The sequence below is a fragment of the Equus przewalskii genome, chromosome 5 (assembly GCF_037783145.1).
Source record: "Equus przewalskii isolate Varuska chromosome 5, EquPr2, whole genome shotgun sequence".
NCBI lineage: Eukaryota > Metazoa > Chordata > Mammalia > Perissodactyla > Equidae > Equus > Equus przewalskii.
The window spans coordinates 66949546-67093724 of record NC_091835.1 but is presented as its reverse complement, the minus strand read 5'-3'; the positions used below and the strand labels follow the sequence as shown (position 1 = coordinate 67093724).

General features: G+C 39.2%; 6 protein-coding genes, 1 long non-coding RNA gene and 1 pseudogene across 8 annotated transcripts; 6 read left to right on the top strand and 2 right to left on the bottom strand.

The window, feature by feature from the left end:
- Positions 1-7094: 7094 nt before the first annotated feature.
- LOC103546818 (olfactory receptor 8S1-like) lies at positions 7095-8024 on the top strand. Its single transcript, XM_008513653.2, has one exon. It carries the CDS (start codon positions 7095-7097, stop codon positions 8022-8024), a length of 930 nt encoding a protein of 309 aa, XP_008511875.2.
- Positions 8025-29537: 21513 nt separating this feature from the next.
- LOC103546819 (olfactory receptor 8S1-like) lies at positions 29538-30277 on the top strand (annotated as a pseudogene).
- An 18138-nt stretch (positions 30278-48415) lies between these two features.
- On the top strand, positions 48416-49309 carry LOC103546820 (olfactory receptor 8S1-like). The gene has a single exon (XM_008513655.1). It carries the CDS (start codon positions 48416-48418, stop codon positions 49307-49309), a length of 894 nt encoding a protein of 297 aa, XP_008511877.1.
- A 14702-nt stretch (positions 49310-64011) lies between these two features.
- Positions 64012-106813, bottom strand: LOC139083569 (uncharacterized). Its single transcript, XR_011540402.1, has 3 exons — positions 106533-106813; positions 90751-90885; positions 64012-64676 (listed from the first exon to the last, which is right to left on the bottom strand). It is a non-coding gene; the product is annotated as an uncharacterized lncRNA (long non-coding RNA).
- Positions 65293-66252, top strand: LOC103546821 (olfactory receptor 8S1-like). Its single transcript, XM_008513656.1, has one exon. The coding sequence runs from the start codon at positions 65293-65295 to the stop codon at positions 66250-66252; it is 960 nt and encodes a 319-aa protein (XP_008511878.1).
- On the top strand, positions 90898-91827 carry LOC103546822 (olfactory receptor 8S1-like). The gene has a single exon (XM_008513658.1). The coding sequence runs from the start codon at positions 90898-90900 to the stop codon at positions 91825-91827; it is 930 nt and encodes a 309-aa protein (XP_008511880.1).
- Positions 106814-114067: 7254 nt separating the features above from the next.
- Positions 114068-127458, top strand: ZNF641 (zinc finger protein 641). Of its 2 annotated transcripts, none has more exons than XM_070621152.1 (6): positions 114068-114227; positions 116956-117164; positions 117765-117856; positions 119290-119419; positions 120059-120172; positions 121038-127458. In XM_070621152.1, exons 2-6 carry the CDS (start codon positions 116981-116983, stop codon positions 121790-121792), a joined length of 1275 nt encoding a protein of 424 aa, XP_070477253.1. In that variant the 5' UTR covers positions 114068-114227; positions 116956-116980; the 3' UTR covers positions 121793-127458. The 2 variants fall into 2 exon arrangements, with proteins under 2 accessions (XP_070477253.1, XP_070477254.1); XM_070621153.1 differs by having other exon boundaries at positions 114221-114887.
- Positions 127459-132411: 4953 nt separating this feature from the next.
- H1-7 (H1.7 linker histone) lies at positions 132412-134543 on the bottom strand. The gene has a single exon (XM_070621154.1). It carries the CDS (start codon positions 133317-133319, stop codon positions 132531-132533), a length of 789 nt encoding a protein of 262 aa, XP_070477255.1. The 5' UTR covers positions 133320-134543; the 3' UTR covers positions 132412-132530.
- Positions 134544-144179: the final 9636 nt, after the last annotated feature.

The following is a 144179-nucleotide window of genomic DNA, read 5'->3' as shown; positions in this document are numbered from 1 at the left end:
GAGGAGAGCCAGGGCTGTAATGTATGCTACAACAAGCCTACTCCACTGACAAGGCAGGAGTCTTCACTGTTTTCCAGCAGATTTGGAAATTGCCACTGATTTGTTGAAGAAATCAACACAGTTTTCTTGTGGAATATCTACATTCTGGATTTAGCCAATTTGCTTCCTTGTTGTGTTATTTACCTTGTCCTTCTGCCCCATATTTTATCTTAAGAAAAGACTTGAGTCCTTTCTTAAAATCTTCATAAGTGGAGTTCTGTCCTTTGTGTTGCATTACATCAAGAGAAATATGATGTCTGGTTCTCCTACGTTTTTTGACAAGACTGATCAGTGGGTTCAGGTGATGACAATCATCTCTCTTTTTTATAAAGCTCTCCAACCTTCTTTTACTTAAAGATGTTTACAAACCACTGATGACCATTCCCTGAAGCAGTTATTTCATTAGAAGTTTCAAGATGGTAATTTTCTACTTTTGTTATTACTTCTACATTTATTAGCTGGAATTCATCTGAATAAAAGTCAGTTCTTGTATCCATCAGGGGTTCTTTGATTACTCTGAAATATAATTCATACTAGAAGCTTTGACAACTACTTGATTTACATTCTTTTAATTGTGAATATTCAGTGCAACCTCCATTGATGTCCAATGAGTTTTTTCTTTCTGTCCTTTTATCAATTGATTGATTGAATGATTGGTTGTGCATAGTCATTAAATCATATCTTTTTATATATCCAATGTGTTTTATTCAATTTGTCATTATTTTTCATTAAAATATTCTATTTTTGCCCTGTGGGCTGGTTGCTGTGCCCTTCTAATGAGCATAATAGACTTTGATGCCTTCCTTACTTTCTGACACAAAAAAGCCCTACATTTATTATGTGCGCTTTATGACCTAAACCTGTAGTCAGCCATTTTTCTAAGGTATCTGAGTTCCTTTAATGGCTTTTAGAAATCAAACTCAGAGTATCATAGGTGACCATTACAACTTTATCATTAATTCTAGGCATTTTCAATGGACAGAGCCTTTTAAAGCTGGCAAAAAAGTAACAAGTTCATAAATATTTCAAATTCAAATTTAAGATTGCAAAATTCTTACTTTTCTGATTTTATATTGTCTCACTTTGCTCTTGTGCTGAAATATATATTCCTAACAATGTTAGCATAGTATTTGTTTTCTCCTTCAAATATACAATAATAGTTTCATAAAACAATACCAATATTATTACTAACAATAAGACTACTGAATGAAGTATCGCTCACTGAAGCAACCCAGTCAAAACCCCACAAAATAAGGTCAGTTGAAATAATCCTTTTCTGTGGTAGTTATATCACTACTTTGATATACAGCTAGACTCATTTGTTTTAGTTTTGTTTTTAATTTTAAGATTTTTTATTTAATCTTTAGCTTTTTTCTTATTTAATTTTCTTATTTTTATTTTGTAAAACAGTTTATTCATAAGTCAATACTATATAACAAAGTACATTCAAAACAGTATCACTTTCATCTCCGTTTTCCCCACCCTTTTTGCTTTCTCCATCCTCCTATATGCAGTCATTTTTATTAGGTTTTGCTTCACACTTCCAATGTTCCTTTTTAAAAAACTAAACAAATTATATGTGGGTGTGTGTGCATGGGTGTGTACTTGCTACTCAAAAGCCAAAATACTATTTAGACCACCCTGCATTTTGCTTTCTTTACTTGACACTATATCCTGGATATCACTCCATAGCGATACATAGATCATGTTCTTGAATCTTCCTCATTCCTTTCTGCAGTTTTAAAGTACTCCATTGTGTAAATGTCCAGTAATATATTCAACCAGTCATCTACTGATGGATATTTGGGTTGTTTTCAATTTTTTGCTGCTATAAATGAAGCCACAATTAATAATATTTCACAGATATACACATGTAAATATCTTGAACCTTTATTTAAGCCTTACTAAAGTGACATGTGGCCAATTATCCAGGTAACTACATAGGAAATGTGAATTATGAAAACCTTTTGAAAATTACTTGATACTGGCCCTTGAGATAACAGTAACTGCTTGGCAACCAAAAATGTCATTGCTGTTCCTGTATGTTATACAGCCAGCACCATATTGATCCCCAGTTACTGGATATAGTTAGACCAGGTATCTTTAACAACTGGAAACTTCTCCCCCACTGGTTTCTTGATCTGTGAAGATAAGAATAGGAGAGATCACAGGAAAACGATTGAAGCATATATTCTGCTTGTATACTTTACCATGACCATCTATTTCTTGTATAATAAAATACTAATTTAAAAAAATTTGCCTTACTTGATTAATATTAATATTGACTAATGTTAAATCCAGTTGAATAAATAAACTCATCTCATATGCATATAAGAAGATAATCTGGAGGTTAGCTGTGAGTCTCTTTCCAGATTCCAAGTGAATTCTCTGAGGGTCCATATGGCCTATATGTTCCTAAGGGAAAATTCTGATTTTTTTCACAGGTTCCAAATTCCCTTCTCCTACTCTGCCTCTGTTGAGTTCCCAGCAGACTAGCAGGAAACCTCATCTAGGAGTTCAAGTTTATCGTTTCCATTCACAAGTTGCAACGGTCACACATGAGAAAATCCCCTATGTCTTTTTAAAAGTTCAAACTCCTTAGCAAATGAGTCTAGACTTTAGCTTCAAGCTGTAACTCTCAGGAATATAGATTACTGAGCCAGTCCCCTGGTTCCTTAGTTCAGCCTAAAGCAACTGCTCTTTTGATTGGCTGGACGTCAGGGTCCTTCATTCAGATAATGCTATCAGCAAGTTGTTTAAAGTCATAGAGGAAAATGTGTGAACTAATGATTGTGTACTCACTTACTGACTCAGATCAAACTTGAGACAACATAAGAGAAATCAACAACCTGTCAAGAACTTGAAATTTTCAAGATATTTCTCATGTCTTTTCTTCAAAGCCACGAAGGGGTAAGAGTACAAATAAGATTCGGAATACTTTCTCTGCAAATGGCATGTTTTTTGGAGCCTGAGCTAATGTATTTATTTTTTTCTCCTTCTTGCTCAGCCTCCTAAAGAGAAAACTAGGTCTATTCCCAGAGTTTGGAAGTTGTGGTACATCTTCTTTTAATGAATATTACCTGATCACTTCACCTATCGACTCAAAGCTCCAGGACACTGTTCCACCAGGAGAAGCCAAGAGCATGAAAATGTTCTACTGAATCCTATGATGATTTTGTCTCCTAACCTACTCCTTAAGGTGCCTCTTTCTTCCCTTCACTCCCTTCCTCTCTTCTTGCTTTTTAAGAGGCTTAACTTCCCTTTGAAGCCTCTCATCTCTTCACTGTTCTCCAGTCTAGACACTGTCTCCAGGTCTAGAGACAGCTCTTCTGCAACACAGCCTCACAGTATCTCTTCCCTAACATGCTCTGGTCTGCTCCTCTAAAATACCCTTCTTCCTCTTCCTCTTTCTTGGGGTGCGTTAGCAATTACAATAGATCAGAAATCATGTCTCCAGCTCTTTATGTATAAGCTAATTAAATCCTTCCAAGTGTAAGATATATATTATCTTACAAGTTTACTCAATTTTTAGGTGGAGAAATTATAATTTTAAAAGGTCAAACAACATTACAAAAGTTAAACAGCTAGTAAGTGACACAATTGGGTTTTCTACACATCTATCTGTCTCTAAATTACAGGATGTTGGCAACATTCTGCTGCACTTACTAAACCTCAGGCATAAAGCCTGCATTTTATCTTGGAGAAGCTGTGTCCACCATCTGAGAGCAGCCCAGAGAGGGATAGGGTAAAAGTTCAAGCTCTTTAGGAAATGAGTCTAGACTTTAGCTTCAAGCTATAACTCCCAGGAATATAGATTATTGAGCCAGTCCCCTGGGTTCCTTAGTTCAGCCTAAAGCAACACCTCTTTTGATTGGCTGGATATCAGGGTCCTTTGTTCAGATAACGCTATCAGCAAAATGTTTAAAGTCATGGAGGAAAATGTGTGACTCTTCCTCCTAATGGAACATATTTAGGAGCATATTTAGGATTAGGAACATATTTGCCACTCTTCATGCCTTAAACTTTCTCCACATCAACCACAGATGGTGCTTCACCTGCAATTAAAATAATCTTCAGATGATCTATCCTGAGACATGTGGGGTAGGATGAAGGCACAAACTGGGAAAAAACTGTAAAATAGATGATGCTCATCTCCAACACCCTCTTAGCTCTGGTTTTAATATTTTTGTCCTTCACACCAGGTGCCTCTTCCTAAACCCAGGGCTTGAAGCTCCTTTGTGACCAGGCTTGCCTTCCAAAATCAATAAAACACCAGGCTACTTTCTCCTCCTGCTTCCTACTCATTCATACATTTATACACGCACTCTGCTGATACTTTCTGATCAACATTATGAGATAAAAGTCATATTTCATTCTACAATGACTGGTCCTTAGCTGTGTGTCCTTTGGATAGGAGCCAATTAATTCTCTCCATCTAGTGATGTTAATCTCTGGCAACAAAACTACTAGGCAGTGCTCCCCAAAGTTGTTGACATTTTATTTTTAGAAACAGCAGAAGAAAGAAATCACTAATGGTGACATTTTAGGCATAAGCTGCAGTAAAAATGTTTGCTTTTATTATTTTGCTTATTTATTTATTTTGAGAGAATCCCTCTGACAATTTACAAATACCTTAAAAAGACACCTGATGCTCCACTTGTGCGGAAGGCAAGCCCCTGAACAGCAACTCTTCTTCCTGTCTGTATTTTATGCGAGCAAATACAAATCTTTCTCTTTGTTGCAAGGATATAATTCTTCCCATAACTCATAGAGCCTTTTGGAGTTAATAAGTAGTGATATATTTGGAGGTGGGAGACAGGAAAGGGGTTTTTCTTTGTATTGCCCTGAAATCATGTCACAGAGGTGTGGCAGCCCCTTTCCTTCCACACCCTGGGTAAAAAATGGACCTTTTGCCCGACATAAAGGATTTCCTGATTCAATTCTCTATCAGCTACTTTGCCAATATACTCTGGAGAGAATGTGATGATATGAGCACCAGAGGCCCAAGTGGACACTGTGATCAGATGTAAATTAATGAGTGAAATATGAAAACTTTAGCCATTATTTTCATAATCCATTCCTCAAATAACTGTAAATATGCATGTATTAGAAAAACTAATATGCATAATTCATCATTTCTTATTGCTGGTGTATATTTCACTACAAATATTAATTTTCAATAGAATTCTTCCCAATTCTACCCTAATACAGGATTCTCAACACTAACTGCACAAGCGGAATAATTTTCCCTGGGTATGAATAATTTGTCACTGGATCTTAAAGTATTGTTGCCACCACCTGCTGCTACTGGTTATTCACACAGGTAATTAACCTTAGTCATTCAGTGCTTGGTTAATAGCTAAGGGAGGAGGAACCCTAATTCCCTTTGATCAACTGAACATAGTTGTCTTGAGTCAGAATGACAGGCCAGGGTGTACCAGACTTGGACGAGATTACAGAATAGTTATCCTGAATCTGAGGTTACAAGTCATGGGTGTCAGAACAAAGCAGGAGAACATGGGCAAGTTCTGGAGTGTGAAAATGTGGGTTGGGTTGGCATGTGGACTTCCAAAGCTGTCTGAGACATTGACAGGAGCAGAGTCTGGTTATATAGCTATTAAGAATTTAATCTGAGCATAGAATATGTGACCGGATATTATCCTGTTTCAGGGGAACAGCTTCTCTAACCAAATGCAAATAAGTGTTTCTTACAACAGCACACTAGGTTTATAACTCGACTTATTATCTTGGACTGAAATAAATTTTTATTAAATTTTATTTAAATTTTAAAACTAATTTACATTAAAGTAAATGGAGTAAAATTTAATAAAACAAACAAAAACAGAGTCTGACTCTTCCCCCTCATCTTAGCCACCTACTCCCACAATAACGTCCATCATTTCATCATCATCAATACTTATAACATGCCTACAAAATCTGAATTTCAAGCATTCCTCTATCTAACCACTTACAACTTGCTTACCCTAATGTTTGCACAGAAACAATTCTTCAAATTCAGACCAATGACTTTACCACTTTTTCCCTAACCATAATCCTCTGCATGCCCGCATTTAATTCCTTGCACAGACTTGTTTCTGTGATTCATTCACTTTGCCAGCATGCTTTCTTACCTCATTTTTTCTGTCTCTGAATATGCCCAGAAAAAACCAAACCCCACTGAAAACCAAATATCTATCAGCTCCATACATGTGCTTAAGCAGCTAAATATTACTGGAGACAATTGCATACTTGTTCAAATTATTCCCAACCTAAATGGGCACACATATCACCAGTTAATCCTACTGCATTTTCTTAGTAAATTAGTCTTCCACTTGATGTACCTGAGTTTTGTGTTCTTGGGTCGTCAAAATCCCTGACCACCACCTGACTGAAAACACACACCATATACACACAGGTAGATAAACAGAAGATAGATAGATAGGTAGATAGACAGATAGATAGAGACTCTGTTCATGATCTCAACTCACACTTCATCAAAAAACTTTGTAACAATCAGTTAGAAAGTCTGTCATATTCCAGCATAAATCTACCAAGCTAGCTGCCTCAGTCCCCATTCTCTCTACCTTCTCTCCTATTTACAATAGATAAAGGGCCCTTTCTCCTATCTATGGACAAAACTCCAGTTGTGCTCTGGATCATTCATTTTCCCTTTCTCAAGGACTTACTTCTGCTATTAACTTCTTACTCTGCTGCATCAACAAATTCTTTCTCTATTCCCACTGAGTATGCAAAATGTTCTTTTATTAATACCCATCTTAAAAATAAAAGAGAGAAATCTTTTGAGGCATAAGAAAATGGTCCACAAAATTACATGGGGAGTTGATAGAGGGGTGGTAGCTGTCATCCAAGAATATCAAAGTTATCATCAGGATGATTAGGAAGTTAGCTTAGAAATATCTGAAGATGGTTTCCAAGTACAGTCATGAAATGATGTACATGAGCAACAGGGCTAAGGCACTGGGGTAACTGGGAAGCACAAAAGGAGTTTTGATGTTTCTCTTTCTTGAATTCCCAAGGTAAATCTTTTTATCACTATGGGAAACCACAGCATGTTCAGTGACTTCATCCTTCTTGGGCTGTCTGCTGACCCTCAGACCCAAATTCTGCTCTTCGTCTTGTTTCTGATGATTTACCTCCTGACCCTGATGGGGAACATGGTGATGTTGCTGGTCATCAGGTCTGATTCCCACCTCTACATACCCATGTACTTCTTTTTGGGACAACTGTCCTTCCTAGACCTCTGCCACTCATCTGTCACAGTCCCTAAGGTGCTGGAGAATCTACTTTCTGAAAGTAAAACCATCTTTGTAGAGAGCTGCCTGGCTCAGGCCTTCTTTGTGTTTGCCACTGGGGGCACCGAGGCATGTCTGCTGGCTGTGATGGCCTATGACCGCTATGTTGCTATCAGCTCCCCTCTGCTCTATGGCCAGGTAATGAGCAACCAGCTCTGCATTGGGCTGGTGTGGGGCTCCTGGGGCCTGGCCTTTGTTGATGCTCTCATCAATATCCTCTTGACTGTAAATTTAGACTATTGTGAGCACCAAAGCATTCCCCACTTCAGCTGTGAGCTGTCTTCTCTCTTCCCTCTGTCATGCTCTGATACCTCCACCAACTTTACAGTCCTGCTGTGCTCCTCTGTCTTGCATTTCTTTGGAACTTTCATCTTGATCTTCTTCTCTTATACTCGCATTGTCTCCACCATCCTGAGCATCAGCTCCACCTCAGGCAGAAGCAAAGCTTTCTCTACCTGCACTTCCCATCTCACTACTGTGATCTTGTTCTATGGCTCTGGTTTTCTCAGCTATCTCTTGCCAACCTCAGGTTCCGTTGTGGAGATGATCTTCCCTTTACAGTACAGTGTGGTCACTCCCATGTTAAATCCCCTCATCTACAGCCTGCAGAACGAGGAGGTGAAGGCAGCTATGAGAAGAATGTTTAGAAGATATGTTAACTCTTTCACATAGTGGACCAGAGAAACAGGACCATGGAGAATAGTCCTAAACAATTCTTCAACAAGATATCTGGTAACTTGAAATTAAGGATTATTTCTTGATTGCCCATCATGCCAGCTGTTGAAAAATATCTGTGTGTATGCATCTTAATACATGCTTAAGAAGAAGGCAGCAAGCTCTATTCTTAGGAAGATTAATGGTCAGCCTTATTCAGAGGAAGAGAAATAGGTCATATAATTTTTTCCAAGGTGTATTACTATATATATGTTTTACTATATATATATGAGTGTGTGTGTGTATATATATGTGTGTGTGTGTATATATATATATATATATGGCACATCTGTATATGCTGTAGAGAACATCTGTTATTTTCGCCTGCCCAGTATGCTTTCACCCTTCCTCCAGTAACTGCGCACCACTCTTGCTTAGGGAAATTGACCCTTCTCCATTTTATCTAGCCTGGTGGGACTCTCCGTGGTGTCTCCAGTCTCCTCTCACCACAAGGAGATCATGTGACCCACAAAAGGCTGGGTATTCTACCACAGCCTCCTAACAAGAGACTGCTCAGGCCTCTCTGCCACTGAGAACCCCAATGAAATCCTGTCCACTGTGCTTCCTCACAGGAGGTTTTCCAACAAGCAAAGTAGCAATAGCAAACTTTTTCTGTGTATGTGATGAAGATTGGCCCTGAACTAACATCCATTGCCAATCTACCTCTTTTTGCTTGAAGAAGTTTGTTGCTGAGCTAACAGCTGTGCCAGCCTTCCTCTATTTTATGTGGGGTGCCACCACAGCATGGCTTGACAAGCAGTGCTATGTCTATGCCTGGGATCTGAACCTGTGAACCCTGAGATACTAATGCAGAGTGAGTGAACTTAACCACTCTGCCACCGGGCCAGACCCAATAGCAAACTTTTAGTAGAGATGCTTACTTTAAGTGTTTTACACATATAATCCTCTTTAATCATCTCAACAACTTTGTGTGAGCTAAGTACTATTACTCTTGTTTTATAAATGAATGACTGAGAACCAGAAATGTTTCCTAAAGGCAAGGGGAGCTTGAATTTCAAACTAGTCAGTCTGGATCCAGAGTCCATTTTCACAAACCCTTTCTTGAGTCTGGTGTCCTTTGCAAGACATCCTTTTCTTTACCAATGTGAACCAAATTCAAATTATGTTGGTTGAAACTAAAGAATCCAAACTGATACTCAAACTGACACTAAAAAGTGAATTATGTCCTCCACTTGACCTCCAGTGAAATGTGTGGAATTTTTAAATTAATATACTAGAAGGTGCAAAAGACAGCAAATCTTCTATTTGTATTCTCCAATGGGAATGTACATACCAAAATATTCAATGGCAAACATATAATTACCCCCGTGATCACTAAAATCATGCAACCACTGAGAATAAAGCTCCAGTGACTAAGAAGCTACTGCTGTCATCTGGTATGGTGGGAATAAAAATATTAAGACTCAAGGATAGTTTCAAGCAAGACAAATTCAAATCTGGAAATTCTGACCTTACTGCTTATGGCTCAAAGATGACCTAAAGCCAAACTCAGAGGTTGAGTCTCTGGCTTGCTGAATTACAGCCCTATTAGAGTTAATCATCATATTGGATTGCACATGTAAAATTAGGCAACTGACCAAGAGTTGAACAGTGATACCTGGGAGGATTTGAGGACTCAGGGTACCAAACCTCCAAACCACTCAAAACCACCCCCACTGAACTTTCCTCACCCAAGCTCTTCCTCCCTTGGTGGAAAAATCACATGATTCTTCTCATGCCCATCCCTTCTTTTCACTCTGCTAGTTTCCAGGGTTCAAAATTAACATGCTTTGGGGTGAAGTGAAAACTCAGAAAAGATAATAGAAGAGTTGCATGTAAAATTACAGTAGTCCATTAATTTCTATTTTAAAAATATGGAGATAAATTTGTGGAAAATGATTTTAAGTATGTTCAACCAAGGAGCATGAATTTGACATTTTAAAATTAATTTTTAAATACTTATACACATAACGACACATATATAATTTTTACTTACCTCTGCTTTCCCCAATTTCTATTCTTCCTCCGACCACATCACCTCCCTCTCCAGGAATCCTTGTTAACTGAATAGATTTTCTTTCATAACTTTCTCCATGCTCAAATAATCACTTATAAGTGCTCATATATATGTATAGAGATATATATATTCATTTTTATATGTCCATGGCTGTTCTGTCTTTTAAAAACTCCCTTTAAATATGCAGTTTTATCTTTTTTCTCTCACTCAGCAATACCCTGGACATATTAGTCTAGGTCAAATGGGTTAGTTCTAATTTATTCTTTTGAATTGTATTCCAATGTTCCATGGTAAGGATGTGCCATAATCTGTACAACTGTCTTTTATATGGGCAATACCTTTACTTCCAGATGTTTGACATGATGAACAATGTTTTATTAAACACACTTGTATATAAATCCTCAAGTTTTGATGCTTTTATTTATATGGGGGTGATTCTTAGGAACAGGATTCTAAAATCAAAGTGGTTATGCATTTTAATTTGATTATATATTGCTAGATTGCTTTCTGGAAAGTTCACATATCCTAAGTAATCAACAAGCGTAGTTTTCCCCTATATACTCTCCAGATAGATCATTTAAAACTTTTTGCGTCTCATGGGTACAAAATGGTATCTCCATTTAGCTTATTCTGCATTTTCCTTACTACCAGTGAATGTTACTATCTTTTCATGTGTTTGTTAATTATTTGGATTTGCTCTCCTTTAGGCTGCTCTTTCATATCTTTTGCCTATTTCTCTTTTGTGTTTGTCTTTTTCTTGTCTATTGGCAACATCTTGTACATTAGCAATATTAACAGTAGTTTGTAATCTATGTTGCAAATATTGAGTAAGATCTATTACTAGTCTATTTATTTTGTTTTTATTTTGTCATATAAAAGTTTAAATATTTACATAGTCAAACATGTCTATCTTTTCCCCAATAGCATGTAGATGCCCTGGTTTGATTAAGAAATTCTCTAACTACTCAATTGTACATATTATCTCTTAATTTTCCTTATTTGTATTATTGTGTATTTAATTAATCATTTGGAATTTACTTATATTTTGGTGTAATAGGGATGTCTAAATGTATTATTTTATGGATTTAAAGTCACTTAGACAACAATATTTATTAAATATTACATATATTCTTTCCCATTGAATAGAAATAATATTCGTCATACATTAAATTCTACGGTCTATATCTGAGGTTTCTTTTCTGATTCAATTATCTATTTGTCTTTTTCTATTATACTTTTACATTGATTATTCTGAAATATAATAAGGCAAGTCTCTTCTATACATCTCCTATTTATATTTTATTAACAGCTTTGTTGAAGTGTAATTCACATGCCATGAAGTTTAGTCATTTTAAGTGTGAAGTCCATGATTTTTAGTGCATTTACAGAGTTGTGCAACCATCACCACAATCCAATTTTAGAACATTTCTATACCCCTAAAAGATCCCTGGTACTCATTTGCTGTCACTCCTTCTTCCCATCTTCAGACCCAGGCACCCCCAGACCTAGATTTGCCCTTTCTAGACATTTTATTTAAATGGAACTATACAATATGTGGTCTTTAGTGTCTGGCTTCTTTCACTTAGCATATGTTTTTGAGGTTCATCCATGTGGTAGCATGCACTTCCTTCCAGTCCTCATATGGTTACTGTTTGCATGGTGTATCTTTTGCCATCTTTTAACTTTCAAGCTATTTGTGTCTTTTAATCTAAAGTGTTTCCCTTGTAGACAGCATGTAGCTACGCTTCACTTTTCTTAATCCAGTCTGGCTGTATCTGACTTTTGATTGCACTTTTTGATCAATATACATTTAAAATAATTATCGACATGGTTAGACTTAAGTCTAACATAACCTGTTAGACATAATTTGTTTTCTATATCTCATGTCTTTTTTGTTCCTCTGTTCCTTCTTTATCACCTTCTTTTGCATTAGGTAGATATTTTCTAGTGTTTCACCTTATTTCTTTTGTTGATTTTTCTAACTTATTTTTTGGGTTATTTTCTTAGTTATTGCTCCAGGGTAATGCTTCTCTCTAGAGGATAATTCTCTATCTATAGAGATAATTTCTAAAGATATCTCTATCTCATAGAGATGACCTATAAAGATATCTCTATCTCTAGGGGATAATTCTTCCCCTAAGGGGACATTTGCCAACGTCTGGAGACATTTTTGTTTGTTACAATTAAAAGAGTGTTACCGGTACCTCTTGGGTAAAGATGAGGGATGTTGCTAAACATCCTACAATGCGCAGCAGGACAGCTGTCCACAATAAAGGAATTATCCAGCCAAAAATGTCAATAGTATGGAGGTTGAGAAACCCTGCTCCAGGGATTATAAAATTCTTCTTAATTTATAACTATCTACTTCAGAATAATACTAAATTCTCATAAAATATAGAAGCTTTGTTCCAGTATAGCTCAATTCTCTCCCTCTATTTTGTGTTGTTATTATCACACAATGTCTACATTTGTATGAATCCAAAAATTCACTATTACAGTTACTGCTTTACCAAATCTTATGTTTTTTAAAGCAGTTAAGAAAAGAAAGGAGAAATTATAATTTTAGAGTCTTTTATATTAACCAACATATTTACCATTTTGATACTCCTCATTTTATCCTGTGGATTTGAGTTAGCATCTGGTGCCATTTCCTTGCTCATTATATGTTCCATTCCCTCATGTTCTCTTTGTACCATTATTGTCATAATTATTTCATCTTTATATGTGACAATATCAACAATACAACTTTATAATTATCTTATGCAATTGCCTTTTAAATTAGTTTTAAAACCAAAAGGGAGATATATTTTATATTGTCTTTTGTAATTATCTACGTAATTACCTTTACTAGTGTCCTTTATTTCTTTATGTGGATTTGAGTTACCATATTCTGTGACTTCCTTCTGGCCCAAAGAACTTCCTTTAGTATTTCTTCTAAGGCAGGTCTGATAGCAATGAATCTCTTAGCCTTTGTTAATCTGGGTGTGTCTTTATTTTACCTGTATTTTTTTCCAATTTTTTAAATTGTGGTAAAATACATACAACATAAAATTTACCATCTCAACTCTTTCTAAGAATACCCTTCAGAGGTATTAAACACATTTATAATGTTGTGCAACCATGACCACCATCCGTCTCCAGAACTCTTTTAATCTTTAAAACTGAAACTCTATACCTATTAAACAATAACTCCCCATTCCTCCCTCCCCCCCAGCCCCTAGCAACCACCAGTCTAGTTTTTGTCTCTATAGTTTGACTACTCTATGTTCCTTATATAAGTGGAATCATATGGTATTTGTCTTTTTGTGACTGGCTTATTTCATTTAGCATAATGTCGTCAAGGTTCATATATGTTGTATCATATTGCAGAATTTCCTTCCTTTTTAAGGCTAAATAATATTCCATTGTATGTATATATCACATTTTGCTCATCCATTCATCTGTGGATGGACACTTGTGTTGCTTCCACATTTTAGCTATTATGAATAATGCTGCTATGAATGTGGGTGTACAAATATCTCTTGGAGACCTGCTTTCAATTCTTTTGGCTCTATACCCAGAAGTGAAACTGTTGGATCATATGATAATTCTATTTTTAATATTTTGAGAAACTGCCATATTGTTTTCCACAGTGACTGCATCATTTTAAATTTCCACCAACAGTTCACAAGTGTTCCAATTACTCCATATTCTTGCAAATACTTGTTGTATTCTGGGTTTTTGTTAGTAGCCATCCTAATGGGTTTAAGCTGGTATAGCATTGTAGTTTGATTTGCGTTTCCCTAATTATTAGTGATGTTGAGCATCTTTTCATGTGCTTATTGGCCATTTGTATATCTTATTTGGAGAAATATCTATTCAAGTCCTTTGCCCATTTTTTAGTTGGGTTGTTTGCTTTATTGTTGAGTTTTAGGAGTTCCATACATTCTGAATATTAATGCCTTATCACATATATGATTTGCAAATATTTTCTCCCATTCTTTGGGTTTTTACTCCATCAATAGTGTCTATTGATGAACAAATTTTTTTAATTTTCATTAAGTCAAATTTGTCTTTTTTATTTTGCTAACTGTATCTTTAGGGTCATATTCAATAAACCTTTGCCAAAGCCAATGTTGTGAAGTTTTGCTCTATGTTTTCTTCTAAGAGTTTTATAGTTTTAATTTTTACACTTATGTGTTTGATCCATTTTGAGTTAATTTTTATATACGGCATTAGGTAAGGATCCAGCTTCATTGTTTTGGATATCATGGGGATATCCAGTTTTCTCAGCACCATTTGTTGAAAAGATTGTCCTTTCTCCATTGAATGGTCTTGGCATCCTTGTCAAAAGTCATTTGACCATATATGTGAGGGTTTATTTCTGAGCTCTCTATTCTGTTCCATTAATCCATATGTCTGTCTTTACGCCAGTACCACAGTGTTTTGATTACTGTAGCTTTATAGTAAGCTTTGAAATCAGAAAGTGTGGGTTCTCCAGATTTTTTCTTTTTCAAGAATGTTTTGGGTATTTTGGGTTCCTCGAGATTCTATTTTAATTTTAGGATGGATTTTTCTACTTCTTCAGAAAACATAATTAGAATTCTGATAGAGACTGTATTGAATCTATAGGTCACTTTGGGTGGTATTGACATCTTAATAATATCAAGTCTTCCAATGCAAGAACATGAGATATGTTTCTCTTTGTTTATGTCATCTTTAATATCTTTCAGCAATACTTTGTAGTTTTCATTGTACAAATCTTTCACTTCCTTAGTTAATTCCTAAGTAGTTTATTCTTTTTGATGCTATTGTAAATGGAATTGTTTTCTTAATTTCCTTTTTCAGATTGTTCATTGTTAGTGTACAGAAACACAACTGATTTTTGTGTGTTGACTTGGTATCCTGCCACTTTTCTGAATTATTTACTAGTTCTAACAGTATTTTTGTGTGGAATCTTTAGAGTTTCTACATATAAGATGATATCATCCACCAACAGAATTAATTTTACTTCTTCCTCTCCAATTTGGATGTCTTTTATTTCTTTTTCTTACTTAATTGCTCTGGCTAGAACCTCCAGTACTGTTCCAGTATGTTGAATAGAAGTGGGAAAAGTGGGCATCCTTCTTGATCTTAGAGGAAAAGTTTTTAGTCTTTCACCACTGAATATGATGTTTGCTATGGGTTTTTCACATATGATTTTTATTATGTTGAGGTAGTTTCCACCTATTCCTAGTTTATTAAGTGTTTTTATCATGAAAGGGTGTTGAATTTTGTCAAATGCCTTTTCTGCATCAATTGAAATGATCATGTGTTTTTTTCCTTCATTCTGTTAATGTGGTGTATTCCATCAATTGATTTTTGTATGATGAACCATCTTTGCATTCTAAGAATGAATATCACTTGGTCATGGTATATAATCTTTTAAACATGTTACTGAATTCCATTTGGTTTACTTTCATTTTTGAAGAATAGTTTTTCTAGATGTAGAATTCTTGGTTGAAAAAACTTTGTCTTTCAGTACTTTTGATATTTCATCCCACTGCCTTCTGTCCATTGTTTTTGTTGCAAAATTCAGCTGTTGATATTATTGTGGTTCTTTCGTATATGGTAAATCATTTTGCTTGCTTTTTAAAAAGATTTATCTTTGCCTTTGGCTTTCAACAGTTTGCCAATGATGTTTCTAGGTGTGGATCTGTAAGTTTTTATCCTAGCTGAAGTTTCTTGAGGTTCCTGATTGTGTAGATTATCATCAAATTTAGGATGTTTGTGGCCATTATTTTATCAAATATTATTTCTTCCCCCTACCCCCGTCCCTCTTCATGGGACTACCATTATATGTGTGTTGGAACACTTGATAGTGACCCACAGGTCTCTGAAGCTCTGTTCTTTTTTCTTTATCTTTTTTTCTTCCTGCTCTTTAGTTTGCATCATCTCTATTGATCTTTCTTAAGGTTATCTGATTCTTACTTCTGCCAACTCAAATCTGATATTGAGTCTTCTAGTGAATGTTTCATTCCAGCTATTATCTTCTCCAACCCCAGAATGATCATTTAGTTCTTTCTCATCATTTCTCTCTAAATTGCTATTCTCTGTTTGATGAGTCATTTTTGTCATACCTTCCTTTAATTCTTTATTCATAGTTTTCTTTAGTTCTTTGACCATTTATAATAGCTCCTTTGAGTTCTTTGCCTGCTAAATTTAACATCTGGACCCACTCAGAGTCAGTGTCTATCAACTATTATTCCTGTATGTGGGCCACACTTTTCTGTTTCTTTGCATGTCTTTTAAATTTTTTGTTGAAAATTGGACTTTTTAGATAAAATAATGTAACTTCAACTGAAAGCAGAGGACTATATTTGGAGCAGAATGTGGAAAATTCCATCTCCACAGGCATTATCAAAAGCAGTAATGATATCAGTAACAAACAATGTAGCAACTAGTTTTAGTCTTAATACTGGTTTGGGAAGGCAATACGTTCTGGATTCTGACTAATTTTCTGTTCTGTATTTAAGTACCTTGCATTGATTTAATCTACAGAATCTGTCTCCCCCGTGGTGTGTGGCTGCTGATGTCTCTCTTCACTTGTTTTGTTCTTAATTTTACATTTTTGCCTATCTTCCTAAGGATTGTTCCAGTATCTATAATTTAGTGATTAACCAACAACTTGGGCAGAGGTTGTGATCAAATACTTCACACCCATAAGCCTTCCACTCTCTGCCAGTGGATGGATCTGTGTGTGCTTTGGGGAGTGCATCCAAAATTCAACCAATTCTCAAATAACCCCTGGTCTTAATGAGCCATCAATCTTTATCATGTCTCAGGTGAACAAGAGGTAGTCCATCCTTATTATGATTGCAACCCAGCCTCAAATGAGAGCAGAGTAGGATGACTTTATTTGAAGTAGAGCATTTAAAATTTCATGCCTAGAGGAACTGTCAAAAACAATAATGATATCCATATCAAATAATCATAGAATGTCAACATTGCATCTATCCTGATGCATTGATACTGGTTGGGGCAAGCAATAAACTGTAGATTATATAGAAATTTAATAGGGAGATGGGGAAGGAGATAGCCAAAGAGGGCCTTGGTAACCTTCCATACACCCTTGGTAATATGGCTCCAACATGATATTATTTGTAGGTAGACTCTGATAAGTTAAAGATACAGCTAGACCATAATGCTGACAAATTCAAAGTTTTCCCGCTAAGATCAGGTACAAGGCCAGGATGCTCTCTCTCAGCACTCCTTTTCAACATCATACTGGAAGTTCTAGTTAATGCAAATAGACAAGAAAAAGAAATTAAAAATATACAGATTGGGAAGGAAGAAATAAAACAGTCTTTGTTCACAGATGACATAATCATCTATGTGGAAAATCCAAAAGACTTGAGCAAAAAAACTCTTGGAACTAGTAGGCATTTATAGCAAAGTTGCAAGACAAAATTTAATATACAAAAGTCAAGTGCTTTCCTATATAGCAGCAATGAACAACTGGAGTTTCAAGTTAAAAGCATAATACCATTTACATTAGCACCAAGAAAATGAGATACTTGGGTATAAATCTAACAAAAAACGTACAAGACCTATACAAGGAAAATTACAAAACTCTAATGGACAAAATCAAAGAAGAACTAAGTAAATAGATATTTCATGTTCATGGATAGGAAGACTCAATATTGTCAAGATGTCAGTTCTTCCCAACTTCATCGGTAGATTCAATGCAATCCCAATCAAAATCCTACCAAGTTATTTTGTAGATATCACCAAATTGGTTCTAAAGTTGACCTGGAAAGGCAAAAGACCCAGAATAACCAACACAATACTGAAGGAGAAGAACAAAGTTGGAGAACTGACATTACCTGACTTTAAGACTTATAAAGCTACAGTAATCAAGACAGTGTGGTATCGGTGAAAGAACAGACAAATAGATCAGTGGAATGGAATATAGAGCCCATAAATATACCCACGTAAATATAGTAACTGATCTTTGACAAAGGAGCAAGGCAATAGAATGGAGCAAAGATTGTCTTTTCAACAAATGATGCTGGGACAACTGGACATCCACACACACAAAAATGAATCTAGATACAGACCTTAGACCCTTCACAAAAGTTAACTCAAAATAGATCACAGACCTAAATGTAAAATGCAAACTTTAAAAGTCCTGGACATTAACATAGGAGAAAATCTAGATGACCTTGGGTATGGCAATGGCTTTTTAGATACAAGACCAAAGACAGGATTCATGAAAGAAATAATTGATAAGTCAGACTTCATTGAAAATAAAAACTTCTTCTCTCTGAACGATGTCAAGAGAATAAGAAGACAAGTCACAGATTGGGAGAAAATATTTGCAAAAGGCACATCAGATAAAGGACTGTTATCAAACATATACAAAGAACTCTTATAACTCAAAAATAATAAAACAATCTGGTTAGAAAATGGGCCAAATACTTTCACAGACACCTTATCAAAGAAGATACACAGATGGCAAATAAGCATATTAAAGGGTTCTCTGCATCATATGTCATCATGGAAATGCAAATTAAAACAATGAGATACCACTGCACACCCTTTAGAGTGGCAAAAATCCAGAACACTGACAACACCAAATGCTGGTAAAGAAGTAGAGCAACAGAAACTCTCATTCATTGCTGGTGGGAATGCAAAATGGTATAGCCACTTTAGAAGACAGTTTAATGTTTCTTACAAAACTAAAAATACTCTTACCATACAATCTAGCAATCACGTTCTTTGGTATTTACCCAAAGGAGTTAAAAACTGATGTCCAAACAAAAACCTGCACATGGATGTTATAACAGCTTATTAATAATTCCTCAAACTCAGAAGTAACCAAGAAGTTCTTTAGTAGAGAAATAAATAAATAAACTATAGTACATGCAAACAATGGAATATTATCCAGTGCTTAAAAGAAATAAGCTATCGGGTCATAAAAAGACATGAAGGAAACTTAAATGCATATTACTAAGTGAATGAAGCCAATCTGAAAAGGCTACATACTTTAATTCCAACTACATGACGTTCTGGAAAAGGCAAAACTGTGGAGACATTATGAAGATCAGTGATTGCCAGGGGTTGGGGTAGGGGAGGAATGACTAGGTGGAGTACAGAGGATTTTTAGGGCAGTGAAACTAGTCTGTGTGATACTATAGTGACAGATACATGTCATTATGTATCCACATGTATCCATCATTATACATTTATCCAAATTCATAGAATGTACAATGCCAAGAGTAAACACTAAGGTAAACTGTGGACTTTGGTTGATTATGATGTGTCAATGTAGGTTCATCAATTGTAACAAATGTATGACTGTGGTGGGGGAGGTTGAAAACGAGGGAGGCTATGCATGTGTCGGGATTGGGGTACATGGGAAATCTCTATACTTTCCTCTCAATTTTGCTCTGAACCCAAAACTACTCTAAAAAAATAAGATCACAAAAAATATTGAAATAACTGAAAGAAAATCTTAATAGATCAAAGAATAGTCCATGTTCAAGCATTGGAAGTCTCAATATTGTGAAGATATCAATAGTCCCCAAATTAATCCATTGAATCTTCACCCAGTGAACGTTTTATTATTAAAGAAAAGAAGAAGTCTGGACACTTTACTATAAAATAATTATGCCATCTTCTCAATTTTAGTATGAAATAATTAAAACTTTAAGGTAATTAAAACACAAAAGCAACAAACTTTGCTTAGGACACTATGTCTTTTGAAATATTTTCTGCTAAAATCAAAAGGAAAAACTGAATTGGTTTTTAAAAATTTGCTCATTTCTTATTATCAAAACAAGAGAGAAATGTTATTTTATTTTTATTTATTTATTTATTTTGAGGAAGATTAGCCCTGAGGTAACTACTGCCAATCCTCCTCTTTTTTTCTGAGGAAGCCTGGCCCTGAGCTCACATCCGTGCCCATCTTCCCCTACTTTATATGTGGGACGCCTACCACAGCATGGTGCCATGTCCGCACCCGGGATCCAAACCAGCAAACACCGGGCCGCTGTGCCCATCTTCCCCTACTTTATATGTGGGCCGCCTACCACAGCGTGGCGCCATGTCTGCACCCGGGATCCAAACCAGCGAACCCCGGGCCGCTGAAGCAGAACGTGCAAACTTAACTGCTGCACCACCGGGCCGGCCCCGAGAAAGGTAATTTTAAAAACAAGGAAGATGAGATAATTAATCAGGAGTAAGAGAGATAAAGCAGATGTTGTCAGTGCCCCACTCATAACCCCTCAGGTTGACCTTACCATTGAGCTGCAGCCTGTCCTGACACAGCCTACATTTGGACTAACATGTGGTGTCAAAAACAAAAGCTGGAACCAAAATGGAAACTAAAATACTTGGAATATGCTGAAAGGGAAAGAAAGTACCTTACCTCAATAACCATCCCAGGGATTGCGGCTACCTCTCTTACAAATGTTTATGCTTTTGAAGACAGCAGTATCTTAAATACCACTTTCTGAGAGATAGATCCACATGCATATAGGGCTTTGCCCCAACAAATGTGACAAAACATCAGGCCAAACGACTTCTTGATAGATTATTTCTCCCATTTATGTTTCAGTTAAGTTATGTCCTTCAAGCAAATTAAAAAAAAATAAATATATGCATAAACTATGACCTAGTGTTCTGTCTTTCTGTCTCTCTTCTCCTCTCTCCGTCTATGTATATATTCAATTTGACCACTGTCAATTTGCTTTATTCAATGACTGTAACTGTCCGCTCTTTCACTATTAAGAATTTCTTGTGTATCTATCCAAAGATATGCTGAGAATTTAGAAACACTTATAGCACTTATGTATATTCATATTTATGCACCTATTCTAATTTCACTAATACACACACACTTCTCTACCCTGTGTCTCACTCTGTCTCTCCTTCCTCCTCTCCCTCTCCCTGTTTCTCACCTTTTCCCCTCTCTCATTCTCTCTCTCTCTCTCCACACACATGCTCACAGATTTACACACAGTTTGTAAAGGAGTACATATAAGAATTTCCTTTTGGCATTGCTTGTGGAGAAATGGAGTTGGAAACTTGGAATCGTATCACTGGTGTCAATCAAAGAAACAGAAAGGTAACAAACATTAGTGAATTCACGCTATGGGGCATTGTGCAGTGGTTAGAAACAATAGACTAGATGCATCATTACTATTAAAGCCACAGTGCTGAGTCGAAAATGCACAAAATAGAGTAATCCATTTACATAATACCGTTTGCATAAATTATACAAACCAACAATACAAAAGGACACAGTCAAATGAAAGGAGATGAGCCTGTGCAATGAGCATAAAAGTGAATAAAGAGTACATTGCAAAGACCAATAATGAAAGAATGTCATGAATTGAAGACTTATGATTATACAAAGTTTCAACCAAAAGAAAAACAACAGCAACAAAAATCTGAGTTGAAAGCTTGGCCTCAGGCTGTGCCTCCAAGGAATACAAGACACCATCCCAGCTGTCTCCTGAATCCAACTGAGCTGCCCACCCATTGGCTACTTAAACCTAGTCGCCGCTCTGGTCAACCAAGCCTGAGAACCCTTTGCTTTCATAACACTCTCAGGTACTTAGAATAGTTTGGAAGCTATATGGGAAAAAAGTGAATGTGTGATTGGGAATGAGACAATATGAGATTAGGTATTCAAATAATTACCTGGTAAGAATTGTAACTTCTCGATTTATATTGGCTCTCTTCAGACGGCATGAGTAAGGCCAAGTTCAGAAATGCTTCTGAATATTTTCACTGAGGGGATTCCTTGAACCTCAATTAATATGGTTCTCTTCTTTCACAAATATTCCCATAAAGAAAAAGCTCTGTCTGTCCCCAGATTTGGATAGCTGTGTAAAAGTTTCCTGAGGTCAGACCTGTTTGCCCATAAAAGCAGAAAAGCTGGGCACTCTCCATCTGCAGGAGACAGAAGCAAGGTACCATCCTGAATCTTCCTGGCTGTCTACCAGAGTTACTAACTTTCCTTAATTCCCTCCCTCTCTGCATGTTTCACTTGCTAGATAGGGCACTTTCTTTCCCTTTGAGTCCTCTAATCATATAACTTGCAGTGACACTTGGCCGACAGAGCAGATTGTTATCCCTACACTTGGTCCTTACCTGCTTCTTATGTCTCCATTCTCTTATTTCTCTTTATCTTTGTAGAGATACGGAGCAATTAAATTTCAAGTGGTGAACAAGTTAGAAATATAAGACTGAAGGTTTGTTTAATTAGTGCTGAGCATTATTCATAAGTTATCTAATTAAATCCTCAGAATTTTTCAAAGAATATTATCCCCATTGTAAATTTGGGGAAATAAAAAGAGTGACTAAGGGCCAGCCTGGTGGCACAGCAGTTAAGTTTGCATGTTCCACTTCAATGGCTGGCGGTTCACCAATTTGGATCCCGGGTGCAGACCTATGCACCACTTATCAAGCCATGCTGTGGCAGGCATCCCACATATAAATTAGATGAAGATGGGTATGGATGTTAGCTCAGGGCCAATCTTCCTCAACAAAAAGGGGAGGATTGTCAGTGGATATTAGCTCAGGGCTAATCTTCCTCAAAAAGAAAAAAAATGATTAAAACCTTTCCAGAATTCACACATTGATGCATAGTAGAAATAGGATTTTCGTGTCTTTTCCCAAGCCCATTTTCATTCCCTATGACTTGATCCTCTTGTCTCATCCCTGGAATAGAACACAGGCATTTCCTGAGAAACTGAGGGAAGTCAGAAAATTACACCTGGGAGCTACACAGGCTGTGCTGAGACAAAGTGATGATATGCAGAACAAATTTTAACCACCTTGTGGCTCTAGATCTCCTGACGCAACACCCCATTCCTATGGGCTCTAGAGAATTATTTCTTCTGCCATTATAACTACTCCCCACCTCTGCCCACTAGTGAAGCATGTGGTATACAGAACAGGGTCAGGGATAAGAGACAGGCATTTTCAGGGCAAAGTTTAGACATCTGTCTAGAACACCCTTTTACCTCTAGCTTCCTTATGCTTATGTCTTTTTTTTTTTTATTGAGTTAATGATAGGTTACAATCTTGTGAAATTTCAGTTGTACATTAATGTTTGTCATTTGTGTTGTAGGTACACCACTTCACCCTTTGTGCCCACCCCCCACCCCACCTTTCCCCTGGTATCCACTAAACTGTTCTTAGTCCACATTTTTAAATTCCTCATATGAGTGGAGTCATACACAGATTATCCTTCTCTAGCTGGCTTATTTCACTTAACATAATTCCCTCAAGGTCCATCCATGTTATTGCAAATGGAATGATTTTGTTCTGTTTTTCCTTATGCTTATTTCTAATGCAGGTGACTTGCCATGATTCCAGGGATATCATACAAGAAGGCTCATTAGTTGTTCAGGAGTATGTTGTTTAATCTCCACATACTTATGAATTTTCCATTTTTCCTCCATTTATTGACTTCCGTTTCATTCCTTGTGGTCAGAAAAGATATTTGATATGATTTCAATCATCTCCTTCAATATTTGCATTTCAAAGAGATAGTCCTCAGGTTCTTGAGAAGGACAAGAAAGAGGCTGGGAGAAGATTTATATCCATTTTAAAGAAGCAGAGAAAGAATTTACAATTTCAAGTTTTCTAAAGTAAATGCTCTAAAAAAAGAGAGATCAGAGACCCATACTCAGGAAGAAACCTGTCTAATGTTTAGTCAAGCTGAGAGGAATGTTAAGACTATCTTGGTCAATAGACACATACATATGTACAAGGAAATTTCTAAGATAATGGGGTCAAAAATTTGCTTCTGGCTGAACTCCAAGGAATTCAAGGCATCAACTCAGCTGTCTCCTGGGATTGCAGGCTCAGCTGCTTACCCATTGGCTATTTAAATCTAGGTGCTCTTCTGAATGGTTAGATCTGAGAATTTGCATAATACTCTGCTGAAAATATTTAGAGCAATAAGAGAAAATAGCAAAAAGCAACTGTGTAATTGGGTTTGAAATGGTCTGAGTAATTGCTTAAATATTTATATGTTGAGAATCAGAACTTTTCAAAATTATATTTCTCTTTACTTTTCTTTGGATTCAGAGCAGCTCAGGTTTATGAGAATCTGGAAAAGAGTTTTGAAATTTTAGCCTGCAAGGCTCCTGGCACTGAACTAATATATTTCTTTTTTCTAATACTGGCACATAGATAAACAAAAGCTTCTTCTCAAAGAAAAACTGTTGTTCTTTTCTTCCTGCATGAAAGTTTATCGAGACATCCCATTAACAGGTGAGGGCACCTAGAGGATCTCTCCATCAGGGAAGAGGAGAGCTAAGTCTGCTTGATATCTCCTGAGTCATTTATCATTACTCTTCTTTTCCTCTTTGTGCCTCCCTTGCTCTGTACTTTGTCTTTGAGCTCTCTTGCAACTCTGGTCTCACAGTGAGATCATCCTCCCCCGACCCATCTCCATCTCTCTCCCTGATCTGGGGTTTATTTCTTTATTTACCAGCATATTCTAATCTGCCCTCAGCATTGACTCTTCTCCTCTTCCTTGGAAACATTGAGGGATTAAAAGTAATGCAATGAATAACATAGAAGTTTAATCCTATCCAACATATGCTGAGCACTGTACATAAGTTTTATAAGTAACTTCTTAAAACCATGCAAGAGAGGTATTGTTATAAGCCATTTTATGAATCAGAAAATTGAGATAAGGAAGGCTTAAAAACTTTCCAAAGATCATACAGCTAGTAAGAAACAGAAGTAGAATTTGAGGACTTGACTCCAGGTGTGCCTCTGAGACTGTCTTTTTTTTTTTTTTTTTTAAGGATTGGCACCTGGGCTAACCACTGTTGCCAATCTCTTTTTTGTTTTTTTCTGCTTTATATCCCCAAATCCCCCCTGCACACAGTTGTATGTCTTAGTTGCAGGTTCTTCTAGTTGTGGGATGTGGGACGCCACCTCAACATGGCCTGATGAGCGGTGGCATGTCCGCGCCCAGGATCCGAACCCTGGACTGCCGCAGCGGAGTGCATGAACCTAACCACTCAGCCACGGAGCCGGCCCTGAGATTGTCTTAATCTTCATGTCTCCTGCTACCTTCTCTTGGCTCTGAAGCAAACAGTCTGCATTTCTTTACAGACAGGAAGCTGATATTAGCATTGTGGCACTACCCAGTCTGTAAAGGATAAAAAAGAAGACATCAAGAAGATATTTTAGGTTCCCTGTGGCTTAATAGATCATCTCAACCAACATCCCATTCCTGTGGACTCCAGAGGATAATTTTTCTGCTCTTATAATAATCTCCCAATTCTGTCCACCTATCAGGACTATGGGTTACAGAAAATGGAAAACACGCAAGATTCAGGCATTTTCTGGGAAAAATTCTACACTAGTTAAACTTTGTCTCTAATACCTTCGTACATTTGCCTTTGGTTCTCTTCTTCCAAGAGCAGTACATTACCATAAACTGAGGGATTTCATGCTACTATATAGAGCCCCGAGTTTCTTATTCCAAGCAACCTATCTTTATGTATCTTCCAAGAACAGTGACATTCTGTTCTTTTCTAGTTTATCCAGCTTCTTCAAGTCTCTTTGCTAAGTACTTCTTGTATGTCACATTTTGCAAGGAACTGTTTTAAAGTAGCACTTCTTTTCACAGATTCCAATAAACCCAGTCTATGGCCTGTTGATAATGAACCGACAGTTATTATATTCCTTGCTTCCTAGAGCTCCTTGCATTTTAGCTTCGCATGCACAGTCTGAAGAAATAAATCCTGAATGAAGAAGTTTTAGGCAGGAAAAATAAATCAGCTACAGGGAAAAGGAAGTAAATATTTTGCTTTAGGGAGATCATTCATTATCCTTTTAATAGCCCTTACACAAAAACCTGTTCTTCTTTTTATAGATGTCAAGCTTCTGACTGCTGACATTAACACTTAGCACAGCCTGTGAGAAAATAATTTAGCAACATATATATATTTTGAATTTGGAGCTTCAGTTCCAAAGTTGGAAATCTTTTCACAGTTCCAAGAATCTCTACACCCAATGGTGTAAGTGAGGCCATGTTTGAACATTGGGAGGAGGGAGAAGGTCTTATTTGTGCTGTCCCTAAAATCACCTAGGCGGCCTGTCTCTCTACTTACTGCCAGGATGAAGGATTTCTTGATTTGATTCTCTCTGCCACTACTTTTTTTTTTTTTTTTGAGGAAGATTAGCCCTGAGCTAACTGCTTCCAGCCCTCCTCTTTTTGCTGAGGAAAACTGGCCCTGAGCTAACATCCGTGCCCATCTTCCTCTACTTTATATATGGGACACCTACCACAACATGGCATGCCAAGTGGTGCCATGTCTGCACCAGGGATCCGAACTGGCAAACCCTGGACCACCGAGAAGTGGAACGTGCGAACTTACCCACTGTGCCACCGGGCCGGCCCCCAACCGCCACTACTTTTTTAGGGGTTATCTCAGATGGGAGATTGGAAACTTATGGAAATGCTTGCTAGTACCCAGATTTTTAAAAAATAACAACACAATTCATCCTCTCTTTAATAGTGTAGAGTCGAGGGAAAATTTTACCTTCCCCAGGACTTACTGACTCTCTCCTGAAAACTATGTGTTCTATATTCCTTTATGTGATGGTCACTCAGGTGCAGCCATAAGAAGAGACACAGGAGAGGCTCAGGAAAACAAAACATATTGTACTCACAGGTCCTAGAAAAACTAGGCATGGCACACTATACAGTATCACATGGGGAAGCACCAGCTATGGTCAAGAGGCAGAAGGGGAGAGAGAGAGAGCATGGCCCAGAGCCTTTACTGGGATTTTCCCTGGAAAGGCAAGGCAGGGCAAGGTAAACAGTTTGGAACTGACTTGAACAATTTCAGCAGGCTCTAAGCTATAGAAATGATCCTTGGTTGCCTGATCCCTGGCTCTGGGATGATTAAGGCAGAGGAATATTGCCTCCTGGAGTATACAGGCCAGGTAGAGGAGGCATGGCTCTGGATTGGTTAGTTTGCTTATCAAAGGCATGCTCCCTGCTGAGCCCTATGCTATCTTTAAGAATTAGTCCAGGTGAGGGTAGTCTCTTCCCAGCCAGAAAGATTTTTAAGATGTCAAAATATCACATTATACAGAAAATAAAAATAGGAATTATACACTGAAGCAACTCCTCCCTAGCAGTTCTCAATGCAGATTTCACAAGCTGATTAAACATCTTTGTCACTGGATCTGAATGAATTCTGCCGCCTTGTCTACTGATTGGTTCATTGGATTATGTTCACAGTAATTTGGACCTGGTATCTAACCAGAGTTTGATTGCTGGGTGAAGAAACAATGGGAAAAAGTCTCAGTTTCTTTTAAGTAATTCATCATGTCAGCCTAGAGTCATAGACTCAAGAGCCAGGGAAGACCAGGATGAACCAGCTGATTGAGCCAACAACTTTGAACAATGACCTTGAGTCTGAGTTTATGTCTCAATGTGAAGTCACGGCAAGCGAACTTGAGCAAGTTCTAGCATGGGAACCAGTATTCTAGGTTAGCAAAAGTTAGCTAAATCTGGTCTGAGGACACAGAAAGTAGCAAAGTCAGAATATAACACTATTGAATAAAACTTAATTATGGATCTAGAGAGGAAAGATGTAATCATGACCCACTGAGGACACATGCCTTCCCACAGCAGAACATCTAGGATATCTCTGGGTTAACTTCCTTGTGCTCTGCTCTTTAAATTGTAAAACTTTAATGTATTTTTAAAATTTTAACATCATGTGACTTCTTTTCTAAGAGAAGAGAAAAAATTAACAATAGAAAAAATCTTCATCATCTTAATTAAAATAATACCTAGGGGCCTGCCCAGTGGTGTAGCAGTGAAGTTCTTGTGCTCTGCTCCAACGGCCCAGGATTCTCCATTTTGGATGCCAGGTGTGGACCTACGCACTGCTTATCAAACCATGCTGTGGCAGGCGTCCTACATATAAAGTAGAGGAAGATGGGCATGGATGTTAGCTCAGGGCCAGTCTTCCTCAGCAAAAAAGAGGAGGATTGGCAGTGAATGTTAGGTCAGGGCTAATCTTCCTCAGGGGAAAAAATAAAATAAAATAAAATGATACCAAGTCTCCAGTTTCCTTGTGTCCCTCCCTCTAAGGATATTTTCTCTCACACACTCAGTAACCACCTTCAATTTTGGACACTTTTCTCCTGCAAAAGTCACTTCTCGTTCTGATTCATTTAAGCTAGTGTCTTGAACCAACGATTCTTCACATTCGTTGAGAACGCTGACCATTTGTGTCTATCCTGTTTTCATTCTCATGCCACTCATATCCTTACTTCTCTTCTGATACAGACAAGTTTCACTCATTTAATCACCTGGGAAATTTCTTACCTCCATAAGCCATCTCGTCTATTACTTCACAGGTCTGACATAAATGCAACTACTTACTTACTCTCCACATATACCAAACAGGAGGAAAAAATCACACAACAATGATCGTTGGAGTCAAATTTATAACCAAAAATCTTGACTAGACTTTGCCACTGCAACTAATCCAATGTGGTTATTTCTAACACCAGTCTCCTCACTGTGTACCCTCTCTATTAACTTTACCTTGCACTTTATTTTCAACACAGAGGCAATAAGTAGGGAACTCCCTTTCCTTCCAGACATTAAAACTCCCACCTTCCCTGCATCTCTCCCCACATTCTTTGCTTTCCTCTCTCTTACAATGGATAAATAATTCTTATTCGCAAGGTAAACTCCTCCGTTCATACTCTGGATGCCATTCCTTTGTAGTAAATTTAGCCCTTCAACTATCTCCTTAACTCCTACATTAGCAATTTCTGCCTGCATCAGCAAATGCTGTGATCGATTTTCCGTCTAAATATTTTATTAAATACCTAAAGGCATCAAATTGATCTATGGTTGAGGGTGTAGAATATAAGAAAATCAAAGATGTTGTTGAGGGGCCGGCCCAGTGGCGCAGCGCTTAAGTGCACACGTTCTGCTTCGGCGGCCCAGGGTTCGCCAGTTTGGATCCTGGGTGCAGACATGGCCCGCTTTGCATGCCATGCAGTGGTAGGGTTCCCACATATAAAGTAGAGGAAGATGGGCATGGATGTTAGCTCAGGGCCAGTCCTCCTCAGCAAAAAGAGGAGGATTGGCAGCAGTTAGCCCAGGACTAATCTTCCTCAAAAACAAAAAAAAGATGCTATTGAATCTAGAGAGTTAGCAAAGGTGGTTTAGAACTTGAATCTAGACTCCAGAGTCAAGAAATAATGTGTACAGAGAAAGGATTTGAGGTCCAGAGGAAACAGAGAGGCATAAAACAAGCTTTAAAAACACTTGTTTTATTCCAAGGGAAAGTTTTTTCTGTTTGACTGTGAGAAACCACAGCACCATCACCGAGTTCATCCTCCTTCGGCTCTCTGCTGACCCCCATATCCAGGCTCTGCTCATTGTGCTGTTCCTCAGGGTTTGCTTCCTGACCCTGATGGGGCATCTGGTGAGGCCGCTGATGATCAGTGCTGATTCGCACCTCCACACACCTATGTACTTCTTCCTGAGACAACTCTCATTTCTGGGTATCTGCCACTCCTTGGGCTCACTGCCCAAGTTGCTGGAAGACCTCTTATTTGAGAAGAAAATGATCTCAATAACAGGTTGCGTAACCCCGGTCTTCTTTGTGTTTGCCACTGGGGGCATTGAATCCTTCCTAGCAATGGCCTATGACTGCTATGTTACCATCTGCCGTTCTCTGCTGTACAGCCAGGTGATGAGCAACCAACTGTGTGTGAGACTGCTGTTGGCCTCAGGGAGCCTGGGCTTTCTGGATGCTCTCATCAATGTCTTTGGAGTTGTCAATTTAGAGTTATGTGAGGCCTAAATTATCTCCCACTTCAGTTGTGAGCTGCCTTATCTCTACTCTCTGGCCTGCTCTGATGTCTCCACCAATTTCACTGTCCTGGTCTGGTCTTATTCATACATGGTCTTGTGACTGTCCTCCTCATCTTCTTCTCCTATACTTGCATTATGTCCACTACCCTGAGCATCAGCTCCACCACAGGCAGAAGCAAGGCCTTCTCCATCTGCTCCTTTCATCTCACCATAGTGCTCTTGTATTGGCTCAAGAGGTTTATGCTATCTCACACCAACCTCAGGTTCTCCCTTGGAGTTTATCTTCTCTTTACAGTTCAGTGTGATCACTCCTATGCTGAATCCCCTCATCAATAGCCTGCAGAACAAGTTGATGAAGAAAACTCTAAAAGGAGTGTTTGGAAAACATTTTCAGTGTATAATGAATGGCCCATAGACACAGATAAGGTGAGGCAAAAATTACAGTAAGGTGTTTGGTGGTTAGACATCAAGGAAATTTCCTAATTACCCTTGAAGCCAGATGCTTTATGAGGTGTGTTGTCTTTTTTCTTTCTTTGGGATAGGTTAAGGAACTGTTTTCTGGTGATAATTCAGTCTTAGTTATTCTCAGGAAAAAACAGGATGATAAAATAATCCCCATTGTGAGAATGTTTTATAAATATGTTTATTTACTATTCGCAGGGCACTGAATTTTGATGTTTTGCCTAAATGGCATGCCTTCTAGTTTCCTCATTTACAGCAATTCATACTTCCTTTGAAAAAGTGTCACTCATCTAGTCCACATTGACAACTGGGACTGTCAGACAAGGTGTCCTGGGATGTTCAGGAAATCAAGATGGGGCAGTTATTTACCCCATCCTCCTGAGAGAGTAGCTACCGAAGATAAATACATGAGACCCAAGCTAAGCCTTCAGAATATCTCTCCTCATAATGCACCTCTTTGACACTTATAGAGCAGAAGGAAGTTGATTCTGTGTAAATATGATGGTAGTGTCTCAAAGAGACTCCCTGGTGCTAAAGCCGTCTTGCCAGAGTATTCTTCTTCTTTGAGCAGGAACTCATGCTGAATATCATCCCCTATAGCCTAAGTAACTTGGAGGAAATGCATCACTGCAAAAGACAGTGAGAAAGCAAATAGAGCTTGAAGAACAAGCAGACTGTGGGGTGTTGGGTCATAGAATAGAATAACCAGATTTCGTGATTAAAGACGCTTGAAAGGCACGGAGGAAACGGTGCTTTGGTGGAAATAAAATTGACCTTGAAGTGTCAAGGACCTTGACCTTGAAGTGTCGAAGAAAAATGAAGTAGTCTACCTTTAAGTTTTGTGATGAGGAGATTCTGTGATCTGAGTCTTTGACAAGAATGTAAGGCTAAAAATCTCTAATAAGAATATTATTCAGCCTTAAAAAGGAAGGAAATTCTGATATAGGCTACAACATGGAGGAACATGAGGACACTGTGCTAAGTAAAATAAGCCAGTCACAAAAAGACAAATACTGAGGTACTTAGAGTATCAAAATCATAGAGACAGAAAGAAGGTGCTTACCAGAAGCTGGGGGAAAGGGGAAATGGGAAGTTATCATTTCCCCACTGGTATCTCAGAATCACAGTGTTACTGATCGGAGATCTGAGGCCGTCTTTTGGGGTGGCTGTGGGGAGAAGAGTGGGTGGGCAAACCAGTCTTCCTTCTGTCTTCGTTTGCTAACTTGGGATTTTAGCAGGTTGGGGTGTGGCAATGATTCCTTGCTACCCTGGGAACCTCACTGTTCCCTCCTTGGGCCTAGACCCAGGGTGCTGATCCAGGGTATCTGTGTCAATTGATGGTGGGCAGAGGGCATTGCAGAGTGAGACAATGAGGTCGACCCTGGCTTCTTCACATAGTTGTCCTTTTTGAGGCTTGAGGAACTGGGGTCAGGCCAAGCAGAGGCCTTGGTGCCTGTTGGGGATGGGGCCTGCAGAATCTTAGTTACTGATTTCATTTTCAATAAGTCTAGGTTTGTTACATTTGTTTAGAAATTTAAAAAATTGACTTCTTAAAAAAGAAAAAGAGTTTCAGTTTTGCAAGATGATGAGTTCTGGAGTCTGTACAATGATGTGAATGTACTTAACACTACTCAACTGTACACTTAAAAATGGCTAAGATGGTAAATTTAATATTATGTGTATTTTACCACAACTTTTTAAAAAACTCTAATAGCAGTCTAAGGAAACCCTAATGCTGAGCTTTATGGACAAGATTGAGCCAGTTAAGCAGATGAACTGAGCCCATACGTGTTTGCTTCACTTAGGAGTTTTCTAGAGGACACAATAGAGAAACACATTAGAATGGGAAACACAGAGTCAAAATTAATAAAATTTCTCCAGCCACCTAATCATTGAATATCTAAGCCTTCAAAAGGTAATGTTTTAGTGTAATCATATCAGCTGGTGTGTCTAAGAGTAAGAGCTTCTTGACCTACCCTTTATTTAAGAAAATTCACACTAACCTAGGCTTTGTTCTACACACCGGGGAATTCCAGAGTAAATGATACAGTCAAGGCTCCTGCTGTCATGGAGCTCACAACCTAGTGAGGTGAAACCGGCAATAAAAAAAAAATAAATAACTGAGTTATGAAATATCAGATAGTGATCAGTTCTATGCAGAGAATTACATTAGGATGACGTGGTAAATACTGTCTGGTTCTTTAGTTTGGGTTGTCTTGGAGGACCTCTCTGAGTAGCTGTTGTTTGAGCTGAGATTGATTGAGAAGAGAAGCCCACCATCTTTAGGAGGAAGGCAGAGGAAGACCCAGAACTCTCAGGGGAGAAAGAGCTTGTGTTAATTGGGGACAGAAAGAAGGCTGCACGGCTGAAGCTCAGCGAGTGATGAGTAAGAAAGGCTGTCAGGGATCCTGTAATAACTTTTAGACCATGGTGTAAGGAGGTTATATTTGATTCTCGCCGACATGGGAGAGTTTTAAGCAGGAGAGTTTTGAAAGATTACTCTGGTTACTGTATGGAGAACTAATTATAGAAGGACAAGAGTGAAATCAGGGATAACGATTAAGAGCTATTACAGTACTCCAGGTGAAATATGACGGTATTTTTGACTAAGGTTGCTAAGAGAAAAAGGGAGTAGAGAAATTTGGGATTTTTTGGAAGTACAGTTATAGGATTTGCTGCTGCATTAGATATAGACTGGAAAATAGATAAGTCTTAGAGTTTCACTTAAGCACTTGGGTAGATGGTGGTGTCATTTACTGAATCAGTGTGAATGGGGGAAATGAACATTAAGAGGGTGAAAATTGAGAGTTCGATTTTTGTTTGCTGGTTTTGCTGGTCGGTTAGTCGTGTTTTGGCTAATCTGCTTAAGGTTCTTATTAGCTGTCAAGTGAAATGTCAAGTACCTAGTTGGATATATTATTTTGAAGTTCTAGGGAGAGATCAGGGCTAATATTTGGAGTATATGTGGTATTTGGAAATTTAAGATCGACAAAGAACATCTAGGGAAAATGAAGTGAAGAGGAGGTCCTGGGAACAAGCTCTGGAGCACTCCGGAATTTCCAGTTCAAGTTGAGAATGGTCCCACAGGGGAAACTGGAGCAGCAGCCCTTAAGCCAAGAGGAAAATGAGGAAATAATTGTATCACAAAAGCCAAGAAAAGAGAATGCTTCAAGGTGGATAGAGAGGTCAGCTGTGTTGAATGCCACTGAAAATTAAAGTAAGAAGAAAACAGAAAATTTACCATTGGATTAAACAACATTGGTTTTGGAACTGGTTGACAATATTGATAAGAAAAGTTTCAGCCAGCTAGAGTAAGATGAGGAGAATGGCTGGCAAAAAAGTATGGAGAGAAACCATAGATAAGTTTATGGAGAAGTTTTGATGTGAAGGAGATTGAGAAGATGGAGCAGTAGGTTTAGGGGATACAGAGTCAAGGGAGCTTTTTCTTCATTTGTTTTTGCTTCTTGCTTTTGGTTTTGTTTTGTTTTTAAGATGAGAAATACTAAAGCTTATTTAGGTGTTTGTGGAAATGGTCGCATACGTAATACAATATCAAGATTTTAGGCAAGATGGAGACAAACTTTAAATCTGTTCTGCAATAGCTAATGGAAGAGAGTTCCTGAAGAAGTTCAAACAGAGGCTGGATGGACACTTACAGGAGATGCTATATGGGGCTCATGTATCAGACTGGAGATTGAAGTGAAATGATCCATGTGATCCTTTATACTCCATAGAGTCCTGAGATTCTAGAAGTAAGGCTTATCTGTTTGTATGTATGTGAGAGTGTGGGTAGGAGTGAGGATCAAGTTCTGCCAAACTGGAGGAAATCCCTATCTGGTTCCTGGCTGCAGAAGTGTTTACAGGCCCTCACTGCCCACCCCATACCCTCTTCTTTCCCCAGACTGCAACAGTCGCAGGAGCCCCAGAGGCTCAGACTACTGACTATTGTTGCTTCCCCCTTGAGTACAGATTAGTCCCCAGAACTCTGGGGCCCTCATTACTCACTCTTGCTTTTTAAGGGCCAGCCTGGCATTTGGCTACCAAGTAGAAGACTAGAAAAAATGATAAAAGTCACACCATCTGGCCAGGAGCCCTCCTCAGAGCCAAAAGAGATAAAGGAAGAAGAAGGAGGAAGAAAAGGAGGATGGCCAAAGGCTGTTAACAGGTATTGACTCAAATCAAAGCCCGTGCATGCCAATATTTTAGCCTTTATTCAAAACTAAACACATGGTGACTATTGCTTAACTATATTAAACACACAGTTTTCAACTCACTGGGAAAGAAAAACAGCTTTTCCTGAGACCTAACTGAGTTCTTTGAGCGTCACACATCATTCACCTCCCAAAGTGAGGCAGAAGGCAATGACTCAGGTCTCCAAGGAAGAGCTAGACTCAATAGTCCTTCTCAGTCCTTCCCATCCCACCAGATGTGAGGAATCTTACTAGGCAACTGTTCCAAATCTTCCATTGCACAGCAGAGGGAACTGACCTCAGGAAGAAGAAAAATTGCCATGCCAAATTCACAAAAGTAGGTCATGACAGAGCTGAGATGAGATATTTAGGAGGTTGAGCAGTTTATTAATCTGTAGTCTGTTTGTCCTTTTCCTTTATTTATCAGATTCTGAATAAAAGGTTAAGATTCCTTTGGGACTGAATGGAGAAGGGAGCTATAGCTGGTGGATGGGCAGCTAGATGTAGCATTTCTGAATTACAGGTAACAGTGAGTTTGGAGTATTCTCCGACAGGAGATTTCCTAGCTAAATGCCAGGATCTTAAATTGAAATTAATTTGAGAGGTCATTTTGTTCAGGGCCCATGTCCAAGAAAGACAAATCTGTAGAAACCATAACCTAATTATGCAGCTCCTTAGAATTTTTCAGAGATAAAGCAAAATCTATAACCTTTCTTTACATTCTTGTCATAAAACACAGTTTTTTAAGAAGTTTTCATTATAAAAAGCCTAAACACCTTATGTCTACAAAGATTTACTCAGGGAGACCACAAAGCCTACAGCTAGGCTGAAAAATGGAGGAGAAAGAACATCTTTGAAACCACTTTCTTCCTACTCCACAAGAGCACAGCATGCTTCACTTCAAGATACTCCCTGCCCTTAAAAAAGATGTGCATTTTTTTTGCCTTCTCTACTAGGGATCTTTAATGCAGATAAACCCTAGCCACCAACTTTCCCAGTGGCCTCAGGCAACTTCCTGGACCAGTTCCTCCAGCCAAGTTTCCTAGACCACGAATTTGGGATTAAGGAGCTAGTAGACAGAGGACAGGCAAAAGGCAAAATAACTAATAGAAAAGTCAAACTACTTGAGCCATTTCCATTCTCCAACTGAGCAATGAAGACTCCTTCTTGAAGAATGCCTTCTCAGACCAAGTTAAATTTTGTTAGAGATCACGCAGGGCAAAAATAGAATGGGAAGAGAAAGAGGCGCACGTAATTTTTTGGAATTGGGCTTAATTAATTGCTGAGTTTGAAGCAAAAGGGTAAAATGTGGATTGTAGATTATCACCCAAAAAAGATATTTTTCATTGAAAGTATAAAAACTGTATTTTGAAAAATGTAAAATCAAAACAATTGTCCATTCTGTTACCACCCTAACAACTCAGCGTTTATTTTTTCTATTTTATATTCTATGTAAACCCCTACTGTGTGCACATTTTTACATCATTTAATGAATTTATACTAATCGTGCATTCTGATCTTTTTCTAGACTACATATCATGAATATTTTCTGTTTCTGCTTCTCCTCCATAATTATCACTTTAATCATGAGACAATATTCTGTCATGAGTTTCTACTAAAATATAGTAGCTATTCTCCAGTTATTAATCTTTGAATTGACCCTTCTGTTACTGTCTTGAAAATAATCCTGGAATATACATTTTCACACATAATTTTTTCTCTTCTTTTGAATCATTTGTTTAAGATAAATTTCCAAAAGAGAGATTTTGGATTTCATATTACCAAAAGTATTGTACCTAATATGATGCTACCAAAAAATGTGTAAGAGCATGTAAGTCTCACCAAATCTTGCCAGCAGTAGGTATTACAATTTAAAATAGTTTATTTCCATATAAATAGTTGTAGAACAGTATTATCGGCTGGTTTTAATTTGCAAGTCTTTGAGTATAAGTAGAGTGGAGATTTTCCATATGTATTTATAGTATATGCATAAGATTTCTGGCTATTCATGCATGCACCACTTTAATTTTGCCCAAGGAATTTCAGTGCTAGAAATCATCACAGAAGGAGAGAACCTGAATACAGGCAGGCCACTCATATGGCTTCTGGAGTCGTTCAGTGCTAGGTGATGAATCCCAAAGGGTAAATACTGTAAAAGGATATTGAAAGAGGGAAATTTAAAAATGCTGAGGAGTCGATTAAAAGAGTACCAAAATATATTAGGCAGAAAGTCGGGAGACTATCTTGTACCCAAGAAGAATCAATTGACTTTTTAAAGGACATGAGTTAATTAAGCTAATTCCTATCAGAAATACAGAGTCCATATACTAATAAATTACTTTTATTTTGCAATCAATTTTACTCCGTTAAGGATGTGTTGCTATCTCTATTTTTTCCAACAATGTAACTGATCCTCTCTGTGGTGAGCTGACTAGTCCAAGGTTCCTAAACTAAGCCAATTAGTGTTGGAATTAGGACCAGAAACCAGGCTTTAAGGCCTATTTTTATATAGTTTGTCATGTAAACCTTACGAGAAAACAGAGATTCTGATTCAGATTTGCCTCCTCACCCAAAGTCTAACTGCCTGACCAGTAGCTGAGACTCATGTCAAGGTTCTCTGACTCTTTGTACAGCCCCAGCACCATTCAAGAGAGCCACAGAGACCTCCAACTGGCCCCTTCTCTAGAACAGGGCCACAGGCATTAGAGTATATGTGACATCTCTCTGCCAAGGAAGCTTATGCTCTCACTAATGAGGTTGCCTTTGAATCACGCATTCATTTATTTCATTAAGTCTTTTAGTTAATAATCAAAGGTATTTTTATGATCTCCTATATGTGGTGCATTAAAAATAGAATAGGCTTATGCAAAATCCAGCTTTGTGATGTTTTCCTTCATTTAACTTCCATCATAAGAAGCTAGTAAAAGAAGAGCAAATTATGCTCAAAATAATCAGAAAATAGCTAACAATAAGAGTAAAAACTGAAGTCAAGGAACTACATAATGAACAGAAAAAATAGAGAAAAATTAAATAAAAGCCTTTTTCATTCAAAAGGGATGAAATGATAACCCTTCTGCAAAACTGGTCAATATCAACAATGAAAGAGGAACTTCAGCACAAATCCTACAAATATTAAAAGGATAACTAGAGAATATTATGAACAACTTTTTGCTACCAAAAATGACAACTTAGATGAAATAGGAAAAAAAATTCTTAAAAAATGCAAATTATCAGAATAGAAAGAAGAAAAGAAAATCTGAATAGTTCAATGTCTATTTTTTAAAATTGAATGACTAGTTGAAAATCTTCCCACAAATTGGGCCGTCCCAGTGGCATAGCAGTTAAGCTTGTACATTCCACTTTGGCAGCCTGGGGTTCGCCGCTTCGGATCCTGGGCGTGGACCTACATACCACTCATCAAACTATGCTGAAGCAGGCATCCCACATATAAAATAGAGGAAGAAGGGCTTAGATGTTACCTCTGGGCCAATCTTCCTCAGCAAAAAGAGGAGGATTGGCAGCAGATGTTAGCTCAGGACCAACCTTCCCACGAAGAAAACATCAGGCTCAAATCCCTTCACTAGTGAATCCTGTCAAATTTTTAAGGAAGAAAAAATATTAATCTTACAAAAACAGTAGAGAGAAAAACTCACAACTTTATTTTATAAAGCCAGCATTTCTATGATTTCAAAACTAGAAAGATATTACAAGAAAACAAAAATTATATACCAACATCCCTAATGAACATAGAGGTAAAAACTCTTAAATTAAGAGCATCTTTTTCTGACCTTCCTAATCTTTGATATTTCAAACCAATGGAATTCATGAAGAAATACAGTTGACTATGTAATTATCAGGACACTTGACTGAAAGTGAGTAAAATCTATCTCCAACTAGCTTTTGTTTTTCTTGATGGGTTTTTTTTCTTGTTGGTTTTTTTGTTTGTTTTTGTTATTTCATGATGTGTTACAGTATAAAAGTTACATGTCACTTTTATTTTTTAAATATGTAAAACTATACAGCTATACCTTTGGAATCAAATTTATTTAAAATGAAACTATCATACTTTTTCACAGTGTTGAAGTAGGTATTTGTTGTGAACCAAGTATTGATACATAGACTAAGTCCTTAAGTCAAATATGAAAATATAAAAACAAGGAAACAATGGAAATATTGGACTGAATGCGATAAGAAAAGATTATCTAATCCAAACATCTGATGCCAGGAAGGAAATTGATGAGTGACAATTATCAGTCATTCTTCATGAATTCTGAATGTTACACCACGACATTCTCGATGAACAAAGTCAGACCTTTCTTAAGTTCAGGAAAAATTTCCTCTGTTGTGCTAATGAATATTGATCCTGTCCCACTTGTTCAATTCTCTTCTTGGGGAAAGCTAATTATTTTTCTTCGACATCTGTTATTTTCTCTCTGGTCACTTCTTAAATCATCTCTCTATCCCTTTCCTCTAAGTTCTGGGAAAAAAGAAACATTATAGTTTGTTTTTCATCTTCATCTATTTCAGTTATTTCCATGCATTGAAACAACATTTTTAATCTCAGGCTTCAGAACTCAAATTAGCTATCGCTTGTACCCTCTGAGATTCTCTTTGTGCCAGACCACTGATCCATTCTTCTTGCGGTCTTCTCTTCTACACTGAAAACTCTCTTTCTCCAGTAAACTACTGCTTTGGATGATGGTGCTTCTCTCCAAGGGTGGGTCCAGACCTGTCCTCTTTGTCACATAGCTTAACTTTAGTTTTGACACAAGAGGTTATTATGTCAATTCTGTTAAGTTCAGGATTTGATATGGCCCCAGGCATAGGTAGATACAGGTGTTCAAACAGCGACATTCGTCCTCTACTTTCCTCTGTCCAGATTTTAGCTGAACTTCACTGTTTTGACTTCATTCTCAGACAGGCTTTCTCCACACAGTGGGAAAGTTGTCCACTGGAATTTCTATACTTACATGTTCCTTACAGTTTAAAATCTCAGAGGTAGAGAGTCAATCAGTCTCCCTCTCTACCCTCAATATTCATATCACATATCAGGTCTCATTAAGTGACTCAGATCAGCTCTGTGTGGACCATATGCTCACTCTTGGGATTAATCAAACTGCATTTTTCCAGTGCCAAGCTCTAATCTCAGAAGATGAGAAAACCTCTGTGGTTGACGATCCAATATGCAGTAAATGAAGGGCAATCTACAAATGGAAATAAAGGTGCTGGGAAGACAAAACAAAAATGTCCATTTCACTTAGCCTGTAAACACACTACATTCTCCCTCTTTATTACCTAAGTTTTTGGTGTGTGATCTATCATGTTTACCTCTTTCAGAATGTAATGTGCTGCTTCAATCCCCACTCCCTTTCAATCCATTTGTTTTCTAGGAGTTGCTGACTCTAAATAGACACAGAATGAGATTTCATAATGATATGTATGGCAGTTAAATGAAAATATGTTAGAAGATGAAATAAATTTGTGAAATGCCAAGCCAATCAAGCAATTTTTAAATCCGTATTTCTCACATTTTTCTTCACCTTAAAGCAAATTTGGAAATATGTTAGAAGGTGAAATAAATTTGTGAAATGCCAAGCCAATCAAGCAATTTTTAAATCCGTATTTCTCACATTTTTCTTCACCTTAAAGCAAATTTGGAAAATGCATTTCTCAAAGGACTGATATTCTCAACACATTTGATGAAACTGTTCTGTGGTGGTCAACTGTAGGTGGAGCTGGAGATTCGGATAAGAAGTAAGGGTGAGGAGAGTGATGACAGATGAACCAAATTTTGGCCGCCTCAAAATTGGCAGTTTCATTAGTAAAACAAATAGCATCTTTAAATGTGTGAGAGTGTTGGAAAGAGTGCTTGGATGTAGTATTAGGAAAGTACAGAGGACCAATGTCACTGCTCAAAATGGAGTTTATAATTTTTCTTCTGAAAAGGTATAATATAGTGGCATAGGCTTTACGTTAGGTCAAAATGGCATTTCAAGTTCAAGCTTTGAAGTTCTGCATTGCTCCAAACGAATAGGAATGCAGAGATTTTTATCTATTTGGTTCACTAACGTGTCCCCAGTAATGAGAATAGTGCATAGCAGGAGGGAAGAATTCAATAAATGTACGTTTAATGAATCTGCCAAAATGATTATATCATTCTTCAATTTCTCTGTTAATGTAGAAGACATTAATAAAATTCCTAATATTGAACTATCTTTGCATTCTTGTGAAACATAGCATTAGGTCATGGTTTATCACTTTTTAATATCATGATGTATTTTCTTTGCCAATATTTTATCTAGGATTTTTACATCAAATTTAGTCTTTTTTTCCCCTTTGGGCTATTTCCTGGAGCTTTGGTGTCAATGTTATACTTGCTTTGTACAAAGAACTTGGAAGTTTTCTTCTTTTTCTATTCCATGGAACAATATAGATAGTATTAGGATTATCATTCCCTTAAAGATTTAGCAGAAATCACAATAAAATATCCTGGGCTTACTGCTTTTAGCAGTGGGAAAGGAGGAGACAGCACTGGGAAGAGGAATCTTTAACAATGTTTTCTCATATTTATATGGTAACTACATGGTAATAGTTTCTGTTTTTTTCAGTATCCATGGTTATTTAAATGTTAGTATTACTCATCTTGGTGATTTTCTCTCCCTCTTTTTTATTGAGTTAGCTAATGGTTTATTTATTTTAATCAGAACTTCTTTATAAGACAAACTCTTGGATTTATTAATTTAGATGTTTCTTCTAAATTTATTTATTTCAGCTTATCTCTATATTGACTTTCCTTTTATTTTCCTCAGTTTATTTTGTTTTGTAAGTAGCTTTTAAGATTATCCTCAATTCATTTATTTTTGTTCTTTCTTCATCAAGGTGAGTAATTAAGGCTATGAATTTTTCTTCTTATTTATGCTTATTAATATTCCATCATGATTGATATATAGTGCTTTTCAAAACATTTGCTAGATGTTCTCAAATTTTGGCTTTGATTTTCTCTTTGACACAAGATTTTTAAGAGTTATTCCAGATGGCAAGGATAGTTTACAGTTTCATTGCATTTGAAGGGTTTCTTGGCCATAATAGGTGCTCAATAGATACTTGGTGAATGAATGAATGAATGATGAAATGTTGGCTATTGTCATCCATAAAGTATACATTAAATAAATTATAGTCTTTCCATACAATGGACTACCAGACAGCCATTTAAAAATGAGGCAGCTCTGTATGAACCAATCTGGAATGATCTTCAAAATAAGTTGATAAATAAAGAAAGAAAGTTTCAAAATGGGGTGTAGACTATACTATGATGTTTGTGAAAATCTTATATACACACACGTGGCTATACTCAGACTATCTCTGGAAGTTTATACATGTAAAATGATAAACAGTCTTGTCTCTAAGAAAAAGATTAAATAATTGAGGACTAGGGATTGTAGAAAACCTTACTCTTTGTACCATGAACATATATTAAAAGACATTTTTAAATGTGTAAAAGCTAAAGATGTTTTCAAACATGCAAAAACTAATGGAATTTATTCCCCATGATCTTTCACTCAAAAAATTTACTAGAGCATACACTGGGGCTGCCTGGTGGTGCAGCGGTTAAGCTCACATCTTCCTCTTTGGCGGCCTGGGGTCTGCCAGTTCAGGTCCCGGGTGCGGACATGGCACCGCTCGCTTGACAAGCCATGCTATGGTAGGTGTCCCACATATAAAGTAGAGGAAGATGGGCACAGACGTTAGCTCAGGGCCAGTCTTCCTCAGCAAAAAGAGGAGGATTGGCAGCAGATGTTAGCTTAGGGCTGATATTCCTCAAAAAAAAAAATTTACTAGAGGATATACTTCCACAAGAAATAAAGTGATACCAGAGGGAAGAACTGAAATGTAGAACAAAACTGTTAATAAAAATAGATAATAAGTAATTTAATTATTAATCATTAAAATAGTTATTTCCAGTATTGTTTACTATATTAAATTGTAGAAAACAACAACAAAGCAAATAGGATAGGATTATTAAATGAATACTTAAAACATGATGGAACCTTTCTTCCCTTGTTCAGGAGCAGGATCCTCCATCTCCCAGACTCTGTAATAGTCATTTTAATGATTTGTTTGCTCCCGGACTCAATTTCCTCCCATCTATCCTAAGGTTCTGTAATGACGCAGGATAAACTCTGAGCTCCTTAGTACGGCTTATAGCAGAGTAAGCAAACTTTTTCTTTAAAGGGCCAGACAGCAAACATCCTTAGGCTTTGTAGGTCATATGTACAGTCTCTGCTATAACTACTCAACTCTGCCATGTGTGAAAGCAGCCATAGACTATAAGTAAAGGAATTAGCATACCTGTGTTCCCATAAAACTTTATTTATTAAAAACAGGCATGGAAGCTGGATTTGGCCTATAAACCATAGTTTGTCAACTCCTTACATATAAGATCCTTCTTAAACCTGCTCAAAATTACAATTTCAATTACTCCTCCAAATACTTAAATTTTTAACCCAGAAATATTAAATTTAATATACCTATATCAAATTTATTTTTGTGAAAAGGTAGTGGATATATTAATAAATATATAACTAAATAGTAATGCTATATGTAATACCCCTAAGCCTGATCCCTAAACAAAGTGAATTGATTATTTACACTTTTATGCTACTTGTATGAATGTATGTACTTCTAGTCATCCATTTCTAGTTGGTGTCCTATAACATATGAGGAAGCAAAGTCCAGGTGTCCATCACTAATGGAACCATTACTCCTCTTGATCTTATCCTATTGGGGAAGAACTCCAGACTCCAAACAAAGTTGGGCCTGGATAAGAGCTATTTTCATGATGGCTCAAGAAGAATAATGACTCCCTCTCCCCAACTATTTCTTAACTATCTAAAGAGTCCAGAGATTAGATGTCCAGTCATCCAGAAGAGGAGGACTGAAGTGTAATGTTTCCTGCATCCCAGTATCAGGAGAAAAATTCATACTGGTTGTAGAAATCACTAGGAACAGGAAGGAAAAGGAATGGTTGGTGCAGCATCCAGAATGTTGTGGCATGAGAAGTAAGAGAAGCTTGGTAGGTAATAGAGTTAAGTTAGACTTTCAGTAAAAGTGGCTGTCAGAAAGGTAGAGTAATGCAGTGTAAAATCAGTAGATCCACTGAAACCTGGGGTCAATCGGATACTGTTAAATATGGGAGATATTTTAATATGTTTATATTCTTGGTACGAATGAGTAGCAAAAAGAAAGAAGTTGATGATGAAAACAGATCATTAGCATAGTTGAAGGAGAAGAACCCAGAAGCTCAGGATGGGGTGGGAGTTTAAGTACAAGTATGGATGTTAGTCTTGGATTAAAGGCAGATATTTCTACCACTAAACTAAGGAAGGGACAGAGGAATACAATTATAAGTGTGCAGTCAAACCAATTAAAGAGTTGCTGTCTCTCTTACAGGGCCATGTGATGAGAGTGTGAGGAAAAAGTAGAGCTACCTGAGGTTCACAGAGTTTGGAGTGAAGCCAAAAGAGAAAAGGGAATGTCAGACCTTATATGTGTGTGTGTGTGTGTGTGTGTGTGTGTGTGCGCGCGTGTGCGTGTGCACACGCATGAACACTCACACCTCTCTGTGCATACATTTATATGTCTGAGGTTGAGAAGCCCTAGACTGAGCTTTGTCAGATTCTGTGTTGTTCCTTGTGTTCTTCTGGGAAATTTTTCTGTATCCCCACTTCTAAATCACAGCAGGCCCTTTAAAGTCAGCAGCAGGTCCCAAGGGACTCTAACTACTGCAGCCTCCACCAAGAGCAGTGAGCAGTCCCAGAGCCCCTGGGGTCCTTACTCATGCTCCTCTCTGAGGGCTATCTTGGCAAAGAGATGGCCAAAGTGAATAGGACTAGAGAAATATAAGACTCCTACAGACTGGTCAGGAGCTCTTCTCAGGACTGAGGTAGGTTACCACAGGAAAACAGACAAGAACTACTGGCTTTTAGCAAAGCCCACAAAGTCCCACTGCAGAGAATCCTGGCTCTTTAGGCTTTAGCCAGAACTTACCACACGGGGTGTGATCCTAGAAACTGTTAGGCAATAAAATTGACTTTTCCTAAGGCTTAGCTAGAGCCTTCTCTGATCATACTTGCTCAACTGTGGGGGCAGTAGGCAACTTGTTTCAAAATTCCAAACAAGCCAGATTTAGAGCAGACCAGTTCAGCAATACAGGTGAAAAAGGAAACTTTCATTAAGCTTGTACAACTCAGAGGGATCCTATTCTGACCCACATTTCTCATGGCACTGAAAAAGAAATTGAAATAAACATAAGGAAAATATCTTGCCCAAAGTAAACAGGATAAAGTTTTGTTCTTGGAGTACAATCTCATGAGATGTTGATCTATGCGCACTTCTGTCCATCTGGGATCTCTCTGTCTCCTCCCTTCATGTCCCTGGTCCCTGACAAAAAAGCAGGCCTTCTTTTGGCATGGAGTTGCTGCCAGGAGGCATCCGGATGGAGGACTGGAGGATCATTTCCTCAAGTGTGTGCCATGGCAGGAGAAGAGGAAACGGAAGGAGTCCTTCTCATTCCCTCTTGCCCGACTTTCACTAAGAGTTCTAAGATCTTATAGTTTCAGGGATAGCAAGAGATCATTAAGTTGTATTCCCTGTCTCCGAATAACAATAAATCTACAGAGAAGACAGAGTGGAGTGCAGTCTTTTAGAAAGTTTCAGAGGTGGAGAATCCCCCAGTTAACACCTTTGACATGATTGTCAGAATTGGGAATGAGGAAAGAAGCTTTGTTTATCTGAAAAGCCAGTGCCGATGTCCACAATTATTCCCAAAGAGTACTGAGAAATCTTCATGTGCTTAGGGCTAGAAGCGCATAGCTCACATTTTCTTATTCTCTTCTTATCCCCTCTTTTAGGTAGTCAGTTCCTTTCCATCAAAGCTCCTCTCCCTCCTCAGAACAGTTTCTCCATTGTTCCTTACCCTGGAATCCCTCCCAATGACCCTTGTCAGCTTACTCTCTTCCCTCCCACCAAGGCATCTGAACTTCCCAGGGAAGAGTGATCCTGATAGACAGAAAGATGACTCAAATCTAGGAGACCTCATCTTGGTAGAGCTCCCTTACTTCCTTCTTTAAGAAATGGATCTTCTTAAAACGAAGCAAATTTTTTTAGGAGCAAGTACATTGGGGGTATACATTGTTTGGGGGTATCATCAAAGGAGAAAGGGAGGGAAGACTATTGTTAACTGGGTGCAGTGAAAGCCAGGGACTTGATGGGGGTGCTTTGAAGGCAAAGGGAAGCTGAAGATTTGAGGGAGAACATAGGAAAAAGAGTACTGAAGACCAGTTCAAATCATACCAATCAGAAAATTTCATATTTAGTTTTTGCAGCTACTATTGGTATGTTTCCATGTTGCCATACAGTCTTTATGGTTATCATTTTATTGGCTACATATTCTATCCAGTTGGTGATTAGACATTCCAGGATATGGAGATATTAAATTGTTCCCATTTTTCTGAACATGTCACCTTTTAGTTCTTTTGAGTTATGTTCTTAGCATAAATCCAAGTATTTACAGACTTCTGACTCAAAGTGTGCAGTTTAAAGTGCCATCAACAATGTACAGATATTACCCTCACCAGAGTCTTCGTAGGATTATTATTGTAAACTTTTTTTTAAAAATCACAAAATGAAATCCAAGATCTTGTTGTATCTTACTTTTTTTTTTTTTTTTTTTTTCCTTTTTCTCCCCAAAGCCCCCCGGTACATAGTTGTATATTCTTCGTTGTGGGTTCTTCTAGTTGTGGCACGTGGGACGCTGCCTCAGCGTGGTTTGATGAGCAGTGCCATGTCCACGCCCAGGATTCGAACCAACGAAACACTGGGCCGCCTACAGCGGAGCGCGCGAACTTAACCACTCAGCCACGGGGCCAGCCCCTGTATCTTACTTTTTTAAACTGGTTAACTTGAACGTTTTTCCAAATGCTTCTTTTCTCTTGAATTTCCTCTAGCATAACTTTTCTATTCATGTCATCAGTACCAGCATTTATAAAACTTCAAGGGTAAAATGGACTAACAAGGGAGAGAGGCTATGCATGTAGAGACTAGTTCTGCGAAGACTGCTGAAGTAGTTGTAATAATCCAGATCAGGTCCCAGTGAAAAATGTAAACACAGATAAAAGTCATGGCCTAGACATTTTTGAGTCAGTAAAGACAATAACAACAGTAGCGAAGTGAAAGGAAGGAAATGAAATACTTAATGAGCACCTGATTATCAGGTCATGAACTAAAACTAAGGTAAAGTAAAAATAAAGTGATTTGATCGAGGTCTCCAAATAAGCAAGTCCGTGTCAGAGTTAGCTCCAGAAGTTTGTCTTCAACCACTAAAAAGCATTTTTAAATAAATTCATGTCAACCCTATGAGATAGATATAACTTCCGTTTTACAGATGTGAAAATTGACCTGAAGGGTTAAGTGACTTGCTCAAGTTCCACATAGCTTCCAGTTCTCAGATCCAGCTTTTTTATTTTAAGCACAGTGCTGTTTAAGATACAGCTACAAAGTCCTCTAAACATCCATTAAATGACTCAAAAAATATGCTGTCCATCTGCTGGGTATGCTGTTGTGGAGAGAGCACTGGACTGAGGGCAGAGCACTCAGTTTAATTCCTGGCTGTTCCACCGATCAGCTGTGTGAGGCACAGCAAGTCACTTCATCTCTGTGGGCCTCCATCTCCCAGCTCTGAGATGCTGTGACGGCCTGACCTCACTGGCTTGAGGACAGGCAAACTTTCCTGAGGCACTCCACCCATTCTCACAAATACTTTTCCAGCTTTGCTAGTGTGGATTTGAAGAGATAGGGTACTCTGAAGGGATCTTGAAATGTTTGGAAAGCCTCTTGCAACCTATAGTAGCATCATTCACATCCCTTTCCCACATCTTATCCAAACTCAGAATGTCTACAATAAGATGCTGAGTTCTATACCTCTTGGCTTTAAGACCCAAACCTAAATATAAAAATACTTGCAACTAAATATCTATTTTCTGAGACAGTTTCACGTGAAGCATCCTTTGTTCTCATAAGTATACTCTTAATGGTCAAAGCATGTAATCTGATTTAAGTTCCAAAGATGTTTGCTATATTTACTGGCAGAATTAGTGTGACCTGCTGGAGACGACCAAGGGGCAGAAACTATGAAAGTCTCCGTATTAGGTTCCTAGGGCTGAAGTAATAAAGGACCAGAAACTGGGTAGCTTAAATCAATAGAAATTTATTGTCTCACAGTTCTACAGACCTTAAGTCCGAAATCAAGGTGTCACCTGGGCCACAATCCCCCTGAAACCCGTAGGGAAGAATTCTTCCTTGCCTCTTCTTAGATTCTGGGGATGGCTATCAACCCTCAGCATTCCTTGGCTGGCAGGTACATCTCTCCAGTCCCTGCCTTGCTTGTCACATGACTATCGTCCCTCTGTATGTCTATCTGCACATGTTCTCCTTTCTTTTGTAAGGACATCAGTCATATTAGATTAAGAGCTCACCCTACTCCAGTATGATCTCATCTTAACTTGCTACATCTGCAATGACCCTATTCCCAAATAAAGTCACATTGTGAGATAGTGGGGGTTAGGACTTCAACATATATTTGAGAGGAGGAGATACAATTCAACTCCTAGCAGTGACAATTGCAAGTTTCCCTTTTCTATTTTTAAGCTGAAAGACATTTGCCTGAGAAGTTTTAGGGTGTGGGGATCATATTCTGATCACTAGAAATTACTCAGATTCTGTGGTACAGTTGATTTCTTTCTAGGGATGGAATTTATAAGCAACCATGAACAATCTCACTTTCTTCACTGAGTTCATCCTCCTCGGGCTGTCTGCTGACCACCACATCCAGGCTCTGCTCTTTGTGCTGTTCCTGGGGATTTACCTCCTGACCCTGATGGGGAACCTGACGATGATCCTGGTGATCAGAGGAGATTCTCACCTCCACATCCCCATGTATTTCTTCCTCGGATACCTGTCCTTCCTAGGTATCTGCTTCTCCTCAGTTACCATGCCCAAAATGCTACAGAATTTCCTGTCTCAGAAGAAAAGCATCTCAATGTGGGGCTGCTTCACCCAGAGTTTCTTTTTTCTTCTCTTTGGGTGTGCTGAAGCCAGTCTTCTCTCTGCCATGGCCTATGACCGCCATGCTGCCATCTGTCACCCTCTCCTCTACACTGTCGTCATGAACAGGCCTCTCTGCACTGCAATGGTCGGTGCAGCATGGATGATGGGGTTTCTGAACTCACTAGTGAATAATCTTTTCATCCATAAGTTACATTTTTGTGGATCCAACATCATCTCCCATTTCTGCTGTGAGCTGCCTTCACTCTTCCCTCTGTCCTGTACTGAGCCCACTCTCAACGAGTTCCTTCTGTCAGGGTCCAGTGCATTTCTGGGCCTGCTGACACTTCCTTTGATCCTCTTCTCTTACTCCAGGATAATTTCTGCCCTCCTGAGCATCCACTCCTCTGAGGGCCGAGGCAAAGCCTTCTCCACCTGCTCCTCCCACCTCACTGTGGTGCTGTTGTTCTACAGGACAGCTCTATTCAGGTACATCAGCCCCTCTTCGGGCTCAGTGTTGGAGCGAGTGGTCTCCATTCAGTACAGTGTGATCACATCCTTGCTGAACCCCATCATCTACAGCCTCAAGAACCAAGAGGTAAAAGCAGCTCTGTAGAGGACGTTGATGCAACGAATGTGCTCCTCAGAGCAGGGATTCTCTGCATGGTGTTCAGTCAGAGAATGGGGAGGAGGGATCTTCAGAAACACCTGGAAAGGAAAAAAACCATTTTAGGTCAGAGTTCTCAAAGTGCCATCTACCCACAGACCAGCAGCATCAGCAGCATCAGCAGGCTTGGTAGAAAGGCAGATTCTCAGGCCCAATCCCTGGTCTACAGAATCAGAAACTCTAGAGGTGGGGCTGAGCAATCTGTGTTTTCGTTAGTCAACCAGGTGACTATGATACATGCTCAAGTTTGAGAAGCAAAATTTTAGGATAACGAATGTTTGAAAAAATTGTCTCTGGTGAAAGACAGAATACTGACATCTCCAAATGAAGAATCCCTCTTAAATGAGAGAGTTGGTTAGTAAAGTAGACAAGATGAGAACATTTGATTATGTGATCCTATGATGTGTTTCCCTCTGCAAGACTGTAAAAAGAGAAAAAGAAAAACCTATGTTATTTTAGGGCATAGCTGCACTGTCCACTGAAGGCAGAGCCAGCCCATTCCTTCCAGTGCCACTGAGGAACTGTCATTCTAAAACATTCTTCAGTTGCTAGCACAGCTTGAGGCCAAGGGACAGGTGCTCCAGAACAGAGACTCGTGAGCACTTCCTTCACCTCACCTGAAAGCACCTAAGGGCATCAAATAGCCAGCATGCCTGTGAGAGGTCACTAGTTTCTCCCAGAGAGCAAGGACAGCCTGAGGCTATGGCAGAAGCCATATTTCACGTGAAATGGCACTTGATGTGCGAGTGCTTTCACTGAGAACCTCTGCTTCTTGACCTGGTTGCCTGGGCCGTACTGTCAGGAGCTTGGGGCTGTGAGTGTTTGCTTCTATACATTTTGCACAAGACTGCTTTTCCCTCATTCTTCCTAGAGGACTACAGGCCTCTCTCAATCTTTATTTTTAACCATAAACTATATCATATATCACATTTACAAAATTTTATATACAGTCTAAAGAATAAACATAAATCAATCAACTGTGTACTCATCCCTGAACTTAAGAAACAGCATTTCCAGAGCCTTAGGGGCTCCATGTGTGGTCCCCATCATACTGCTCTTTCCCTCTCCCCAGAGGTAACCACTGTCTTGAATTGCTCAGTACTTGTTTCCTTGCTTTTATTTATAGTTTATCACTTATTTGTTATCCTTAAATGAAACTGTTGAATTTTGCCTATTTTTGAACTTTGTGTGAGTAGAATCATACTGTATGTTTTCTTCTATGACTTACTACTTACTACTTATTCTTGTGTTCTTAGGTATGTCTTTCTAAGCAGCATATAGGCCCATTTTGATTATTTTATCCAGTCTGAAAATTATTTTCTTTTAAGAGGAGAGTTTAATCAATAATCATTGCAGTAATTATTGGTATATTCAGATCCATTTCTATTTTCCCCACATTTTCTGTACCTTCCATTTCTCACTCTTTTTCCCTTTCTGTTTTTCCCTCTGTTTATCTGTTCTTTTGATGGCTACTCTATCTCTTTTTAGCATACTAACTTTACTTGATGAAGTCAAAAGTTAGTATCTTTATCCTCTTCCAAAACGAATATAAAGACCATAAAACACTTTAACTCCAAACACCACCCCTCCCCAATTTATGTCATTTCAATCCAGTAATTTAGTTCTTCCATTTTCCCTGAAAAATTAGACATTATTATTGCTATTTTATTTATTCAGTCAGGCTTTGTTTAGATTGACCCTGATCTTTAGCACATCTTTGCTCATCATTTCTTTTTAAAATCATATTGTTGTTATTTATATGGTGTTTACAGTATGGAGAAACTGATTTATGAAAATTATATTTATGAAGGTACAATTAGAGACAAAATGAAAAATTGTTATAGCACCATAAGGGTATTTTACAACTTACAGAAAAAATACAAAAGACATTAAATAATTTGCATTTTCCCTATCTGTGCTATATAAATCCACATAAATTATTACACTAAAAAAAACTACATATTGTAGTATGAGATTAGAGGTTATTTATATCAATATTGCTTGTGCATGCCAACAAAATATCTTAACAATAGAATTACTAAGTACAAATATTAACTTTTCTGATGAAATTTATCATTACTTTGGGGATGGGTTTATTAAACCATAACACTTGGGATCCGAATGTATCTTTTATGGAAGGGACTCAAAACTCTTTGCGAACACTGAATATCATTTTGGCTACCAGACAAATGACACGTTAATAACTGATCCCGATGGCAGTACCCACTAGCCCTCTTGCACTCAAGAACTTATGAAATGCAAGCAGCCTCCTTGAACCCACCACATATTTTTGAATCTCAGATCTCCCATTAGGAATAATTTTCTTCTGTCCAAATTTGATCCTTTAGAATTCTCTTTAAGTGTTAGCCTGTTAGTGACGAAATGTTTTTATTTGCCTGAAAATGACTATTTTTTGAAAGATAATTACTCTGGCCATAAAATTCCAGGCTGTAGCCTGAGTTGAAGTTTCTATTCTCACAGAAAGAATCCATTATTTCCTGCTCTCTGATCCCTGGGAGTCAGCTCCACTTTAAATTCTCTGCTTGAGGCATTTCAGACCACACACACACACACACACACACACGCGTGAATTCAGGCCTCAAACGTGCCTGAGCACCAGCTATAGTTATGAATTTTCAAAAAGTATCCCTTTTTCCTTTCCCCCAACTCCACTATCAAAAGATCCAATTTTCTCATCACCCCTGTCTACATGGTGGCTTCTTTCTTATTCAAGCTTACACAGAGGTCGTAGCCCCTTATTTCTAACACTTATATAGTTCTTGCTATGTGCCAGGCATTCTAAGAACTTTATGTATGTCTATCAGCTAATTTAATGCTCTGAACAACCCTATGAGATAGATACTATTATTATCCTTATTTTACAGATGAAGAAACTGATGCACAGTGAGGAAAAGTGACTTTTCCAAGGTCAGTGGAAGATCTGGGATTTAAAGCCAGGCAGTTTAGATCTAGCGTCCTGCTCATAACTGCCAGGCTGTAATGCTTCTGGGGTTATTGTGTGTCCATCTCACTGTTGGAGTTCTTCTGTTAGGATTCTCCTATTAGACTCCCTAGCCTAGATGGTCTCTGGGTTTTAGCTCCTGTCCCCTGCATCCCTCTGCATCAAGCTGGTTTGGGTACTTGCTTAACTTCTAGGATTTATGCTTTCACTTCATCTGTGAGCTCTGAAGAGCCAAAAATGTCATCTTGGCAATCCATTAACTTTTTATAGTTCAGCATATTAGTTATTTAAATCTAGAATGTTGTATGAGACAATTAATCTGCTGTATTGTCATAAGTAGAAGTCACTTCCTTAATCAAGAAATCTTGATAACTCCTATTCCCACCAGGCCAACCCAATTTGTGGCCCAGGCCTCTCTTGGCTTCCAAACTTGTCACTGACATTTTGAATATTTTATACTTTATTAAGATGTATCAGAAACTTGTTTTCAATAAGTCATTTCAATAAAATGTAGAAGTCAATAATGGCATTATATAGAATTATAAAACTCATACTAATTGTTTCAAAAATATAAATTTATTCCTTGGAGTCTGCTCCTAATTTGTTTTGGGGGTAACAAACTGTGTGACTCCTTCAGAGAAAAAGGTCCTTGGTAAAGTACATAACCAGTCACATTTCTCATTTAGAATATCTGATTTCCCTAGAACTTCATCTTTAAGAAGGCAGCATCTGAGATATATTTAGAAAGTGGAATTAAGACAATTTGGTAAACTATTAGATCTGATGAATGAAGGAAAAGCAAGAATCTGGCATGATTTCATTTGCTTTGAATTAAAATGAACTCTTGTATAATTATGGAACAATCAGAATTTTTGTCAGGCTTTTCTATTACAAATAATACTGTAATTGACATCTTTGTGCCTAAATACTGGTCAACATTTTAGGTTGTTTGCTTAAGAGAGATTCTCAGAAGTAGAATTACCAGGTCAAATTGTATTAATGTACCATCCGTATTGCTCCTGGCCATACCAGGGCATGAAAAGTGGAGTCATATAGACTATAACAGAATTTGGGGAAAGGAGGCTTGTTTTCATCAGCTACTATTAGATGTTTGTTCCCTCCCTCAAGACCTGCTTTCGTTTATAGGAAGCCCCAGGGGTATTTCTTTAAGCATGTCCTCTCAATTTCCATAAACTGCTGTGAGCACTTATATGGGACATATTGAAATGGCCCTAAACCACTACCGCTGATGCCAGAGCCCAGAAAGAATGGATCTTTTTGCAATACTCAGTATTCTGATCCTTGAAACTGAAATCTCTATTCACTGAGATTTTCTACTTAGGAGAGAGGTAGGCGGGTTTTCTTCATGCTGATTCCATATGTTTCTTGTTCAGGATTAGTCTTTGTTATTTTTTTAACAGATAATATAAATGGAATCTTTTTTTCTATTATGTCTTCTAAGTGATTATTACTGACAAATAGAATATATAACAATGAAAATTGTGACACATACCACATACATGACATGTGTGATATACTGACAGTAGTGGACACTAGTAGTGGAAAAACAGTCTTTTCCTTTACTCTCACACTCACGACTCTTCTGTGACCAGGTGTGTGGGTCTTTTCCCACACTGACCAATTCTCTGACACCAGTTGGTGTCCTACAATTCAGTTCAATTCTGACACTGTCTACCTGGAGTTAGCACAGACCCCAGAGAGTAAGGGCTCAGTCCCACAAGACAGCCCCCCCAACTTTAGATGTCAACCACAAATCCAGGTTGTCAGCTGTGCTTTTGACTAACCAGCTATAAATCACACATTCCCATGACTCCCTCCTCAGGTTTGATAATTTGCCAGAGAGGCTAACAGAACTCAGGAAAACAATTTACTTACTAGGTTACTGCTTTATTATAAAAGGATACAACTCAGGAATAGGCAGAGGGAGGAGATGCATAGGACAAAGTATGTGGGAAGGGGCACTTAGCTTCCATGCCTTCTCTGGGGGCCACCCTCCTAGCATCTCCACAAGTTCAGTAACCCAGAAGCTTTCCAAAACCCATGCTTTATTTTTTAAATTTTTTTGGTGAGGAAGATTCACTCTGAGCTAACATCCATTACCAATCTTCCTCTTTTTTTAATTTTTTGCTTGAGGAAGATGCCCTGAGCTAACATCTGTGCCAGTGTTCCTCAGTTTTGTATGTGGGTCACTGCCACAATGTGGCTAGACAAGTGATGTAGGTCTGCACCCAGGATCCGAAACTGCGAACCCAGGCCACTGAAGCAGACTGCACAAAATTAACTGCTATGCCACAGGGCTGACCCCCTACACTTGAGGGATTTTTATGGAGGCTTCATCAGGTAGGCATAATCCATTAACTCATTTTGCATTCTCTTTCCCCTCTCCAGAGGATGGGGAGTAAGACTGAAAGTTCCAAGCTTCTAATCATGACGTGTTCTTTCTAGTGACCAGCCCCTATCCAGGAGCCCGTGAAGAGTCAATGCTTCTATCATCGAGGAAACTATAAGGGATTTGGGAGCTCTGCATCAGACACTCATCACTCAAGAAATTACAAGGGTTTAGGAGCTCTGCGTCAATAACAGGGGTCAACGACCAAATATTGCAGGAACAGGGGGCAGAGACCAATATATATATTTATTATTTCACAAGTAGGTATTACATACACACACAAGCTTATTTTCATGGCATTGCTTAACTCAAAAAGTATACATACCCCTTTAAATAAAAAGCCTTTCAGGGGCTGGCCTGGTGGCACAGCAGTTAAGTTCACATGCTCCGCTTCGGCAACCCGGAGTTCACAGGCCTGGATCACGGGGGCAAACATACATACCACTTATCAAGCCATGCTGTGGCAAGCCTCCCACATATAAAGTAGAGGAAGATGGGCACAGATGTTAGCTCAGGGCCAATCTTCCTCAGCAAAAAAAGAGAGAGAGAGGAAGATTGGCAGCAGATGTTAGCTCAGGGCTAATCTTCCTCAAAAAAAAATTTTTTTCAATATTAGCAATCTTTCATTATTTTATTATAACATTTACAAAATATGTTCAAACAAAACAAGATATAACTTCCTTACCTTTATAACATATAGTACTCTGTGCAACTAAACCAAACTTGCAAATTAAACATGCACAACATTTAAAAACTCATAAAACTCAAATTAACTACATTAATGGGATAAATACTATAATTTGCTGTTACAAAATTACCTATGGTGGGTTTAATAATACAAAACTGCAATTACTGGCTTTGTGTTTGGCCAATTTTATTCATTTGATTCTGAGCATAATGGGTTATTTGAGTCACCATAATGATCATTGTTGTTTCTTTTTCATTTAACAGTTGACTTTTTTATCTACCACATGCTATTTTGATGAAATAGTCAATTTAATGTTATTTCAGTAAAATACAGAAAAAAAAAACACTGCTTAATGAAAACTCTTTCATTCATATTTAGCAATGCAACTACTGCTAATTATCTCTATTTTCCTCACTGCACTTTGATGTCTTTCACCCTTCACTCAGCCCAAGAAATGATCAGTCATTGGTATTTTCTCTCATTTTCCTATAACAATAAAATAGCAGTATAGTAATAACAGTAAATAGCCCATCGCTGTGGAAAGATCATTTAACTGTAAATTATCACTGCAAAATAGAAACACATTCTAACTAGTAACTACCAAAATAGTTAAACATGCATAATACAATGGTAGAGGGTAATTGTAGGATTCCTACATTAGAACATGCCAACTTAATAGCAGTCAGACAACTTAATACATCAAATTTAACTTCCATTGTCATTTCTTCTCTGATCTGTGGGTTATATGAAAGTATATTGCTTATTTTCCAAACATTCAAGGATTTTCTAGCTATGTTTTATGATTTATACTTAAATTAGAGAACATCATCCTTTGTATAATTTCAATCCTTTGAAAATTTATTGAGATTTTTTATGCCCTGGCATATGGGGAACTTCAGAAAATTTTTCGTGAGCATATAAAAACAGTGAGCTTTCTGCAGTTGTAGGGTGTGAAGATTTATGTGTGTCAATGAGGTCAAGATTCTACTCACTTTTTTCCAGTCTTTCACATACTTACTGATTTTTGGTCTGCCTTTTCTATCAGATGGTTATCAAGGGTGGGATTTGTCTATTTCTTCTTTTAGCTATTTTTTTACTTTATATATGTTGAAACTTTGTTATTAGGTGCTCTATCAGTCAGTTATTGCTGCATAACAAGCAACCACAAAATCTTGGTGGCATAGAGGAGGAACTATTTAATCACTCTCACTCGCAGGGATACAGATCAGCTGAGGTAGCTCAGCATTAGGCTGAAACCTGCAGATTGGCTGCACTTGGTTCCTGGCTGCGTCTGTTCCACATGTCTCATTCTGGGCCTAGGCTGAATGATGATCTAATCTACATGTGCTTACGAATTCAGAACTGTTATATGTTCTTGTTGGATTGACTCTCCTACCATTTTAAAATGTCTTATCTTCAGTATTTGTTTTGCTTTAACTCTACTTTGATACTAACACAGTTTCATGAGCTTTCTTTTGGTTAATGTTGCTTGGTATACCATTTTCCATCCTTTTACTGTCATCCTAAGTGTCTTTATATTTCAAATATGTCTCATATAAGCAGCATATATTGCAGTTTTGTTTTTTAATCCAATATGATCATCTTTGTCCTTTAAATGAGGTGTTTAGTAGATTTACATTTAATATAATTATTCACATATTCTGTTTTAAATTTCCCATCTGATTACTGATTACTATCTGTTTTCTACAGTCACATCTCTTCCAGACTCCTTTTTTTCTCTCCATTTTTGCCTTCTTTTAAATTTACAAAGAATTTTTGTTATTCTATTTTTCTCCTCTACTAACTTATTAGCTATATATTTTTTTCACTATTTTTAGGGGTAGTCCAGAGATTACAACATACACTCTTGTTTTATTAAAGTCTAATGTAAAGCAGTACTTTTGTTACTTTCTAAACTGCACAAGAACCTTTGAACTCCATTTCCCGTTTCTGCCTTTTGTCCTATGGCTGGCATATATTTTGATTGTATTTTATATATATATACAAAAGATATTTATTGTTGTTGTTTTATACAGTCAATATTCTTTTGGATCTCTATACACTACAAAGTGATCGCCACCACAAGAGTAGTTACTTTCCATCATCACACAGTTGACTCCCTTCACTCATTTTGCGCACTTACCAACTCCCTTCGCCTCTGGTAGCTACTAATATGTTCTCTGTATCTATGAGTTTACTTTTTTTTATTTTGCTTGTTCATTTGTTTTGTGTTTTTAGATTCTGCATATGAGTAAAATCTTACAGTATTTGTCTTTCTCCATCTGACTTATTTCACTTAGCATAATATCCTCAAAGCCCATCCATGTTGTCATAAATGGCAAGATTTCATTCTTTTTTATGGCTGAGTAGTATTCCATTGCATCTATATATACCACCTCTTGTTTATCCAATCATCCATCAATGGACACTTAGGCTGTTTCCATATCTTGGCTATTGTGAATAATACTGCAGTGAACATAGGAATGCATATCTGTTTTTGAATTAGGTTTTCATATTCTTTGGATTAACACCCAGAAATGAAATAGCTGGATCCTATGGTAGTTTTATTTTTAGTTTTGAGGACTCTCCACACTGCTATCCATAGTGGATACACCAATTTACAATCCCACCAACAGTGTACGAGGGTTCTCATTTCTCCATATCCTCTCCAACACTCTTTATTTCTAGTCTTTTTTGAGAATAGCCAACATGTTATGAGCTAACAGGTGTGAGGAGATATCTCATTGTGGTTTTGATTTGCATTTCCTTAGTAATTACTGATGTTGAACATCTTTTCATGTGCTTGTTGGCCATATGAATGTCTTTTTTGGAAAAATGTCTATGCAGGTCCTCTGCCCACTTTTTAATTGGGTTGTTTGTTTTTTGTTGTTGAGTTTTATGAGTTCTTCATATCTTTTTGATATTAACCCCCCTTGTCAGATGAATGATTTCCAAGCATCTTCTCCCACTCAGTATGTTGCCTTTTTCGTTTTGATGATGGTTTCCTTTGCTGTGCAGAGGTTTTTAGTTTGATGTAGTCCCATTTGTTTATTTTGCTTTTGTTTCCCTTGCCTTTTGAGTCTGACCTACAAAGACATTGTTAAGACTGATATCAAGGAGCTTACCACCTATGTTTTCTTCTGGGAGTTTTATGGTTTCAAGTCTTACATTCAAGTCTTTAATCCATTTTGAGTTAATTTTTGTGTATGGTGTAAGATAGTTGTCTAATTTCATTCTTTTGCATGTGTCTATCCAGTTTTCCAAACACTATTTATTGAAGAGAGTTTCCCTTCTCCATTGTGTGTTCTTGGCCCCTCTGTTGTAGATTAATTGTCCATATATATGTGGGTTTATTCCTGGGCTCTCAATTCTGTTCCATTGATCTATGTGTCTGTTTTGTGCCAACACCATACTGTTTTGATTACTATAGCTTTGCAGCATAGTTTGAAATAGATTGTGATCCCTGCTTTGTTCTTTTCTCTCAAGATTGCTTTGGCTATTTGAGATCTTCCCTGGTTTCATACAAATTTTAGAATTATTTGTCCTACTTCTGTGGAGTGTGTTGTTGGAATTTTGATAGGGATTGCATTGAATCTGTAGATTTCTTTGAGTAGTATGAACATTTTAATAATTTTGATTATTCCAATCCATGAACATGAAATCTCTTTCCATGTATGCGTATCTCCTTTGATTTCTTTCATCGGTGTTTTATAGTTTCAGAGTACAGGTCCTCCACCTCTTGGTTAAGTTTATTCCTAGGTATTTTATTCTTTTTGATGCAATTGTAAATGTGATTGTTTTGTTAATTTCTCTTCTGGTAGTTTGTTATTAGTGTATAAAAATGCCAAAGATTTCCATATATTGATTTTGTATCTTGCAACTTTACTAAATTTGTTTATTAGTTCTAACAGTTTTTTGGTGGAGTTTTTAGGGTTTTATAGAGAAAGAGTTTCTGATTTTAAAATAGTATACTTAAAATTAGCTGTCCATAGATGTATGGTTTTATTTCTGGGCTTTCATTTCTGTTCCATTGATCTGTGTGTTGGAAACTAGACTTTTGACGGTGGACACGATGCAGTCTATATAGAAGTCGATATATAATGATGTATGCCTGAAATTTACACCATGTTATAAGCCAATTGACCTCAATAAAATAAAAAAATAAAATAGTATATTGAGCACATGATGCAATTTCTCTTCCAAGAAGAAAACCCTGAAAAAATATAAAAGAGAATTTTTTAAGTGAGTTTGTCTATATTTAAATCAAAAGGGTGATTTCTTAAAGTACCAGAAAATAGGTAATTGCTAAGGAACTGAGGGCAGCTCTGATGATATTAAAGTGGGAAATGGTAGCCAGAAAGTTATGCAGAGGCCAGCAGAAAAGTACCAACATATATAGTAAGAGTTCCACGAGTGTAAGGGTAAAAGCCAGGAGCAGGGAAAGTCAAAGGGCACCAACAGGGACTTTGGCTGGGGTAATGTGTGAGCAAGTACATATGGCACTGGGCAGGCAGCTGCAACATGGTTATGTGTTTCCTTGTAGGAGCAGTATGTGGTATGAAGAGAGACCTCAGGGCCTCTGAGTGGCTGATGATGTCAGGGAAGAACAGTAAATAGTGGAGGCCAGAAGAACAGCTGCTAATGTACCCCATCTGGCAGCATATGCCCAGTTATTATCCAATTTATCCAAAAAAAGTATGGAGCACAAGCCCTAGAGACTGCTTCTACTTCTCCCCCAAGGTGAACTGCACAAGCAGACGTGCCTGACTGTGTAGTTGGGAAGCTTAATTGCAAAGGTTGTAATTAAAATAGCAAAAAATAAAAATGTATATATAATACACTAAAAAAAATGCCCAGGACCTATGTGAAGAAAGTAAAAAAATTAAGCTGTAAACAAAAAGAAAAGACCCAAAGAAAAGATAGAACATATTGTAAAGGTTATTCCCACATTAATATATTGGTAAAAAATAATTCAGTTGAAATCTCAAGAGAATTTTTCAAACCAAAAATTTGATTCTGAAATGAAATTATAAGAATAAGCAAGCAATAACAGAAAATAAAAAATATGAAAATAAGGGACTGGCACTACTAGGTATTAAAGCACAGATTGTATCTACACTCAGGGAGACAATGTAGAGCCACTGTAAGGTCAGATAGATCAAGGAAGAGAACAGGAAACCTAGAAATAAAGCCAGTAAATACAGAAATTTAGAACAGGTTTATGAGCCCTCATCGCCAATTCAAAAATCTCAAAAAGCTCTGAAAACCAAACATTTTTTTCAAAACCAGTTTGGAGGCAAAACTGGAAGTTAACTGACATGAGGTTATCCAAAACCTTTTTAAATCCCACTTAGAAGGGGGTACTCGGAAGTTTCACTGCAGAAACAGCAATGTGTTTGAGTGCTGGGTGCAGCAGAGGTGTTACAGAATGTGCGGTATATTCCATATATATCTTTTCTGAAGTGTTGGGACAATCTCAGAAATAGATTAAAATGTAAAGGAGTGAGAGCAAAATTTTCACTAACTTGTCCTTTCCTTTGTGTCTCAAACAGAAAAGTGTCTAATTCAGTGTTTTTATATGTAGAAGCCTTTGAAAGCAGTTGACTTTATTACTCAAGGAAGGGCTCCAAACTCCGTTATATTTTAAGGCTGCTTATGGAAGAGAGGGGGTTACTAATTGTTCCTGCTTACTTTAAATGGATAAACATAAGTAGTTTCTATGTATAAGCTGAGTGGAGAGGCTCAATGGAAAAGGAGAGACAGCAGAAGAGAAAGAGCATGGTTGATCTAGGGAGATACTCAAAGAGAAGGGTCAGGATAGGATTCAGAGCAGAGAGAGGCACTGACCAGAGATGAAGGAGTGTGGCCTCCTCCCCAAGCTGGAGGGGAGAAAAGAAGGACAACTCCAGGTGTGGGGTTTCGGAAGTTGGAGATTTCCCATAGCAGGAACAGGAACATTTCCTCTGTAAATTATCAGGTGAGAGTTAGGAATGTTAGGTTAAGGGAGTAGGTAGCTTCAGGAGAGTAAGGAAACCATTGAATTTGTCACAGTGGGAAAGGGGAGTGTGTGTACTTGGGTGGAGAGGGGGAGAGAGAGAGACTGTGTGTCTGTATGCGTGTGTGTGTGTGTGTGTGTGTGTGTGTGTTTTCAGAACCCCAGGACTATCAGGGACTAAAGAAGCCCTAAGCAGAGTCTCATACCTTGGAGTTCACCGAGTCCTCTCCTCCCCTATTAGCAAAGCAGTTTGTAGCTAGGAGCCTTCTATACTCTTGTGTCCTCCTCTGGCCACAACAGTAGTAGTAGCTTGTCCATCTTCAGACTGAGGGCCCCTTTTGCTCTGGCTACTGCTGCCTCCCCATGGGCAGTGAACTGTTCCTGGCTCCTGGGAGTACTCACTCAACAACTATCTCTAGGGCCCACCTGGCACAAGATTACCAACAAGCTGATGAAGAAAGAAATATAAGTTACATGAACTGAGCATGAGCTTTCCTCAGGACTGAGGGAGACAAAAGAAGAGTAGATGATAAGGAAGAGTACCAGATTCTCTTAGAGTCAAAAAGACTCAAAACAGCATTAACTGGATGCCTTAACACTTCAGCCTTTACCAAGAAGAGACCTTGAAGAGGGCTGCTTTGAGTTTGAACATGACTCCAGACCTAGCATTGATTGGGCACTAAGCCTGCTTTGTGCCGAATCCTGTTGGACCCCTCTGCAGAAGACGCCTACTGCTGGAGGTTCTTTTACATGCTGGAGCCCTGCTTTGGAGACAGTTGACAGCCTGGCTCAAAGTGCAGAGTATAGTTTGCACCCAGGACAGCCCTACTCAGTGAGGAGGTAAGTGAGTCAGACATACCTCTAACTCAACCAAGGGCTTCAAATGTTCTCAAGGAAGGATCTGGATGGGCACCAGTTCTACATTTCTTATTAGAACTGGCAACTGGACCAAGGATGGGGAAGATTGTTGCTCAAAGTCAGAAAATTAAGTAGTAACTATCCTACAAGTTTGAGCTGTCTCCCCACTTGCCCATTTGGGACTTTTCTGTTTTGTTTCTTCATGCACCAGAGTTTGAACAACAACAACAAAAAAACTTTTTTAAGAAGGAGGATGGGTGGAGTGGTGAATATGGAAACAAAAGAGGTAGTCTTTCTCCCTACCTCTGTCCAAAGTTACCCTAAGTCACTTGTTTTCAAAATTATTTTCTTTGCTAAATATTTTGTTCGTTGGGAAAAAAAAAAAAAAAAAAAAAAAAAAGCTCACTGAGAAAGCTACCTATATACAAAACAGATAAATGAGGAGCTATGGTGATTGTAGTACATGGGGATTGGGGGAGAGACCCACACGTGACTAGCCTCTTCGTGCCTGTGGTGGCCCTTGTCAGCACTGGGCATACATTGGGCTCTGTGGAACCCCAAAAAGGACTCTGGAAAACTTTCACTGGAGTCTGGGATCCTAGGGATTTCTAAGGCTCATTGAGGCTAGTGTTCTGCCTCCAGATGGGATCAAAATGTGGCATAGTAGCTTCTGGAAGAGTGTAATATGAGTGTGGAAGATTTTTTAAAAAGTGAAATTTGCTACTGCTTTTAGGAAAGAGGACAAGAAGGGAAGTTTTATTTATATGAGTAAATCCTAATCCTTCACATCTACAATGACTTACTTGATTCATCAACACCAGGACTTCTTCAGGTGCTTCAGGAAGGGAAACAGGATGGGAAACTAGAAGGGCCATCTCTGATACTCTAATCCTCCACCTCTGCAGAGTTCCACTTCTTTTAGTCTGAATTGCTCTTGGTCCTCAATCTGGCTTTTCCCCTGGCCCAGAAGCCCCCATCTGTGTTCTAAGAGGTGAAACCCCTGATACCCATATCTCTGTGAGCACTGGGACATCCTCGGTAAGAAGTTCCAGACAAGTCAATGGCCCAAACATCCAAGCCACCTCATATACCTGCCTGTGTTCCCAAGTCACCTCAGGAGAAAGCATAATCTCCAAACTAGGAAATATTTTTCCCATAAACAAACTTTTGCAGTGTTTCAAAGTAGGAAAATCATGGGATTTGGAGTCCGAGAACCTTGGATGAGAGTCCCAACTCCACCACTTTGTAAAGTCTATGACTCTGTATGTCACTTAACCTTTCCGACCCACAGAAATGGGGTTAGTAATAGTATGCCACGAGGTTTTCTAAGGATTAAATGAGGTCAAGAGCATACAGACCTTGTTAGAGTGCCTGACATAAATTATGCATTAAATAAGAGTTATTATCATATGAGTAAGGGTGTTAGTAGGTGGTGGCAGGAAGGAGGATGTGTGAAATGAGGTTTGAGAGAGTCAAGGCAAGGAGGAAAAAAAGTAAGATGTTTTGCTGATGGGTTAAAACGTGTAAAATGCAGGCGGTAAGTCAGTGTATCCCACCAGGAGAGGGAGAATGTCTGGAGAGAAGAAATGATGAAGAAATCTTGGGAATCAGGCTTGGAGGGACTGGAAGCCAGAAAGCACTTTTCCTATTTTAAAAAAAAAAATGCATTCAGTGAAAACATAATCTTACAGAATAAATGAAATATTTAATTTAAAAAGTATGCATGAACTTGACACTCAACAGTTCACAAATTTTTATTTACCATATTCCATTTCAGTCTTCCTCATATAGGGTTTTTTTAACTTTTATAAAATATTTCATAGATTATGAAGACTTTTCACATTTGGCCTCATTTTTATCCCCATTTTGCATTTGAGAAGGTTATATCTTGAATAGGTTTTGCAGCCAGTAATCAGCAAGAGCCTTATGACTCTGAGTCTAGTGCTCATTTTACCACCACAGCAGCTGCTCTAGAACCTTAGGGTATATTGCAAATCCACAGGACCAAGGAAAATGGTGGTCCATCCTGTCCCCTTAATCCACACCAGTCTCAGTGCAAAATTCCTTAAATCCACAAATATTTATTGTCTGTGTATGAAGCAGTTGAAAGAGAACTGGATGTGAAATCAGAACATCTGGCCTATTCTTGGCTCTGAGACCATGCAGCTATGGTGCAAGTCATGTCACCCTTCTGTCCCACATTGTCCTCATCTAGAAATATGAGGTCAGATAACACATCTCTGTTTACACGTCAGAAAAGATGTACAAGAATTTAAGCTCTAATTGTTCTGGAAAGTAGCCTCCCACAAAAGGATCTCTCTTGCTTTGCCTCTGGTGTCTTTCTACTTGTTGCAACTTCTCGGGTTCACCAGGTCTTGGATGATATCAGGTGCTGAGGAAACGCTGTGGAAGAGCATGAGAGGTTAGAGACTGTGAGGGGTCTATCATCTAAAAAGTGACAGGGCTGGTAGCAATGAGTTTAAAAGAAGAGATTGTAGCTCAGGAAGCATTCATTCTTTCATTTGACAAATGTTGATTTAGAGCCTTCTACCCAGGTCTACTTCATTTCTATGACTGCAACACTTTCCTGATCCTCTTCTCTTACTAAAAAATTACAGAGTCAGTTTCAATTACTGTGCACTTAGGAATGCATCTGTGGACAAAAAAAAGAAAAAACAGACAAAGATGCTGGCCTTTGTATAATATAAATTCTAGCAGTTAGAGATAAATTCTTTTCATGTACTAAATGAGTCAATTATCCAATATATTAGAAAGTGTTAAATGTTACAGGGAAAAAGAAGGTGAACTTGATAAGGAGAACTTAGGCAGGAGAAAGTTGCAATATTTAATAGGGTAGTCAGAAATTTCTCTATCCTGAGATCCAATTTCTGGCTTGATACTAAAAGTGAATCCTTTATAGGTTAAAAAAGAATCCTATTCACTGAGAATGACTCAGCTCATTGCCCCACCAAGTGAGTAAGTATTTGCTTCTTTTTGGGGATAGTATATCTAAGAAACCATGAAAAATCTTAGCATCATTGAAGAATTTGTGCTTCTGGGATTGTCCAGTGACACAGATATTCAGACCGTGCTCTTTGTTCTCTTCCTGGGAATTTACCTCCTGACCCTGATGGGGAACCTGATGATGATCCTGGTGATCAGGTCCGATTCCCGCCTCCACACCCCCATGTACTTCTTCCTTGGACATTTGTCTTTCCTAGACATGTGCTACTCTTCAGTCACTGTGCCCAAGATGCTGAAGAATTTCCTGTCTCAGAAGAAAACCATCTCGGTGTGGGGCTGTATCACCCAGAGTTTCTTTTTCATTCTTTCTGGGGGTGCTGAGGGCTGCTTGCTCTCTGCTATGGCCTATGACCGCTATGCTGCCATCTGCCACCCTCTGCTCTACACTGTGGTCATGAATAGACCTGTCTGCACTGCAATGGTCAGTGCAGCATGGATGACGGGGTTTCTGAACTCACTAGTGAATAATCTTTGTATCCAGAGCTTAAAGTTCTGTGGTCCCAATATCATCTCCCACTTCAGTTGTGAACTGCCTTCACTCTTTCCTCTGTCCTGCAGTGATCCCATGGCTAACACCATCCTGCTGGCTGGGTCTACTGCATTTCTGGGACTTGTGACACTTCCCCTGATCCTCTTTTCTTACTCAAAAATCATGTTTGCTATCCTAAGTATCTCCTCCTCTGGGGGCCGAGGCAAAGCCTTCTCCACCTGCTCCTCCCACCTCACCGTGGTGCTCTTGTTCTATGGGACAGCTCTATTCAGGTACATCAGTCCCCCTTCTGGATCAGTCCTGCAGCGAGTTGTCTCCATACAGTATGGTGTGATCACATCCTTGATAAACCCCCTCATCTACAGCCTCAAGAACCAGGAGGTGAAGGCAGCTCTGCAGAGGACGCTGCATCAGCAAATGTGTGTCTTCGGCGTAAGAAATGGCAACAGGATGTTTGCTCTATAAGAGAATCAATCTACAAGGAGGGAGAAATTTGCAAGCTGAGAGCTCCTGTAGAACTTGGGTTTTCAATTAAATTCAAGTATATTTGTTTTTTATTCAAACTGAAGAGACTTCCAAAAGCTGAGAAATATAGTCAGAGAAGTATTTGGCCCATCGTGGGTCTGAGGAAAAAGGTTCAGAATATGTCAGCTCCTACCACAGCCTTTGACAATTAGTCCAGAAGGGGTGACCTCCTTACAGTTGAGGAGGCTGAACAAGAACAAAGACCCAGAGCCCACGACTTTTACCTATGGAGTTACACAAAGGAGTCCATTAATAAAAGGGCACGGCACAAGTAATCTAGATACAGATAAGGATCCAGAACGAGACAGTTCAGCACCCATAACTGGTGGCACCATAAGCACCAAATGGCATGTGTACCTGCAGATTGTCAAAGAATAGCGAAAACAATGAATGAACATATTAAATGCCCATAAACAAAAGAATTGATAAAGCAAAGGTGGTATGTACATACAATAGAATATTATTCAGCTTTCAAAAAAGAAGGAAATCTTGCAATATGTGACAACATGGATGAACCTTGAGGACATTATGTAAAGTGAGATAAGCCATTCACATTAGGACAAACACTTCATGATTTACTTATATGAGATGCCACAAGCAGTCAAGTTCATAGAAGCAGAAAGTAGAGTGGTTGTTGCCAAGGGCCGGGACAGGGAGAAGTGGGAAGTTGCTGTTCAGTATAGAGTTTCAGTCATGCAAGAAGAAAATGTTCTAGAGATCTCCTGTACAACAATGTGCATACAGTTAACAATACTGTATGCTCAAAAAATTGTTAAGAGGGTAAAACCCACATTATGTGTTTTTTTCACAACAAAATAAAAAGAATAAACACTGTTATACTAAAAATTGGTATTGTATTTTATTACCGCCTCTTCCCCGAAAACATACATAACAAAATGTAGCATTTGTATTCAATGTATATACATATTGTAAACCATAAAAAAATCAGTAGCAGTTGCCTAATGTAAATTAACACATCAAGACAACAGAATTTTCATCTATTATCTTAACAAATGTAAAGAAATATCAAGAAAAACAATGATAAAATGGCCAAACAGATATATGTATACCTTGTTGACTATGCTTTATATTAGTTAAATTCTTTCAGGAATCAATCTAGTTCTATGTATTAAGAGCCATAACATGATTGTGCAGGTTTTAAAGCCCTATCCTTATTATGAGTGAAGAAGTTCTCATACTTTCCCCAAAATGGAGATGCACAGTTCCAATAGTCATTGTATCTACTCCTGGCTATATTAATCACTCCTCAAATTTCATCACAGTCCCGCTAAATAATCTGCTCATTATAGATTAAACTGGGAGTTTGCCACTTGAGCAAGGCACCAACAGACATGGAGGGCCCACATCCCCATCCCCTGTCTTCATGCCCCTTCCACATGACACAAACAGATGTGAATGGTGAGCAGCCCTGTCCTCACATGCCACTCATGCAACCCTGACAGAGACAATTGGTTTGAACAGCCCACACAGGGACACCTCTTGAATGCCTAGCTCTGGTGATCAGGGGGAATTGTGCTTCTGGGCCCCAAGTAACACCTTCTACACAAGACCCCTCATTCAAGACTGGAATAGGTAGTGGATTTTCTTTATACATAGAAACAAACACAGAGAGTCAGGCAAAATGAGAAGATGGAGGAATATGTTCCAAATGAAAGAACAAGACAAAATATCAGGAAAAGACATTAATGAAGTGAAGATAAGCAGTCTCCCTGACAAAGAGTTCTAAGCAGTGGTCATAAAGTTTCTCACCAAACTTAAGTATAGATGAACACAGATCAACAGAGAGATAGAAAATATAAAAAAATTCCAAACATAACTTACAGTGCTAAAGAATACAGTAACTGAACTGAAAAATACATTAGAGAGGTTCTACAGCAGACTGGATGAAACCAAAGTTCAGGTCAGTGAATTGGAAGACAAAGCAATAGAACTCAGCCAGACAGAAAAGCTAAAAGAAAAAAGAATTTTAAAAACTGAAGATAACTTAAGGGACCTTTCGGAAACATCAAGTGGAATATTGTTCACATTATAGAGATCCAGAGGAGAAGAGAGAGAGAAAGGGCCAGAAAACTTGTTTGAAGAAATAATGGGCTGAAAACTTCCTTAATCTGGGGAAGGAAACAGATGTACAGGTCCAGGAAGCTCAGAGAGCTCCAAATAAGATAAACCCAAAGAGATCCACACCAAGAGACATTATAATTAAAATAGTAATCAAAACAATATGGTATTGGCATAAAAATAGACACACAGATCAATGGAACAGAATTGAGAACACAGAAATGAACCCAGATGTTTATGAGCAATTAATTTATGAGAAAAGATCCAAGAGCATACATGGATAAATGACAGTCTGTTCAATAAATGGTGTTTGGAAAACTAGACAGCCACATGCAAAAGAAAAACTAGACCACTATGTTACACCATACAGAAAAATTAACTCAAAATTGATTAGAGTCTTGAATGTAAGACCCAAAACCATAAAATTCCTAGAAGAAAATATAGGCTGTTAGCTCCTTGACATTAGTCTTAGCAATATCTTTGTGGATTTGACTCCAAAGGCAAGGGAAACAAAAGCAAAAATAAACAAATGGGACTACATCAAACTAAAAAGCTTCTGCAAAGCAAAGGAAACCATTATCAAAATGAAAAGGCAACCAACTGGATGGGGGAAGATATTTGCAAGTCATATATCTGACAAGGGGCTAATAGTCAAAATATATAAATAACTCATATAATTCGACAAAAACAGCAAACAACTGAATTAAAAAACGTGCAAAGGACCTGAATAGACATTTCTCAAAAGAAGGAATACAGATGGCCAACAGGCACATGAAAAGATGTTCCACATCACTAATTATTAGAGAAATGAAAATCAAAACCACAATGAAATATCTTACACCTGTTCTAATAGCTATTGTCAAAAAGACAAGAAATAGCAAGTGTTGGAGAGGATGTGGAAAAAAGAGAACTCTTGTACACTGTTGGTGGGAATGTAAATTGGTGCAGCCACTATGGAAAACAGTATGGAGAGTTCTCAAAAAATTAAGACTAGAATTGCCATAGGATCCAGCTATTCCATTTCTGGTTGTTTATCTGAAGAATACAAAAACACTAATTCAATAATATATATGCATCTCTATCTTCACTGTAGCATTATTTAAAATAGGCAAGTTATAGAAACATCTTAAGTGTCCATCAGTGATGAATGGATAAAGAGGATGTGGTCTATATACAAAATGGAATACTACTCAGTCATACAAAAGAATGAAATCTTGCCATTTGCCACAACTTGGATGCACCCTGAGGATATTATGCTAAGTGAAATAGTCAGATGGAGAGAGACAAAATACCATATGATTTCAGAAACAAATGCATAGATACAGAGAAAATGTTAGAGGTTACCAGAGGGGAAGGAGGTTGAGGTGGGCAAAATGGGTGAAGGGAATCAATTGTGTGGTGATGGGTGTTAACTACACTTTTGGAGGTTATCACTTTGTAGTGTATACACATGTAGCATTAAAATGTACACCTGAAACCTGTATAATGTTATATGCTAATTTTACCTCAATAATAATAAAAATAAAGACTAAACTGGGAGTGACATCAGCAAAATGAAGGAACAGGAAGTCTAAACCCTCCTTCCCCCACAGAAACACTGATGTAAAACGATACATGGACCAAAATATCTTTATGAGAATTTTAGATTGCAGATAAGAAGTTTCAATACCCCAGATAAACACAAAAACCAAGAACAGCCACATTGAAACAGATACGAAGAGCAATTTCACTTTACCTGCATTAGCCCCTTCCCCAAACTGCACAGCTCAGGGCCAAGAGAGACAGCCTCAGCCAATGACTTCTCCCATGGTAGGGGAGAGAGAATGTAGTATGCACTCAGCCTCCCAGCCTTTCAGTGCACTCCCCAAGGGGCTGGTTTCTGTCTCACCTCACACCAAGTGCTGAAGGAACCAACACATTCCAGATGCCTAGAACAGATTGGAACAAAGGAAAAGCAGAAGGTGGCTTCCTGCTGCCAGCATGTATTGTCAAGATTGGGCAAAGGTACAGAACTGAGGTTTCTCCTTCAGGAGGAAGAGAGATAAGTGGAGCATGCCTCCAGTGTCCCCAGCCTTTCAGTGCACCCTTGGAATGGTTGGTTTCTGTGTTGCCTCACATCAAGTGCTGAAGGAACCAACATAGACACCAGAGGAAAAAGAGATAACAGCCTCCAGAAAAAAAAAGACTGAACTCCAGGGGCATTTAGGAACAAAGGCAGAGAATCTCTAGCCAGACTTACTGGTGAAGGTCTTTCCCAGTCAAAGCCATCTATACACCAGGAGAGGTGATTGTTTCTTCAAATGTGCAGACATCAACACAAAGCTACAAGGGGCACAAAAAATTAGGAAAATATGGCATGATCAAATATATAAAATAAATCTCCAGTAACTGGCCCTAAAAATAGAGATCTGTTAATTTCCTGACAAAGAATTCAAGACAATCTTCTAAGAAAAGCTCAGTGAGTTACAGTAGAACACAGACAATTAAATAAAATCAGGAAAATGATAATATCAACTAAGAGATAGAAAGAATAAAGAAGAACCAATCATAAATATTGGAGCTGAGTACAGATTGAAGGTTGCCAGAGGTGGGGGGTGAGGGTGGGTAAAATGGATGAAGGTGGTGAAAAGGTACAAACTTCCAGTTATAAGATAAATAAGTGCTGGGGATGTGATATGCAGCATGATGACTATAGTTAACATTACTGTACTGTTGTGAAGAGAGTAGATCTTAAAATTTCTCATCACTAGAAAAAAATTATAACTATGTGTGGTAACTGATGTTAACTAAACTTATTGTGGTAATCATTTCACAATATATACATATATCAAATAATTATGTTGTACACCTAAAACTAATACAGTGTAAAACATCAATTACGTCTCAGTTAGGAAAAAAAACACCTCGCCATTAAAAAAAATGCCCACAAAGATAAAGAAAAAGAGAAAAACTGGCAATGGCACTGTGGACTTAAAACGGGAGGAACAGTTGATAAAGTGGAATTTCAACTAACCATTTTATTGATGATGATGATGGATTGAAAACATATTCTTAAACTATATTCCATGAGCTCTTCCCTCTTACACAGAATATGACAGATGATATCAAAAACCAGGAAATATATTTGACACCCCCCCATATTGCATTTTACTCCAGTATGCAGGTTCTTTGCTGACCATGAACAAATACTGACTGAACCAGTGAGAAGTAAAGTTATATCAGTTACCTTCTCTTTCCTCCGCCTAATCTCATTAGCATCTGTCTCCCCATGCATTCAGAAACAACTCCCAGAAACAACACAACAGAAAGAGGGATTCTGTGGATCAGGAATTGGAAAGAGCAGAGCAAGGATGACTTTTCTATGCTTCACCGCATCCGGGCCTCAGCTGCGAAGACTCAAGGGCTGGGGGCAAGTCAACAGCTGGGGGTGGAATAATCTAAATGCTTCTTTTTTTTGTTTGTTTTTTTATTTTAGCTTTTCTATTTTTTTTTATTGAGTTAATGATAGGTTACAATCTTGTGAAATTTCAGTTGTACATTAATGTTTGTCATTTGTGTTGTAGGTACACCACTTCACCCTTTGTGCCCACCCCCCACCCCACCTTTCCCCTGGTATCCACTAAACTGTTCTTAGTCCATAATTTTAAATTCCTCATATGAGTGGAGTCATACACAGATTATCCTTCTCTAACTGGCTTATTTCACTTAACATAATTCCCTCAAGGTCCATCCATGTTATTGCAAATGGAATGATTTTGTTCTGTTTTGCAGCTGAGTAGTATGCCATTGTATATATGTACCACATTTTCTTTATCCATTCGTCTGTTGATGGGCACTTAGGTTGCTTTCATGTCTTGGCTATTGTAAATAATGCTGCAATGAACATTGAGGTGCATAGGACTTTTGGGATTGCTGACTTCAAGCTCTTTGGATAAATACCCAGTAGTGGGATGGCTGGATCGTATGGTAGTTCTATTTTTAATTTTTTGAGGAATCACCATACTGTTTTCCATAGTGGCTGCACCAGTTTGCATTCCCAACAGCAGTGTATGAGGGTTCCTTTTTCTCCACAACCTCTCCAACATTTGTTACTGTTAGTTTTAGATATTTTTGTCATTCTAATGGGTGTAAGGTGCTATCTTAGTGTAGTTTTGATTTGCATTTCCCTGATGATCAGCGATGATGAACATCCTTTCATGTGCCTATTGGCCATCCGTATATCTTCCTTGGAGAAATGTCTGTTCATGTCTGCAGCCCATTTTTTGATTGGGTTGTTTGATTTTTTGTTGTTGAGTTGTGAGAGTTCTTTATATATTATGGATATTAAGCCTTTGTCAGATATATGACTTGCAAATATTTTTTCCCAGTCAGTGGGTTGTTTTTTTGTTTCAATCCTGTTTTCATTTGCCTTGTAGAAGCTCTTTAGTCTGATGAAGTCCCATTTGTTTATTCTTTCTATTGTTTCCCTTCTCTGAGAAGGCATGGTGTCTGAAAAGATCCTTTTAATACTGATGTTGAAGAGGGTACTGCCTACGTTTTCTTCCAGAAGCCTTATGGTTTCAGGTCTCACCTTTACGTCTTTGATCCATTTTGAGTTTATTTGGGTGAATGGTGAAAAAGAATGGTCAATTTTCATTCTTTTACATGTGGCTTTCCAGTTTTCCCAGCACCATTTGTTGAAAAGACTTTCTTTTCTCCATTGTATGCCCTCAGCTCCTTTGTCAAAGATAAGCTGTCCATAGATGTGTGGTTTTATTTCTGGGCTTTCAATTCTGTTCCATTGATCTGTGCACCTGTTTTTGTACCAGTACCATGCTGTTTTGATTACTGTAGCTTTGTAGTATGTTTTGAAGTCAGGGATTGTGATGCCTCCCGTTTTGTTCTTTTTTCTCAGGATTGCTGTAGAAATTCTGGGTCTTTTGTTGCCCCATATGAATTTTAGGATTCTTTGTTCTAATTCTGTAAAGAATGTCATTGGGATTCTGATTGGGATGGCGTTGAATCTGTAGGTTGCTTTAGGTAGAACGGACATTTTAGCTATGTTTATTCTTCCAATCCATGTACATGGAATGTCTTTCCATCTCCTTATGTCGTCATCCAATTCTCTCAGAAAGGCCTTGTAATTTTCATTATATAGGTCCTTCACTTCCTTAGTTAAATTTACCCCAAGGTATTTTATTCTTTTTACTGCGATTGTGAATGGTATTGTGTTCTTGAGTTCTTCTTCTGTTAGTTCGTTATTGGAACATAGAAATGCTACTGATTTATGCAAATCGATTTTGTACCCTGCAACTTTGCTGTAGTTGCTGATTACTTCTAAGAGTTTTCCAATGGATTCTTTGGGGTTTTCTATATATAAGATCATGTCGTCTGCAAACAGTGAGAGTTTCACTTCTTCCCTCCCTATTTGGATTCCTTTTATTCCTTTTTCTTGCCTGATTGCTCTGGCCAGGACCTCCAGTACTATGTTAAATAAGAGTGGTGATAGAGGGCACCCTTGTCTCGTTCCTGTTTTCAGGGGGATGGCATTCAGTTTTTGCCCATTGAGTATGATGTTGGCTATGGGTTTGTCATATATGGCCTTTATTGTGTTGAGGTAGTTTCCTTCTATGCCCATTTTGTTCAGAGTTTTTATCATAAATGGCTGTTGGAGCTTGTCAAATGCCTTCTCTGCATCTATTGAGATGATCATGTAGTTTTTATTCCTCAGTTGGTTGATGTGGTGTATCACGTTGATTGATTTGCGGATGTTGAACCATCCCTGTGTCCCTGGTATGAATCCCACCTGATCATGATGTATGATCCTTTTGATGAATTGCTGAATTCTGGTTGCCAAAATTTTGTTTAGAATTCTTGCATCTCTGTTCATCAGTGATATTGGCCTGTAGTTCTCTTTTTTCGTGGTGTCCTTGTCAGGTTTTGGTATCAGCATGATGTTGGCCTCATAGAATGTGTTAGGAAGTGTTCCGTCTTCCCTAATTTTTTGGAATAGCTTGAAAAGGATAGGTGTTAAATCCCCTCTGAATGTTTGGTAGAATTCCCCAGGAAAGCCATCTGGTCCTGGGGTTTTATTCTTTGGGATGTTTTTGATTGCTGTTTCAATCTCTTTCCTTGTGATTGGTCTGTTCAAATTGTCTGCCTCTTCTTGAGTGATCTTTGGGAGATTGTAGGAGTCCAAGAATTTATCCATTTCCTCTAGGTTATCCATTCTGTTGGCATATAGATTTTCGTAGTATTCTCTTATAATCCATTGTATTTCTGCAGACTCTGTTGTTATTTCTCCTCGCTCATTTGTGATTTTGTTTATTTGAGCTTTCTCCCTTTTTTTCTTTGTAAGTGTGGCTAGTGGTTTGTCCATTTTATTTATCTTCTCAAAAAACCAGCTCTTTGTTTCGTTGATCCTTTCTACTGCCTTTTTCATTTCAATAGTATTTATTTCTGCTCTGATTTTTATTATTTCTCTCCTTCTGCTGACTTTGGGCTTCATTTGTTCTTTTTTCTCTAGTTCAGTTAGGTGTACTTTAAGATTGCTTATTTGGGATTTTTCTTGTTTGTTAAGATGTGCCTGTATTGCGATGAATTTTCCTCTTAATACAGCTCTTGCTGTATCCCATATGAGTTGGTATGGCATGCTATCATTTTCATTTGTTTCCAGGTATTTTTTGATTTCTTCTTTAATTTCTTCAATGATCCATTGCTTGTTCAGTAGTGTGTTGTTTAGTCTCCACATCTTTGTGCCTTTCTCGGCTTTTTTCTTGTAATTAATTTCTAGCCTTGTAGCACTATGATCAGAGAAGATGCTTGTTATTATTTCAATTATTTTAAATTTGTAGAGGCTTGTCTTGTTTCCCAACATATGGTCTATCCTTGAGAATGTTCCATGTGCACTTGAGAAGAATGTATATTCAGCTCTTTTAGGGTGAAGTGATCTATATATGTCTATTAAGTCCAATTGTTTTAGTTTTTCATTTAGCTCCACTATTTCCCTGTTGATTTTCTGTCTGGATGATCCATCAATTGATGTGAGTGGGGTGTTGAGGTCCCCTACTATTATTGTGTTGTTTTTAACATCTTCCTTTAGGTCTGTTAATAGTTGCTTTATGAATCTCGGTGCTCCTGTGTTGGGTGCATAGATATTTATAAGCGTTATTTCTTCTTGATGAAGTGTCCCTTTGATGATTATATATTGTCCCTCTGTGTCTCTCTTTACCTGTCTTATTTTGAAATCCACTTGGTCTGATATGAGAATTGCAACACCTGCCTTTTTTTCCTTGCTATTAGCTTGAAGTATTGTCCTCCACTCCTTCACCCTGAGCCTGTGTTTGTCCTTGGGGCTGAGGTGTGTTTCTTGGAGGCAACAAATTGTTGGATCTTGTTCTTTAATCCATTTTGCCACTCTGTGTCTTTTTATTGGAGAGTTCAATCCGTTTACATTGAGAGTGAGTATTGATGCATGTGGACTTAATGCTGTCAATCTGTCACTCATTATCTTGTTTTCCTGTGTTTCTTTTCCTGTGTGCTTTAGACTACCCATTTAATACTGCAATTTCTTATGCTTGGTTTCTTAGATTTTTCCTTATTTATGATTTGTGACTCTGTTCTGTACTTTGTTTTAGTGTCTACCTTGAAGTTTGTATTTAGAATCTCGTGTATAATATAGTCTATTCTCTGGTGGTCTCTTACCTACTTGACCAATACTGATTTAGACCCTTTGCTCTTCCCCTCCTAAATAATCTAAATGCTTCTTTAGTCACATATCTGGCATATAGGCTTTGAGGACTCAAAGACTTAGACTGCCCATCAGAGCACCTACATGAGGCCTCACCAGGTAGTTTGGCTCCATCACTGCATGGTAGCCTTAGGATAATCAGAGTTATGCATGGCAGTCCAGGGCTCTGAGTATAAGTGTTCCTCAGGGAACAATGTGAAAGTAGCATGGTTTCTTCTGGCTTTACCTTGGAAGGCATACATTGTCACTTCTGCTGCACTCTTGGCTATAAATTTGGGGCCCCCCAAATTTGAGGTCAAGGGCAGACCCACTTTTCAATGGGAAGAATGTTAAGAGAGATATTATGTCATGTTTAAAAAATAGAATATGGTGCAGCCTGTAACAAAAGAAAGGAAGGAAGGAAAGAAAGAGGGAAGGAAGGAAAGAAGGAAAGAATAAAAGAAAGAAGGAAAAAAACAAAGAAGAGGAAAAATACTGGAGTTGAAGAATATAATGACTGCAATGAAAAATTCACTAGAGGGATTCAACAGCAGACTTGATCAAACAGAAGAAATAATCCATGAACTCAAAGACAGATCATTTCAAATTATCCAGTCAGAGGAGCAAAAAGAAAAAAGAATGTTAAGAGTGAAAACATCCTAAAGGACTTATGGAACTCCATCAAATGAATCAATATACACATCACAGAAGTCCTAGAAGGAGAAGAGATAGAGAAAGGGGCAGAAAGCCTACTTAAAGAAATAATGGCTGAAGATTTTCCAGATCTGGAAAGAGAAATGGACATCAGGAAGCCAAAGGATCCCAAATAGAAGAAACCAAAGGAGTCTACACTGACACATTATAACCAAATTGTCAAAGACAAAGAGAGAATTTTGAAAACAGCGAGAGAAAATCAACTCATCACATATAAGGGAATCCTCATAAGACTATAAGTGTATTTCTTATCAGAAACCTTGCAGGCCAGAAGAGATTGGGATGATGTAGTCAAAGTTCTGAAAGAAAAGAAAAACAACCAAGAATTCTATAGCCAGTAAAACTGTCTCTCAGAGATGAAGGAGAGAGAAAGACTTGCCTAGAAAAACAAAAGAAGAAATATAAAACCTTAAAAGAACAACATGAATAAGGAGATTAGCAAAAAACAAATAACCCAATTAAAAATGGGCAACAGAATTGAATAGACGTTTCTCTAAAGAACACAAATGATCAACAGGTATATGAAAAGGTACTCAACATCAGTAATCCTCAAGGAAATGCAAATCAAAAACAATGAAATATCTCCTCAAAGCTATCAGGATGGCTGTTATCAAAAAAGAAAAAAGGATAAAAAGTGATGGCAAGGATCTGGAGAAATTGGAACCCTTGTATTCTGTTGGTGAGAATGTAAATTGGTGCAGCTGCTATAGAAAACAGGTTCCTCTAAAAACTAAAAATATAACTACCGTATTATCCAACAATCCCACTTCTGGATATACATCCAAAAGAATTAAAAGCAGGGTCTCAAAAGATATTTGTACACCTCTGTTCACGGCAGCATTATTCACAATAGCTTAAATGTGGAAGCAACTCAAATGTCCATGATAGATGAATGAATAAGCAAAATGTGGTAAATATATACAATGGAATACTATTCAGCCTTAAAAGAGAAGGAATTCTTGTCATATATGACAGGATATGGATAAATTTGGAGGGCATTATGCTAAGATAAGCCTCACAGAAGGACAAATACTGCATGATTCCACTTATACGAGGTATCTAAAATAGTCAAACTAAGAAACAGAGAGTAGGATGATGGTTGCCAGGTGCTAGGAGAGTGGGGGTATGGGAGGTTGCTGTTCAATGGGTGTACAGTTTCAGTTTTGTAAGATGATTAAAGTTATAGAGATCTTCTGTACAACATTGTGCCTATACTCAACAATAATGTATTGTGTGCTTAAATATTTGTTAAGACGGTAGATATCGTGTTCTTACCATAATAAAATAATAAATTTTAAAAGCAGAATTTAGCTCAAAAAAAAAGTTTAAACTAAATTTCAATCTTGTCAACTTATATACAAAATAAAAATGGAAAGAGAGAAAATAAATTGTTAGCATATATAAATAAACAAATACATCTAACAAACAAAAGAGAAACTGCAAACCTACTATATAGTCCTCATTTCTCTAATTGGCCATGAGGACAAAATTGGTATTTTATGGCTTCCATTTCATATTTTCTCTGCCCTCAGCCAGAACCTGGTTAGAGTTCTTAACCTAGTGAAGCAACCATTCATGAAGAGTCTGAATCCTCAATGCTCTGCCTTTGTGTGTGTGTGTGTGTGTGTGTGTGTGTGTGTGTGTGTGGTGGAGGGGTGCTATTGTTTTCCATTAACCTTTACTGCTGGGCATGGAAAGACTAAGAGGAAACCCAGAGGATCCCCTGTATTCCAGCCATCCTTGCTCCATTTTGGTAGCAGTCACCCAATTTCCTTTTCATAATCATGACCACTCCAGCTGGTTGAGTAAGCTCTTTTTTTTGTCTGTTGACTCAGAGGCAGAAGGAGCCCGAAATGACCAGGTGGCTGTTTCATCTTCCACTTCATTGGAACCACTGTTTTGTCCTTGGTTTAAGCATTTCCCTTTAGGGATTAAGAGCTCCAAAGCAGGAGAGTTCGTTTGCTGGGATGGGTTATTGGATATAATAGTGAAAGGACCACTCACACTTTCACTCCTTGATTCCCAGCCCCATTTATGGGGGAGATAGCAACATATAATAGTCCCTGATTCAAAAAATATCTTCCATCCTGTAATACAGAATCCCATCCTTTCAAGGTGTTGTCTCCCAACTGGTACCATAACTGAGTCTTCAGTAAGCCCATTCCACCTTGCAGATAGCCAGGTCACTTCTGGTTGATGGGGTACATGGTAAGCACAACTAAATTGATGGGCATGAGCTGTTTGTTTTATTTTGTTTGTTTTAGTGATAACATTTAAGATCTTCTCTCTTACCAACTTTCAAGTATTTGATACTGTATTGTTAACTATCGTCACCATGCTGTACGTTAGATTTCCCAGAATTTACTAATCATACAACTGGAAGTTTGCACCCTTTGACCAACATTTCCTCATTCCCCTCCTCCCAGTCCTTGGTAATCACCATATTACTCTATTTATATGAGTTCAGCTTTTTCAGATTCCACATTTAAGTGGACAAATACAGTATCTGTCTTTCTCTGACTTATTTCACTTAGCATAATGCCCTTAAGGTCTATCCAAGTTGTTGCCAAATTTCCTTTATTTTTAAGGCTGAATAATATTGCATTGTATATACACTGAAGTTTCATTATCTATTCATCCATCAATAGACATTTAGGTTGCATCCATGTCTTGGCTTTGTGAATAATGCTGTATATGAACATGCCTATTTTTCAATTGGATTATTTGCTTTTTTTGCTGCTGAGTTGTGTGACTTCTTTATATATTTTGGATATTAACCTCTTATCAGATATATGGTTTGCAAATATTTTCTCTCATTCTCTAGGTTGACTTTCCAGTTTACTGATTGTTTCCCTTGTTGTACAAAAGTTCCTTAGTTTGATGTAGTCCCACTTGCCTATTTTAGCTTTTGTTGCCTGTGCTTTTGGTGTCTTATCCAAGAAACCATTGCCAAGACCAATGTCTAGGATCTTTTTCCTATGTTTTCTTCTAGAAGTTTTATCGTTTCAGATCTTACACTTAAGTCTTTGATCCATTTCAAGTTAATTTATGTGAGTGGTATAAGATAGGGGCCCAGTTTCATTCTTTTGCATGTGGATATCCGGTTTTCCCAACACCATTTGCTGAAGAGACTGTTCTTTCCCCATTAGTGTTCTTGACCCCCTTGGTCAAAAATTAGTTGACCATATATGTGTGAGCTTATATCTGGACTCTCTATTCTGACCCACTAGTCTATGTGCCTGTTCTTTATACCAGTGCCATACTGTTTTTATTACTATAGCTTTGTAATATAGCTTGAAACCAGGAAGTGTGATACCTCTGGCTTTGTTCTTCTTTCTCAAGATTGCTTTGGTTAATAGTATGTTTTGATGAGCAGTTTTTAATACCGATGAAGTCCACTTTACAATTTCTTTATATTAAGGATTTGTTTTCTTCTCTAAGAAATGTTTGCTTACTATGAAGTCATGAAGATATTCTCCTATATTTTCTTGCAAAAGCTTTTTAGTTTCAGGTTTATGATCCATCTCAAAATAAGTTTTATGCATGGTGTGAGGAAGAGATCAAGGTTCACTTTTTTCATTTATTTATTTGGTTGTTCCAGCATTATTCATTGAAATATTTTCCTTTCCCTATTGAATTATATTGATGTCATTGTTGGAAATCAATATATGGTATCTTAATGAGTATATTTCTGGGCTTTCTCTTCTGGTCCATTTATCTAAAGTCATATGTCACTTAACAACAGGGATAAATTCTGAGAAACATGTTGTTAGGATATTTCATGGTTGTGTGAACATCTTAGAATATACGTACATAAACCTAGATGGTATAGCCTACTGCACACCTAGGCTATATGGTACTAATCATATGGGACTACTGTCATATATGTAGTCTGTCATTGACTGAAATGCCATTCTGCGGTGCATGCTCATATTTGTATATCTTTAGACCAATACTGCACTGCATTGATTACATACTTTTATATAAAACTTGAAATCTGATAGGGGAAGGCCTCTGTTCTTTTTCAAAATAGTTTTGGCCATTCTACGCCTTTGCATTTCCACAATATATTTTATAGCATTTGTGAATTTCTACCCAAAATAAGCCTGCTGTAATTTTTATTAGAATTTCATTTGAATCTATAGATCATTCGAGACATCTTAACATTATTGAACTTTCCAAACTGTAAACATGGTATATCTTTCCATTTTTTAGGTATTATTTAATTTCTCTTATTGTTTATAGTTTTCAGCATAGAGGTCTTGCACATTTTTAAAAGATTTAATTCTAAGTATCTTATACTTTCTGAGACCATTGGAAATTGTATTTTAAAATTTCATTTCCCATTTATCTATTGCTTTTATATAATATGACAATTTATTTTACATGTTGATATTCCATCATGAGAGAGGGCTAAATTTATTTATTATTTCTTATAGATTATTTGTAATTTCTCTATGGCTTCTCCATAAATAATCATGCAGAACCATGCATGAGAGAAAAAAGAGAGTTTTACTTTTCCTTTCCGATCTGTATGCTTCTTACTTCTTTTCTTTGCCTTATTGCACTGGCTGGGACCTCCACATCAATGTTTGGTAGAAGTAGAAAGAGCTGACATCTTTGCCTTCTTCTCAGTCTTAGCTGATATCTTTGCTTCCTTCAATATTTCATCAGTAAATATGATGATAACTAGACTTATTGTACATTCTCATTATCAGATTGAGGTAGCTCCCTTATATTCCTAGTTTGCTAAAGCCTTTTATCATGAATTGTTTTTAAATTTTGCCAAATGCTTTTTCTGAATTTATTGAGGTTATCATTGAGATAGTTTTTCTTTATTCTGTTAAGTGGTGAATTACATTTATTTTTTGACTGTCAAAACAACCTTGCATTCTTGAGATAAACCTTACTTGGTAATATTATATTGTCCTTTTCATATATTGCTGATCTTTATTTGCTAAGATTTTGTTTAGAATTTTTGCATCTGTATTCATGATGATATTGGTCTGTGACTTTCATTTCTGGTAATGTTCTTGTCAGGTTTTTATATTAAGGTAACGCTTGCCTCATAAAACAAGTTTAGAAGAGTTCCCTTCTCCTCTACTTTCTGAAAAAGTTCATGTAATATTGGTATTATGCCTTTCTTAACAATTTAATAAAATTTAACAGTGTAGCCATTCAGATCTGGAGCTTTCTTTGTAAGGAAGGTGTTGATTAACTTTAGACTTCATAAAGTTAGACATGCATGCTAAAATTTCCAGACAACAATTAAAATGATAAAAATAGAGCGTACATCAAAATTAGTGAGAGGATGAGAATCATACTGCTTGAGGCAAAGGAAGAAAAAAGAAATAAAATAGAGAAAGCTGATCAAATATAAAGCACAAAATGAAAGGATAGAAAAATTCTAAAATGTCCATAGTGAAAAAGTAAATAAATTAAAATCTCCATGTAAAGACAAATACTGTCAGAAAAGTTTAAAATTTTTAAAGTCCGTCTATATTTTACACACAAAAAGCATGCCTAAAGCATAATGACAGAAAAAAGTTTAAAAATAAAGTGATGAAAAAAGATATACACACAAATATTAACCAAATCAAAGCTAAATTAATGTCAAACAAAATAGAATATGGCTTCTAAAGCTTAGGGCACAAAGCATTACTGCATCCTAAGTTTTATTTTACCAAGAAGCTATTTCAGTTCTAAACATGTATCAATCTAATATCATAACTTTAAAATATATAAAGCAAAAGTTGACATGATGACAAGAGAGAATTAGCAAAACCATCAGCAAACGGAGAGATTTTAATACACTTCCTATGATGGGCTGAATGGGAGCCCCCAAAAAGATATGTCTACACCCAAACTACTGGAATTTGTGAATTTACCTTATTCAAAAAAAAAGGTCTTTAAACTGGTAAATAAGATTCTTGACATGAGATCACCCTGAACTACCAGGTAGGTTCTAAATCTAATGACGAGTGTCCTTAGAAGAAACAGAAGAAGAAAAGGCACACACACACAGAGGAGAAGGCAATGTGAAGACAGAGCAGAGATTGGAATGATACGGCTACAAGTCAAAGAATGCTAATGATTGCCAGCAACCTCCAGAAGCTAAAAGATAGGCGTGGAATGGATCTCCCCTCAGAGCCTCTGGAGGGAATGCAGACCTGATGATACCCAGATTTTGGACTCCTGGCCTCTAAAACTGTGGGAGAAAGAAACTTTGTTGTTTTTAAGCCACTCGGTTTGTGGTAATTTGTTACAGCAGGTACAGGAAACTAATACCCCTTCTTCATTTTTTATTTTAAAAAATAGACAAATTTAACTAAGAAAAAGGAAGAATTGAACAATATGATTAACAATTTTGATCTAATAGAATATGTGGAGCACTCTATTAAATAATCAGAGGGATTTTTTAAAATATAACGAAATTTTTGTGAAATGAGCATAAAGCACGTCTCTGAAAATATCAGAATCATATGAATCAAATTCTCTATATTACAATTAAGTTACAAAAAAGATGAAGAATATTATAAGTGTTTTAAAATCTAAATGATTCAAGAATTATGGATAAAATCATATTAGATCTTTAAAAATACTTAGAAATAAACTATAATGAAAATTCTACATGTCAAAACTTGTGGGACACAGCTATTGCAGCAATTAGAGAGAATTTCATATTCTTATATTGTGAAAGAAAAAAATGAAAATAATGAGCTAAGTATTCAAAGCAAAACTTTAGTCAAAGGATAAGAATATAAGCCTAAAGAATGTGGAAACAAGAAAATAATAAAGATAAAAGCAGAAATTAATAAAATAGAAAGAAAAGATTCAATAAAAAGGATCAAAAAATGGTTCTTTGGAAAGAATTTCAGGCAAATTGAGCAAAAACAAAAAAAAGAAAGTAAATATTGAGAATAAAAAGAGGACGTGACCATAGGTGTGGAAGAGATTTTTTAAACTATAGTGGGAATTTCTCTGCTGATTTGTGTTCTGTTTCCACTTAGATAAGACCTGGCAGTACATATGTGTAGCCAGACTCGGGGATGAGTGTGAGTTGGTGTGATCTGAAATGCTGGAAGGTTGTCTTTTACTAAAAATCAACTTCTAATATCTGTCACTACCGTATAGGAGAGTTTGTATAAACTTTTTGACTCCTAAGAGCACTCTTCTTATATTGCTGTTATCAATATTTTGTTTAAACCATTTATTTGTGCATCAAATCTTTGAAATCCTTACACTAAGGACATTGCTACCCTATTCCAAATAAACTGATAACATATCTGTATCTCTAAGTGCAGCCTGTTTTCTGTTATAATTAGTACCACGCTCTGAATCTAATATTCTTCAAGTCTGGTGTTAGGGTATGGAATACTCCACCACACATCTATTTTGAAACTGATGAAAAGGATAAAGACTTACTACATTGTTTTTGGCATCAAAAATAGATGAACCAATACATGCTAACAAAGCTTCAAGGAATAATAGATATATTAAAAGTGCTTGCAGTATCTACCTGTAAAGTGTGACTTAAGTGCTAACTATCTCAGTAATATACATTCCAGATTAGAACAGCTGACCAACCCCAAACTATAGCATAAAATAACTAACACAATATAATATCGTGCTGTGCTTAAGTATTTAAAAGTAAATCACAGATATCATAACATCTTGGAATTTGACAAGCTTATTCTAAAAGTTAGATAGGAGAGTCAATATGCCTCCAAAAAATAACAAGATGAGTAAATTCTCCTCACTGGATATCAAGATTTATCATAAATCTATTATAGTAAAGATGATATAGTATTCAGGGATGAGATAGACAAACAAGCCAATCAAACACAATAGAAAGGCCAGAAATACGTGAGCATACACTTGGAAAATTGATGAGACAGCTAGCATTGTAACCCAAACATATATATTTCCCTATATTTTGTAGGACACCTTTAAAGTGTTTTTGTATTTAAGACCATAATCCACATAGAATTTATTTTGTGTAGGTGTGATATAAAAAGAGATCCATTTTCTTTTTTTCCAAATGGTTATCAATTGTTCCATTTGTTGAACAGTTCCTCCCTTTCCTACTGATTTGCCATCTGCACTCTGTCAGATATAGTTGCCATCTCATAAACATAATTCTGAGAGAATAAAACATGTCACGGAATAATACATGCATTATTATTTGCTTTAGATAGGGTTCAAAATATGCAAAACTGAATATATGGCTTAGGAATATATGAATTTGAGGTAAAATCTTAAAAACAAAACAAAGAAACAATAAACTCAAGATTCACGATAATGGTTATCACACAGAGGAGAGAGGAGGGACCTTCCAAGTGTTATCATTGTTTTATTCCTTCAGCTGGGTGAGGGGCACAGAAGTCCATTTATTATCATTCTTACCATACATAGACATGATATATAGCCTTTTTAATGTCTGATATACCTCATAATAAAAAATTGAAAATATATAATGGTTAAGATGAATAAATAGGTAGGACAAATAGCAAAAGGATATAGCCAAAAAGGTAATTATTGAGCTGAGAGATCTAGTTGAAAACCCTCCCAGATGACATCAAGATAGATAAAGGCATAGAAATTACAAAATGAAAACTAGAGAAATATCAAGAATAAAAGGAAAATTATAAATAACCATCTTGGAAGAAGAGAGGGGAAATACAGGCAAGGGGATTTACAGAAATAATAAGAATCTGACAGTTGAAGGTGATGTAAATGTTCATTATTTTGGTTGCAGTGATGGTTTCATGGATACATACACCTGTCAAAACGTATTAAATTGTACACTTTAAATATATGCAGTTTATTGTACATCAATTATACCTCAATTAAGCTGTAATGAAAAAATTGCAAGAATTTAAAAAAAAAATTCAGCACTAGGATTAAAAGAATTCAGAGTGCCAAAAATTAAGAATAGAACTACCATATGATCCAGCTATTCCATTGCTGGGTATTTATTTATTTATTTAAGAACATGAAAACACAAATGTGTAAAGATACTTCCACTCCTATGTTCATTGCAGCGTTTTTCACAATAGCAAAGACTTGGAAGCAACCTAGGTGCCCATCAAGGCACAAACGGATAAAGAACACGTGGTATATATACACAATGGAATACTACTCGGTCGTAATAAATGATGAAATCTGGCCATTTGTGACAACATGGATGGACCTTAGGGTATTATGCTAAGCGAAATAAATCAGAGGGAGAAAGTCAAATACCATATGATCTCACTCATAAATAGAAGATAAAAACAATAACAAACAATCACATAGAGACAGAGATTGGATTGGTGGTTACCAGAGGGAAAGGGGGAAGGTAGGAGGGCAAAAGGGGTAATTAGGCACATGTGTATGGTGATGGATTGTAATTAGTCTTTGGGTGGTGAACATGATGTAATCTACACAGAAATTGAAATGTAATGATGTATACCTGAAATTTATATAATGATACAAACCAATGTTACCACAATAAAAAATAAAAAAGAACTCATAGCACCAAGTGGGAGAGAGAATTTTTTTTTAAATGTAGTCACTTAATAGTGAAATTTGAAAACTTCAAAAATAAACAAAATACTCCAAAAAGTTTCCAAAATATTTCCAGAGATGAAGAAAGAACTGCCTGCTAAGGAAAAAGAATCAGATTGATATCAGAATTCTTAAAAGTAACACCAGATACAGGGAGAGAGTGAAGTCAGGTTTTTAGAGCATTGAAGAAAAGAAATTTTAAAATTAAGAATATCTATCCAGTGATACTCTCTCCTAAAAATTAGGGCTGAATAATATTTTTAGTGATAGAGAGCCTTGGAAAATTTACCCGACTGCCACCTTCTTTGAAAACACCTTTTGAGAAAGAATGCTTGCAAGAAGAGAAGAAATCAAAGAGGATGCTGTATTTCTTATTGGGGATTGTATCACCTAGAGTTTTGTTATCCTTCTCAAGGAACCCTGAAGCCTGACTACTCTATGCCATGGCCTGTGACAGGCAATCTGTCTAGTGCCACTCTTGTTCTATCCCTCATTCAAGAGCAGCCTATTTGCATTTCCATTAGAGTGAGAAAGGACAGAAATTGGTGGAAGCAGATGTTGACCTCCCTGCTGACCAATAATATCTTCCTCATCCTGTCAGATTGTATCACTGTTCAAATTATTTGCTACTCTTCCTGGGGAAGAGTTAAACTTTCTCCCCACCCCATTCATCTCAGGTTTTACCATGTGACTCTCAGTGTACCTCCCTGTAGGAGGATGATACATCTCTGCCCTGTTGAACTCAGGTGTGGCTGTATGACTTGCTTTGGCCAGTGAAATGTGGGCAAAAGTCACATGTCACTTTTGAGCAGAAGCTTTAAGAACCAGCTCATAGTTCATCATTTCACTCTTTTCCATCAGCTCCAACACCAGCCTTGTTCCAGTTGAAAGGCTGCTCCACAAGCCTAGGTCCTGAAGTAAAGACTATGTACTAACAAAGCCACAGCTCTTAATGGACATGTAGCATGAGAAGTGAATCCGTATTGTTGTTAGCCACTAAAATTTTGGGTCACTTGTTATCACAGCATAACTTGGCCTAAGTTGACTTACAGTCAACTTACCCTTCTGTAAATCCAATAGCCTCTCTTCAACTCTGGGCTGCCTCCACTCCTCCTTCATCCAACACAGAGCTTACTGACAACAGGAAATTATTTTGAGGTCATTTCCATTTCTTGGATTCATAAAGTATCCTTAATCTTTTTTTCCTAGTCCAGAATCATCCTGGGAATCCACTCTTCTGGGAACCAAGGCAAAGTCTTTTCCTCCTCAGTCCACCAATGCTCACTAAAAGACAACAGTCTTTACGTCTCTCTTAGGCTTCTGAATATAGTAGGTGAATTGTCTCTAGGGGCAATAGAGGGGGTAGAAAAGGAAAGATGACAATGGACTGCAAAATGAATGAGGAGGAAACTATAGTATAGAGTATTTCCCGCCCCCCCCCCCCAAAAAAACACTGGCTATTAAGAGAAGGAAAGACAAGGAAGTGGTTGAGAAATCAAACAGCCTGGAGTCTGATATGCTTTCTTACATAATCCAGATGGTCAGCTTCTCTCCAGTCCCTTGTTACAGAGGAGTAACTTCTAGTTTCTAGAAGTAGGCCAAAGTTTTGGTTGCATCCTTTTTTGTGTTTGTACTCACCATGTGTTTCCGTAGCAGAGTAGGTCCTTCCCTGCCACTCCCAGGACAGCCAAGGCTGGTCCCAAGGAAGCCAACTTCCTCTGCAGGAGGAGGGGCTACTAATTCAGCCCACTAGATTTTTAAATGAGAAAAACTTGAGCAATAACCAGTACTAAAGCCCAATAAAGAGAGAGATACAGCAAAACTAAAGTAGAGAAAGGAAAATTTTCTCTATGAAATAGGAGGCAAGAGCCTGGGCAGAGAGCTAAAGAAGCAAGGGTTGAAAAAGGATTAAATGGCTTCATAGGAGTAATGAGATTTTAAATTGTGTAGATGTGGGTGTATGTGTGTGTGTGTGTACACATACTCATGTTCAAAATCCAAGAGCTGTCAGAGATAAGACCGATCCTTAACAGACCCTCCTGATCCCCTGCTTCTTAATTAGTACAGCAATTTGTGGCCAGGAGCTTTCTGCACGCCTGTGCCCTCAGTCAGACCCCTCTTGGCAACAGCCACTCTGTAGCCACTCTGTCCCAGGGCCACTGGCCCCTTTAGCTCTTGCTAACGCTGCCTCTCCTATGGGCAGTGAACAATACCTGATTCTCTGGAGCCTCTTCTCGTCACTCCTCCCCAGGGCCCATCTGGCACTAGATCCCAGGGATTTGATGAAAGAAGAAATACAAGTCACACAAACTGGCCAGGAGCTCTCCTCAGGACTGAGGGAATAAAAGGGCAAAAAAAAGAAGAGAAAAATCTAAATCTTAAGAGAGCCATCTCCACAAAGATCCACACCAGAACACTTTGGCTCTTAACCACCGTCTGTCTGTATCTGTTTCTGGTCATATTACTGGCTGGGAAACAAAGTCCACTTTTCCCAGGACCTGGCTGGAGGCCTCTCACCTTGAGCTGCTGGAGCCAAGTCTCCTTCCAGCAACACTGCCCTGTGGTAGGCAGCCTGGCGGGAAATCCAGAAGATACGTCAGACCCAGAGCAGCCCTGCTCAGTAAGGTTGGTGAGAGACTTAGAGGCACATAGTTGTATGTAACTGGGAGAGATATGTATAAACATCCAGTCCAAGCTCCTCAGTTTACAGAGGAGGAAAATGGATCCAGATTATTGGTCGGATATTGCTACCTTCAGTCAGGTAATGGCTGAGCTGGAAGATTGAGCCTTCTACCCTTTGTCCAATGGGAGTCTTCCTGTTCTGTCCTCTATATATCAGGTTCTGGACCAAAAACGAAAGTTAGGCTTTTATTTTGAATGGGAATGTGTTACTGGCTGCAAAGCCAGATGAAGAGTAGGAGGGAGACTTCCTGAAGAATTGGAAGTTAAAAAGGTGGAGAAGAGAGAGAGAGAGACATTTTTATTTCTTCTGGCCGTGGAATCCCTAGTTCACCAGATTTTTAGTGATGGAACCCTTTACTTCAGGAAAATTCTACCACCAAAAATCAAGTGTGATTAAATAGATGAAAGGAGAGATGAGGCGAATGAGATGGATGCGAGGGCCCAAAGACACCCTCTAACTCCTCAGCCCCTCAACACTTAGGGTGGCCCCAAAAGACTATGACAGAAAATACAGAGTTCCATTCAACACACTTGGAATGGCAGCGGTAGTGCTCTGCGATCCTAGGTCTGCGGGATTTCAAAAGGGCATCAGATTCAGTCCCATGTACCAAAGTAGAATCAAATCACCGAGATGCCCGACGGTGAAGGGGAAGAGGCCACAAAACAACGTGCCCTTTAGGAGTTCAGCATCCTTTGCCCTGGGGCTTTTCTCTTTGCCAGTTTTTCCTTTGCCTTTCTCTCTGGAGAAAACAAAGCTAGGCTGAGAGTTTCCTGAAAGTCTCCAAATCTTCCCTTTAGAAAAAAAGAAGTATTCAATGGAAAAATAATTTCACAACATTAGAGAAATTGTTTAAAAGAAAAAATACCTGTAAGCCTACTACCCAATAGAGAAATTATTTCTATTTTTCCATATTCTATGTCAATCTTTGTTCATACATACAAAATTTTGATTTTTTTTACAGTGTGTTATGGGCTACATGGCTTACAAAAGTATTTGTTTCACTTACCCAACTTTACAAACGAATAAGCAAAGGCTTACGAAACTGAGTAGCTTTTCCCAGATGATACCAGTAGAATGTTTGAGCCAACACTCAAACAAAGGATATTACTCTAAGACTAGTGCTCTTTCCTCTTCAATAGCAGCTGACACAGAACTTTAGAGACCACTGGCTGAGTATCACAGACAAGGAATATTGTGATCTCATTTAGGTGAACTCCCTACTAGCAAAGTTGCTCATGACCCCCAAACTCCCCAAGACTCAGCTGTAACAATTCAAAATCACTAAGTGTGGTACATGAGGAGGCATACCAGACTAGTTGGAACATCTTGTCTGGTCCCAACTTGACATCACTTTGCCATGAGACATTAGTCAATGCTTTCTCCTCATTTTTCCTCATTTGTAAAATGAAGGAGTTAAAGTCCATTATGGCACCATCCTCACATACTGTGAGCCTATGATCTTACCATTCTGGAAAGGAATCACTTTCCCATGGGCCTTCCAGCCCCTAACCATAGAAGGTTTTACAGGCTTTGCCACTGGGGTTATTGTCCTTATTTTGACTCTAGAACCTACCTGATTTGCATGTGCATGGTACATTTATTAAAGAGTGATGAAGTAGGGTGAAGGTATAGCAATCATGACAAGACAGTGCTGGTAGTTAGAAAAGATAGCCAGTGATGATATTGTATCTGAGAAGACACTTACCTATGCTGTTCCCTGTTTTGGTCCATAGGTAAGGAGGTATACTGTTTGAGAGTAGAAAACTCCTGTTCACTGAGAATGAATCAGATCAATGTTGCATCAAGTGGAGCACCATTCATTTCTTTTGAAGGATAGAATCTTTAAGAAACAATGAAAAATGTCAGTATTATTACTGAGTTTGTCCTTTTGGGATTGTCCAGTGACCCCCACATCCAGACCATGCTCTTTGTGCTATTTCTGGGGATTTATCTCCTGACTTTGACGGGGAACGTGGTGATGATCCTGGTGATCTGGGCTGATTCTCACCTCCACACACCCATGTACTTCTTCCTTGGACACCTATCATTCTTGGATCTCAGTTTCTCCTCAGTCACTGTGCCCAAGATGCTACAGAACTTGTCGTCTCAGAAGAAAAGAATCTCGCTGTGGGGCTGCATTGCTCAGAGTTTCTTTTTCATTCTCTCTGGGGTAACAGAAGCTTGTTTGCTCTCTGCCATGGCCTATGATCGCTATGCTGCCATCTGCCACCCTCTGGTCTACACCATGCTTATAAACAGACCTCTCTGTACTGTGATTGTGAGCATAGCTTGGGCAGTGGGATTTCTGATTTCCTTGATGAATAATCTCTTCATCCACAAGTTACACTTCTGTGGGTCCAACATCATCCCCCATTTCATCTGTGAGCTACCTACACTCTTCCCTCTGTCCTGTACTGATCCTACTGTCAACGAAATTCTTGTAGCTGTGTCATGTGCACTTCTGGGGCTGCTGACACTTCCCTTGATCCTCTTCTGTTACTCCAGGATAATTTCTGCCATCCTGAGCATCCACTCCTCTGAGGGCCGAGGCAAAGCCTTCTCTACCTGCTCCTCCCACCTTACTGTGGTGCTCTTGTTCTACGGGACAGCTCTATTCAGGTACATCAGCCCCACCTCGGGCTCAGTGTTGGAGCAAGTGGTCTCCGTTCAGTATGGTGTGATCACGTCCTTGCTGAACCCCCTCATCTACAGCCTCAAGAATCAGGAAGTGAAGGCAGCTCTGAAGAGGATGATGAGGCAACAAAGGTGTGCCTTAGGTTAAGAGAAAGTTATTTGTTTCTGGTCATGAAATAGAAAAATTATCTCTAAAGGAGAATGATTTTTATAGGCACAGAGCACTTGGGGAAATTGAATTTCATTTAAATTCAAGTATTTGTCTGGACAATGAAGCAAATAAACTTCCACAAGAATAGAAGCTGGGGGAAACGAGTTTGATGTACAAGCTCTTATGCAGCAGCCCTTTGCAAAATAATCTGAGAAAGGGATCTTCGCTCCATTTGAGGAGATAGCAGGGCAGACACAGATGAAGTGTATTGGAGTAGAACAGGGTCTCTGGCCAAATTGCTGACTTTTTCTTGAGATTTTCACAAAGATATGCAATAAAGAAAGGGACCTACAGCAAAGAAGATATCAGACATAGATAATGCTCCAGAATGGAGACAGTCAGAACCATCCATTCATCTCACCTAGTGGCACTTACTGGCATCAAATGGTCAATGTGCCTGCACATAGGCTGGTGTGATGGTTAGTTTTATGTGTCAACCTGACTGGGCAAAGGGATGCCCAGATAGGTGGTAGAACATCATTTCTGGGTGTGTGTATGAGGGTGTTTACAGCAGAGAGTAGCATTTGAATCAGTAGACTGAGTAAAAAAGATTGCCCTCACCAATCTGGGTGGGTAACATCCAATCTATTGAGGGCCCAGACAGAGCAAAACAGTGGGAGTAGGGTGAATTTGCTTTCTCTGCTTGAGCTGGAACATCCATCTTCTCCTGCCCTCATATATTAATGCTCCTAGTTCTCAGATCTTCAGCCTCAGATTCAGACTTACACCACTGGCTTCCTGGTTCTCAGGCCTTCGGATTTGGATTGGAGCTATACCACTGGCTTTCCTGGGCCACCAGCTTGTGGACAGCAGATCATGGGATTTCTCAGCATCCATAATCATGTGAGCAAATCCCTCAGAATAAATCTCTTTCTATCTATTTATCTATCTGTCTATTCTTTCGGTTCTGTTTTTCTGGAGAACCATGACCAATACAGCATGGAAGAGTAAAAAGAAAAATTAATAGATCTTCAGATTGGAAATCAGTATATCATGCCTACTTTATTTTCCTGAGCTCTCCTGCCTGAGGCCTTAACATTTAAAAATATAGTATGTGCGTTTGATCCAGGTACATATTGTATACCAGTATATGGAGTAGGGGATAGACATGAATAATTATAGAAGTGAAATTAAAAGATCAATAAGTTATCCCTTTGCCTCTACTTAATTAATAAAGCTAAATATATAATAGCAGCCTATTGAGAAACATAAGAGAATACCTAAATAAATGGAGAGTAATATACTATGTTTATGGATTGGTAGACTGACTATTGTAAAGATGTCAACTGTTCCAAAATCAATTTATACATTCAGTGTAATTTCATTCAGAATTCCAGAATACTTTTTTATGAATTTGAAAAGTTGATTTTAAAATTTATACGGAAGTAAATGAATCAACAAATGCCAAGCTACTCTTGAAGATAAGAAAAATAAGGTAAATAGTCTTGCTCTATCAGATATTGATTTACGAACTGTGTAATTAAGACTTTCTATTAGTGACACAGAGACAGAAAAAATACACCAATGGAAAAGAAAAGAGAACTCAGAAATAGACCATAAACACAGAAGTGGACACTGAGATGGCAAGGCAGATCAATTTATCTAGGATGGACTTTTCAATCAATAATTTTGGAATGATTAGCTATCCATGTAGAAAATTAATGAAACTATTTTCACCCACAATATGCAAAAGTCAATTCCCACCAGACTGAAGTACTAAATGTGGAAGGCAAAACTATAAATCTTTTATAAAATAGTGTGGGACAATGTGTTCATGGTAGAGAAGGATTTTTTTAAAGAGGATACAAAAAGCACTAACTACAAAAAAATTGATAAATACAATTATATTGAAAATAAGAACTTTATCAAAAAACCTTATAAGAATGAAAAGAAAAGCCACAAAGTGGGAAAAATATTTTCCACACATATGAACAGCAAAATCCTAGTATCCTACATTAGCAAAAGGAAAACAATTCATTCTGATAGGAAAATGGGCAAAAGACGAGATAGAACAGAAATTTGACAAAGTAGGAAATCCAAATCTCTAAGGTTCTCAGCCTTAATTGTCATCATGCCAAATAAAACCACAATGAAAAGTACCATTAAGCAGATATCAGAATGGCAAAAATTAAGTAGTCCAATAAAATGAGGTATTGGCAATAATATAGAACAATAAGAACTCTCATTTTGGAAAAAATTTTGACTATTCATTATGTGGTAAATTTAATTCAGCTCAGAATTCCACTACTAGGTATTTATCCTAGAGAAAGTCACACTCATCACACTAAAATAAATGTACAATAATGTACATGATAGCACTGTTTGCAATAACCAAATCCAGTAAATAACTCACATGGCTATCTACAATAGAAATAGAAAGATAAATTTTGATATATCCATACTGTGAAGTGAATACAACCAACGAAAATGAACAAACTATAGTCACATAGCATAGCATGCATGAATCTCAGATATAACGTTGAACAAAATGACACGTAAAACATTATTCTATTTATATAAAGTCAAATAAAGGCAAACAGGACTACATTATTTATGGATGCATATATAAATGGCAAAACCATGAAGAAAGCAAGGAAATCAGTAAGAAAGTTAGGGCAGCCTGGGTTATCATTAAGAGGGGAAGGAACAGGGTTCTTATAGCCAAGTGGTGTATTTCCCAGTGCTGGTAATGTACTATTTCTTAATCTTTTTTAAAAGTATTCTTATATAGTGGTCACTTTATTTGTTAAACTGTACATATATGTTGCATGTACTTTTCAGTATGTATGGCATATTTCAAAATTTTTTCAAAACTGTAAACATCAGGGGCCGGCCCAGTGGCTCAGCGGTTAAGTTCGCACATTCCACTTCAGTGGCCCTGGGTTCACTGGTTCTGATCCCAGGTGCAGACCTAAGCACTGCTTGTCAAGCCATGCTATGGCAGGCGTCCCTCATATAAAGTAGAAGAAGATGAGCATGGATGTTAGCTCAGGCCTAGTCTTCTTCAGCAAAAAAAGGAGAATTGGCAGCAGATTTAGCTCAGGGCTAAAAAGAACTGTAAACATCAAACGAAGTGGTGAAATACTGAAGTAATTTCTATTAAAACCAGAAATTGGGCAGAGATGCCTGCTTTCTCCACTATTTCCTAACGTTGTTTTGAAGATTATACCTAAGACAGTAAGACATGAAGATGAAATACTTAGAATAATTATAAAAGACCAAATTACTTATGTTGTATGCATATAATATGATTTTATTTCTAGGCGTGGGAGGAAAGTATGAAAATTAACAAGAGAGATTAAGTTGGCAACAATACAAAATAAATACACAAAAATAGTCTTTCGCTACCCAATCAATAACCAATTTGAACTGGAAATGGAAAAAAATTCCATTCATATTAGCAACAAAATCATAAATGACTAGTATTAAATTTACTAATGACTAATGCTAATAAATTACTAATAACTAGTAATAAGTTTAATTAAAAAGTCACTAGTAATAAATTTTTTAAAGAGAATTTATATGAATAAAACTATATTGAGTGAAATAAAACAAGATCTGAATAAATGAAAAGACACACCATGTGGCCAGCCTAAACAAAAAATTAATAATAACAATAATAATGGAATCTGAAGGACATTGAAAGTCTCACAAAATCGAAGAGAAAGCCGAAGCTCCAGGCTTTGGGAAGGTCAGGAACCAGAGCACCTGTAGAATCTAAGCCAGGGAGACTAAGAATCTCTTCAGAGCTCCCCTGTAGGACAATCGTAGTCTTTGCTGATTCAAATTCCTGGGTGAAAGGGTCCAACTGGCCTAGATTAAGTCACCTCTTGCCCAGGAAAGGACATTTAAAGTTTCTCTGCAATGTCATTTTTCCTAACCCAGCTTTTTAACCTGCCCTTTAAAAAGACCTACGCTCAGCAATCACAAAAAAAGAGAACAGCATTGCTCTTTAGTGAGTGTATGGTTGGCTCAATGTATAACCTTGGTTTGGCACATGAGTCTCAAGGTCAGACAGTCATGACCATAAATTAAAGCACAGCCCTGTGGCCTTTAAGTAGTTTTCTCCAGCTTTGAGGCTTATTTCTGTGTCATTGCTTTGATGCTTGTTGGCGATCAATTGACATTCTATTTTCCTCAGCGTGCCTGGGTGACCATTATTTCTTGAAGTGATCCTGCTGGAAGCCTCCTTGAGTGGCCAGGACAGGCCCCCTTCACCTTTCACTTCATCCTGACTTTGAGCTCTGAACCATTTTGAAGGTGCCCTTGGCCTTCTGCCTACTCACCAGGATTAGGCCTCCTTAGCAGGCCACTTTCCTCACTTCCTACTGGTGCATTTGTTGTGCCATTTAAGGCCCTACTACTTCCAAGGGTTCAGCAATCTTTGAACTCTCCTTGGCACAATGGAAGTCAATGAACCAAACTCTGCAGCGTTCCTCTTGCCCAGAGACAAGATCCCTTCTCTGTCTTGAGACTCATGTGCCTCTAAAGGGCCTGGTCTCATGGCACAGAATTAGCCTTCCCAGCCCTGGATGTGACCAACTGTGATGGAATCTACTGCAGCCAGAACTGATTCTTTTGCTTCAGCTCTGATCTTTTCTTTTTCTCCAATACCCTGCACCCCAAGACATGTGTTCTAATTAGGATTCCTGTATGTCCTTTTACCTATTACAGGCTGAAGTTATTTATATCTTGCTAGAAATGCAAATACCATTTTTAGATGAGGCAAACATGGAAAACCAAGTTCAAATGATTGTGATTGTGTTCTACTCCTCCACAAACCACTGCCTTGTATCCTAAGTTTTTGCTAAACAGAGATGAGGTCCGGAAAACTGAGACCTTAACCCAAGGACCCTGGGAGTCCTGTGAGAGTTGGAAGACTTCAACAGATGAAGAACTTGATCTGGGATGGACAACTAGACAGGATACACAGGTTAGGTCAGCCCTGGCTACCAATTTTACTATATAATCACCTGAAAAATCTAACATATAACATTGAGAAGTAGAAGTAGAAGGGTTTCCTATAGCATGGGGCAGTTCTAATAGAAAGAATTTGGGCGTTGGAATCAATGAGTTAACCAGTTGATGACTTTTGGCAAGTTATTGAATCTGTGTGATCTAATATTCTTGTCGGTAAAATTAGTTTAATAAAGGATCATTCTACTCTTGCTTTCATTCTCACAACAGTTCTATGTTAAACATATGCCATTTTACAGATGGCTCAGAGAGGTTACTTAATAGCTTACTGTTGCAGAGCAGAACTAGGGCTGTGTCCGAATCTAGGTTTTTGATCTCAATACCTGTGTTTATTCCTGACTTTACCACACTTTAATTTCCAAGACCCTGATCATCCCAAAACACCTATTGCTTAGATGGAATTCTCGGTAATCTTTTTATTTTAAAAATGCCTTTTGATGTTGTTTTGGTGATATTATAATATATAAAATTTGGGGGTATCTGAAAACAAAAAAGAAAGAATGAAAGAAACTGCCCACGAAAGAATAGGTATTATATTTCCCATACATTTACTTAAATAAATATAGCAAAATAGTCATTAATTAGCAATACAGTGAAATATATTTAAAATTCATATTTTATATTTGCTTTTCATTCTAATTATAGGCATTTATTTTATTCAGCAGACATTCAATGTTTAATGTGTTAGACCAAGAACAGGGAATAAGGAACAAGATGATCAATAGATGTCTTAGGAAGATTTACACTTTCAAGGAACTTCATTCAACACTCAGTGGACCTGATGTATTGAGTATTTAATACTCAGTGCTTGGTTTCTGGGATAAAAGGTTTATTAGTGCATAGTTACTTTCTTAAATATCTTGCCATCTGTATTAGTTTTCCAGGGCTGCCATAACAAGTATCACAAACTGTGTGGCTTAAAACAACAAAAAGTTACTGTCTCACAGTTCTGGAGGTTGTTAGTCTGAAATCAAGGCATCAGCAAAGTTGGTTCCTTCTGAGGCCTGTGAGGGAGAATCTCTTCCTGGCCTCTCTAGCTTCTGTGGCCCTTGGTCCCCATCCTCCAGCTGCATCACTCTAATTCTCCATCTTCACCTGGCATTCTCCCTGTGTCTTCATGACATCTTCCTTCTATACTTGTCTGCCTCTGTCTCCAAATTTCCTCTCTTGATGGACGCCAGTCATATTGGATTAGGGGATACCCTAATGACTTCATTTTAACTTTATTACATCTATAAAGACCCTATTTGCAAATAAGATCATATTCTGATGTACTGAATGTTAGGACTTCAACATACCTTTTTTGAGAGATGCAATTTCACCCATAACACTATTTTACCTTTTTTTCCTGTAAAGTTTGCTAAATTAGTTTAAAATTAAATGAGTATGCTCTAGTCTATTCTGATCAATGTGATGATTTTTCATATTGCTACTGCAAGGTGATGAAAACTCATGTTTTCTTTTATTAGACTTTTAAGAAATGCCTAGAAAACTAAATTTAAGTAGAGGTTATCCAAGAATGAGGGAAAATGTAGTGTTCTCAGCAATAAAAGTATCAGTTTTATAAAATATGAAAGACTGAAGCCAAGGTGCTGCAAAGAGTAAGTCGTATCTGCTCTGAGGAAAGTCCCCCAGATGGGGAGAGATTCCAAAACTGTCATCCATGGGCCACAGGATTGCCATATTGACCATAATGGTATTCTACACAGGTCTTTCTTCTATCCAGAGAGTTCAACTTACAGCAAAAAATTTATGAGCAGAGGGCTCATGCTGGTGGAATTTATTGGTCTTACTACATTCTCCATCACTCTGAAGTTGCCATAATAAAATGGTGGAATGGCTTTTTGAAATCTCATTTATCATGGCAGCTGAGTGACAACAGTTTGAAGAACTGAGACAGTGTCCTACAGCAGCAGTTCTCAAACTATTTGATGTCAGGACCCCTTTTATATTCTTAAAAATTATTGAAGACTCCAAAGAGATCTTTTAATTGGGTTATACCTATTGATATTTACTGTTTTATAAATTAAAACTGAGAAGTTTTAAAATATTTATCAATTAATTTAAAAATAACAATAATAAACCCATTATGTGTTAACATAAATAGTATTTTTATGAAAATAACTATATTTTTCAAAACAAAAAAAATTAGAAGAGTAGCATTGTTATACATTTTTGCAAATCTTTCCAGTATCTGAATTAATGAAGAAAGTTGAATCTGTTTTAACTGAAGTATATGGAGACTATCCTGCCTCAGAAAGAGATATTGTTGGAAAGGGAGGAGCATTTTCAGATCTGAAACAATATTGATGAATTTTTCATACTCTATTATGTTAAAATCCTTTGGTCTATATTGCACTTGGAATGGAATTTTCATTCAGGCATTATTTTTTAACACTATGCATTGGTCATTTGAAAAATGCTGCTTCACTGATGTTCCAAATATTAACACATTTATTATATATTATGCGGATGAACCAAATATTGACGCAGTTCATTACATAACATCAAAAATCAATCTATTAAGAGCCAGCCCTGATGGCCTAGAGATTAAAGTTCGGGGCACTCCACTTCGACAGCCTGGGTTTGGTTTCCAGGTGTGGCTGGAACCACACCACTCGTCTGTCAGTAGCCATGCTGTGGTGGCAGCTCACACAGAAGAACTAGAAGGACTCACAACTAAAATATACAACTATGTACTGGGGCTTTGGGGAGAAAAAAATAAGACAGAGGAAGATTGGCAACAGATGTTAGCTCAGAGAAAATCTTTCCCAGCAAAAAAAAGAAAGTTTTAAAAATCACATCCATTAATAAAGCATAAGCCCCAATCTCATCAAAATTTTATCACTGGCAACAAGCAATGTCAGTTTTTTTTCCTGTGTCATGCTCATTTAAGTCAATTTCAAGAAAAAGTCTGCCAAATACTCAAGTTTGACTAACTATAGTTTGCCAGTCATTCTTTCAAGTAAAAGTGCTATTCTATTTTTTTAGAAAAGTAATTACTTCAGTTCACAACTCAAACAATTATACAGGTTCTTTTCCTTGAGCCAACCATTATGCTTAGGTTTGCAGCACAAGTGATTTATATATACTTCCCATTTTGTCACACAGGATAGTGGAAAGATGTGTACTCAAGTGTCAAGATTTAATAAAATTAACATTTTTTACTGCTTCACCAGGAAGTTCTCAATGTTGCAAAGCAATTCTATGTTTTATTCTAAAGACTCTAAAAAACAATTTGGAGCTAACTGACATCTTAATATTGAGTCTTCCATTCCGTGAACATAGTATATCTCTCCTTGTATTTAGACTTCTTCAATTTCTCTCCACACTGTTTTCTAGTTTTCAGTGCACAAGTCTTACACATCTTTTGTTAAACTTATCCCTAAGTATGTCATATTGTGAATGATAATCACAAATGGAGCTGTTTTTACTTTCATTTTTCAATTGTTTGTTGCTTGTATATAAAAATATAATTGATTTCTATATTGGCCTTGCATCACATGACCTTCTTGAATTCACTTATTATAGTCTAGTAATTTCCTTGTAGATTCCTTCAATTTTTCTATGTACATGACAATGTCACTTTTCCTTTCTAAACTATGTGCATTTTTAAAATTTTTGCCCTTTTTTGCACTGATTAGGGCTCCAGTACAATGTTGAAAAGAAGTAGTGAGAGCAGACATCCTTGTCTTGTTTCCAATCTTAGGGGAAAAGCACTCAGTCTTTCACATTATCTATTATGTTTGCTGTAGGCTTTTCAGAGATAAGCTCTAGCAGATTGAGGAGGTTCCCTTTTATTCCTAGTTTATGAAGAGGTGTTGCCTCTTGTCAAATGCTTTTTTTAGCATCTGTTGAAACCATCATAACAGTTTTCTATTTTATTCTGTTTATGTGGTAAATTTCCTTTGTCGATCTTCAAACACTAAAAAAACCTTGCAATACTGGGATAAACCCCAGTTGGTCATAATGTATTTTTCTTTCAATATATTGCTGTAATCAATTTACTAAAAATTAGTTAAGGATTTTTGCATCTATGTTCATGAGTGGTATTGGTCTGTAACTTTATTTCCTGTAATGTTCTTGTCAGTTTTGGCATCAAGGTTATGTTTGTCTCATAATGAGTTTAGAAGTGTAATGTCTTTGTCTGGTTTTAGTATTAGTGTAATTCTGGCCTCTTTAAATGAGTGAAGTGTTCATTTCTCTCTTTTCTGCAAGTTTTTTTGTAAGATTAATATCCTTTTGTCTAAGTTTGATCAAATTCACCAGGTAAAACATCTGGATCTTGAGTTTCCTCCTGGTTTATGATTACAAATTCAATTTCTTTAGTTGATATAGTGCTATTTAGGTTTTCTACATTTTCTTGTAATTTGGTAATTTATGTCTTTCAAAGAATTTGTCCACTTCATCTAAATTGTCAAATTCATTGGCATAAAATTGTTCATAACATTCTCTTATTAGCTTTTGAGTTCATGAAGAATCTGTAGTGATGCACTGTTTAATTTCTGCTATGGGTGATTTGTCTTTTCTCTTTTTCTCTTAATCACTTAGTGGAGGTTTATTGACTTTACTGTTTTTTTTTTTTAAAAAAAAACAGCTTTGGGTTTTACTCATTTTCTCTGTTGTTCTCTGTTTTCTATTTCATTAACTCTTTTTCAATTACTGCTTTTTGTTATGGCCCCTTTATATTTCTTTTGAGTTTAAGTTGATTTTCTTTTTCTCACTTCTTAAGGTGGAAACTTAGACCACTGATTTTAGACCTTTCTTCTTTTCTAATAATACCATTTAATTTTCCTTTAAGTATTAATTTAGCTGTATCCAACAAATGTTGACATTTTCATTTTCATTTACTTAAAAAATATTTTCTGGGGCCAACCTGCTGGTGCAGCGGTTAAGTTCTCACATTCTGCTTTCGTGTCCTGGGGTTCGCCAGTTAGGATCCCGGGTGCAGACATGGCACTGCTTGGCAGGCCATGCTGTGGTAGGCATCCCACGTATAAAGTAGAGGAAGATGGGCACGGATGTTAGCCCAGGGCCAGTCTTCCTCAGCAAAAAGAGGAGGATTGGCAGCAGTTAGCTCAGGGCTAATCTTCCTCAAAAAAAAAAAAAGAAGTTAAAAAAAATTTTCCTATTTTATGTGTGGTTTCTTCTTTGAAACATGGGTTATTTGAAAGTGTGTCTGATATTTAATTATTTGGGGATTTTCCAGATATTTTCAATTATTGGTTTATAATTTAGTTCCACTGTGATCAATTTGCTTAATAGCTCAGGATAGTTGTAGCTTGAAACTATTCCATGTGCACTTGGAAAGAATGTGTATTCTGCTGTAGTTGGGTGGAGTGTTCTATAAGTGTCTATTAGATAAAGTTTGTTGACGGGTTATTCAACTTTTCTATATCCTTACTGATTTTCTGTCTACTTTTTTCTAGTTAATTACTGAGACAGGAATGTTGAAATGACAAGTATAATTCTGAATCAATTTCTTCTTTCAATTCTGTCAGTCTTTCCTTCATTATTTTGAAGCTCTGCTGTGTCTTCTTGGAAAATTGATTCTGTTATTATTATGAAATGTCTCTATTTATCCCTAGTAGTATGACTCGTTCTGAAGTCTACTTTGCCTTATATTTATATAGACCCTTCTGCTTTCTTGTAATAGCTTATTATGTTATAACTTTTCCCATCCTTTTACTTTTAATGTATCTTTTCTTTATATTTAAAGTAGGTTTCTTATAAACAGTGTATGTTGTATCTTGCACTTTTATCTAATCTGACAATCTATTCATTTTAATTTAGATTTTTAGACCACGTACATTTAAAGTAATTATATGTATGGTTAGGTTTAAAGATATCATCTTGCTATTTCTTTTCATTTTGTCCCATCTGTTCTTTGTTCTTTTTCTTTTCCTCTTTTCTGATCTCCTTTTGAATTAATTGAGAATTATCTAGTATTTAATCTTATCTCCACTATTGGCTTATCAGCTAGGCCTCTCTATTTTAGTGTGTGTGGGGGGGTGGGGGGTTGCCCTAGGATTTGTAAAATGTATCTTTAACTTATCACAATTGACATTAAAATAATATTATACCACTTCACATATAACGTAAGACCCTTAAAACAAAGTACTTCCATTTCCTCCTCCCATCTTTCATGCTATTTTTGTGAGACATTTTAGTCCTATATACATTATGAACCTCATAATTTGGGGGGTGGTCGGAAAACTATATCCCATGGATTTAATCTAGCCAATTACCTGTTTTCATAAATTAAGTTTTTTGAAACACTGCCATACTCATTTTTTTACTTATTGTCTATAGTTGCTTTAGTGCTACAACAACAGAGTAGAGTAGTTGCCACAGAGACCATGTGAGATGCAAAGCCTAAAATATTTACCATCTAGCTCTTTACAGAAAAAGTTTTCAATCCCTGCCAGATACATATTCATTATTTTTGCTTTAAATAGTCAATTATCTTATTAAAAATATAAAACATAAATTTTTTATATTTGCCTATTTATTTCCCATTTGTAATGTTAGCTATTCATTTATGTAGATCCAGGTTTGCATCTCGTATCATTTTCCTTCTGCATGAAGAACTTCAACATTTCTTGTAATACAGGTCTGCTGGCAACGAATTCAGTCTTTGTCTGAAAAACATTTGTATTTTGCCATCATTTTTGAAAGATATTTTTATTCAGTATAGAATTAATTGTATGTTAACAGTCTCCTCCTCATTCCCCCCTCCCTACTGTCAGCATTTTAAAGACATCATTCCATTATCTTCTGGCTTGCAGGGTTTCTGATGAGAGGTCTACTGTAACTCTGATCTTTGTACCACCATGTGCATTATGCCTTATATCTCTAGCTGTTTTAAGGGTTTTTTTTAGCACTGGTGTTCAGCAATTGGAATATAATGTGCCCTGTTGGTGAAATGTTTATATTAGTTCTGTTTGAGTTTACTGAGCTTCTTACATCTGTGGATTTATAGCCTTCATCAGATTTGTAAAACTTTAGGATACTATTTATTCAAATTTTTTGCTTCCCCTCCCCCTTCTTGGATCCAATTACACATATTTCAAGCTACTTAATATTGTCCCACACATCACAGATACTCTGTTTATTTTTGCAATCTTTTTCTCCGTGTGCTTCATTTGGGGTAGTTCTTGCTGCTCTGTCTTCAAGTTTACTGATTTTTTTCCCTGATTATTAATCTCACCCAGTAAAAATTTCATTTTCAGTATTATATTTTTCATCTCTAGAAATTTCACTCTTTTCATGTCTTCCATTTCTCTCTGCATTGTGTTCAAGTTTTCCTTTAAATCTGCGAACATATTTGTATTGTTTATAATAGCTGATTTTAGAAATCTTGTCTGATAATTCCACCGACTCTATCATTACTGGGTTGGTTTCTATTTACTAATTTTTTTCCAGGCATGGATCATATTTTCCTGCTTCTTTGCATGTCTAGTAATTAGTGATTGGATGTCAGACGTGATTTTACATTGTTGAGTATGGATTTTATTGTAGTCCTTTAGAGAGTGTTGAACCTTGGCAGGCAGTTAAGTTACTTGTGGATTCGCTTGATCATGTATAAGTTTTTATTTAAGCTTTGTTAGGATGAATCTAGAGTAGCCTTTATTCTAGGGCTACTTTATCTCTCCTATTAAGGCCTGACCCCTCTAATTCTCTGCTGAATGCTCCATGTATTCAATGATGTGTCTCACTTTGGGAGGTGGGAATACAAACAATTCTTAAGCCTCTATGAGCTCAAGAATTATTTGGGTTAGAGAACTGGTACTTTTTCTTTTCCTAGACTTAGGGAGTTTTACCCTATAATGTACATATTCAAAATCATCCAAAGACTCAAGAGACCCTTAGGCAGATTTCTAAATCTCTTTCTCTGCAGAGCTTTCTCCTCTCCGGTACTCTGCTTACAAATTGTAGCTGCTTCAACTATCTTGAACTCTCATCTATGCCTCCTCAACTTAGCAAGACCACTGACCTCTGTTCGAGATCCCTGTCCCTATGCCATGGTCCGGAAAATGCCTTTAGGCAAAAAAAGCCAGGGTGATCTTGTTTCCCTTCTCTCAAGGATCACAGTTCTGCTTTACCCATTGTTCAATGGCTCAAAACAGATGTTTCATGTTTTTCTGCAGTTTTCTAGCTTTCTATGGTAGAAGGTCAAGTCTCCTGGCAATTATTCCTTCATGAGCAGAAGCAAAAGTCTCCAGATGATTTTACAGGTACAATCATGTGTTGCTAAAGGATAGGATACATTCTGAGAAATGTGTCATTAGGTGATTTCATCATGCAAACATCATAGAGTGTACTTACACAAGCCTAGATGGCATAGCCTACCACACACCTAGGCTATATAGTACTAATCTTATGGGTCCACCATCATGTATATGGTCTATCATTGACTAAAACATCATTGCATGGTGCAGAACTATATATTCTAACAAAGTTTTACAAAGGAGGTCACTCCAATCTTAAACAAAATCTTCCAGAGAATAGAAAAAGGGAATACTACTCCCAATTCCTTCCATAAGTCTAGTCTAATACCAAATTTAATACCAAAAATACACAAGGAAAAATAATAAACAAAACTTTTGGGCCAATCTCATTCACAAACACAGATAGAAAAATACAAAATAAAATATCAGCAGACAGAATCAAGTCACATATAATATGATAACACATCATGACCAAAGTGGGTTTATGCTAAGAATTCAAGCATGGTTTAACATTTTAAAATCTATCAACATAATTCACCACATTAACAGATTAAAAGAGAAAACATTTTATGAGTATATGAATATATTTAGGAAAGGAATTTGATGAATTTTCAATACCTTTTTGTGACAAAATAAAAACTTTTATCACTCTAGGAATGGAAAGGACATAAAATATATTAACCATAAACCAAAATATGATAAATTTGACTACAAAAAATTAATACCTTATGTCATCAAAAGACGTGATAAAGAAAGCGACAAGATACAAGACAAACTGTGAGAAGATTGTTGCAAACATGTAACTCACAAAGGGTTACTAAACAGAATATATGTTATAAAGAACTCCTGAAAATCAATAAGAAAAGTTCAAACAACTCAATAGAAAAATGGGCAGAAGATAGAGATAGGCATTTCACAGAAGAGGAAACATATAGCCAATAAAATAGGGAGAAATGTTCAGTTTCATTAATGATCAGGGGGACACAAATCAAGACCACATTGACATATCGTCCATTTAGCTGTCTGACAAAACCAGGTGTTGGCAAGGATGTGGATCAAGGGAAAGAAGTTCTTATACACTGCTGGCTGCTAAAAGTATATACTAGTACAACTACTTTTGTAATTTGGCATTATCTCGTAATGATGAACATTCACATACTCTACGGTTGAACAATTATAGTCCTAGAGAAACTCCTGAACATGTGCGCTGGAAGTCATGTACAAGGGTATTCATAGTAGCATTGTTCAAGGAGGCAAACAAAAAAAAAGGAAACAATTCAAATTTCCATCCACAAGGAGAAAGATAAATTTAGTGCTTAGGCATGCACGGGCATAAAAATGAAAAATGGGACACATAGTGTATTTATTTTCTATTGTTACACAATGAATTAACACAATTTAGTAGCTTAAAACAACACAAATTTATTATCTCACTGTTTCTGTGGATCAGAAATCCAGGCGTGGGTTAATTTGGTCATCTGTTCAGGGTCTCATCAGGCTGAAATCAAAATGTGAACAATGGCTATGATCTCATCTGAGACCCAGAGTCTCTTCCAACATTTCGTGGTTGTCGGCAGAATTCAATTTCTTGCGACTGTAGGACTGAGTTTGCCACTTTCTTGCTAGCTGTCAGCCAGGGACTGCTCTCAGCTCCTAGGGGCTGCCTTCAATTCCTAGCCACATGGCCCCCTCACAACATGGCAGCTTCTAATCTCTCTGACTTCACAAAGAGCCTACTTATATGGGCTCACCTGCTTAGGTCAGGGCTACTCGGGATAATTTCCCTTTTGATTAACTCAGAGTCAACTGATCAGTACCTAATCACAGAAGCAAAATCCCATCATATTCACAAGTCCCATCCATATTCAAGAGGAGGGGATTATACTGCACATGTACACCAGGGGGCCAGAATGTTCGGGGACATCTTAGAATTCTGCCTAACACAGTCATATAATAGGAAAATAATCCTAACCTTATGAGGAGCCTATATTATTTCAGCCAGTATATGCAATAGGCATTTATAGTCTCAGAAGAACTTTTAACCCAGCTTCTACTTCTTTCTGCCACTGGGTATTAGACGGTGCGAGGTATCTGTCTACAATAATTCAACAATCTGGTATACTTAAAATAAAAATTAAGAGTCAGAGATAAAAGAATTAAAGATTATATTTTCTGTAACTCATAAATAAAATGTGTTATTAATAAGCAAATAGCTAGATGAAGAAATATACTATATCCATGAGAAATCTGCTTAGAGTAAGTTTTCATACTACTAAAAAAAAAATTGACAGTTTGAGATTACACCACTTCAAAACTCTCCCAGTGTAACACGATATTTCACAAGTGCTGTCTTGGCCCACTCTTGAAGTCATGGCTAAAACTCTCAATTCTCCTTTGCTGGCAATTTGTCAAACCCCCACCCCAACTACTTGCTTTATCAGGCTCTAACTCCTAACTTACAATACACACATACCCAACTGCCAGAGGCCCCCAGATACCCATTCCAGGGACAGACTTTTTTATCTCAGGCCCACGGAATTGCTCAAACTACCCAATGCCTAGGATGCCTGCGAAACCTAGCTAACTCCATCCTGCTCGCCATACATAAGCACCTCCTGCAATTCCTGCTAACCATTTCCCTGTCCTGGGGTGCAAACCCCTGTGTGGCCCTGCGTGACAGCCTTCTCTGGTTTGGAGCTGTAAGTAACAGAGCTCTGCCTTTCATCTATGTCTTTGAGTTGTGTCCCACCATCAAAAAAATCTTTAAGTCTTATAAAACATCTAGTCTTACCCTGATTGCAACACCAGCTGTCACTAACTGACAGCTGTCTGCACTTGGTCCACTATTTGCACTGACTACAAATTATTTCTGCCAAGTAATTCCCATGGCCAACATCTTACTTTTGAATGGTGCTTTATAAGTTTCACACTGTATGCCTATATTTTTGGTTGTTAGTCCTCACTACGGCTTTTAAGGAAAAGAAGAATAACATTATAAAATTTGACAGATGAAGTTAAGGCTCTCCTCTCTCACCCAGAGGCACAGCCAGAACGAAGAAACAAATCTTTTGGTTCTCAGTTTAGTGCTGTTTCTAGCACACCTTTGTGCCCACTATTTAAGTTAGCATAGTCTTTTTAGTTAGAATTTTCCTGCTTAAAAAGTACACAGAAACTGCTACCTCCTTGTAAGTCCACTCCCTCCTTCTCTCTCAAATTCAAGGACAGTGGGATTTAAGGGTAAGCCACAGAACTTCTTAAGCCTTTTCACCACTACCACCCATTGCCAAGCATAATTTAAGGGACCCTTAGTGCTCTGATACTTCTGGAAAGACAGCTCCTCTAGCCTTAACTCTATCCACAATAGAAGTGAAAGAGGGTCCTCAGAGCTCAACACACTTCTCATGAGACCCTCATTCTACCATACACACTTCATCTACTCAACCCCAACTAACCCTTAAACCTCACCTCACCACTGACAAGCTGACTAGGAGACCAGTCCCAAGAAGGGGGCTATAATTAGAACTGATTATCCACCTCCCTCTGAGAGTACTAATCCCATCATGCCCTATATCTCTGCTTACAGCACTCACCACAGGAATCCTTGGCCTCCAGATCATCCCCCATCATAGAGATTCTTACCCTATTACAGTCCTCTACATGCCTAATTTGAATCAGACTCTAATCCCCAAAACAATCTCTAATTCCTTCCACTGTGACCTCTGGAATTCAGGGTCTGCCATCGACAAAATCCCATGGCTATAGACTGAATGTTTGTGTCCCCCCGCCAAAATTCATATGTTGAAATCTAATTCCCAATGTATTTGGAAGTGAGAACTTCAGGAGGTGATTAGGTCATGAGGGCAGAGTCCTTATGAACGGGATCTGTGCCCTTGTAAAAGAGGCCTCAGAGAGCTCCCTCACCCCTTCCAGCATGTGAAGACACAGTGAGAAGACACCAGAAAGCAGGTTCTCACCAGACACTGAATCTGTTAGCGCCTTGATCTTAGACTTCTCAGCCCCCAGAACTGTGAGAAATAAATGTTCGTTGCTGATACGCCACCAAGCCTATGGTAGTTTGTTATAGCAGCCCAAACAGACTAAGGCATCCCTTTATCCTTCAACCTCTTTGATAGATGTTTCTTTCACCTCCTTTATCCAACTGAAACCCGGCTACACTTGAGGACACGCACACTTCCCTTGCAGTCCTCTCAGGGGTGGCTATTTTTTCTCCTAATACTTACATGCCAATGCTTTCCAAACAGTAAATTGTAACTCATTTGTGCATTGTAAATCAATTTAGTGGGTAGTAAAAACAAAACTTCTAAAATAAAGTAATAGAATAGAAAACATCAGCATATACTACATGTAGTTGAGTGTTGTTTCATGAAAGTTTCAATTATACAAATGATGGCTTTTGAATATATATATATATATATATATATATATATATATTAGTTTGAAAACCACTGCTTTATACCACCTAGGGTTAGAAGCAGAATAAGTGTTCTCTCTGCTCTTTATTGCTGCCTCAAGTACCATTTCCCTTCTTCCTCCTCTAAATAATGTCCTGCTCCTTTGAAGCCGTGCCATCAAACCATTCCCACACACTGCCCTTCCTTGTTATTATCACCTACCACACTCCTAGTCACTCTCCCTCTTTCATTAAAGACTCCCTCAACTGGCTTGCTCTCCCACTCTCCATAACCCCATCAGCATTCCTGGTGACTTCAATACCATGTGGACAATCCATCTCATGCCCTGGGTTGCATTGTACCAGTATGATTATTGAAATACTGAGATATTTTCATAGCCGCTGGTGCCTTCAGAACACTGCATCAGCATTATAGGCTACATCCATTTTGATGGATCCATGCCCATGCTAGTACTGGTGGTTAAATACTTTGAATACTATCAATGCTAACACCCTAGTCTCTCAGCTCCTTGACTTTCTCTTACCTTAAATGATGTGTCCACCACCTCGGGCACTCACTCTCAGTCATATCCTATACCCAGGTATTATCAACAACCGCAACCCCTCCTGAATCTCCAGTTCAAGCACCCCACTCTGCCGCCTATATTTTCAGCTCACTCCATTCCAGCCAATTTGTCTACCTAACTGAGACTCAGGAATAAAATTTATCTTGCATCCCATCTTTGCACTGTCCATCACTCTACTACCATCCTCTTTTCACCCCCTGTCCAGCTTCAGTTCCTAGGTCTTATCATTTACTGAATTCTTACTATGTATTAAATTGTGTATTTACATCACTTCATTTATCCTACACAACAACCCTATGAAGTAGGTATAATGACACTCATTTTATTGATTAGGAAACAGAGTTATATACATAAATCTTCCCAGGATTATAGAACAAAAAAGTGGAGTTTCTACAATTTTAAACGTCTGAATCACTATTTCCTTAACCATAAACTAGAGATAAAGATAATTTATCTCCCTGAGTTGTGAAGATCACATGTGAGCAAAAGCACTTTGTAACTTGTAAAGTGCTCTACAAATGTTAGTTATAATTACTAACTATTGAGAAGAGGCCCCATTCTTTCTCTCCACAAGAGTCCTAACCTGACACTTCTCTCAATCTTCCTCTTTCCCTTACAGTCACGGACATAGATGAGTAAATTTCTCCATTGTCCTACTGGTAGAAAATTCATCTCTGACATCAAGCTTCAAAACTTTGAATGAAAGAAAAGCAGTGTCATAATGGTGGTTAGGTTTTAATTAGCAGTTGAAAGTATAGTTTCATTACGGCCAAACAGGCTTTATAAGCCAAGCTGATAATTCATTATAATCAAATGACTAATAAAGGAACTTTTATAACACAGTCCTAAACTGGTGAACACCTGCATCGTACTTTCTTATTCAAACCACAGCAGAAGAAGAGTTCAGAAATGAAGGAGCCAAGGCTGACAGGCAAGAGACTGAGTCCCTTAAGGTCTTTTGAAGTCCCATAGAGAACTTGGAACCTTAGATGTCTGGGACCTCTCCCTGAGCCCCAGAAAGAACACTGCTGTGTCCTAAGGAACTCTGCATTCCACACACTAGAATCTGGCTATGGGTCCAACTCATCCCATTCTGTTGATCTGAACTCTATCAACAGGGCAGTCCTGGACCACCAAGTTTCCTTAGAATGATATAATTAAACCCATCAGGTATATCACTTCTTTATAACACTAAATATAGTGACTCCCTATTACTTAACAAGGCAAATAAAAAACCCTGACCCATTATTCTAATCTTTCTATCAATTTCCCCATTTCATTTCTTCTCTATTCTAAATAGACACTCCTACATCTGTGTGGTCTTCATCCCGTAGCAGGCCACAGCACATCCATATCTGCCTTCTGATTCTATCCAAGACATTCTTCCTACATTTTGCCTTCAAAGCTGATCTTGAAACTCTTCCACCAGAAAGCCTTAAAATATAGACTCATCTTCCTGCTACTCATAGCATATTTAATTATTCCACCCTGTAACATCATATAGGAGTTTGGACTTGTCCATGTATTACTGTGAATGGTAAGTTACCACTCTGGATAGGTGCACCTGATTATAAGCCTAAGGCCAGGGCTCAATTCCCAATTTCGCCTTTTGGCTCACTTAATGCCCCTGACCCCATGTTGAGATAATATCTACACTTTACAGTTTGTTGATCAGTAGTTAAAGAGATGGCATGTCAAAGCATAATATAAAGGCATTTTACATTTTTTCCCTGTGATGTTTAAAACAAGGTTTTGGCATAAGGTAGATGTTTATTAAATATTAATAACCTACAATAGTACCGGGGCTGGCCCCGTGGCCGAGTGGTTAAGTTCTCGCGCTCCGCTGCAGGCGGCCCAGTGTTTCATCGGTTCGAATCCTGGGCGCGGACATGGCACTGCTCGTCAGACCACGCTGAGGCAGCGTCCCACATGCCACAACTAGAGGAACCCACAACGGAGAATACACAACTATGTACCGGGGGGCTTTGGGGAGAAAAAGGAAAAAATAAAATCTTTAAAAAAAAAAAAAAAAAAATAACCTACAATAGTACCATTAGGCCAAAGCCTGTTTTGCCTTTTTTTTTTTTTAAGGATACAATCTCACACTGGTTTGCTTCCCAGAGAAGAGGAGAGGAGAGTCTGGGCTGCCTCTCATATCTATCTGCCAGCTCTCCCCACATATCCCTTTCAAGTAAAGTCAGATTTAGGTGCTTGGTTATGTTCAATTTAATATTATGTGGTAGAGACAATGCTAAGTGTTCACCAAACGCCATTTCCTTTTCCACCAGGCACGCATACTTTACTTCTCAGCCACCGCTGCAGTTAGACCATGCACCTTAATTCTGGCTGAGGGAATGGGGTGAAAATGATGTATGCCACTTCCAGGGCTGGCCCCTGATATCTCCAACAAGTCAGCCACAGCTCTCCTTCCTCAGCTGAGGCCCATAGATTAGATGAGTCTAAGGCAAGAGGGGATGGCAGAGTCACAAGATAGAAGCAGCCTGGTCCTTTCATGATTGCAAGGAGCAGACGCCCCACCCACCGGCACCAGCCAAACTGCTACACACTGTGACTTGCACAAAACATAAGCCTTTATTGTGTTGAGCCACTGAGATATTGGTATTGTTAGCCTACCCCAATTAACACACCTTGTATTTATCACCAGTGGTAACATCAATGAAAAGAACCCCCGGACTTAGTTCTAGAACCTAAGAAACAAATCCTGGCTCCACCACTCCTCCCACATACCTTATGATCCACTCTATAATATGCTGTATACCCTTTCCCAACTACATGTCTAGCACTTTCTCCTCTTCCTCCTTATGGAGCCCTCTCCACTCTTCTCTGCCTCAAGATTTCCTTGAGGCCTTCTCTGACCTCCCTCCCATACGTGTTCACTTCTTTGCTCCTAGTGCAGAGTATATTCCTCCATTTTAGCATCTATTACATTTTATTGCAAATATTTGTTGACGTGTTTCTGCAGACTGAGTCCTTGAATCCACTGACAATTCCTTTCGGATCCTTGACTCCCAGCATTTAGTTACAACGCGCAGCACATAGCAAAAAATAAATATATATTAAAGGAATGATCGTCACCTATGACCTTAAATAAGTCACTTATTTTTTAAGTCTATAAAATAAAATTTTACAGAATTGTTGTGATGACGAAATAATGGATGTGATTTCCAGATTATAAACAGATTCTAATGGTGATGTGTTTATTCTGTTTTGTAGGCCCTTCTCATCTTTTCCAGTCAAATTCATCTTAATGCTTTGAGGTGGCTCTGTCCAACAGAAATATAATGCAAACCACATATATAATTTAAAATTTTTAGTAGCCATATTTAAAAAGTTGAAGTAGGTGAAATTAATTTTAATAATATATTTAACCCAATATACCCAAAATACTGCTTATTATCCATTTTACATTTTGTTAACTGTCTCCTAAGTCTGGTGTGTGTGTCACCACACATCTCCATTTGGACAGCCACATGTGGCCAGTGGCTCCCGCAAACTGGACAATGTAGCTGCAAGGCCCACTTCAGACCGCACCGTCTCTGAAGTCGGCCTGGCTCTCCCTCATTGAGAATCAGGGACTCCTCCTCGACGCCCTCTCAAGCGCCTCATCCTCGCTGTCTTGAAACCTAGAAGGTAAGCTCCTTGAGGAATTCCAGACTGTTGTCTCCAGAAATCGCTGCCACAGCGACTGTCTGGCACACGACGACCGGTCATTAAATGTCGAGGTAACTCGTGAGCCCGTGTGCACAGGACGCGGCGGGAGGCCGAGGGGCCCGGCCGGAAGGCGGTCAGGCAGGGAGCGGGCGCGGGCGAGCGGCCCCGGGAGGCCGCCCTCGGACGCCCGGGCCCACGACGCCCCTGGGGCTCGGCGGCGGGGGACGCGGCAGCCGCGCCCGCCCCTCCCCACGCCCGCGCCGCCGCCGCCGCCGCCGCCGAGCCCCGGAAGCGGGCGGGGATTTCCTGTGCCCGCCCCGCCCGCGCCCGCCGGGCCGCCGTCTCCGCCTGTCGCTGGCTCGGCGGCCGCCGGCTCCGACGAAGCGCAGGGCGGAGGGGAGGGGAGGGGCGGGCGGCGCCCAGGAGGGAGGCACCGGGCCGCAGGCCAAGCCGACCGGGGTGAGTGGGGCTGGCCTGAGGGAGTCGCGGCTGGCGGGAGGGACGCCTGGCTTCCCGGGCGGCGGGTGGGGGCCCGGTCCCCCATGGGGGCGGGTAGGAGCATCGACGCGGCCTCCGGGTCGCTGTCTTCCCCGGGGGTCCGTCCCACTGACATTCTGTGCCCGCCCCTCGCCCTGTCTCCCCGTCCCCATCGTCGCTGTCAGGCCCCGCGGGTCCCCGCCGCTGTCACTCGCGCACAGGTTACCCCGCGGCTCCTTTCTCTCCACTTGCTCATGCCCCAGTTCACGGGAAACCTGTTTTCTGACCTCACTTCCCCTGCTCCGGCTCTGCCTCTCTCGGATTCTCTGAAATCTGACCCTCTCCAGGGGCACTGTGACAAGAAGGAGGGAAGAAGCAACCTTACTCCGGAGCAGGCGCCCGTCCCGCCCACGCCCCAGCCGGGGCAGGGGCCGGGGTTCTGTGACAGAGCGCCGCTCGTCCCTGTGCCCTTGGGCTCCTCATTCCCATAGCAGGGCCCTGTCTCCGTCCTACAGCGCTCGCGGCAAAAACTAACTTCTGCAGGTGCCTTGCGCCCAGATAAGTGAGGAAAGGGGGGAAATGAACGCCCGAGAACCCCGCCTCCAGTAGGCCTTGGATCATCCTGGAGCCAGGAGAAACCAGGTTAGGGCTGACATCTCCACTGCCCAGGGCTGGCTCTGCGAGTGAACATCTTGGGAAATGCAGTCTGAGGACAAGTACCCGCCCCTCCTTTGCTGAGATTTTTGCCAGCGCTTCCACAGGTTTTCTGTCGTGGTCTGGAGAGGCTGCCGCTGGCCCCTTGGGCTCTGCAGCAAGAGGCTTCCCATCAAGGGACTCTGGGAAGATGGAGAAATGGGTTTGAGACAGGAGTCCAGATATTTAGCTAGAGTTGTAAAAGCCCTGAGGGAGGATTTGTGAAGAGAGCTAGAGAACAAGGAAGACTTCTGGTGAAGAGGGGAATCTGTGCCTTATGTGTTAAAACTGAAGCGAATACAGGGGCTGGAATTCAGAGGAGAGAGCTAAAATGGAAGTTTCCCTTTATTGCTTTATCATGAATTTTCGTTTCTCATGAGAAGTCTCGGAAAAGGAAACCTCCCAAGCTGGGAATCAGTCCAGGATGCTCTCATGAGGCCCTGAGACATCTTTGGACTTCTGAGATGAAAGGGGAATTTGTTCCCTTCCTGTGTATTGGGCTTAGAATTCCCACCTACCTCTTTTGTCAAAGACAAATAGGCAAGAAAATAAACAACTTGGCATCTGTCATTGCCTATCTTCTGCTCCTGGTTCTTGCATACATTATTGGATGGATGTGAGTGAGCCAGGATAGTTACCAAGGGTCTGACCTGTTTTTGGAAGCCTTTCACTGGCTCTGACTGCTTGGGTATTGAATAAGAATCACAAAACTATGATGTTGCCAAGCAGAAAGGGACTCTGTGCAGTCTCATAGATTATTTCTCTGCCATAAGGCAGGGAGGCCCCTATCACAACACAAGTGGGACCTGTCCTGCTCCTAAGATGTCCAAAGAAGAGCCCACAACCTGGTCCTGTGCACTGCAGGATTATTGTTAAGAATTTTTCTTATCTAACCTAAATCTTTTCTCTTGCAATCAGGAGAAGAGATCTATATAGAGATAGAAGACATCTGTTTTTTTATTCATTGGTAGCCTCATTCATCAGCCTTCTTTCCTAGGCAAGAGAAAACTGTGTCCATCATTGTTAACTTTTCCCCAATAGCCATATTTCCCACCCCTTTCTTCACTGTTCTTTCTTCGATGTACACACTCTAGCTTCTCCATACCCTTTTTAAAAACTGAATACATTTTTCTAATGAGATCTGAGTGATTCTTTCCTGTGTCTCAGGTTCTTTCCTGTGTCTTAAATCCCAGAGCTGTTAATTCACCCCATGTTAGCACCAACTGGTTCTCCTTTTTCCACTTTTAGTTCAAACACTTTCTGTTCTTTTTCACTTTTCCCAATTAGACATAAGCGCCTCACTAATCAACAATTTCTCTTATCCGTTAGGGTTGCTTTCAAGTCTTACACCTGCTTTCCAAGTTAATGGTCTTTCTACCACATTTACTACCAGTTCTCATTGTCTACGTCAGAGTGACAGGTTATAGGTCTGTTTCTTGAGGCTTGTCCTAAGTGAGGCACCATTTGGTTCAGCCTCATAAAGGAGGTGTGTGCTCATGACACATATGCCTTTTGGCTGAGACTTCTACCTATAGTAATCATTTCATTCTAAACTAATTAATGAGAATGGGGCTTGTCACAGAAAATCTTATGTGTGATTACATCCATTTTTGTTGAGTGCAAGTCTGTGTCCATTCCTTACTGAATGTTTCCAGATTGCTTACTTTACTGTATTTTCAGTGGTTGAAATTAATGGATAACTTTTCAATTTCCAAGATTATTCTTTTTTTTTAAATGAAGTTCTTCTACCTTTTAAGGATATTCTCTTTCTACCATGAGGTCCCCAAAATAACCATTAGTGACTTTGCTGTGTAGCACCTGCTCATTTCTTAGTTCCTCCAAGAGGCTTGGCTCAGGCTCAGTTGATTGGAACACACATCAAGCTTTTAAAGTTCATCTTCCATCAAGCTCCTCTTATCCACTTTCATCTTTTCTCCCTGGGCTGCTCTCCATAACTCCCTTAGGAATATTACCTCTTTCCATTTTCATGGGGACAGCTGATATGAATTTGTTCCAGGTCACAGTTTGGGTTTGCAGCAAAAATGCTTTCAGAACAGACAGCAGCCCTGGGGACAGGATGGGAGTCAATGAATGTCCAGCTGGATGGAGCAGAGCCCCAGGTGGAAAGGGGAACCCAGGAAGAGGGGCCATGGAGAACAGCCCCAGAGCCCCTGGAGCACCTGTGCTGTGATCTTGAAGAGGAGCCCCAGTCCCTTCAGGAGAAGGGTGAGAGCCCAGAGGGTGTGTGTGTGGAAAGCACAGCGCAGAGCAGTCTCCTAATCTCTGTTCAAAAAGTATAGTTGATCCCCAAATTGCTAGGGACTGAACAGCATAACCAGTGCCAGGACTAGTCCATTCTTCCTGGGCCCTCGTCACAGGAATTTAGGAGCTCCTGGATTCTGCAAACCATATAACGGGGCTTCTCCTTCTTCTTGTATAATTGCTCCCTCCAGTGCTGCAAGTGCATGGTTAGTGATATTGAATGTAGGAGACAAAAGAAGTGACAGCAACACTGATTACTGTTGGAGAACACACCCAGTAAGATGCACTTTGCAAGATGAAAATTACATTCAAATGATATCAGTTCACATCACAGCTAGTCTTTTTGAGATGGAGGACATAAAAGCTCTACTAAGAACCAATCAATACCCTTACAGAACATCTTGAGGGAAGGTCTCTTGTACTACATTTATGCATTTGAGTTTTACCAATGGGCATAGATATAGGACAAAATGTGACCCTTAAGCCCTTCTAAAATGGGGCCCAGGGTCTTACTGGGAAAGGGTGGATGATCCATCTCTAATGGTTCCTTTCTCCCCTCCCCAGCTCAGTCTGCTCCCTGGGTTCCTGCCATTCCCCAGGAGGGGAGCACTGGAGACTGGGAGATGGCAGCGGCACTTCTTGCAGCTGGATCACAGGTGGGCTGTGTGCTTCCCTTGGCCTCTACCAGGGTCTCATCACTGCTGCCTTTCCATAGCCTTAGCATCATCCCATTGATTTGTAGTTTCACATGGTCACTATCAGTATGTTCATCTTATAACTGAGCAGATTCTCTCCCTTTCCAAGGGGCTCATAATACGCTTGAAAAAATGAATGGAGGCATAGCAAGAAGAGGGGAATTCCTAAAGGTTAGGTTTTCTTTTTTTTTTTTTTTAATGTATGGCTGTGTTATCCACAGGAGGATTTTAAGAACAATTCATTAATGTCCTTTAAGAAATAAATCTGGGAGCCAGCCCTGATGGCCTGGTGGTTAAGGTTTGGCACGCTCCACTTCGGTGGCCTGGGGTTTGCTTCCTGGGCACGGAACTACACCTCTTGTCTGTCAGTAGCCATGCTGTGGCAGCAGCTCACATAGAAGAACCAGAAGAACTTACAACTATATACAACTGTATATACTGGGGCTTTGCGGGGGGAAAAATGGAAGAAAAAAAGAGGAAGACTGGAAACAGATGTTAGCTCAGGAAAAATCTTCCCCTGCAAAAATTAAAATAAAAAAAAGAAAGAAATCTGGAAAAATTAAGAGGACCTGAAGGAAGCTTGAAAGAACATAAAGTGGACAGGATTGGGTGGATGATGGAGATTTATGGAAAAAAGAGAAGATAGAAAGATGTAAAGAGGGGCAGAGCAAGAGAGAGAAAAATAGGTGTAGATTCAGAGGCAATGGGAGAGCCATGGAAGGATAATAATAATAGTAGTAGCTACACTCCCAGAGTGCTTACCATGCTTGCTATTCTCTGAGTGCTTCATGTATATTAACTTATCTAACCCTGAGAGAGACTCAACTGTCCCCATTTTACAGTTGATAAAATAGAGCAGAAAGAGATTGAAGCATTTGTGCAAGGTCACACTACTAATAAGTGGTAGAGCTAGGAGTCATTTGGCTCCAGAATCTGGCCTCCTAACTGCCATACTATGCTGCCTCGAAAGATAAGGATATGGCATGACAGGGTTGGGGAGAGAAAGAATGTTCTGTCTGTATCATTTTGTGCTGATAGGAAAGGAAAGGTCAAGTGGAGTAAGGAGGAGCTAGTACACAATTTTTGCAATGAAAAGAATAAGACAGGTGAGAAGAGACTGGGAAGACACCTGTAGTTAAACAAGAGCAATGAGTTTGTGGTGCTTCCAACTTCTCAGGGTCCCACTTGGGAAGCTCCTCTATAGACATTATCCTCACTCACTGACCATTATCTTTACCCCTCTCCTCATTTCCCCTTCACCAAAACTGTGAGGGACCTCTGGGCAATTCTTCTAGGTCCTTTCCTGCTCTCTCTCCTCTCCTACATGAGCCTTTTATACTAAGAACACATTTTCCTTAAGGAACAGCTGCTGACCAGGCTATATTTTGTTTCAGGGCCTGGTAACCATCAAGGATGTGTCACTGTGCTTCTCTCAGGAGGAGTGGCGGAGCCTGGACCCCTCTCAGACAGACTTTTATGGAGAATATGTCATGCAGGAAAACTGTGGGATAGTGGTTTCTCTAAGTAAGCATGACCTTCCCCAGCCACTAAAAGATTGTACTCTGGGAGGATGGAGCCATCTGCTCCAAGGATGTTGGGCAGTGTCTGTCTAGGGTTCATTCCTTGGCAGGGAATCTGTCTAGGTTCCCACCAAAGAAAAAGAAGTAGGCCTAATCCAAGGAGAATGGAAGTGATGTGTCATTTTTTAAAAACAACAGCAAAATAATGCTGAATTATAGAGAAGAGGACTTTAGACTCTTCTTGTTTGAGAATTGGGATGTTCTTACAAAGCATAGAGAGGACATGTAAGAGATGGAACTGAGTCCTTGGAAACTCAGAAACCATCTAGGGTAAGATGGGAGTGCAGGGGGTGGGACAGCTGTAGTCAGGCTAATTATGTGAAGTTATGACCAGAAAGGACAGTTGGGCTGGAGGTATTTGAAATTTGATTGGAAGAGAACAGATTCATTGGGAAAGAGTGTGATTTTATAGAAGAAAGAAGAGGGACTTAACAAAAATGGGAAGAGGGGGCAAGGGAGAGGTCTGAATCTGGCCTTCTTTTATCTAGAGTTCCAAGGAATAATCTAAAAAACAGCTTTTTTCAGAAATATAATATTACCAGTTGAACTCATTGCCATCTCTGTTTTCCTTTCCTGTGGGCAGGATTTCCAATTCCCAAACTGGACATGCTTTCTCAATTAGAAGGAGGGGAAGAACAATGGGTCCCTGACCCCCAGGACTTAGAGGAGAGGGACATCCTGAGGGTCACATATACAGGTAAGGACCTAGAATAGACTTTCAGCCACTGCCTTCACCCCTCTTGGAGTGTCATCATTACATGTCCTTCTGATCCCTCCTCTGCCTCAGAGAGTTACAGAGTTGAAGGGTTTAGAGATCTTTTTCTTCAAAAGCAAGACAGTGAAGCAGAAAGGTTTAGAAGGCAGGCTCTGGAGCCAACTTTTGTGGATTTGAATCCAGGACCATACCTGTGGGACCTTGGAAAAGTAATTAACCTCTCTTTGGGTTCCTGATCTTTAAATTATTGTGAGATTTAAAATGTTAGCCTAGTAGAACAGTATCAGGCACATAATAAGCACTCAATAAATGTTAATTGTTGTTGTTATTGTTCAACCTCCCACCCATTGTGGAAACGCCTTCCACAGAGTCTCTAGTATTGCTGACAGGTGGTCACCCAGCCAGTGATGACTGCAGCACATTCCGTAACTCTCTCCATCTGTGCTTAGGCAGGAAGATGGTGATTAATAGTAAATAAATAAAAGAAAGAAATAACAACAATAACATAAGACCATTTACTAAGTGCTTACTATGTGCAGCTGCTGTGCTCTCTACCTTATAACACCTACATTATAATTGCTCCCATTTTACAAAAGAAGAAATGAAGGCTTACAGACATTAAATGGGAAAGCTGAAATTCAAAATTGGGTACTCTGCCTCCTAAACCTAGGATTTTAACCTCTACATGTCTTGCATTGTCTTGTACAACATTAGAAGCTGTTTTCTCAGGACTCCTGGGGTGAGGTTTAGGCCCCTAATAGGTATCATACAGCCTCCCTGTGACTTGGCTCCTGGGGTACTCTCTTGTGACTCCCCTCTTGGGATCGGTATTTTCCCTTCTCCACAGGAGATGGAAGTGAGCATGAGGGGGATACCCCTGAACTAGAAGCAGAACCTCCCAGAATGTTATCTAGTGTGTCCGAAGATACTGTGCTCTGGAACCCAGAGCAGGATGAGAGCTGGGATTCCATGTCCAGGAGCTCCAGAGGAATGCTCCTAGGCCCACCTTTTCTTCAGGAAGATAGCTTCTCAAACCTTCTGTGTAGCACAGAGATGGATTCCCTGTTAAGACCGCACACATGCCCCCAATGTGGGAAACAGTTTGTGTGGGGCTCCCACCTTGCCAGGCACCAGCAAACACACACTGGGGAGAGGCCCTACAGCTGCCTCAAGTGTGAGAAGAGCTTCGGGCGAAGACATCACCTGATCCGGCACCAGAAAACCCACCTACATGACAAGCCCAGCAGATGCTCTGAGTGTGGCAAGAATTTCCGATGCAACTCCCATCTGGCCAGCCACCAGAGAGTGCATGCTGAAGGCAAATCCTGCAAGGGCCAAGAGGTTGGAGAGAGCCCTGGGGCTAGGAAACGGCAGCGCGCCCCACCAGCACCAAAGTGCCATGTGTGCACCGAGTGTGGGAAGAGCTTTGGCCGACGGCACCACCTGGTGAGACACTGGCTGACTCATACAGGGGAGAAGCCCTTTCAGTGCCCTCGCTGTGAGAAGAGCTTCGGCCGTAAACATCACCTGGACAGGCACCTGCTGACCCATCAGGGACAAAGTCCCCGGAGCAGCTGGGACAGAGGGACATCTGTCTTTTGAAATCTGTTTCTGCTGCAGCTGTGGTCACATCTGTCAGCTGGTGCTATCAGGAGTCTCTGCCAGAGCTGCCCCTCTTCTGCACCTCAGTGGCCAGATTCATAAGCCCTGGCCCCATCCCTAGAAAGATGAGGTTTCGGTTTGGGCCAGAGCGTTTCTCACCAGTTCTGTGAGATACCACATAAAATAGAATCCTTTGGGCAAAACTTTTGGGAAACAAGTGCTTACATGGGCTGATATTCAGCCTGAGCCCATTCTCAAGGGTACAGTGGTACTAGCAATTTATGACTGAGGTCCATTCTGATTGGAGCCTATGCCATACCAGTTGTTAAATATTTTGAGTATCACATTTGTATACCATAACTTTTATATTCTCTCTATATGTAGAGAGAGAGAGACTCTACTGGCATATTAAAGGCTCTGAAAACTTATGCAGCAGAACAAATTGTTAAGCCTCCTTTAATGCAGTGTTTCCTAAATTTATTTGACCTCAGTATCCTTTCTATCTCACATCCCACAGAACTGGTGACTCCATGAAACACTCTGGTGAACACTGGGTTAGAGAGTAATGAGGAAACAGGAAAAAGATAGTGATCAGGCACCCAGAGCCCCCTTTTTATATTCAAATGAAAGCCAAGGGGCAGACCTCATTCCTGGGTGGGTCTATCATCCTTACTCCAATCATCCAAATATATATCCACACCTCTCACCCCCACCTGCTGAAAAATAGAATAACCTTTTCACCCCCTATTCCTGTTCCCTTCATCCTGCACATACATATATCCAGCTGAGAGATCACACTACAATGCTAAGAGATGACCCTTATACCCACAAGTAACCCAGGCCCACACAGAAGAAAAAAACTTTATCCCCTTGAACAGACCCCTCTCCTCTTGACTGTGTCTTTATGTGTCTATGTGTATCTTTGTGCAGGGTCTTTGAAGAGAGCATGCAAAGTGCATACTGTACAAGCTAGATTTTCTAGCGGTTGTGTTCTGGGGATGAGGGTAGTAGGGATTGTATGGGGTTTTTTTGTTTTTGTTTCAAGATAGGAAGTAACCTGAGCGATGATTAAGGGAGCCCTAGTGGAAAGGGTTAAGTGGTGGGTTATGTTGTGGGCGTCGAGGTATAAAGCCTTCCCCAGTATCACTGAGGTCAAGGCAACTGTGGATATATATGTCTACATCTGACTCTCTGGGCTACAGATTCTTTTTGCCTGGGAGGAAGGAGAAAGAGACATCCTCAGTAAGGCAAGCTTTTTCTTGATTTCAAGCAAAGTGCATATAGAAGCTTTGTGTCGAGTGGGGTTTTTGTCTTGTTTTAAGTGCTGGGAAATGAGGGCAGGAATCATAGTTGCAGGATGTTGTCATCACTCTCGTTTGACCTTGATTGCCTCATCAAGGGAGCAGAGTTATTCTTGAGGATCTCATTCTCCCAGAAACAGAACTTTGGGGGAAATGGCTATGGTTTAGCTTTTCAGCTGGTGCAGGGTAATGAGCTTTCTGGTTGGTTGTCCTCCCAATTCTGGGAAGATGTCCACTCTAAGACTGTTAACTCCAGGACTTGCATAAGTGTTGTAGCATCTGTTAGTTGATGAGTTGGTCATTGTTTCTCTTTATTGATGATGTGTTAATACCAGTCTTATAATTTAAAAGTTACCTCGTATGTAGGAGCAGTTTGGGATTTGGGGGGGAGAAGAGCAAAGAGGATGGAAGTGGGATATTTTTTCTTTAATGCTTAGATTCTGGGTTTTCATTAACATGCTTATTTCTCAACCACAATTGGTCAATTAAACAGGCAAGAGGAAGTGAGCTGCAACAACCTAGTTCAATGACTGTCCCATTTGCTTAGGAAAAACTGGGTGAATCACAGCTCCTCAGTCCTGGACCCAGATGGAGCTGAAAATAGGATTATTTTGCTGACTGGGCCTCTTAGATTGGATATTACTTGAGCAACCCAGCACCCACCTCCCTTCTGCTGCTCAGAGCGGCCTTCCCTCTTTGCCTGGAACATACTTCTCTTGCTGTGTTCCTAGGAATAGAGCAAAATGGCCAGGCTTTTATGGTGGCCTTGTCCTAGATCCTCAGAGACAGAAGCGTTTTAGGATCAGTATTAGGAGATGCCCCAAGTAAGAGGAAAGTAATGGATTCCAGTGGTAAAACTGGACTATGCCATTTCTTTTACCCTCCCACTATGCCTCAATTAATTAATGCAAATCATCTATATGTAAGCAATGGTTCAGAATCTGTTTTGGGTTACAGACCCTTTTGAGAATCTGATAAAAATCATAAACTCACTTTGGAGAAAAATACATATTAGCAATTTGCTGCATTTTGCATACACATTTAGCAGGTTCAGAGCCCATCCGTGGAATCACTAAACTGAGGTCAAAGAAAGGAAGTTACCCTGACCCAGTATGGTCATTATATATATTTGTGTCAAGAATTACAAGGCAAGGATCACTAAATATTTTAAGGACTAAGATACAGAGGCAGTAGGGTATAAGAATAGTCTGGTCTTTAATGACTAAATGGTATTGCTTACATTCTACTCTGTTTTTTAAAAAAAGATATGACATGCTGACAAATGCAGCTCCTCACAAACCTTGTTTTAAAGACTCGTGGGAGGTGACTCTCCATACTATCAGATCACACCTCTTAATAAGCAGATGATAACCTCCAGCCTTTGATGTGTTTTAGTAATTGTCAGGGTAGAAAGTGAAGGCCCCAAGAGTAGGTACGTAGCACCCAACTGAAAGGTATCGAGGAGTCTAAGGGGCTTCTGCAGAAGGGGCATCCCTTTAGGTCATTTCTCGTGTACTTCTGTCTTCTCTACCTCGGTCCAACACCACTTCCCTTGGACAAAAAATAAAATAAGCAACAGCCATTAGATGGGTGAATAGATTTGAATGATTTTTTCCCACAGGGAATCAGCCTCAAATTCCCATCTTCCTCCCAACTCCCTCTGCCACATGTTCACCCTATCCCCTCTGTGTTCTCTCTGGGCAAAATGTAAAATAGAGAAATCCATCTTCAGGAGCCTGTCCCTTTTTTCCCCTCTATGGTGATTCTACCCTATTCAGGGCCCAAGTGTCCTCCCCGCCCCATCCCCCACCCCCGTCAAAGTATCTCTGCGAAGCATCCCTTACACTGGAGAACATAACCCAAAGTGTTATCTTTTCCCAGAGCTGTTTACATTTTAAGCCTTACCTCTGATAGTGTAAGTGGAAGGAAAAGCTTTTCCCTTGTTAGAGTGATGTTATGCCTTCAGGGAGCTAAAGGGGTGATAATTTGGGAGAAAATCCTTCCCCTTCCAGCACTCCTGCAATCAGATCACTGTTTCCTGTTTCCATCAAGGGCAATGAGAGCCCTGACTAAGAACCAGAGATGCCGGAAGACAGGTTCTTTCCATCTCTATTCAGATGCATGCACTGGGGTGAGCGGGGCTGGGCAATAACAGAAAAGTGAAATCTATTCCCTTAGACCCCTTGGAGATCCTGAGATGGCAAAATTTCCTTCTATTCCCTGGAGTGCTATATTAGGTTACAGGTCTCAAAATGTGGTCTTTGGACCAGCAGCATCAATATCACCTGGGAACTTGTTTTAGGAATGCAAGTTCTCAGGCTCCATCTCAGACAAAGTGAATCAGAAACTCTGGGGGTGAAGCCCAGCAATCAGTCTTTTAATATACGTTCCAGGGTATCTAATGTGTGCTAAAGTTTGAGAACCACTGGCTAGGAGATTCAAATTCCATTTCAATCAGTGGTACCTCACCCTCTTCAGATGGTGAGAGAGGGGTTCTTCACACTTCTCTTGTCAGATTTGTTTTCTGCAACTTCTTTAGGCTAGTTACTCCTCAGTTGTGTTACCCTTGAGTCCAAAGGTCTTCATCCTTAAATTAGTGAAAGGACTGGGTTAGTCACCAATTTCAGAAACCAGTGGGGCAACTACCAAGCTGCTGTGATTGGCTGGGGCTGGAGCTTTTAAAATGGGCACTGAGGATTTGTGCATCCAGAAATCTGAAAGGACAAAAAGGAGCAGATACCTCAAGGGAAATCCAATGTAAAACTGAAAAGCTGACACCCAAGGAAATGGTCCTCCTTTGCTAGTTATCTGGTTCTTTTCTATGCCTAATAAGTTGCCCTGGAGACAAGCAGGGTAGGCATTCAGCACAGAGGTAGAGTGTAAGGCCAGCTGTCTCAAGCCCTTAAGGACCCAAGTTTTCCAATCTCACAATTGCATTGAACACCAATAAGGTGCCATGTAAGGGATTTCTAATGATGATTTGGCCTACCTTATGGGCAGGGCAACAGGAGCACCAGAGAACCCCTGGGACACAAGAAGGAACCAGGATCATTTAGTTAGATGTGACACAAGTGAGATTTGAACCCAGACTCTGCTTACTAGGTAGCGGTAACCAATTCGCCTATGTCAAAAATGCATTCTCCTGCTTTTAAAATTCTGTCCAATTCAGGCTGTGGGAAGGGATCTGTCTTGTAGGTCATGGCCCTATTACCTCTTCCAGCTCCTTTCCTGGGCACACCCACGAGGGCGGAGTGAACTGACAGTTGCCAACCTCCCACCTCTGTGGGGATCTCCAAGGTCAGAAGGTTAGAGTGAACTTAAGTTTCTTTGGGCGAGGTCAGGAGTCGCCTTCTCCAAGGCAGAGAAGCTTGGCTATGGGTTTCTTCAACTCCAGGCCTCAGGCTCTCTCCCTCTTTCCTTTCCTGTCACCACTCTCGTTTTCCCAGTAAGCGGGGCTCTTCCTCCAGTCTTCACTCCCACTTCTCTTTTTCAGGTGATTTGGTTTGGTATTTTGTTTTGCCTGGGGAATGCCACACCTTCCCAAGGGTATTCATTCTTCCCAATCCCTATCCTTCTCCTTCCATCAGAGTTTCTCTCTTGAAGCTTCTGGCCAGTTCCGTTCCCTCATGAGCCCACTTGCTCTCTGTCTCTCTGCCTGTTGTCCAGTTTCTTTTCTGTCAGCTTTAAGCCTATTAAGCAGAGTCATTCCTCAAACTTCCCACTTTCGTCCCTCAAATTCCTAGCTTGGCTGTAGCAGCTCAGCTGCCATCTCACCACTCTACATCTTTCTCTCTCTCATGCACACGTCCCTACATCCAGATTTGGCCAAGGTTGCCAGTAGTGCCAAATCCAGGCCCTTTATTCCATTTTCTACAGGCTCTTCTTCCCTGTAGCCTCCAAAGTGGCCTTCTACTTTTTGTTATTTTGATTTACTCAGTCCCTTCTTGTCTCTTGTGGCTCCTGAGAATCAGTCTCAATTCTACAAGCCATTTTCTGTGTCCATACTACATGGCAGGCACTGGCTGTTCCAGGCCTGTGAGATCTAGTTTTACCATGGTCCCTGTACTCAGGATGTTCCTCAGCTGAGCCCTCCCCTGCCACCACTTTCCTACAATGCCTCATGACACTGTGTGCCAAGGCGCCTCTTCCAGGAAGCTTTGCGGGTATATACCCACTTGCCATCCAACCTATCTGCTCTGTGCCTGCCAGATTTCTAGCCATTGTCTGACTTGGTTCCCTCTGATGGACTGTGAACTTCCCAAGGATTACCCAATGGGGGACTTTCATCTGTATCCTTAGGGATCTATAATATGCTCTTTATGGTCCCTGTGAGTTGAATAAAGGATGTATTGGCTGTGTCATTGATTTCCTCTCTCGGTCCTCTCCTCTACTCCTCCCTCCATTCTTAGTTCTTCTCTCTTGATAAAAGGGCTGCAACAGAGTGGGTGACACCAGACAGCTGGTGGAGGGGGGGAGTCATGCAGTCTCATGCAAGCCCCCTTGGCACCCCTCCCAAAATATAAGCCTCCAGATGCCACAAGTTAGGCTTCCCTGCTTCCCTCCTGATGTTCTGGCTCTCAGAAGTCACTCACCAGTCAGCCAGCAGGAACTCAACCCAACCTGGAGACTGGGATGAAGGGAGGGTGCAGGGGTGCAGCAGAGTGCCTAGCAGAGCCATGCCTGGGGTGAGGCAGTGAGGGCCTAGGATGCACATTTAAGGAGGCCCTCCGTCTCAGGGTTGTCAGGGTCGTTCAAGTGCTGGCCCTGCTCTTGGGAGACCCTGACAGTGCTGAACTGGAGTCTGGAGCCTGAGGTGGTGGTGGTGACTGTGAATTGACTCCCTAGGCAAATTTGCAATAATTGGAAATTTGGGGGGAGCCAGGGGAGGCATGCACAGTTGAGGTTAGGCAGGAACCAGGTCCGCCAGACTCATTTGCCTTTGAGGGTGAAGAGGCTGGACACCTGGCAGAGCGTATTGAGAGGACAGGGTAAGAAATAGTGTGAGAGAAACGCGGAAGGCTGGCATGGGGGAAACTGCCAGCCTCTGACCCACTGACAGGGCCTCCCGCCCATGTTGCTTCACTAGGGTGGGGAGAGGGATCCACCTTGAGTGCAATCCAAAGACTTTGCTCTTTCTCCAGGAGAGTTGCCTTAAAGAGCTTCAGCCTACTGCTTAGAGGAGGATTTGCCTTTTCTGCAGCTTTCTGAACACCAGCCAGGCTGTTTTGTCACCAGCCTCCCTGCTTCCTATGATTCCCTATCTTCTTGTGTTGACTCTAACTTCCCCCAATCACTTGGAGTAATACTTTTGACAAGTCTGGTCTTTCCCCTAACCAAAAAGGGGAGGAGGGGGGGAACTGACAAGAAGGGGAGGAGAAACACAGCTGTGTTGTTCATTGAAGCCCCTGTTCTCTCAGCCAGCTCCAGTGGACTATTGAAATCTGACTTCCTTCTCCTTACTCTATCAATGCCTTTCCCAGCCTCATCCAAGTTCTCATGCTGACACCCCCTCAGCCTTCAGTTCCTCTCTTCCAAATCCTTTGGCTTTGGGGGGGGTTTTTGGTGGGGAAGATTGGCCCTGAGCTAAAATCTGTTGCCAGTCTTCCTCTTTTTGCTTGAAGAAGATTGTCACTAACACCTGTGCTAGTCTTCTTCTATTTTATATGGGATGCCACCACAACGTGGCTCGATGAGCAATGTGTAGGTCCATGCCCAGAATCCAAACCCATGAACCCAGGCCACCAAAGCAGAGCGTGCGAACTTAACCGCTATGCCACTGGGTGTCCCTGGATTTTTTTTTAAGTCCTTTCGTGATATGGTGCCCCCTTAGTAACTTCCCAAACAACAACCTGCTTTCCTCTCCTTGCTGGGCACTTAAGTGTTGGCTGGAGTGATCTCCAGCCCAACCAGACAGCCTTGTCATGTTAGAGCTCCCCAGAGGAGGAGGAAGAACAGGAGAGATCTGTTGCTTTGAGACCACTGACAAATGGAGATGTTTGCATGTTCTGAAAACACGCCCCTCCCCTGGCAAGAAACTTGTAAATCATTAAAACACTCAGTGTAGAAATAAACCTAAACTTCTGACCTTTACCTACATAAAAAAGATGTCTCATAGAGTTGAGTAGATGGTGAGGCCACACTCAACATCTATAACTGTAGCAAAAGCAGCACCAGATTTGCAGTTAAAAGTCAATTTCTAAATTGTACATTTTCTAAATATTAGCTTTTTTACTTAAGATCTAAGAGATTGAGGTGAAGGTGAAATGAATAATGCATACAAAACTACAAATCGCCTTATAAATGAAAAAGGTACAATTAACTATTACATGGAAATTTCTACCTTATTTTTGAACAAGGTACAATTTATCTGATTCTGAAAACAAGTACAAAGAAGATATAGTAAAGCATCTCATTTCTATGTATCCACTACAATTCCCATCACCTTCCCCTCACAATAGAGAACCACTTAGGTTTTTTTGTGTGTGTATCCTTCCAGAGTTTCTTTATACAATTGCGGAGAGAGATATTTTCACTTTACACAAAAGGTAGTCTGGTAGACTCATGTCTTGAATGTTTTTTTTCATTAATGTATCTTGGGGAGCTTGTCATAACAACACATAGAGAATCTCCTCCTTTTTACAGCTGCATGCTGTTTGTATGGAAGCTTCACATGTAGGCCGCCGCCTAGTGATACTGAGTGTATTTCCATTTTTTTGTTAATATAATGCTGAACTAAATACCATGGACATAAGTCTTTGCACAAATGCATTTATATCTCAAAGAAAAATTCTTAAAAGTGGTTCTGCTGGGTCAAAGGATATTTGCATGTGTAATTTTGAAAGCCATATTCCCTCCATTGGGGTCATGGAGATTTACACTCCCAGTAGCATTGTATGTGAGCACCTGTTTCTCCACAGCCTCACTGATAGAGTAGGTTCTCAAACATTTTGGATCGATTGAAAATGCTGTCTTAGTGTTTTGATGTGCATTTCTCTTATGAGTAAAATTGCACCTTTTTCGTATTTTTAATAGCCATTTGTATTTTTGTTAACCGTTTCTTCCACAACCATCCAATATTTGATGCTAGAGGGCATCTAACGTTTGTTATAATTCTAAAGTCCAACAATTTTCTGATCATCATTGCACTGGGAAGTTGAGATAAAAGAATTGAGGTCAGGGACATTCCATTTGCTCTGACTAAAGTTAAAAACCCTAATACTCCACTCGAATGTGAGCACTTAAAAGTGGAGATTAGTTTTATCCATCTTTATTCCCAGAAAAGGACCCAGAATCTTGCAGGCACTTAGTCATTAATGAACACTAGAGATGAGATTAGCTATTCTTGGGAATTCCTTCCACAGAATTACCTAGCTTGCATTATGAACTAGATAATCTGGATAGCCTGCCAATGAGTTAAGGTCATTTCTTATATTTCATCAGAGTACAGCCATCCTAAAACCTATCAATGAAAAATAATCTGAAATAACCATTGTTAGCTACATAAGGTCAAGGTCTGGCATTTAATAAATTTGATAAGTTTACCGAGTGAATGAATGCAAGTTTGTTTAAATGAAGAAATCAAGACAACACAAACAGAAGTGTAATGATTTTTAGGAAATCTAGAAAATGAATTGTTGCCAGTGTCCTTCCCCTCCTATCTTAGGGGAACAGGCTTTCTAATTCTAGACCATCTGGTTCTTTAGGTAAAAATATCCCAGGACTATAAAGGGGCAATGCATCTGGCTATCATAAGGGTATCTGATTAACTTTGTTCTAATTGTGTTCAATAGACAATGTTTCTCACTGCCTCTTTTCAGATGGCTCCTAGTGTCTGATTCTGTTTGCTTCATTCTGCCACTCACAGACAATTCAGGTGCACAGGAAACCTAATTACAGGCTTGCAGGGAAAATTTCAAAGTTCAAATCATCTATAGATGAGATACACTGCAAGCATTTTGCTGTTACTCAGCTTTGCATAGGCTTAAAGCGGCAATTGTCAATTAAGGGTGTGAGAGGGTGAATAGTAGCATTGCTTAAGCTTTTTGTTTTTTTTTTTAAATACATACCCTGTTCCTCCTCGTAGAAGATAGCAGACTCTCCTGGGAAGAGCTTGGCCAGGTATCCTCTGCAAAAGCTCCCCAGGTTGTTTTAACACCTTCCCACCTTCCACAGTCCCTCTCACTTCCCAGGTGCTTCCCTTTTCCCCATTCCTTTGGCTTCAGTTGGAAACAGCAAGTTGAATCAGCTACCCTGATGTTTAGGTCCCTCAGAACCATTTCTGTGTTCTGTCATGGCCTATGGTATGAGAACTACTCCCACACTGTTCTTAATTCCTGCATTCAGAACTAAAAGAAATCATACATTTTCTCCATGTTTGGTATATAGTACTCAGTACATGTTGTTTTTTAAGAGCAAAAAACCTAGCTATTCAGTATCTAGCCTTCCCCATCTCCTTATATTTCTGATATGCTCTCTGTAAATCTTAATAGTTTCCTCTCTGGGAGTTAGTACTTTCCCAGTTGACAATTCCCTTATTGAATTTTGTCAAGTAAAGCATATGTCATGATGTTTAAATCCTTCTTAGCATTTTACTAACACTTAAAACCACCTAACATCATCCTAGCCCAATCCCAACTTTTTTAGAGAAGGAAACTAAGACCATGAATGGTTAGGTAATAGCTAAAGTCAGAGTGGCAGAACTTTGGCTGGAATCCTGGTCTCATTAAGTACTGACCCAGCAGTTTTCTGCTATAGCACATTATCAGTCCACCACGAATTATTTATACTCATATTTAACTCTCAGGGATGAGCACCTACCCTGTGCCAAGCCCTGTGCTAGATGCTTTCACAGACATTCTCATTTAACTGACCATTAACAGAAGACACGTTTTTAAAGTTAAAGTAGATTGTCAAGTCAGGGCAAAAACTACAAACCATTACAATCAATTCTGGGAGAAGGGACCTTTCCTAAAAAGAATTTCAGGTAAGAACACTGGATCAGTGGGACCACTCAACTGTCTACTCTTCTCTTGACACAGTGATACCCCCACTTCTCTCCTTACATGCCCTTCTCCCCAAAACTCAATTTGGATTTGCTAGGTCGTCTAGCATTAATTCAACACTTCTGTCTAATTCCGTGAAATTGCTGGTTTTCTTCTACCTGTTTACTTCTTTCCTTCTGAAAGGCATTTTCCTGGGTCCTACAGCAGGAACAGAATCTCAACTCTTTCTCTTTTCATCCCACACGCCCCTGCTACAGGTCTCCCCTCAATACCCACCCTTTTCCTTCCAAGTGCGGCAAAGAAGAAACAGACACGATAAGGTGGAAAGGACTTGTAAATAGTTTTGTCCAATTCAATGAGTGTGAGAGGGAGCGGCCCTCACCGGAGCCTGTGGGAAAGGCGTCTGTGCCTGCAGGAAGGGAAGGTGCTCCCACACTACGGATTCCCGGCTGCATTCCTGGGACCTTCACATTTAGTGGAAGTCTTTGTGCGAGCGGACCTTGCGTCATGGGTCTTCCCCTGCCCGCTACAAGTTGGGTCAGTTTTACCCGAGGTTGGCTTCTGGATGGTCCGTTTCCCCGACTTCTCGGGGTCCTGCTTCTTCTCTTCTCTGGCCTTCGAGCTTGGCCTCTTCTCCTCTCGGGTCCTAGGTCTGATGTCTTCCTTCGTGCTCCTTCCTCTCCCCTCGCCCATCGCCTTGCCCCTCGCTTCCTTAGCTCTTGGCCTCGTCTTCCTCGCCTTCACGTTTGCCCTCGCGCTCCGCCTCCACATTTCCCTGGCCTTCCTGGCCGCCCTGGGCCGCGCGTGGCGCCTCCGTGGGCTCCTGGGAACCTGAGCGGCCCTCCTCGGAGCGCGGACGCCCTCCTCCAGCCTGGGGCGCCCCGGCCTTCTCTTCGGCTTCGGACTCTTCCAGACCCTGAAGTAGCCGGCGGCGTCGCTGCCGCTGACCCGGAGGAACGTGCCCTTAACCTCAGTCCCGGGCGCTTCGCTCGAGGGGCGGCTGCACTTCCTGCGCACTTGGTAGCCCGCGTTCCCGAGCTCCCTCTTGAGGACGGCCAGCGTCAGGCCCTTGTGCGCAGCTATGGCTCGCAGCAACAGCTGGGACACTTTGAGCACCGAGCTCGGACCCCGCCTCAGCGGCACCGCAAGGACTTTTTCCATGGGCCGCTGGCTTTGAACTTCAGCGCCTTGGGATTCGCCCGCGGGCTCTGCCGCCTCAGCCATGGCCCCGCTCCCGCCTCAGCGGGGCCACTGACTGTGGGCCTCACCACCAACGCAGGAGCTAAGGCTGGGGCCGGCTGGGCCACGTCACAAAGGCGGGCCGCCGAGACTGCCAGATCCCGGTGACAGGGCTGACTGTCCCGCCCAGGCAGGGGCCCTTTTTCACTTTTAATAACCAATCAGACGCCACTTCCTTTTAGGTCTAAACCAATCCAGATCTTCAGGGCCCATGCGCCCCTAAGAATCACCTTTATGATCTCCAGGGTTATGTTCCCTACTCTTATGCTCGCAGCTCTCATTGATCTTGATCTTGACTGCTTTCTGAAGTTCACTATTTTTTCTGTGGTCTTGCCCACCATCTACCCACATTTCCCTAAGGTGAGAAGCTGCCCCCAACTATCCAAAACAAGAAATAGTAGGCCTTTAAAAAGTAAATGTGTTAGTCTATAAAACACAGCCCAGCCTAGAAACTCCCACCGTTACGTCCCATCTATTAGATAGCCATAGTCACGTCACCCTGACTCTGCCTGAGGGATTTTGTGCAAGAGTATGAAGCAAATGAAGGAATGACCGTGGTCTCTCTTCCCCGAACAATGATTCACACGGAGAATCTCCCCCTGGGAAGTTCAGATGTCTCATTCAATTGGATTGGAACAATCCAGATTCTAAACAGCCTACGAACCCTGGTCTAATCGTTATTCTTTGAACAGACTGTGCTTTTCTGCCTCTTGTCCTTCTTCATGGATTGCCCAGCCCCATTCTCTGCCCTGATAAATCCTTCTCACCTTTCAAAGTCCTGCTAAATACTTTCTTCACTGAAACCTCCTCAGACTCTTTCAGTCAAATGATTTCTCTCCTCCTACCTACAACAATCACTTTTGCAATCCTACACTGCTTTTTCTTTATTTTAAAGTAATTTGACATTAGAGGGTACAATGTGGCACAATATTTTAAAAAAGAAAAAAACCTGGACTTGGAGCTGGAAGACATGGATATATACCTTGGCTCTTTAACAGCCATATGACATTGATAAATCCCTTAATATCTTTGGATCTGACATCATCTTAAAAAAAAAAAGGCTAATAATCCCTTCCTACCAACATCACAGAATTATTACAAAAGTTCAGAAGACATGATGGTAGATGACAAAGGGCTACCCAAATATAAGGCATAAAATTATTTTACTCTGGATGTTTGTCTTTCCAACTGAATAAAAAGGTCCCTGAGAGGCATATAGTCTTTGAATTTCTGTGTCCCATGTTGCACCTACACTGTGCATTATATATGGCAGCATTTGATTGAGTCTGCTTAAGCTCCTCCCTGGTGAGGAGGCTTTCTCTGGATTCAGAAGAAAACTCCCAGAAAATCAGGAGAAAGGAGCAGGATGAATTTCAAAGAGTTGGAAATGAAGGGGACCAAGGAAGCTAGTTGCTCAAAGACCTCTTATTTTGGACATAGTTTAGTTAGGAATAATTAAAAGAATCATTCAAAGAATACTTCAAATTGCAAAGCATATCATACATTTCCAAAGGCCATTCACATATCCTCAGCAGTCACAGCCTGAACTGTGAGGTAGTTTCTTCCGGGAATCAAAGTTCCAGGAAGTAGTTCAGACCTGTGCTTCTTAAACTTTAATGTGTGCTTCATAAAGTGAAGATTCCAATACGTTAGTTCTAGGATGGGGCCAGAGGTCTTCTAACAAGCTCCCAGATAGTTCCATCTGGTTAAAACACAAGTGTTGGAACAGGAGGAGTAGACAATGAGAAGGGAACTGGCAAGAGATGAGACTGGAAAGGTGGGTTAGGGCCAAGACGTGAAGGACAGAAGCTATAATAATGACACGGCTGTAAGCGGTCACACAGCACTAAGTGGTACAGTTTGGATTCAAACTTAAATCTATTTAATTCTAAGGCCTGAGGTCTTAACTACCATGCTGGGTTTCCTTTTCTCCAAGGTTGCCCTTTCTGTAAGTTACATATCTCCACTATAGAGCAGGGGGAAGTTTATCTCCACAATCATAGCTAGAATCAAGAGTATCTACAAGCACTCACTGTACCTTCCTCCAGCTTTAAAATCAGGGCAAAGTCCTGTAACCCTGAGGATCTCCAAGGGCAAGGGACTAACACATCAGCACAGGGACAGTGCACCAAAGAAGAGTTGCCAGATGGAGACACAGAACCACGTGGAACAGGATTTCACCCATTTGTGTAGTCTCAGTACTTCCTGGCTATACTTCCTGGTTGCAATAGGCCAGTGGCCACAGGATGGGGCAACTGCCAGAAAAAAAAGAAGCAAAACTGTGTGCTCTGAGGCTAGGAAAGTCAGTGAAGTCTGACCTTTGAATCAGCTGACTCCAAGTAAAAAGAGGTTGGCTGCACACAATGGTATCATCATGAAAGAAAGACAAGAAGCAAATCAAACAACCATGTTTATTGATACCCCTATGATCAGAAAGGAGGACGATTAGAAACCATGGAGAGAGGCTGAAATCAAAGGAAAAGAAATACATGAAAAAAATATCAAAAACACCTATACCAAAAAAAAGCAAACATTTTCATTTATACATAACCATTCATTTCTATATAGATTTCGGTATAAATATGCTGTAACTAATAGAGGGATAACAAAAAATGAGAAGCAGGAAACAAATGCCCCATTACCACTCAGCTGGCTCAGAGGACAAGAAAGCCAGCTGACGGACATTGTCCATAGAGTTCTTTCCTTCCTCTTTGGCATAGATCTACTTGCCAGCCCTCTTCTTCTGACACCCCAAAAGGAAAAGACACTTCATAAAAAAATGATTTCCTTAGGAAAAAAAGTCAGTACAAACCAGCATCATACCCCTCATCAGGAGATACCAACTCCCGCTCCAGAAAGACAAGACTGAACTATCCCTTCCAAATTTTAATGGTCTGTGATTATAAACCAGAAGCTATCACCTAGAGAGGACAGCACCACCCTGTTGTTAGAAAGAGCAATAAGCCTTGAGGGTTGGTGTGCAGGGTGGGGGTTGGGGGGAAGGGGTGGTTAGTACTTGGGAATAATGTCTATCCTAAATCCTTCTGCTTCAAGTTCCAGAGCAAGATCGTTTTGTTCTCTATTGGTAACAAGACTCTTCCTCTGGGGCAGTCATGCCTCTCTGAGATCTCCAGAGGAACTTGGTTGATTTAGACAATAAGCATCCTTTAATTACTAAATTTTAAGAACATCAGAGGTTTCATTAATCTCTCTCCTCCATACAGAGTTATACAGCTCTAACCTCAACAAGGATAACTCCAGGCCAGAGCACGGCAAAATTTAGTAGCACACTCTGATCTGACCTCGATCTATACCTTTGCCCCTCCTTGATCCACAGACCTAAGGTTCCAAGGTGCTAGGTCTTTCTGACTCAGTTATCTTGCATTAATTCAATGTATCTCTCCCAAAACCGAATGACAGAAAACTTGTTCAACAATCCATTACAACTCCCCCACTGACCTTAAATGGCTTGTTGTTTTTCCCAAAAGTAACTTTCCTTCTCATTTTGTTTTATATCCTAAGACCTTTTTCCTCTCCTGAACTACTATGTGCCTTCCACTTTAATGCAAATAACCCCACAACAGTCATCTGAGAAGATACATCCACAGTCCACTCATGGCTTTGGGGAAGACTAAAGTGGTTCACAAAGAGGAATGCAAAAATAAAATATCAAGATTCCTTAAAAGCATAGAGACAATCTGGCAATTGGACATTCATCCTTCTAATCCTTAGCACAGCTGTTCAGAAGTGAGTCCAGAGAATCTAGATTAAGGGGACCTTACCGGAGGACCAGGAAAATCTCTCAGCAATGGGCCTGAAAATCTGAAGATTGGGTCTCCCTGACCACTACCAAGAAGCTCTAAACATCCTGTGAAACGCCCCTCCCCATATACAAAATTTATACCCTTCTCCAAAAAAAGGACAGCATGGGAGAAATATGGTTTCTGATATTACCAAAATCCTACGGAAGTTCTTTTTCTCACCCAAACAAAGGTGTGCTATGTAAATTAAACCTCTCATCGAAGTATTATTAAGAGTTAAGTCTTTCCGTGAGCTCACAATATGGGACTTCTAAGAACCATTCCCCTATAGTCAGTTCAATCTCAAACTGACAACCCATTTTTCTGAGGGTTTATGTTTCCAACATGAGGCTTGGGGCATCCCAAGACACAGTCAAGCTGCAGCCCCACAACAACACTACATTCTGGGCATCATTCAATTCTGTCATCTTAATTCCAAGCCATCCACCACTTGTCAAATTCCCAGAACATTGTACAAATAAAGCCAAAGCAGAAACACAGAAGATTGTAGAGTAACAATCATTTACCATATATATATAACTCTTGTAGTCTGAGAATTAAAACATCCCAGACCTACACACTCAATTTGATATTGTATGGTACTACAACCCCACTACTGAGCACCTTATTTCTATCCTAATCCCTAAAAACCTAAAATTCCACAAAATCCAAATTCAATAATTAAAAATTGCTTTCTACCAAATTAAGTAACCATGTAAATAAGTGCCCCTGCTAAAGAATACAACCAAGAGTGAGCCTTATTTTTATTCCCAATTCGCAATACACATTCTGGAATGATCCTGCATAACTTCTCCCATTTTCTCCTTCAAAATTCCAGTTCTAAATATTTCAATTCAAAAAACACTTAATTCTCCATTTCCTGGGAAAATCATATCTAATTTCAGTTTTAATCCAACTCTGCTCCCATGGCTTTTTCTCAGCCTTCCATCCATCTAGGGAAGAAGAGCTACTATTATTGAGGCCTATGGGTCAGGCATTGTGTATAAATTATCACTAATTCTTTCAACAACACTGAAAAGTGGATAACATTACTCACATGTGCAGACGAGAAAGTAAATGGTGTACCAAAGGAAAAGTTCAGAATAAGAATTCTCTATACCTCACAGGTAAACCCAGCAAGGATCCCCATTTCTCATCTTCCATCTAAAGAAGAGAAATTTCCATACCAGCTCTTTTCTTATATCACCTCACTAATCAAAGCTTGGAGCAAGCAATTCACATTCTCCTTTCCCTACTATAATGTCTACCATTCTAGCTATGCCAGTTACCAATTTATTGCCTTTCAGCACCAAATTCACCCTTTGTTGCCTGATATGTGAAAATGCATCTGGGCCTTTTAAATATTTTTCCTTTTCCAGCTGACATGATGTTAACCTTTGTCAATAGAGGACACTGGGGAGACATTGCATGAGGAAAAGGTTTTCCTCTCTGGTTCTGGTTCTCTCTGCCTCTCCTTTACCAGGTTCCTAAAGCAGAGGTTGGAAAACTGTGGCCCATGGGCTAAATCCAGCCTGCCGCCTGTTTTTGTATGGCTTGTGGGCACCACTCAAGTGGACTAGCACTTTGAGCTGCAGAGAACAAGACAGAATGTCCCCACCTCTACTGTACCTTACACTTCTCAGCACATGACTCCCTGGCCTGGGACCATGTCTCACCACTCTCCAGGGCCTGTGCAGGTCACCATCTACACATTCACCAACTACACATTCACTACACATTCTACTGGTAGCAACTGCCAGGCACCAAACTGTAGAATCTCAGTCCAGGAGTCAACAACTTGATGAGTTACCTCATCTCCAGCCAGCTGCCCAAACTGACATGACTTGGCTCTCTGAGAGGACAGGAAGACATACTGAGATCTGAGTGTTACTAAGGCAGTGAGTGAAACTGCACATCACATGACCACCTACCTGCCAAGTCCCTCTCACTTGGGCTGATTGCTCTTTGTTCCAGAAATGTCTCCAGCTGATGGCAAATAGAGCAGGACAAGGCAGGAGTTTTATCTCTTGTTATATAAGTACCTACATAATATCCTCAATTTGCCTCTTGGCCCGATAAGCCAAAAATATTTACTATCTGGCCCTTTGCCAAAAATGTCTGCCAGGGGCTGGCCCCGTGGCTGAGTGGTTAAGTTCGTGTGCTCCGCTGCAGGTGGCCCAGTGTTTCGTTGGTTCAAATCCTGGGCGCAGACATGGCACTGCTCATCAAACCATGCCGAGGCAGCATCCCACATGCCACAACTAGAAGGACCCACAATGAAGAATATACAACTGTGTACTGCAGGGCTTTGGGGAGAAAAAGGAAAAAATAAAATCTTTAAAAAAAAGTCTGCCAATCCATATCCTAGAAAATGTGCTTTTTAATTCCAATCCTTGGCCAACCCAGTTTTCTCCACTGCTAAGTGCCTGCAGGACAGTTTTCTCCAACATTTGGTCACCAGGCATTTTTCCTAGTTTTTGACTTGGACAGTAGTGGTGTAGCCTGGAGCTCTAGACAGCACAAGTCTGTGCCCTAGCCCAGGTCAGTGCTCCATATACCATCTCCTCAGCCTCCAGAGGTGCACACACGGGGTGACCCAGCAGGAATGACCACTAACCTTTCACTGCACAGTAGCTCAGAGGCAACTCGACCCAGGTCATTGTTTCCCACAACCCTCTCCCCAGCTCCACATGTGCACCTACCAGGGTCCCTGCAAGGCTGGCCTTATAGTAGGCTGGATACTCTACCTTTGTGCCACACAACTACCCAGGGCTTCCCTGGCCCAAGCTGTACACAAAATTGCACTAGGTTCCTGTAGAGGGAGGTCTCTCCAGCTCCTGGTTCCAGGAGTGCCTGCAGTGGCATGCCTGACACCCTCTGCACACCTTCTTAGCAGCCTTGGTTTATCAGCACCTCGAAGGGTTATTCCTGCTTGCCCAGTGACTGTGGATCAGCTCTGGCCTAGGAAAACCAGCAAAATTCTCCTCCATCCAATGGCCTGTAACCCTATGTCTTCAACAAGGTCTGAACTCCTACTACATGTTTGTCCTTCATTGCTACTCTCCTATCATTGCTTTAAAATTCTTTATATTAACTTTCCCTGTTTAAATTACTGTGTGGTTTCTGTCTCCTGATTGGACCAGACTGAAAAAATAGCTCTCTTTTCACAGGAATTTTCAACAGTGTCTGTTCACTAAATTCAACCTGAAAAGCAAATTTATGTCTTTAAAGTGAAGCCCAATCCTTAAAACCACTTTATATTTACAAAAAAAAAAAGACCCCGAAGCTTTTATCTGTTTGTTATTAGACCTAATTTTTAACAAGTTAGGAGTAACTTTTAATGAGAAATGCATAGGATAACATAGTTAACAACTTGAAATTTTTAAACAAAATATTCATGTTTCACCACACATTAATAAATTTAAGATGGATCAAAGAATTAAAAATAAAAACAAAAGCAGGGAAAAGTTTATATGAGTATCTGACTTTAGGAAGAAGAAAGATCTTCTAAGCATAAAAGCAAGGGAAGGAATCACAGAGGAAATTACTGACAGACAATTATATAAAAATCTTAAATTTTTGTACATTAAAAAATTAAAACAAGAGTAAAAAAGCAAACTGATGAAAAATCTGCATAAAAGTCTGACTTATTCCAAAATTAAGAGTGAATCCAAAAGTTAAGCAAGATATAAATGAAAACAATGGTTAATATATGGTAAACAAGCTCTACCCTCAACTATAATAAAAGTACAAAATAAGTAATAATTTTTGACCTATCAAAGTAACATATTATTTTTTAATAAAAACATATAGATATGAAACTTCTATTTCCAGAAAAGATGGATTAATCACCCTCCACTCAACCTCTCCTACAACTAAAAACCTTGGACTAAACCACATAAAAGAACTACCAGAAGACTCTGAAAAGTAGATAAATCAGGCTCTCAGGACTTAAGGGACAATATAGCTGCAAGTTCCTTGGGTTTTCTGTTTTGCCTCATATATATCCCAGCCAGGACACTAGAGCAGCCAGAAAATCAGAACTGCCAATGGCCCAGACAGAAAAAAAAAAAAAAAGGAAGAAAGAAAAATCTATTCTTTCTAGTTGCAGGACTGGGAAATGAGAGAGGGAGGACTGTGGGATGGAACCTTTCTGCTTTTACTCATCTTCTCCAGGTGATAACCAGCAAACAAGCAGCACTGTTTCCCCTCCCCACCAGCAGACTGTATGGTCAGAGCCCTATAGACTCCCTCTGCTCTATAGCAAGGAAGTGCCAGCAAAGAAACCGTGTCCCTCTCTCTCCCCACCAGCAGTGAGGTAGCCACTGAGGGGCAAAGCCCTGTTTCCTCCTTCTTCCCTATACCAGGCAAGTGCCAATAAAGAGGCAGAGTCCCTCCCCCTCCCCACTGTGTGGCAGTGGCCGAGTCTACATAGCAGAACTCTGGCAACAGTGCAAGGAAGTGAGTGTCCTGACTTTCTAGCTAGAACACCAGGAATGGGGAGCCCTGGGAACCAGAGAGTGAGCAGAAGATTAAGGAAATGGGTGAGCTGGAGAAAGGGAACCTCAAAGCTTGAGTATGGAATCTTGATATCACCCCCTAGCTGTACGTATGTGAAACTGACTATAATCAGTAGAGCAAAGGCTTTAAAAAAACTCTGCGTTACATGTAGATGACTCCCCTGGTTTCAGACTGGCTGCCAATGGGGTACACAAGAGAAGAAGACTAGAATAGCACTGCAAAGGCTTTGAAAATTCAATTGAAATTGGTACCAGGCCAGCCCCAGTGGCGTGCTCTGCTTCAGCAGCCTGTGTTCAGCTCCAGGCGTGGACCTACACCACTTGTCTGTCAGTGGCCATGCTGTGATGGCAGCTCACATACAAAGAGAGAAAGATGTTAGCTCAGGGCGAATCGTCCTCAGAAAAAGAAAAGAGAAGAAATTGGAACCAGAGCCCACAGAAAACAAGCCAAGATATGTGATCAAAACATAACCAGGTTAGGGCCGATCCCATGGCTGAGCGGTTAAGTTTGCACACTCTGCTTCAGCAGCCCAGGGTTTCACCAGTTCAGATCCTGGGCATGGACCTAGCTTCACTCACCAAGCCATGCAGAGGCAGCATCCCACAGAGCACAAGTAGAAGGACCTACACCTAGAATATACGACTATGTACTAGGGGGCTTTGGGAAGAAAGAAAAAAAAAAAAAGATTGGCAACAGACGTTAGCTCAGGTGCCAATCTTTAAAAAACATAACTGGGTTAACTGCCTGCTGAAAAAGGTAAATCAACATTCTCCAAAAGATTTAAACAGGACTCAGAGTCGCATAAGATAATATTCAAAATGTCCAGGATATGATCCAAAATTACTCAACATACTAAGTGAAAAACCTAAACAACTCCCAAAAGAAAAGGCAAACAATAGATGCCAATCCCAAGATGACTAAATGTCAGAATTATCAGACAAAGATTTAAAGCAGCTATTATAACCATGCTCCAAGAAGTCAGGACTGTTGAAATGAATGGAAAGACAGAACTTCTCAGTAAATAAATTGGAATTATAAAAAAACAAACTAAATAAATTTTAGAATTGAAAATTCAATAACAGAAATTTTAAAATTCACTGTAGGGACTCATAGCAGAAAGGAAATGACAAGAAAGAGTCACTGAACTTGAAGATAAAAAGTATTCAATATAAACAAGAGAAGGAAAAAAGAGTGAAAAGAATTGAAAATAGACTTAAAAGCATGTAGGACATATCAAAAGGACCAATATTCATGTGACAGAAGTCCCAGAGGGAGATGAGAAAGAGATTACAGCAGAAAAAATATAGATAGTTGAAGAAATAATGGTTGAAAACTTCCAAAATTTGGTGAAAGGCATAAATTTACACATCCAAGCAGCACAGAAAAATCCAAATGAATAAACTTAAAACCACAGTCAGACACATCATAATCAAACTGCTTAAAACCAAAAGATAAAGAAAAAAACTTGAAAGCAGACAGAAATACAAGACATTATATATAGGTGAGCAAAGATTCAAACAATGGCATTTAGGCCAGAAGTCAGTGGAATATTTTTAAATGACTAGTTATTGGTCCAGATAGCTTCTAAAATCTCTTCTGTGTGTTGCAAATTGAATATGGTGTTTGGATATAACCGGATGAGGAATTGTACACCCAAAAAAGGAGATAATGAATAACCCACTAAAGTTTACTACCTTCTCTGCATGAGAAGGATTAGAGAGAAAAAGAAAAGACCTTACTATTCTCTAGGGCAGTGATTCTCAAAATGTAGCCCTTATACTCCTGGGGGAGCCAAGATTTTCAGGAGAATACCAGGAGGTCAAAACTTCTCATAATAATGCTTAGACATTATTTACCTGTGTTGACATTTACTGCAATAGTGCAAAACCAACAATGGGTAGAAGTGCTGACCTCTTAGCATGAATCAAGGCAGTGGCACCAAACTGTGTTAGAAGACACTATATTCTTTACCACCACACATTCATAGAAAGGAAGGGAAAGAAAGCAAGTTTTATTTTAAATATCTTTGATGAAACAATAAAAATTATAATTTTATTAAATCTGAACCCCTGAGTACCCTTCTTTTTAATATTCTGTGTGGCAAAATGGAAAGTATACTCAATGCACTTCTGCTGTGCAATGAAGTTTCGTGGTTGTCTCAAGGGAAAGCTCTTCTGCAATCGTTTGAGCTACAAACTTTTTCATGAAATAGCATTTTCATTTGAAAGAACAACTGAGACACAAACGATGGTTATTCAAAATTGGGTATTTGGCAAACACATTCTCAAAAATGAATAAAGTCACTCACTCTAACATTTCAAATAAAAGAACTGACAGTATTTATTGCCAATGATAAAAGTCAGGCTTTCAAGCAACAAATAAAATTTTGGAAGACCTGTATCAGCTAAAACAAGTTTGACATCCTCCCCACGCTTTCTGTTGAGATCAGTGGTGATATTAATAATTGTGATTTTTGCATATTGTATAGTGAAATGTGTCAGTATTTGGAACATCTGCCTAGCTC

What these genes read in the sequence shown, in the direction of transcription:
- LOC103546821 (XM_008513656.1), top strand. Translation starts at nt 65,293, where the DNA reads ATGAAAAATCTTAGCATCATTGAAGAATTTGTGCTTCTGGGATTGTCC.
- ZNF641 (XM_070621152.1), top strand. Translation starts at nt 116,981, where the DNA reads ATGCTTTCAGAACAGACAGCAGCCCTGGGGACAGGATGGGAGTCAATG. An exon ending in TTCTTGCAGCTGGATCACAG is followed by an intron (nt 117,857 to 119,289) that starts GTGGGCTGTGTG and finishes ATTTTGTTTCAG; the next exon opens with GGCCTGGTAACCATCAAGGA. An exon ending in CCTGAGGGTCACATATACAG is followed by an intron (nt 120,173 to 121,037) that starts GTAAGGACCTAG and finishes CCTTCTCCACAG; the next exon opens with GAGATGGAAGTGAGCATGAG.
- H1-7 (XM_070621154.1), bottom strand. Translation starts at nt 133,319, where the DNA reads ATGGCTGAGGCGGCAGAGCCCGCGGGCGAATCCCAAGGCGCTGAAGTT.
- LOC103546818 (XM_008513653.2), top strand. Translation starts at nt 7,095, where the DNA reads ATGGGAAACCACAGCATGTTCAGTGACTTCATCCTTCTTGGGCTGTCT.
- LOC103546820 (XM_008513655.1), top strand. Translation starts at nt 48,416, where the DNA reads ATGAACAATCTCACTTTCTTCACTGAGTTCATCCTCCTCGGGCTGTCT.
- LOC103546822 (XM_008513658.1), top strand. Translation starts at nt 90,898, where the DNA reads ATGAAAAATGTCAGTATTATTACTGAGTTTGTCCTTTTGGGATTGTCC.